At 41.4% G+C, this 126422-nt stretch overlaps 2 protein-coding genes across 3 annotated transcripts; one reads left to right on the top strand and one right to left on the bottom strand.

Annotated features, from left to right (window-relative positions):
* Window positions 1-1298: 1298 nt before the first annotated feature.
* Window positions 1299-48244, bottom strand: LOC124140737 (acetyl-coenzyme A synthetase, cytoplasmic-like). Of its 2 annotated transcripts, none has more exons than XM_046508461.2 (16): window positions 47898-48244; window positions 34717-34808; window positions 31570-31673; window positions 26589-26661; window positions 20166-20241; window positions 19660-19783; window positions 17166-17281; window positions 14280-14472; window positions 12863-12996; window positions 11634-11766; window positions 10921-10977; window positions 10410-10490; window positions 9953-10061; window positions 8654-8853; window positions 7276-7321; window positions 1299-6267 (listed from the first exon to the last, which is right to left on the bottom strand). In XM_046508461.2, the coding sequence occupies exons 1-16, from the start codon at window positions 48221-48223 to the stop codon at window positions 6068-6070; spliced, it is 2064 nt and encodes a 687-aa protein (XP_046364417.1). In that variant the 5' UTR covers window positions 48224-48244; the 3' UTR covers window positions 1299-6067. The 2 variants fall into 2 exon arrangements, with proteins under 2 accessions (XP_046364417.1, XP_046364410.1); XM_046508454.2 differs by lacking the exon at window positions 26589-26661 and adding an exon at window positions 23023-23095.
* Window positions 48245-50883: 2639 nt separating this feature from the next.
* Window positions 50884-126079, top strand: LOC124140715 (RNA helicase aquarius-like). The gene is made up of 40 exons (XM_048400161.1): window positions 50884-51004; window positions 51813-51932; window positions 53325-53384; window positions 53911-53951; window positions 54820-54855; window positions 55510-55555; window positions 56117-56191; window positions 58545-58679; window positions 59275-59343; window positions 61173-61350; window positions 63756-63934; window positions 64331-64444; window positions 66157-66260; window positions 68253-68355; window positions 70661-70781; window positions 71590-71682; window positions 75207-75255; window positions 82507-82585; window positions 83696-83795; window positions 84694-84861; window positions 86127-86233; window positions 86942-87111; window positions 87485-87616; window positions 89162-89302; window positions 89821-90001; window positions 91179-91288; window positions 91750-91885; window positions 92033-92086; window positions 92307-92462; window positions 93471-93608; window positions 94032-94103; window positions 95012-95199; window positions 95331-95502; window positions 96880-97050; window positions 98110-98195; window positions 98313-98424; window positions 99039-99101; window positions 100732-100854; window positions 108295-108367; window positions 122451-126079. Exons 2-39 carry the CDS (start codon window positions 51861-51863, stop codon window positions 108343-108345), a joined length of 4185 nt encoding a protein of 1394 aa, XP_048256118.1. The 5' UTR covers window positions 50884-51004; window positions 51813-51860; the 3' UTR covers window positions 108346-108367; window positions 122451-126079.
* Window positions 126080-126422: the final 343 nt, after the last annotated feature.

Genomic DNA, 126422 nt, shown 5'->3' with positions numbered 1-126422 from the left:
CATCACCTAAACTGTCAACCCCATCTTTCACAATAAGTAAAGGTCACAACTTAAACGCATGTGTCAATTTTCCTATTGGAACTCGTTTCCACCTTTGCTCTGCTTTTTTCTGGTGATTAACTCTGATGATTGTTACTGATGGTCAGAGTCGGAGAACAGTGCGATGAATGCGGTTTTCCTGTTTGCATGTCCTTTAACATTGTACATTGTGTAAACGTGCCCTGCTGCGTGCTTTACTCCACAATGCCAGTTATATTTTGTAATGCTTTTCACCAGAGGCCAAATATTGTACAATCCTCCTGGTCTGTTTCCACATAATCAAATGTGAAATTTGAAAGCGAAATAAATCAATAAATATGTTCCAAGATTTATTGTACTTTGTTCTGGAAACAAGGGGTTAGCACCTTGTATTTCTAAATGCCATTTGGGGATTGATTGGACAAAATAATTGGTAAGTGAGGAGACCTACGCTCAGCCATAGACTGGCTGTAGGGGATGCTGACGGACCAGAATGAGTGGGTAAGGTGTATGTCTTGTTCTCCCAGATATACTATCAGGTGTTGCCGAGATGTGAGTGAGTATGGTTTTGCGCAGCTTTTGCAATATTTCATCGATATCATGGGAGGGAAACATCAGAAATAGGCTTCACACATTGTACCAATGTGGGGAATCGATGAGCGAACCAGTGAGGCTCTGGTATTTGGCTGATTGTGGGTCAATGCAACCTAATGGCGTGGATCGCTAATCATGGTCTCAGTCACTGGTTTGGTGACTATGCTTGTCGTAGGAGGCGACTAATGGGATCGAGATGTTAGGCTCGCTGACTTGGTTGATGCATGTCATGGTATCCAAATTGCGTGGATCGATACACATGATGTGAGTCACTGGATTGTCTGGTCCAGACTGATTCTATAAAGACCAACGTCATATAACTGGAATACGCTGAGTACGGGGTTAAACAACGAACAAACACAACAGAGATATCAGCGCTATGACAATCGTAAGTCAATGTCAGTAAGTGTCTTTGACTAAGTGCGTGTCTATTTCGACTACAGCAACTTCCGATAATAGTGCACTTCCTGGATTGGAGAGATGCACCACCATAAAGTGAGTGAGTGAGTGACTTGGGTTATATCACAGCCTGACAGCTTAATGTGTGAGGGAAGCCCAAAGTGATGCAGGTCTTAGATATCTACCACTTTGGTGAAACCCACCAGCACCAGTATGGTGCTGACAAACCTAGACAAACCTTGAAACATAATCTAAGACTAAGACAAATAAACAAATTAACCACATGGTACCGGTAGAAATTTATTCTGCTGACATACATGTTATCATACACTAACAACCAAGATATTCTGTATTGTGAAGCTGATATGAACATCTGCCTTGCATCCAGTTACCACCCATACAATAAAAGACACATGACTGTGCTAAATACATACATATTAGTTTATCTAAACTGTTACATATTGCCATATATATATTTATACCTAGAGATCTCTGTATAAAGTTATCTATAGCTACAGCTATGTCAAAAATGAGTTGCTGATCTATGTGATTAGGAATGCGAGTCCTTAATTTCTATGTAAAGGGATGCTCTAAATTCAACACTTATCAACCGTGAACAATTCAAATCCCTCCTGTTCATGATCCCCAATAAATAAAATGTTCATGCAAAGACACACGATTTAATAAACCCATAAATTGTAGGACCAATTTCATTAAAAATGATTAATCACTTGTAAAGTGAATCAGGTCTTACCTTACTTTATCAATATCATATTGAGGACTGTACGCATTGTACTCATTCACTTCTAATCAATCCCTTAACACCATTAGACAAATCAATACTGAATTATGTAAAAAAACGAAAATGCTTGACACAAACTTCTATCCAGTGAAGATGGACAAGGGGAGATAACTATGGCAAAGACCACAATCTCCAGGTCTCCTGAGGTAATTAAGTACAGTACATAGGGCATACATGTAAGCACTGACTGTGCTTGCAATCACTGGTGTGTAGCAGAAATGCGATGACATGGTGAGAAAGGTATGTGACCTTTACTTTGTCAATTGGTAACCCTTGGTGGAGTGTCCCGCAAATCGAAATGTGCATAATCGGGTCACAAAGTAACTTGCAACTAATCACCAATTTACAGATAAATTTAGCGAATGAGTACGGTAGTGCACATACCCCATCACGAGGCTATGTAATAGTTCAAAACTATACTTGTACATACACATCAGCACTTTCTGTCACCCAGAGACCATGTTACAAAAGTGAATTGCAGATTAATGTTTACCATTTGTTTTCATGTAAAAATGAGCTCAAAGTACTTTCATCAATTTATTATGGTCTTATTGCATATTTGACAAGTTTGGGATGGGACACCATATTACTCTTTACTGATGTACCCAAGGAGTTAGGAAGAAGAAATTACAGGATATTTTCCCCTTACATTTACCTTTGTCTTGCACACAGATGAAACTCATTATCATCATATATTAGCTATACCAAGCACACAGTAGCCACCGTCTACCAATACCAATGTTAGGTCACAATGCAGTATCTCCTTTCATGCTTGGATGACAGGGCTCTGAATACAAACCACACACTATTACACATGGTATTCAGAGTTATGTTAAATGGAATGATAGAACAGGAAATGCACCATGACTGAACTAAAATGCTTAAATTTATAGCTTTTAAAAGTTATCATTAGTTTCTATTGTATCTTCATATTTGATAATATGGAGACAATGGAGGTTAAGTTTTCTTAAGCCGAGAGTTTGAGCTGGGATAGTTCCGGCCGAATGAAACATAACGAGAGAGATTTATAGCCAATACAAATAAAGAATACTGGAAAAGAAAATAATACTTTGCAATATCTCCAATGCAACTTACACACTTGGATCAGGCAAACCAGGTTATTTTGTAAATAAGACTAAAAAGGTTGAGGAAATGATGAACATAGCCCGCTAACAGGGGTGATAATACAACCATGGCGTAAACACTGTGACACACTTCACAGTACAGAACTTGTATTGTATAACATTTCATATCACAATGCTAATATTGAGATACCTTTCATATCACAATGCTAATATTGAGATACCTTTCATATCACAATGCTAATATTGTGATACATTACTTACAATGATGAATACTTCATGCTTGTGAAACATTTCTTATAATTATACCAGCCATGTATCAATTCATGACATAATTCTGTGTCAGTTTTCAAAAAGTTAGTAAGCTCTGCAAAAATGTAGAAATACCTTACCAACCGCCACGAAACAAACAGCTGAATCTGAGTGTGTAATGAAATAAGAAGCGATTCACGAGGAGGTGTAATGTGTTACCCAAATAACACATAAAACACTGATACAGTTCATATCACATCACTAATATTGCTTCAGCTTCCATTGTAGCTACATTTCATATTGCACCTCATGTAATGTAATTATTTCTCGTTCCTGGTAACATGTTCTGCAGCCTTCATGTATTATCAAGCCCCTAACAAACAAGACTTAAGTTAAAAACACATAAAATAAATCAATTACTGATAAAATAAAAAAACAGGTCTACATAATTCTAGTAATTATTTCATTTCCATCTTAATAAGGCAAGGGAGTTAATGGACTTTAAAAACTTGCCTCAGGAAGATAATTTCTTTCATTAAATAATGTTCAGCCCATATATATGTTTATCAATGCTCATTAGATTCTACAAATAAATAGATCATAACTTAATTTTGTGGTTTTGCTTATAAATGCAAAATAAACAAATATTTAGGTTTTAGTAGTTTCCCCAACAAAAACAACAAATAAATGATATAAAATTCAAGAAACAAAGGATATGTATAGGCAAATAATAAGTGACAAAATTGTGAGTACTTGTGTAATATGGCACACGTTGCTGTGTGAGAGTAAGGAATGGCACATTGACGGTAATATAACAAATATCAATGTTAGTTGCTAATTGTCACAAAAGGACAACAAAAAAGTCAGCAAAACTAGAAATTAGACATAGTATTTCTTGAAGGGGCATATGAGTATAAACACAAAAACATAAGTTTACTGCTACTACCATTGTAACAGTGAGACAAAATGGATGGCAAATGTCACAAATTGATCATCTTAAAGATCGTGATGACAGGTTAATACTCTCAACTCAGGTTTAATTTGTTGACAGAATATTTTTATGGTATTCTGACGAGACAAAGAACCATTTCTCACTTAGGCCAGTATATTTTTAATTTGTTGGATCACAGATATAAATTTTTTCCACAAACTTACAATCTTTAGTGCCATTGTCCACTGGAAGCTTTGTTTTTTTTGTCATTTTTTCAAGGAAGACAAAGTCTGTGTATCAAGGACAAGGGACATAACTCTAAGATTTATTATGCAAGGAATTTCGCTCCAACTCATAAACTGAATTGCAAAATATTAATGTCAAATTGAGCATCATAAGTTTCATCGAAGATTTGTTTTTAAACATAGTAATGTCCTTCTCAGCGAAAAAAATACATGTAAGTGTAAATTTGGGAGAAAAATATATCCAGTATTGAAGAAGACAGGGTCAGTAGATCCATGGTTCAACAAATAATAAAAATGGCCTTACAGTACAAAGTACTGCTTTGAACAATATTTCGGTAATATCAAGGCATGTATGTTCAATGTGGAAGGAAAGCCCATGAATGGTGCTGACAAATCAATGCGCAATATCAGAACAAATACGATCTGCTGATCCAGCAACCAATAAGGGGCGCAACTGTGCACAGTGAATTGGGGCACCCTTATATCATTGTAGGCCAATAGACCATACTGTAAACATTTATTCAAGGGTTCACGGTAATACCATTCAGCCAGTGATTAAGCATAACAGTGTTGCTGTCAGTAAGCCAAGAAGGCTTGAGCAAGCATCAATGACCTGGATACCAAGATGAGCTAACTGTGCCCAAGTGATGTTCTTGTTGATACATATGGCTAATTCTGTTACAAAGAGTTTTGTAATTATGCAATAATGTACTTAAAACAGTATTGCATTTGTATTATGGCGTGTCAGCTTCACATTGAAGGAAGGCCCGAAGTGATTCAGATTGAAGATGTTCACCACTTTGGTGAAAGCCTTGAGCACAGGTACGGTGCTGACAAGCCTAGAAACAGGGCATCAGAGATTCCAACCCATGATAATAGATTTCAGGCATGCTCAACGCATGTAACTCTGCACAGCAAGTTGTGGCATCTCAGACAACTGTGCCCCCATAATGAAGTGATGTTGCAGGTTCTCTGTTTAGTTCATTGTAGGATTCTTCTCAAACATCATTATTCATCAGTACTTCCTATCAATTTGAAAGATTGTGAAAGAGTTGTACACTGAGATCGCAAACTGTTACATTTACTTCATCAAGGCTATCATAAAACGTTACTGTTATTTTGCCAAGGTTGTAATTTCATCAAAGCTATCACATACTTTGCATTACTTCATCAAAGCTATCACATACATACTGTTAAAATTACCCATGGTTCGAAATATGGGGGCCATGGACCCTTGATGCTTGCTCTATAGTACTTGAATCCAGACTCCTAAATGTGTAGCATTTAACATCAAGAGTCTTAAGAAGGGCCCCTTGACTTTCCATCTTAATTTCACTGCATACCTCATCGAAGGCGTCTTGCAATGAAGTCCACATTTGTTCAGCCCGTACAAGAGACAGTTGAAAGTTAAAATCTGATCCACACTAAAACCGACAACCCAAAAGAGCAACCATAAACTGTTTCCCGAAATGCACACTAACTAACTGTTACACTAAAATATATAAGAACCCTAAAAACAACGTTCTGTCAAAGAAGAAATAGAGAAACCATGATGCACAACCAAAGTGCCAACGACTCCTGATACACATCACCTGAATGTAACAAGCTGCCTAACAGTGATATCCCACACAATCTTCCTCATCTTATCCCAGTTATTGTTGATAATAATTGAGCTAAAACAGACCCTAGCTGTTGTAACAACTGCATCTTGACTTCAGATATATTTACAATGGAGGTAATAAGTTTATGCATCGTTTGGTCGGTTCTGGAACAACGCATCGATGACGCTTTCATCGGCCAGTGTCGATGTGTCACCAAGCTGGCGGTCACCGACTGCAGTTTTCCGCAAGATACGCCTCATGATTTTCCCTGATCGAGTTTTGGGCAAAGCTGGAGCATTTTGGATGAAGTCAGGTTGAGCAAATGGTCCGATCTTTGCACGAACTGAAATGAATATACCGATTAAATTGAATAAAACTACTAAATGACCTGTGAAGATACGGGTTAGAATAGGTCTTCACGAACCCATGTTTGCCATTAAAGAAGACTATGCTAGTCGTAAGAGGCAACTTATGGGATCGGGTGGTCACACTCGTTGAATTGGTTGATGCATGTCATCAGATCCCATTTGTGTAGATCCAGACTTGATTATTTACAGACCGCCAGCATATTGCTGGAGTATTACTGAGTGCAGCGTTAACACTGACTGACTGACTGACTGAGTATGGTTTTACGCCGCTTTTAGCAATATTCCAGCAATATCACGGCGGGGGACACCAGAAATGGGTTTCACACATTGTACCCATGTCGGGAATCGAACCCGGGTATTCGGCGTGACGAGCGAACGCTTTAACCACCAGGCTACCCGACCGCCCCTCAGTGTTAACAACATACAAACAAACAAAAACTACAAAATTAACAAGACATTGTTATTCTGAATATATAACAAGATTAAGTCCTTATAATCTGTATAAACTTCCTGAATATATCTCCTTGATATATTTAAGAACTGACTTCAACATTTTGTGTTTAAGGAGGGATAAACATAAAAAATGGTGTAACTGATGGTGTACACAGAGTTTTTTATGTTTATTTGAGCACTGACTTAAATATATTTTGCATTTTTATTTTTGTAACGTAACACAAAACCTTATTGAACATGATTGAAGTAAATTCTTGAATAAGTAAGTCAACAATAATAACTTCACCGACTGCTTATTTAATCATTGGGGAGAATGAGAGACTTAATAAGTGAAAAACATTCAGTGCAATAACACAGTGCAATAACACAACCCATGCCCCACCCGCCCTATTATCAGCCAATCAGCAGTCTGGTCGTGGGCGGGGTCTATAGTTTACAAGGGTTATGGGAACATTGCTTGGTTGGCCAATCAAATGCCATGGCATCACTTGCAATTTATTTATTCCTATTTAAAACTCATTCACACTTACCAATATTCTTCAGTTCAGTTGTAAGATCAGAGGTGAATTCAAATCCCTGAAACAAACATTTATGACCGTGATAACGTGAATACAATTCAGTTGCAACCATGGTCCATTAACATGTTTAAGAAACTACTTGAAAATCCATTAAAGCTGTTTGCTCTCAAAGACAATGAGTTAATTTGGCTACTTTAACCACAGACTGAAAATAACAATTGTCTACACTGTACTCTACAGTACAATACAGCCATGTGATTCGGAAACTCAGTTGATACTTTTAACGCCGAGTTTCTATTTCGACAACAGCAACTTCCGATAATACCCGGTACAAGTGGTGATGCAATGATATAAATAGAACCAGGATTTTAAGGTGTAATAATGTAACCCTCTTTTCTGTCCATGAAAATTTAGTTTGTGATTCTTGATCGTAGATTGGCATATTATCTGTGTGTTGAGTTTGGTGAAGAAACAAGCGTATAGTCGACAAAGTCATCTATATCCCCCGCCCATTTTAACACGTTATGGTCTCAAACCAGGTAACTGACCCAACATTTCTCTTAGCCCATGTCAAAATAGCTGCAATGAAAATTCTAAAAAAAACATTTCTAAAACTCCTAAAAATATCAAATGGCACCAGCTCAGTATGTGTTTTATATATAGACATGCAATGTTTGGCCAGGAAATAAGTAAACCCATCCTATATCAAAACTTAAATTCAACTTGATGTCATGGAAACATAAGAAATACAAATTTCTAAAAGTGCTAAATATCAAAAGGCACCAGTTCAGTATATGCCTGGTAGACATTCAAAGACATTAAAGAAATATAGTACGTTTTTCAAGATCTGCTCCGGAAACGAGGACTACCGCCATTTTCAGGCTAAATCAAAGTCGTTGCCATGGAAACTCGAAAAATTACTTTTAAAAAAAATCCCAAACTATCAAAAGGCACCAGTTCACCACTAGACCTGTGAATGTACAAAATATGGTGAAGAAAAATGCTACGTTTTTCAAGATCTGCTCCGGAAACGAGGACCACCACCATTTTCAGTCTAAATCAAAGTCGTTGCCATGGAAACTCGAAAAAATTTAAAAAAATAAAATCCAAAACTATCAAAAGGCACCAGTTCACCACTAGATCTATCTATGTGCCAAGTTTGGTGAAGAAATATGGTACGGTTTTCAAGATCTGCTCCGGAAAGGAAATGTGATGGACGGAAGGACGGCCGGACGGACGGACAGCACCCATTCCTATATCCCCCTTCCACTTCATGGCGGGGGATAATTAAGGAAGATATCTATTCAAGCCATAAATTTGTAACAAATATGAATTATTTTGGACAGTTGGCAGCTACTGTATAGAGTACAGGGCTTGTGTGTCGACTCACCTGCTTGAGTGTGACGAAGCAATAAATGCACTCTCCCTTGATCTTGTGTGGGTGTGAGACAGAAGCTGCCTCAGTCACAGCCTTGTGCTCAATGAGGGCCGATTCTACCTCCGCTGTGCTCAACAGGTGCCCCGACACATTCACCATGTCATCAATACGTCCTGTGATCCAGATGTATCCATCCTCATCTCTGCGTGCACCTGAAACGCACAGAGTATCAGTCAGCAAATTACACCTTCTCCCGTTCACCAAGTCTAAGGTCAAAATAAAGTTGTAAACAATTATATATATTTTCAAGAAAACCATTTCATTTGTTTGTTTTATGTTAAATGTTGCACTTAGAAATATTCCAACTACCGTATTCAACGTAATAAGCACCCAGGGCGCTCTCAAAATTAGAAATAGGGGGCTCTTATTAGAATATTATTTTGGTGAAAAAAAGGGGGCTCTTATTAGAATATTATTTTGGTGAAAGAAACAGAGTTGAAAGATAAATTTCATGGTCTATGCTGACAGCCTGAAATGCTTATGTACGACAGATATATGTTTCCAGAAAATAATTGCCAATAATAAAGGGTGCATATGACACACAAGTACGTATTATACGCGAATAGGGGAAGGAAGCGGTGTGTATTATATGCGAATAGGGGTCGGAAGGGATGTTAACTGGGATTGTTCACTAGCCAATATATTAGCAAATCTCAACGTGGGTGCTTATTAAAGCGGGGTGCTTATTACGACGAATACGGTATATGACAGCGGTGTATAAATAATTGCGTCTGGACTTCACAATCCAGTGATTGATATCATTGGCATCGATCTACGCATTTGAGATATGATGACAAGCACAGATTCCACTAGTCGCCTCCACTTGACCAATTCTAACCCAGATCTTCATGGGTCAAAATCCATTTGAAATCTACTAATGTTTTACTATTATAGAAAGTAGCATTTGCCTTAAAAAGGTGGGAGGGAGTATTTCTGATGTAACCATTTTAACAGAGGTGGTATTCTTACAATTATTAAAAATGACAACTATTGTTTGATAATTCTTACGATTCCTCTACCTCTATCACATCATTGCCAGCATGTACCAGAGGGAAGGTGGGTTCTGCTTCTAGTACAAGACCTGTATAGTTGATAGCAAATCCAATGATGTCATAGAGGATTCGTAAGAATTAAAAGACTTCTCCACAGTATTATTTAATTTAGCATAATTTCATTTTGGTGACTGTACTTATAATTGATGTGTGTGCAAATCCTATTTTTTTGCAATAATCAACCCAAACTACTACTCACCATCTCCAGTGCAGTAGTACCCGGGAAACTTCTTGAAGTAGGTGGTCTCAAACCTCTCTTGGTCTCCGTACACAGTTCTCATGATGCTGGGCCATGGCTGCTTGAAGACCTGTAAACAATTGCGCTTGTATGTTGAGCTCAATTCAAGCACTTAAAATAGCAAGCGATCTGTCTGTTAGTGTAACGCCACACTGAGCAATATTCCAGCTGTAAGACATTGCCATGTCAAAAATCAAGCCTGGACCAGACAGCCAGTGATTGATATTATGAGCTAAATCCCTTGCCATCAGGATATGATCAACTTGGCTGAATCTGTCTACTCGATCCATTAAGTCACAAGCATCGATAACAGCAGACCAATCTTAATCAATACTAAAACTTGTTCAGCTGGTCAATTTCATTGGAAACGGTACAGTCGGGAATGACAGGGTTTGGCGAATACAAAAATTCCACCTACCAAATATCCTTCAGCGGCGCCTGTGAGTTCCTTTCCCTCGTCACTCACAATGGCTGGAACTACACCGAAGAAAGGGAATGTCTGCCAAAGAAACATGGAAGTTATATCTGGTCCTTTACAATCTTCCAAGATATTTATCTGTCTAAATATTAATAACACATAACCCATTCCCAATGCCCACGAGTTTCAGCAAGTGGTATGTCAGAGACAATGATGACGTCGTCATACTTCTTGTACAAACACTGGAGGTGGAACAATACTAAACATGGTTCAAGCTGAATCAGTTCCAAAATAAGTTATATATTTTTACATGTAATATTTTGTAAATATTTTTGTGTCATTTGTCTTGAAACGGCCGGTGATCAAAGAACCAACCTTCTGCACTTCAGGTAGACGCCTCATTTCCACTACACTACGGAGGTTGTCCTCTAACAAAGGGTAAGGGACTAGATCTGTTCACTGAAAACCTGAAAGACTGACACAAACATGAGGGAAAACTGAGTCTACTCACAGCTGATCCTGGTTTAGTGGTCGTGGCACCAGGAAGTGGGGTGATCACATGACCTCCCTGAAACCGAAATATCACATGACATCACAGAGAAACACTTACATCAACCCACCAACATCTAGCTAATAATACCAGTGAATAGTTCAACATAGCTGAATATCTATATAGTTGACCCTAAGCTCGCTATGCATTCCATGCAAAAAGAGAAAGTGGCATAACAGACTTGTATTGAAAGTATCCACCTGCATCTTCACAAACTCAACTGACTGATGACACAGCAAGGCTCCGAGTCTAAAACTGTTCTCAACTCGTGTTAATATATTTGATATCAAAAGACACTCGAGTGTGATTCTCAATTTGTCATCACTTTCAGATGTGCTTCTGTCATGTCTCGTTCTGTTTTGTTCTGATGGATATGTGCTGGAACAGAAATATTTCAGCAATATTTCAGCAATATCCAAGCTATATGACAGCGGTCTGTAAATATCGAGTCTGGACCAGACAATCCTGAGATTGACATCATGAGCATCGATCCATGCAATTGGGGGGATCAGATGACATGCATCAACCAAGTCAGCGAGCCTGACCAACTGATCCCGTTAGTTGCCTCTAATGACAAGCATGGGTTGCTGAAGCCATATTCCAACCCGGATCTTCACGGGCCAGTTCTCATGTTGTTCTGCTGCACTGTATTGATGACCCAACAGTTGACCTACCGTCTCAGTCTGCCAGAAGGTGTCTACTATTGCACAGCGGCTGTTGCCCACCACCTTGTGATACCACAGCCAGGCCTCGGGGTTGATGGGTTCTCCTACAGTCCCCAAGATCTTCAGGGACTTCCGGGAGTATCTACAAAATTATACTGAACAATACAGACTGAACACATTTGAATACAGAATCAGATAACCTAATATGTCTTTTTTTACTGGGGGAACAGGTGGCCTCATCATCAAAGGGGCAAGACCAGAAACCTGACCTTGAGGTCAAAAATTGGTTTGCCCCGATTATGCTCCTAGGTTGGTCAGCACCATACTCTTGCTCGTGTGTCAGCAATGTGGAAAACATCCAAGACCTAAATTAGTTGGGGCTTTCCTCCCAAACATGCCATGATATAAATGGAATACTGTCCAAAGTGGCAATAAACCAACTCACTCACTCACTCACTATTTCCTATTGTTATCATCCAAGGTATTGCATACACAATATTCCTCCTTTACCCAGACTGTTTTATAGTAATATGTAGTAAGGACATGACACTCTTCCCTAACTAACCAGCCAATAAAATGACATGTTATATTCAGGGAATGAGTGACTGAATATTGTGATTCAGCAATATTCCACCTACCGTATTCAACGTTATAAGCGCCCCGTTCTAATAAGCACCCACGGCGATATTTGCTAATATATTGGCTAGTGAACAATCCCAATTAGCACCCTTCCTACTGACCAATGTTCACAAACTTATTTATTCGTGCATAATACGCACTCGTGTGTTATATGCACCCTTAAGTACGGGCAATTAAATTCTGAAAAAATATATCTGTCGTGTATAATATGCACAGACTTTTCTTTTGTATCATTTCAGGCTGTAAGCATAAACCACAAAATGTACGATCTTTCAACTCTTTCACCAAAATTATATTCTTATAAGAGCCCCCTATTTCTAATTTTGAGAGCGCCCAGAGAGCTTATTTCGTCGAATACGTTATGTCAAAAAGGCTAGGAAAACTCAGGCCAGACAGGCAATCTGGTGGTTGACAGCATGAACACCGATCCAAGTCAGTGAGTTAAGAACCACACTGGAAACCATGTCACACACTGCAACCACTCAATCCTTAATCGGCGCCTGGAGGCTTTCTCTTCCCAGTAAGCACTTCCACCACTTGGCTGTCTCACGAGCCCAGCCCACAACACAATAAGCAAGTGAGGATAAGATTGTAGTTACTTTGTGACAAAGCTGTCCCCGAACTTCATGAGTGACCTGATGGCTGTGGGGGCAGTGTAGAACTTGGTCACCTTGTACTTGTCTACGACATCCCACAGTCGTCCGGCGTCGGGGTACATCGGTGTTCCCTCAAACTGTGGCACACATACAGACAGATGTCAACTGGATTTGGCATACATGATTCTCTTACCAGTCCTAATGTAAACTTGAAGCCATAAACAACTTGGCCGCAAAACAGCATTACGCCAATATCAATACATTAAGACTTTTATATCTTCAACATTATGCAAAGAACCCCTTACTCTCCTGCTTAATTTCTTTATACATGGCAGTGGTGCAGGCAGAATTCCTTTTGGCACTATTTCAGGGATATAACTAAGATAATAAGCAACGTGCATGCACCAAACCAAACAGGTAAAAAAAATAATTCCCAAATCCATAGCTTCTGAAATTCAGAGCTATCTGAACTATTCTAATATCACATTCAAAGCACTAATGTAAAACTAAATACAATTATGGTCAGAGTCTGAAATAACTGGCTGCCCATCTGCCCGTGGCTGGTAACTTTTCTGAATCAAGGCGCAATTTTTCAATATTTATAATGTCTGAATGCAGGCAGGTAACTTTGATTGATTGATTGATTGAGTGAGTGAGTGAGTGAGTGAGTGAGTGAGTGAGTGAGTGAGTGAGTGAGTGAGTGAGTGAGTGAGTGAGTGAGTGAGTGAGTGAGTGAGTGAGTGAGTGAGTGAGTGAGTGAGTGAGTGAGTGAGTGAGTGAGTGAGTGAGTGAGTGAGTGAGTGAGTGAGTGAGTGAGTGAGTGAGTGAGTGAGTGAGTGAGTGAGTGAGTGAGTGAGTGAGTGAGTGAGTGAGTGAGTGAGTGAGTGAGTGAGTGAGTGAGTGAGTGAGTGAGTGAGTGAGTGAGTGAGTGAGTGAGTGAGTGAGTGAGTGAGTGAGTGAGTGAGTGAGTGAGTGAGTGAGTGAGTGAGTGAGTGAGTGAGTGAGTGAGTGAGTGAGTGAGTGAGTGAGTGAGTGAGTGAGTGAGTGAGTGAGTGAGTGAGTGAGTGAGTGAGTGAGTGAGTGAGTGAGTGAGTGAGTGAGTGAGTGAGTGAGTGAGTGAGTGAGTGAGTGAGTGAGTGAGTGAGTGAGTGAGTGAGTGAGTGAGTGAGTGAGTGAGTGAGTGAGTGAGTGAGTGAGTGGTTTTACGCCACTTTGAGCAATATTCCAGCAATATCACGGTGGGGGACACCAGAAATGGGCTTCACACATTGAACCCATGTCGGGAATCGAATCAGGTAACTTTGAAGATGAGAAGGCAACACTTATGTCATCTGCCCGACTATTTTGTTGGGTTTTAAAAATATTTCAAACACTGATCATGGTAAGGTGGTTTAATCTTCAGGCACCCTGACATACTCACTATGATGCTGGTGGCTCCATTTCCCAGTGGTCCATAGCAGACATACGAGTGTCCAGTGATCCAGCCAACATCCGCAGTACACCAGTACACATCGTCAGGCTGGTAGTCAAACACGTACTTGAACGTTGTTGCCGTGAACAACATGTAGCCTCCAACAGTGTGAAGCACTCCTTTAGGTTTGCCTGTAGAACCACTGAAACACATTCAAGACAGACAAAATTTACACGAGTGATTAAGTTCTGCAGGGTTTTTTTTATATTTATCAATACAGAAAACTATGGTTAAAAAGAACTCAAAGGGACCGCTAATTTTACTTTGTAAAAACCATAGCTTGTCATACGCATATAAAATGTAAATGGCTGGGACTAAAAAATCAGTTGATATTCGTCAGTTCGTTATAGGCGAGTTTGTTATAGACGTAGTTACTGTACTCCAGCAATATCATCGCAGCTGGCACCAGAAACAGACTTCTCACATTGAACACATGTGAATATTCAATCCCGGGCCATTGACTTACGCAAATGTTTCTACCAACAGGCCATCTCACCAGCTGAATGACATGAATTTCGTGTTGAGAACATGTTAGTGTCATTGATGAGGCTTCTTTTACACTTATTGGGAGTTATCCGTTACAATCCGGGTTAGAATTGGTCTTCAGCATCCCATGCTTATCATTAGAGGGGAATAACGGGATCGGGTGATCACACTCAATATCTTGGTTGATGCATGTCATCGTATCCCGTAGACTGTTGCTCATGTTGTCAATCACTGGATTGGATCACTTTGCCTTTTGTGTGATGTACTGCAACAATCTTGGAAATTCTTTGCTCAAAAGTCTCAAATTCATGCCATGCTTTGACAAAAGCATCTCACAATGACAGAAACCAAAAATAAACATTTTGTTTATTTGTTGTTTAACGCCGAACTCAGTCAGTCGCCTCTTACGACAAGAATAGACTCCATTTATGGCTAGCATGGGTTGCTGAAGACCTATACTGACCCAGATCTTCATAGGACCTAAAAACAAACAATTTTTCAAGCACTTTTCCCACCAAACCCCAAAAGCAATTTACATAATAGACTTGTGAAACTAAGCACTTTTCTTACCTGTGTGAACCCAAACATTCATTGCCACATGCATAAAAGGCTGTATCCACAAATTCAGTGCTGTGTACATGTATAATTGTTAGTCAATGTTATTTATGGGACGGACTAGCACAGTGGAAGGCATACCGTATATCGCTGTGTATAAGGCGCCTTTTTCGTACCTTGATTTAGGGGGCTTTCAATGGGGGTCGTCTTATACAAAGGGTTGATGAGTTTTGATGTTTTTTCCCCCCAACACAAATGCATGTAACACCGGAAACACCATGTCAACAAATCCGTAATGAAGTACGCAAACTACCGGTAATCATGTTATTACACTGTCTGGTTATAAAAACAGTTCATTACATATCTGGACTTACCTTTGGAATCTATTTTATTAATTTTATTAATATTATTCAAAATTTCATTCAATATTGTTTATTTTCATTTCGGCAAAATCGTATGTGAAGTGATCGGAAGATCGCACAACTCACCCTTATTTACAGCAACCACGGTCATATTACCGCTAAAGACGCCTTGAAATGAACTTTAGTGGATAGAGAATGGATATAGATATCATAAATGCCATACTTTGACTCACTGAAAGTCATATTTGTTGTAGTTTGACTATTTTGTCAACATATAGTTTTCACTATCGCGAGCCCGGAAGGATCAGCGGTGATTGGTCAAACTGTTCCATACGAAAAAAATATCCGGCAATAGCTATCAGCTGTACCAAAGTGCTACGCTTATGGTTATTAATTTATTTCAAATACCGTATTCGACGTAATAAGCGCCCAGGGCGCTCTCAAAATTAGAAATAGGGGGCTCTTATAAGAATATTATTTTGGTGAAAAAAACAGTTGAAAGATAAATTTCGTGGTTTATGCTGACAGTCTGAAATGTTTATACAACAGATACATTTTTTCAGAATTCAATTGCCCATAATTAAGGGAGTGCGTATTATAAGCAAATAAATAAGTCTTGTGTACATTGATCAATCGGAAGGGGTGCTAATTGGAATTGTTCACTAGCCAATATATGAGGAATTATCGCCGTGGGCGCTTATTACGTCGAATACAGTATATATAGTAAAATACTACTAAAATAACATAATATTGGAATAAATTATTGCGAATAAAATGAAAGTTTCAGATTCAATTCTTTCGAGTATCAAAATTCTTTAAAGCCATATTCTTGGGTAATTATTAACCAAATCACTGGTAGATTCCAAGAAACCTGTGTACAGCAGATTGCTACTTCCAGCTTAGTTTATGAGAAAATACACATGGTAATCTTAATCTCTGCATATAAAACAATGCCTATCAGAACAGGAAATACAATTTAATCGGTAAATGATCATGTCTAGTGTTTTTCATATCTCAACTTTTAAATTTGTATTGACCAGGTTTAATTGTTATGATCTGTTCGTTTCCCTGATTGCTGAAGGGAAACGATGTAATTATTTTCTGTGGAAGACAAACACATTTTTACTGCAAATGTGGGGATTGTGTATGCGCTGGTGACGTGCTTCATTCCGATTCACTTTATAGACGGGGTATATAAATTAGCATCGATTTTAAAGGCTTGTGCAGGGGGGGTCGTCTTAAATGTGGGGTCGCTTTATAAACGGCGATATACGGAACTCCATGGATACACTTGTACCATCTGCCAATAAGCAGCTACATTTAACACCCAAAACAATCAGTCAGCAGATAAGAGTAAAAGTCAGCTCATTCTGTTCGAAAACAAAAAAATTAGGAATTCCAGGCCTGACTTTGACCAAAGGGAGATAATCACCTTGTATACAGCATGAAAAGGGGGTCCTCTGCATCCATCCATTCTGGTTCTAAGGTATCACTACTGTCCTTCATCAACTCATGCCACCACACATCACGGTCGCTGTGCCAGTTGATCTACAATACATACACCACATGTTTACAAAGCATGCATGCTATGTCAGTATTCACCTGTTGCCTTATTGCATGTGTCACAACAGTTGGTTGGTTGGTTTGTTGTTTAACGCCGCACTCAGCAATATTCCAGCTATATGACGGCGGTCTGTAAATAATCGAGTCTGTAAATGGACCAGACAATCCAGTGATTAATGTCAAGAGCATCGATCCACGCAATTTCGATCGATGACTTGCATCAACCAAGTCAGCAAGCCTGACCACCCGATCCCATTAGTCGCCTTTTACGACAAGCATAGTCGCCTTTTACGGCAAGAATGGGTTGCTGAAGACCTACCCCGGAATTTTCACGGGTCATGTCACAACAGCCAGCACCTTGTCATCACTACCTCTCCTGTTAATCCCATAGGCTTCGTCATTATATTGTTATCTTCGTACATTAATCCTATCACATCTGATTCATCATTATAATAATATTTTACAGCACAGACAGAATTCATCGTACTGAGAGCACTTAAGAGTGAGTGAGTGAGAATGGTTTTATGCAGCTTTTAGCAGTGTTCCAGCAATATCACGGCGGGGGACACCAGAAATGGGCTTCACACATTGTACCCATGTCGGGAATCGAACACGGGTCTTCCGCGTGATGGAGAGCACTTAAGAACCAGGGCCTCGTTCCTCAAAGCGATCTCAGCGCTACAATGATCTTAAGCCTTTGTTAAAGTATGGGACTTACGATCACCTTAGCGCTAAGATTGCTTTGAGGAACGGGGACCAGGCCTTAACACACCATGACTGGACAGAGTTAGAAATGAAGCAGGAAAGTAAGGGGTCCTTCTCATAATGTTCACCATATAACAGTCCTCATGATTCAAATAGAATAGAACTATTAGAAGCAAGATAACCCCTCAATTTCTGGCACAGCTAATCATGTAAGCTGTTTTCCGTGCCCCCTGTCTCACTACCATCCAATGATAGCGACATCAAACCATACTCACTATCTCGAAACCTGTTATCTTGAATGTTCTGATATCTTGATTATATTCTCCACTCCAGACCACCACAGTATATAATACATGCATATAAATTTGCCACCTTATCTCGAATTCGAGATAAAAATAAATGAGGCAATCTCGAACCTTGGACTTGGTCACAACTTGGACTTTACAATTGAATTTCTTTACTGTTATCTGGAAGTGGGCATTTGCAGTCACCAGAAATCATGGGAATCCTATCCATGGAATTAAATGCATCATTACTTGAGAACCTAATCTAACTCAGATCACCATTGTTGGTACCATACTAATATTTTACAGGATTATTTTGCTGATATCAGAAATTCATACAAGATCAGCTTTATATCATATGTTTATATCATATGTTTATATCATGTTTATATCATTCATGTTTATATCATTCATGTTTATATCATTCATATTTGAGGTCTTGTGCCCACGGGAATTACTTGTGTTCCAAGTAACCTGACTGACCCATTGTTTCAGTTTTGCAGCCCAAATATTTTCATCACAGCTGGAAACAACTGCCTAAAGATCCATCTTTTACACTCAAATACTACTAAAAAAGAGTTAAAGACCACTCGATTCTTTCATGGTCACATTCATGGCATGAATGATTAACTGTTGTGATATGAAAGAATCAAGTGGTCCTTAACTTTTTTGAGTAGTATAGTAAGCACGTGAATATGACACATCTTGAAACTTTACGACAGCAAAGCTTGTTCATTTCATATGAAGAGGACATTGAGTTTTGTGCTACATTGTGGTACTCTGAGTACTATATAAGTCAGATATTTCCCTATCTTGTCATAGCTGTTGCTTCTTTGATCTACAAATTTGACAAACACTGCAACTAGCATCAGTTCCTAACCAGCTACCTGTGTCAAACATTATTGAAAAAATCATAAATAGTGCCACAGTACTGTAGCTCACCTTGATATGTAGTCAACATTCTAAAATGTCAGCAGGAAGCCACTTAACAAAGTCAGTCAGGTGAGCTAAAAACAAAACTACCTTCCGTTCGTTTGTTTGTTGTTTAGCGCCGCACTCAGCAATATTCCAGCCATATGACGTCAGTCTGTAAATAATCAAGTCTGGACCAGATAATCCAGTGATTGATATCATGAGCATCGATCTACACAACTGTGATACAATGACATGCATCAACCAAGTCAGCAATCTGAACACCAAATCACGTTAGTTTCCTCTTACAACAAGCATAGTCGCCTTTTAAGACAAGCATGGGTTGCTGAAGACCTATTCTGCCCTGGATCTTCACAGGTCTTCCGGCCCACATCTGTGGGGGTCCATGTCACCTGAAACTCAACTATTTCATTTTAGCCTAAATCATGTCCCAAGTCTAACCTTGAGCTTCCGATAAGGCCTCTTGGCCGGGGGTTCATCATGGCCGTCCCCATCTCCATCTATCACCTCCTCGTCTGACGGCGACAGATGCCGCACTACGATACACTTGGACACTTTGTGGCTTCTGGAATGAATATCACTCAATATGAAGACATGTACGTAAAGAATCCAAACTAATAGAGGCTCTCAAAAATTGTTATTACGCGAATGCTTTCATACATAACAAGGAGTACAGTTTGTAAATGATGTACACCCACACAGTGGATGTCTTTGTCATTAACCTGATGCAGTCCCTGGATCAAAATACTACAGCAGAAAAACCCAACCTCCCAAAGGGCCCCCCTAACTTTGAACACTGACTTATCACTGCTCATACTTTAAACAGACTTAAATACATATTCAAAACATATATTGTCATGGATCGTTTATTTTCAATAATAGCTATAACATGCATAAGGACCATGATATTGTTGTCTGGAGGTTACTTGATATAACATAGAACTCACCTCTCACCACACAACCTAATGGCTTCATCCACAATTTGTTTGAGATTCAGAAGCTTGGTGCCGCGCCACACACCATCTAGTGAAGAAAACAATGAGTTGTAGGACTCTGCCGAGTTCACATTTATACTATCACATTAAACACTGTGAGAGAGTGAGTGAGGGAGTATGGTTTTACGCCTCTTTTAACAATATTCCAGCAATATCACGACAGGGGACACCAGAAATGGGCTTCACACATTGTACCCATGTCGGGAATCGAACCCAGGTCTTCGGCATGACGAGCAAACCACTTGGCTACCCACCGCCCCTTAAACACTATGGGCTCAGCTGGTGTAACACACATTCTGCGACAGCCGGACATAACAAACCACTACACCTGCAAGTTATGAAGTTATTATGAAGTCAGCCATATGAGAACCAGCAGTAATGAAACATATTCCAGTTCCAACCAGTGGTAATTAACACCATCATTAATTGTGATTGAGGAAGCTGAGGATCGATTATTGAAAGATGCTGGTGTTGGTATTTTTCTGTGCTTTTTGTAACTTGATGTATACGTGGCTATGTAATCACAACATAGCAATTGACAACTGAATACTGTAAGGAGTTGTGATCAATGAACTGGAATCTTTTATTGATTTAAAATTCAAATGGCGGACAAAAACACAGATTTGAGAAATATGATGTACTGATACCTACAACCCTGAAATGTTTACCATTACAAAAACTCACTGTCAAATATAACTCTCATATACAAGTCATTGACAATCACAGCACAGTACTTAATCCAATGAAATACACTTTTCTCATAAAGGTATATCAACCATGGTAACTTAAAAAAATTCAAACTGATACTGATTATAATCATGACAATCATTCTAAAGACCACATAACAATGTCTGTGAAGCACACATAAATACACCAATACCAGCCCTGTACCTACAGCCATACACTCGTCTATGCCTTCCTCTAATACTGTAAAGCAGATACCAAGGCAGCATGTGTCACTTTCCCTTTACCCAGCATCTACCAAAAGGGTGCATGTTCCTAATGGCATTTATTACATATAACTGATAATACCGTATTCGATGTAATAAGCGCCCAGGGCGCTCTCAAAATTAGAAATAGGGGGCTCTTATTAGAATATCATGTTGGTAAAAAAAAGTTGAAAGATAAATTTCGTGGTTTATATTGACGGCCTGAAATGTTGATGTATGACAGATATATTTTTCCAGAATTTAATTGCCCATAATTAAGGATGCATATAACACACGAGTGTGTATTATACGCGAAAAAATAAGTCTTGTCTACATTGATCAATTCGAAGGGGTGCTAATTGGGATTGTTCACTAACCAATATATCAGCAAATATGGCCGTGGGCGCTTATTAGAGTGGGGCGCTTATTGCGTCGAATACGGTATGCTTTGCTAAACATGCAACATATTTTGCCATACATACCACTCAAAAGAAGTTAAAGAACACCAATTATTTCATTTGACTATAGTTAATCTGTCATGGCCATATCATATAATCATATGAAACAAATTGGTTGTTCTTCTACTTCTTTTGAGTAGTATCTTTACATAATACTGTTACCTGTGTTTCATGTAATGCTGAGAACATTTTTAAAACAAACAATAAAATGTACATATAAAGACAAAATATCATTATTTCCATGGCACAGAGAAAGGTCAATGTTTCTCAATTCATACAATGATGTCAATGAAGAATCTAACTTAATGAGTTCACAATAATGACCATACAATCTACATACCATAAGAAAATATCATACACATTATTCCATTACTTGAAAAATATATAAATATCAAGTTATTTACATAAGGGATGTCAGGGTTTGTTTGTTTAACACCACACTCAACAATATTCCAGCTGTATGATGGCAGTCTGTAAATAATTGAATCTGACAAACCTGACAAACCAGTGGTTGACATCATGAGCATTGACCTACGCAATTGGGATACATTGAATGTGAGGGAAAAGGGGAAAGACTTGACTGTGTTTTATATCCCACTGTACAGACACCACTTCATTGAGTTCAAGGGACAAGTGAGTGAGTGAGTGAATGTTGTTTTACTCATCAGCAATATTAGTGTTAAATCAAGGCTGCCTGTAAACAGTAGGAACAGGGCCAGGCAAACCAATGGTTGATAGCATGAGCAACACCAGTAGGGGATTATGTGTTTAACCATGTCACCTAGTGTAACCACTCAATCCTCATTTCAGTCAAGCATGGGGTGCTGAGGGAACATGTGGAATTCCAACAAACAATGGGATTTTTAAAAAGTACTTCTGTTTTCTTAATTTCAGAGGTATTTTAACATTGCATTCAATGCAATAATATAAAATGAAACCTCTTCCAATGTATTGGTCCTGTCTTCAATGAAACACAAATTACCTTGACCAAGCAAGCACCCTTGTAAAAACAAAATAAAATTGATTTGGAATTAGTTTAGTCCCATTTTGGAAATATTTACTGACACTCCTTTCAGATTTTGGTCTGAATATCATCCTCTGAGCCTGTCAAAATATATCCATGAATTATATAATGTTTTCTAAAGATCAAAATGTTTTATGTGCACAGCAATACTTTCAAAATTTTAGTGCTATACCTATTTAGTTTTGGTACTATTTGGCCCTAGAAACTGATGTGACACGCTTAATATGCTCAGATGAACATGATATTGATAATAATCCCTGTAACCGTCCCCACAAAATATATGACATTCACATATAATCTGTGCCATCCAGACTGAATTCTTTCCAAAGTGTTTTAAGTTTAATAAAAAAAGTCAGTCACAAAAGGGGAATAACTCTGAATGCAACTAGAAGACAGACCTGCAGTAATTACTGCCAAACATTTTGCGTCTAAGATTCTGTCTGCTAACGACTCCGAGGAATATCCAGCAAACTACAACAAATTAATAACACACTGATGAATTAATAACATTAACATCAAGACGTAACACACCATAAACAAATTAACACATGATCATGATGATATATGCACTACCAAAAGTTCACAAATTGATAATTAATTTCCTACAAATATTCGCCTCATGAACTGTCATGGTTAGTGTTTAACATATTAAACACATCAGAACAATATCATCAAGAATTACATCATGCTTTCAATCTAATTAGTAATTCATTATTATTCATCTATGATTTAGTGCGACAAAAGTTGCAGAAATTCTTCAAAGAATATATTAACCAGCAACGAAAACCGTACAGATGAGAAAAATTCACAAGGAACATTAATTCTTCTTCTGACATAAATTTACATTCTACATTTTCTATTGAAACAGAAACGATCTGTTGTAACAAGTTAATCAAGAATGAGGACAGGTCAGATACCATCTAAGACTAAGAGTAATGAACAATGTAACATGCTGCATGCAAAACAAAATGGTTAGGGAATCGTGTGATGTTAGGGTCTGGAATCGTGAGATGTTAGGGAATCGTGTGATGTTAGGGTCTGGAATCATGTGATGTTAGTGCATCGTGTGTAAAACATGTAAAAAGCCATCACAAGAAACAAGGACATGTTACACAAAGGGGGTGCTGTTTATTAAGCAGTGACAGGTGACCAAGGGGTGCTAGCATCCCTGATCCCAAACAGGGAGCCACAGAACATCTCAACAAAATTCTAAGAAAATTGATTTTCTATTGGTATCTTGCCAGGTTAAAATTCTTTCTTTTTTCCATTCTTCAGTAGGAGTCGTAATATGGAAGAGAGATTTGTATATTTTTTTTTAAATTTTAACCACCTACCAATACATTGAATTTTAGGCCAAAAAATATGTAAACCAACTAATAAAAACTAAAAGGCTATGTGACAGAATATGTTTTTCAGCCAATGCTTCAGGAAACTGTACTGTCCATCATTATCTACATCTTCTCAGAAAATCAGCTTGTGTCAAGGCATGCTAATGTTCAAATACAAAAAAGTGCGTCTAGTCCTGAAAGCCTCTAAAATCAGCCTTTCTGACACATTTCAGCCTGATATACATTAAGTGTTGTTGTAAGTCCAATGTATACAAGTGTTGAAATCAACAACATCAAGATCTCATTCATATGGACATATCTGACAACCTTCATAATCAGTTCGAAAGGTTTCACTTATTTCTTAAGACTGTTTGATTAAGCATACCCTGTTGGCCAAAAAGGGCTTGTATCATACCTCGTCCTTTACAAGTAAGGCAACAGTTTCTCTGTGAGAGTTTTTATTTTCCTAAATTCTGAGGTATTTTAGCATTGCAGTAATGTAAACACCAGCATTAAGGTCACGTCTTTATTGGTCCCGTAATCAGTGATATAGAGTCACAAGCCATAACATTAGTTATAAGTTCTTTAACATGAGTGAGTGAGTTGGATTTTACGCCGCTTTTAACAGTATTCCAGTCATATCGCGGCGTGTCAGCTTAATGTGGGAGGAAAGCCCGAAGTGATACAGGTCTCAGACGTTTACCACTTCGGTGAAACCCACGAGCACGGGTATGGTGCTGACAAACCTAGAAACATAATCGGGGCGAACCGGGATTTAACCCACAATCATAGGTTTCAGGCGTGCCCAAGGGACGCAACTCTGCACAGAGAATCACGGCGCCTATGACGACTGGGCCACCCGTGCCCCCTCTTTAACATGAATTAGGCAACGCGTAATTCTAATTTGAGAACTTTTACTGACATTTGCTTCAGATTTGGGGCCAAATATTGACCTCTGAGCTGGTATAGATTAATCTCTCATCCTGTCCCAGGCTCACAACACTGAATCAATGGACATATCAATAACTGTTTCTTCAATGACACATGGCAACAGATTGACAATTAATTATTCATTGCCATACTAAATACATGTGAATTGCTAGGCAACTCAGATGACTGCACAGTGCTGTAAGCACATTTTTCTTGCCCAATGAAGATCTTAAAGTCCTTTTGAATGGTGAATCCCATGAGATCGATAACATTGCATAGAGTTTAAATAGAATTTAGTGAATTATCATTTATGATAAACTTAAATAAATAAATGTGAAGACCCAAAACACTCCCAGTATGGCTACAAGTGGTATTAGCTGAGACTTTTTGTTTTGTTTGTTGCTTAATCTCGCATTCATAAAAATTCCAGCGTTATGATGGCAGATTGTAAATAATTGAGTCTGGACCAGGAAATCCAGTGATTGACATCATGAGCACCAAATATGCCAATGAGATACTGAACTGGGGTGAGTAAAGATCAATTCTAACGCGGACCTTAACAGATCTGTTAGCAGTCAACTCATGGCTATGGGTTGTTCCACTTTAATCATGGGACATTCATTGCTTAGTAATACATAGCTATGATTCATGCCTTCTTAACATTCTAACAAAGTTTGATGCTGTATCAAATTTGCTAAAGACTATTGCATATTTAGCATCAGACTTGAGTAGAAAATATGAAGGCAAGAATTATAGTTACTCGCGACCAGGGGATGGTGATAGTAAAAGTGGAGAAGTACATCGCAGCTACAGGTTGTGGTGACTATGTATTTAACCAATGAGTAATATGGAAATATCCGTGTCCAATGACACAATACATTACAATCTATTTTATACAGCCAGGTTATCCTATACGGAAAGTGGACTGACAATACAAATAAATTCTTCTTATTTTTCTGAACAGGTGGTAATTGTCTGTGTCATTTGCCAGTCAGACTGAATGAAATATACAGGATTCCTGCATCAGGGTTACTCCTGGGATGTATCTAGAATTCTAAACCATGTGCCCCCTGACAAGGAAATTGTAAATTAGGTTTTCTCGGTTCAAAATGGGGAATTTCTTCACTTTCATGTTTTTCAGAATTGAGTGGTATCTTAAAATCATATTTTGAGATTGGATTCAATGCAATAATAAAAAAAATAAGCCTAAAGCCCCTTCCTCTTTATTGTCCCTTTTATCAGTGAAAAACAAGGTTACCTATACAAATTTGTGGTCACTGAAAATTGCTGATCTGCAGAAGATTCTCACCCCTGGATATGAGCAATAATTCACAATGTCAGGGTATTAGGACACACCAATTCACCTAGCCTGACTACCCAAGCAGTGTGCAACTAAGAGAGAAAACAGTTTCAGCATGTTCTAGTAGACTAGAAACTGGGGACTACAAATTGCAGCCATGCAGGGAACCAAACCTGGACACCGTTTATAGCAAGCTGACATGACCACGGAGCCACTTTCCTACCCATTGCCCAAGGGGAATTACTTACAAATCCTGCTGTAACATTGTGTTGTCATGGTGACCATTCATAAATAATAATCTGATTGTCATGATTATAAACTCTAAGTTACATATTAAGCAATGGATAATATTTTCCTGAAAACAGCATCCAAGATGCTGTGGTATATTTGTCCATGAAAGTCAAACCTGCAAGGACGATAATATTAGCGTTGGAGCTGTAGAGGCGCTGTGTGACGGCAAGGTCAGAGTATCCTGCAAACTAAGCAAGACAAAAGGAGAGTGTGCTGGTTAGTAGACAGAGAACAAGGAACAACAGATTAAAGCATGAGTGATGCAATTTAGCACTAAAGACAGCAGTAGAAACTAACATTTTTAGTCCACTAGTCCTTATAATGATAACATATAGCAAAACCCTTAAAAATAGCAAATTTCTACTAGTCGCTTATGATACCTTAACTATTGGGCAGTTTAGTGATGCAATTTAGCACTAAAGACAGCAGTAGAAACTAACATTTTTAGTCCACTAGTCCTTATAATGATAACATATAGCAAAACCCTTAAAAATAGCAAATTTCTACTAGTCGCTTATGATACCTTAACTATTGGGCAGTTTAGTGATGCAATTTAGCACTAAAGACAGCAGTAGAAACTAACATTTTTAGTCCACTAGTCCTTATAATGATAACATATAGCAAAACCCTTAAAAATAGCAAATTTCTACTAGTCGCTTATGATACCTTAACTATTGGGCAGTTTAGTGATGCAATTTAGCACTAAAGACAGCAGTAGAAACTAACATTTTTAGTCCACTAGTCCTTATAATGATAACATATAGCAAAACCCTTAAAAATAGCAAATTTCTACTAGTCGCTTATGATACCTTAACTATTGGGCAGTTTAGTGATGCAATTTAGCACTAAAGACAGCAGTAGAAACTAACATTTTTAGTCCACTAGTCCTTATAATGATAACATATAGCAAAACCCTTAAAAATAGCAAATTTCTACTAGTCGCTTATGATACCTTAACTATTGGCGGTTTAGTGATGCAATTTAGCACTAAAGACAGCAGTAGAAACTAACATTTTTAGTCCACTAGTCCTTATAATGATAACATATAGCAAAACCCTTAAAAATAGCAAATTTCTACTAGTCCTTATGATACCTTAACTATTGGGCAGTTTGGCAAGGACTACAGGACTACTGCCAATTTCTAATGCTGAAAGATGAGAAACCTAACAACTTACACAACTCAACTTTTCACTGGAATATTTACATGGTTTTCAAACTCTCCTGACTTTCCTTTTTGTTTTCTTTGTTTAATGTGGCTAATTTATAATCCACTGTAAGACGGTTAGGACTGGAACGATACACCAACTGTGCGATCCAATACGTATCACAATACCTTGCTCATGATCTGATATGTATCACGATACTTGTATGTGCTCGTATCTGTAGTGCGTAACCCATATTTTTCATAGACAGGATGGTCAAACACCTTGCACACTGATGATTTACAGTTGGCAGTGTCAAGTATGGTGCAATGGATGAAAATATCTACTTTTTCACTACTAATTAGCATGATTAGTGTTTGGTGTAACAACCATTAAAGTAAACATTTAAGGTATAAATCAATATTTTTTAACTTAGTGTGCAACTGTGATCGATACATTTTTATCAGGAAGTAAAATATCGCAATTCACCGATGCATCGGTGTATCGTCCCACCACAATCGAGGGTGGCCTGTAAATTATTGAGACTAGCCAAGACAATCTAGTGATAAGCAGGATGCTGTCAGGGTAAAATGACATGCCAGCAACCACCTGATCCTCTAAGTCTACTCATACAACCAACACAGGTTGCTGGGACCTTTCTGACAACAAATGTCAATATATTGTAATCTCTATTTTTGTTTATTCTAAATTGATATATAGAAATCATACGATAAGCAATCAACCACTTGATAGCCCAATCAAAAGTTGAGTAGCAGATATTTCAAGTATGTTAATATTACTATGATAATGAAACATTTCACAATGAAATACACACATACTTCCCCATGGTTTGGTACACAGTATACATGGAAAGTTAAACATGGTTTTAACATGGACAGTTAAACATGTGAAAAGTTGGATTGTTTTGACAAATCTGAAATGTGAGTTTTAGGAATTTTAAGGGGAAATCAGGGACTTATGCGGATATAAAACATTGAGATTCATATCCATAAATACCACTATGATCACAGGATCTTCCCGTGCCTTATATTACTATTGATATAACAATATAATTTGTTTATTTCACCAAAAATGACACGAAGGGTCAGTTATAATCATGATAATTGCAAATTTACTACAAAAGTAGTATATTTATCATGCTTATTTTCAAAAGTAATCTGTCCCTTTGATCAGATGAAAGAGTATGCTGAAGCCTGATAAAGGTCAAATAATACATGTAGTATTTTCTGTATTCGGAGTTCAATCTTCGGCCAGTTTAGCGGATAGACAGATTTATTGCCCTTATTACAATTTACAGCTGAGCGACATCTGGCAAATCAATAACGACTGAGAACTGGGATCACATGACGAGGCACATGCTGTTACGTACATATATATTGTAGCCTTCACAAGGATATATATTAATGAAACTATTTACATAAATAATCTAAGTTTGTCACTTCCTGTTTGATAAATACAAGCATTTGTCAAATGTTTCTTTGATAGAATTTAACAGTAAGTTATTTCATCATTAATTAAGAACCTAGAAAAAAATCTGTATTCCGTTACTTTTGCTTATTGAGTGACTTACTGGAAGAACAAATGTTGTCTTGATTGACAAACAATTTTCAACATATCTTCACCCGTCAGCAAACACAGATAGGAAAACTGATAAACAATGGTACCTTTTCCTTGACACTCAAATCATGTCTACTCAAAAATAAGAAAATAAGTTTGTTTGTTTGATTGTTTGTTGTTTAACACCGCACACAGCAATATTCAAGCTAATGACGGCGGTCTGTAAATAATCAAGTCTGGACCAGACTATCCAGTGATTAATATCATGAGCATCAATCCATGTATTTGGGATCAATGACATACATCAACCAAGTCAGTGAGCCTGACCACCAAATCCCGTTAGTCGCCTTTTACAACTAGCATAGTCGCCTTTTACGGCAAGCATGGTTTGCTGAAGACCTATTCTACCCCGAATCTTCACGGGTCTGAAAATAAGTCTTACACATAGAAATTAAGGACTGTGAAATGGCAGGGTTGAAACTACTCCTCTGTTCTCGAAGGGCACACCAAACTTCCTTTATAAACATTGCCTTGTAAAAATGTTTATTTTAAAAGCCAGTGATAAATGTACTTTTGAAAGAAATTAATGTGACACAATAAAAATGACACATGTATGAAAACACCTGATGCATGGTATGAGTCACAAACTCAATATGGAGATTCAGAAATGATAGAGGGTAATTGCAAATCTTGATGAAAAAGAGCTCTCTTTCTAAATTAGAGCTGCTTATCATGCTTATGATGGCCTGACATTCACCAAGTTCGAAGACGAATCAATAGTGATCAAAAGTCATTTTCTAAAGGGCACACCTAAACTTCTTTACAGCGTTAGAAATTAACAGTTTTATAATCATGATAATGATAAGATATAGCAAAACCCTTTAAAAATGGCAAATATCTACTCGTCCTTATGATACCTTTACCATTAGGCAGTTTGGCAAGGACTACAGGACTAGTGCCAATTTCTAACCCTGTTCTTTACGAGTGCCCTGTGGCACTTTGGAAAAACTACAACCATAAACCATATCTTCCCTGAAAGGCCTGTGTGTGCTTTCTGATCTAACAGACAAATATGTGAACAGATATTATGTTCCAAACCATGAGTGAAGTTGTGTTTTATAATTTTGCTTTCAGATCTAATCCCATTTCCAAATTTAGACAAGATTTGTACTAATAGAGCTCTAGATAAGCTGGGCAAAAATAATTGAGTACCCACTGACAATTGTGGATACCAAATTAAAACCAAACCCAAGGGTAAAATACCGAAATTACCAAAAGCTCAAGATCTCTGTATTAACCATGATAACCAACTAATCTCTCTTTAAAAACTATGAAAATTTGCAAACGATGAATGATTAGTCTTTAAGACAAAAACAGCAGCAATTCAGCAAAAAAACAACTGTGTTCCAGGTGACATGGGTAGGGGTGACTATTGGTCTGGAAATCACTATTGCGATAACCATGATAACCATGGATATTGCAAGAAACTATTGCGATGAATATCAATAGTTTTCAGTGTATCATTTCAGATGGATTTTCGAGTTGAAGTGATAACCATAACCACAAATAAAAAGTAAAGTTTGAGATATGACTGATTTGTTTTTTCTTTACCCTAATAATTTAAGAAAAAGAAACTTCCACATTACCATGTGTAAATTACTACCACTCTTGATCATGATGATCAAAAGAAAAACAAATTTGAACAGCATTGCATTTTATTGATATGGTAAATACAATCGAAACTATCGATATTCCTAACTGAAATAGATACTATTGATTGGAAACTGATTTAACAATCGACTTATTGACTTTAAGTGCTTACCAATAGTAATATATCGATATTTCGATTTATCATGACACGCCTAGATATTACCCAAAACTACAGATTGCAATGAAATATAGAGTTACTGTTAGGGTTGTCCTGATATGCAGGGATGAGAATGGATATTTTTCTTTCAGCTGAAACATCTTTGCAATGGAGTGTCGTCTATAATTTGGGGGTGTTTATGGGGGAAGCCATCAAATTTTAACAAATTTGTGGACATTAATTTTGCAGAAATTTGCGGATTCGCTGAAGATTCTCATCCCTGGATATGCTTGTTTCACAGTTATTTCACAGAAACACAGTTATTTGATTGTTTACCTAACAATGTTCGAGAAAAAGTTACAAAGCACTGATAATGGAAGCCAAGTAAGCATGATGAGAATGAAAGGACATTGAAATGAAAAAACTAGTGCAAGGGTCACAACGAACTGAAACAACAAACACAGATGGGTTACGTACAGATGGAAGCAACGTCAGTAAAAAGAAACGGAAGGCATTGAGCAGTTTGCACTGGGCTGAGTGAAAGCATTACAAGCATAACGAGATCCTACCACTATGGAATGAATGGCTCCTATCCTGGCACAGGCCAACATGGCTATAGTCAGCTCGATGATCATCGGCATGTAGATCGCTACACGATCCCCTTTCTTTACTCCTGGAAACAGAAAAAGTAGTGCATCATGACACACTGTATCAAACGGTGAGTGAGTGTTGTTTTAGGCCACAGCAGCTGTAGACAAGGCAAAACAGTGACTGAAAACTTTACTCCTGGAAACAGAAAAAGTAGTGCATCATGACACACTGTATCAAACGGTGAGTGAGTGTTGTTTTAGGCCACAGCAGCTGTAGACAAGGCAAAACAGTGACTGAAAACTTTACTCCTGGAAACAGAAAAAGTAGTGCATCATGACACTCTGTATCAAACGGTGAGTGAGTGTTGTTTTAGGCCACAGCAGCTGTAGACAAGGCAAAACAGTGACTGAAAACTTTACTCCTGGAAACAGAAAAAGTAGTGCATCACGACACTCTGTATCAAACGGTGAGTGAGTGTTGTTTTATGCCACAGCAGCTGTAGACAAGGCAAAACAGTGACTGAAAACTTTACTCCTGGAAACAGAAAAAGTAGTGCATCACGACACTCTGTATCAAACGGTGAGTGAGTGTTGTTTTAGGCCACAGCAGCTGTAGACAAGGCAAAACAGTGACTGAAAACTTGGGCAACTGTTAGAGCTGAATATGGCCAGAGGTCTCGCAATATGATACTTATCATGATACATACTGACGATACCACTAGTACCACAATACACAACAAATTAGGGCTGGCTATCGATACAGATCATAGAGATTGTTAACTACATACCGATCAATTATCTATAAATATCGGAGAAGAAACTTTGAGCAAATACGTAAAAAAGATTCCCGCAAGAAATCAACATATTTTACTCCACTGGTGAGTGGTGGCACATTTATGCATGGATTAATTTGTGGACATTTGAGATGTAACAAAAATAGTTACTTTCCACCTTCAGCAATTGACATTGCTGACATTAACAAGCCTGTTTTGGTAAATCTAAACTTTATTTCATCCCAATAGCTTATGTAAGATACAGTGATCGCTCGCTATTGCGCTACCAATGGGGTCCAAATAATTGGTGGGCGTTATAGACGATGAGCCGTTTAACCGAGGCCGAGGCGGGGGAGCGCGCTCGGCAAATCTCAAATCATCAATAGGCCTATGTGTTTATCTCACGTCACGTCACGTCAAAATAGTATATATTTTTATGGACCTAGATCTACCTGTAATATCATTCATTTATTAAATCTGTCATATTTCACAATGTCTGAAATACGTATTCCATTCTAATTTATCATTTTTTATCAATAAATTAAAAAATTATTCACTATTTCCCGCGATGTTATTGAAAATAAAATTCTCGGACACACATTTCGACAACGGGTCCGCATCGAACATGTCAAAGAGCAAAATAAAGACTATTTTAAGCAAATCTTTAAATATATTATACAAAGTGATAAATAAAATCAACAAAAATATATCTAAAAGTAATCAAACTTACATCTAAGTTATTATTTCCATCGTTTCGTGCGATCGCGTGTAATGTAAGTCAAATGACATCTCGGCTTTCGTCACCTTGAATTCTCGGCTCGGACACAACGTTTAATGCAAAAATATATGCATAAAAAATCTTTGTCACAGCTCGTAACCTAGCACGATACATTCGCAAAGTTCCATATTTTTAATATATATCGTGATTTCCTGCTTAAAACGTTCAGAATAACACGATTTAACAAAAAATCTTTCGCTAACTTCTGAAATTTATCAAACACGAGCTTTGTATCACAGCTTGATTGGCTGCCTGAGGTCACGTGCTCAAAATTGACCAATCACGAAACTTGTAGCAGATTTCGGCAAGAAAGCGTCATTAGAAACAAATTTTAATCCAATGAAATTGCTTGTTATAACTACGGGGAAAAAACAGGCGATGTTACGAAAGCGCGATTACGAAATGAATGACCGCCGTGTTGTGACAGCAACTACATGTGTGTGACAGTTTAGCCTTAAATTGGATTGCCCACTAATTAAGAATATAAACTTCACTTGTGGTTCTCTTTTATTGCCTGCATGCGCTTCTAAGATCAAAGGATGTATAGTGTGAAAAGTTAACTAGTAGAACAATCGTATTTCCGGGACCTGCCGCGGATGTTTTCAAACAGATTATTAGAACTCCATTCAGCGATAAACCGTTGATTATGCAATGAGAAGCGTTATGTGCAAATAAACAACGAACAACAATACAATCATGTCTGTGTAAAACTCTCAGTATTAAAAGTGTACATAAATTTTGGGAGCCATGCGTTACCGCGCGTAATAACCGAAGTAGCGCTTTATCGAAGAGCCCAATAGCGAGCGATCACTGTATTATCGATGACACAATTTTCATATCGATAATCGTTAATATTTCTTCCCATCCCATTTCCGATTATGGATCTTTTTTGCCAGGCCTACAACGAATAGTATGATGAAAGAACTGAAACACAGCTCTAAAACCTGCATACAACCATTTTTCAGTTTAAAGACTTTTTCAAACCAAAATTGAAGACTTAAATGCAGTGTTTGTTGCTTAGGCTGCACTCAGCAATATATCAACTATATGCTTGTTCGTTCATCTGTTTGTTGTTTAACATCGCACTCAGCAATATTCAACTATATGACAGTCTTACGTAAATAATCGAGTCTGGACCAAACAATGAGCCTTGATCTACACAATTGGGATACAATGACGTGCATCAAGCAAGTCAGAGCATGACCACCCGATCCTGTGCAAAAGAAATCTCTCAAAATTCTTTTTGATGAAAAGGATGCCTTCATGCCCAATAAAACTGGTGGTGGCTTTGGTTTTTATGCAATACAAGTTACCTTCCTTGCCCATTTTCTTTTCCCTTATCTCCATGTTTGATTGGTCAGTAAAATGTTCATGAATATCAAGGGTGGGTAATTTGATATCACGGAAACCACGGGAACGGATCCAGAGGTTCGTGTAGGTTTACAGGAGAGTCCTTTAGACATAGAGGATGCTGAGTTTCCAAGTTTCTATCCCTACAAAATTTGTGCTACTTAGCACGATCAGGTATATTTTGAAACAACCTTTCACAGATCAGCAGATGGCTGATGTACTCACCCTGAGCCTTGAGAACGTTGGCGAACTTGCATACTTTCTGCAGTAGCTCCTTGTAGGTTATTTTGCCACAGTCAGTCGGGTCATTCCCTTCCCTGGAAAAAACAAAGCATCTGGAATTACAGAAGTGAGGTGAGGTGACATGTGGTTCAATGTTGCTCCTAACAATGTTCAAGACAGGTCGCTAACATGGTTAGAGGTGAGGTGAAATGTGGTTTAATGTTGCGCTCAACAATGTTCAAGACAGGTCGCTAACATGGTTAGAGGTGAAGTGAAATGTGGTTGAATGTCACGCTCAACAATGCTCAAGACAGGTCGCTAACATGGTTAGAGGTGAGGTGAAATGTGGTTGAATGTCATGCTCAACAATGCTCAAGACTGGTCGCTAACATGGTTAGAGGTGAAGTTAAATGTGGTTTAATGTCGCGCTCAACAATGCTCAAGACAGTCGCTAACATAGTTAGAGGTGAGGTGAAATATGGTTGAATGTTGCGCTCAACAATGCTCAAGACAGTCGCTAACATAGTTAGAGGTGAGGTGAAATACGGTTTAATGTTGCGCTCAACAATGCTCAAGACAGTCGCTAACATGGTTAGAGGTGAGGTGAAATGTGGTTTAATGTTGCGTTCAAGATAATAGCCTTTCTAGTTCTATATATAGACGTTAACATGGTTGCAGTGTATGTGAGTTAAGTAATTTAGTTATATCACTGCATGTCAGCAGGGAATGCCTAAGGTGTGTAGGTGTTAAAGGTTAATAACTTTGTTGAAACCCATGAGCATGTTGAGCCGATGGTTCTGGCACACCAAGGGGACACAACTCTGGATTTGAACCAATTCTCTCAGAGTAGGCACCTAATTGCCAGCCCCATTGGCTTCCACAAAAATGAAAGTCTTACAACTTGCAGCCAAGATCACGTTCTTTGTATAACCCTCTGACAAGTGTTCTAATCATGTTCATATCCTTCCACTATTCGGCCAGAAAATGTTTCAGGGAAATTAAACTATTGATATATATTGACTCAAAAGTATCATGACAATATGATAAATTGATCAATTATATAATTCTGTATGTATATATAAAAAATACCTATATGTATGCGTGCAATTAATTAAATCATGCTAAAAATGAACTGACCTAATCAATTATTATGTTTAGAATTGAATATTTTTCCTTTTCATTGTCCATCGTAACCATCGTAACGTATCTCTTAGATAAGCTAACTTCAATAGTTTCTGAGAAAACGTGTTCCTATTGCAGACGCTGTGCACTTTGTAAAGCAAGGATCAAGGGCCGTAACTGTGTATGTTAAAAATCTAAAAACATATAGCAAGGGAAGAAACTTAGAAAAAAAATAATTAAGGGGGACCAATTTTTTAACAGTCTTGACATGTATCTCTTTGATACGCATGCAAAGTTTCATTCATGTAATGTCAGTAGTTTCTGAGAAAACTTGTCCTCATTGCAGACACCAGGCACTAAGTTCAAAAGCATAAAGCAAGGGCCATAAATAATTTATGGTACAAATTTTCAAAATCAGTCTTGACAAGTATCACTTATATACATGATATAAGCATGCAAACTTTCATTCCATTTCATGTCCACGATTATACGCAATATGCACCAGGTTCAAAAGCACGGAGGAGGTGGATAACTCTGTAAAAACGAATTTAAGACAGCAATTTTCGAATTTATTTCAGATCATGACTATTAATATCAGTGTGTAAAATTTCATTTCTCTAACTTAAATAGTTTTTGAGAAAATTTGTCAATCTGGAAAAACCGACGAACTCCATTCCTCTATTGCCTGCCCCACTGCCTCAGCCGAGGATGAATGGTCAGACAGGATCTAAATATCAATCAAAATATCAATCTAAAGCAATCACAGCATGATCAATTGTAACAATCACATTTTGAGAATCCAGGTGAGAAATCATATCCCTAATATCTGCAGCTACAGCAGTTTCAGTTCACTCGACAGTGGTTATGAACACATCTATATCAATGGAGGCGTATGTGGAGGACTGCAGCAGCAGTGATAACATGTTATCATGGTCCTGATAACAACAGACATATACCAGTAGGTGTTATCGTATGAGTACAATCTCATTCAAATCTGATCTTAGTTCTCGCTTCCGCTAAACAAAGATCTGAGGAAATCCCATTGCAGGTCATGTCAGAACGACCTTTCACCTAAGAGCATTGCTTATCCGATCATGAAAGTGACAGTTGGATTATGATTTTTTATCGTGCAACCTCGGAAAAAACACACAGGGTATTCTGAACGACAGTTATGGGCTTTATGACTGTATTCAAACAATCTAGACCATCTATCAGCTATTCCAGAATGTTCTTTTGTTCAGTTTTTAATCTAGTATATGTCAAAATATGTTTCGAAGCGTAGTTGCCAGTTTGAAACTTGTGCCGTAAAACTTGATTAAGTTGGTTGATTTGTTGCTTTACGCCGGGCTCAGCAATATTATAGCTATATGACGGCAGTCTATAAATAATCAAGTCTGCACAGACAATCCAGTGATTGACATCATGAGCATCAATCCATGCAATTGGGATCAATGACATGTATCAACCAAGTCAGCGAGCCTGACCACCCGGTCCCGTTATTCGCCTTTTACGAAAGGCATAGAGGCCTTTTACGGCAAGCATGGGTTTACTGAAAAACTATTCTACCCCGGATCTTCACGGGTCAGGTATCCTTTGTCATAAGAATGAAGAGAATACAAAAACACCAAATCTTTGTTGTAAAGTAACCTTTTTCAATTTCTCGTTTCTGTCTTCGGACAAGATTGGTAGATTACACTATTTTACAAGGACGGTTGATGTGACAAGAACCTCAGCAACAATGTCTCACAAAAAGTTGCCAACATCATCGTTTGACCTACATTGTCATACATTATCTGTGGAGTAGGAAGTGCTCCCATAGCCTGTCCACGCTTGCAAGTCATGCTGTCCACATGGCAGACCACTAGCTGGGTCTTCTGAATGCATGTATGCTGTATGGTGTTCACATAGCAGGCCACTAGCTGGGTCTTCTGAATACATGTATGCTGTATGGTGTTCACATATCAGGCCACTAGCTGGATCTTCTGAATGCATGTATGCTATATGATGTTCACATAGCAGGCCACTAGCTGGATCTTCTGAATGCATGTATGCTGTATGGTGTTCACATAGCAGGCCACTAGCTGGGTCTTCTGAATACATGTATGCTGTATGGTGTTCACATATCAGGCCACTAGCTGGGTCTTCTGAATACATGTATGCTATATGCTGTCCACATATCAGGCCACTACCTGGGTCTTCTGAATACATGTATGTTGTATGGTGTCCACATATCAGGCCACTAGCTGGATCTTCTGAATGCATGTATGCTGTATGCTGTCCACATATCAGGCCACTAGCTGGATCTTCTGAATGCATGTATGCTGTATGCTGTCCACATATCAGGCCACTAGCTGGATCTTCTGAATACATGTATGTTGTATGATGTTCACATAGCAGGCCACTAGCTGGATCTTCTGAATACATGTACGCTATATGGTGTTCACATATCAGACCACTAGCTGGATCTTCTGAATGCATGTATGCTGTATGGTGTTCACATAGCAGGCCACTAGCTGGATCTTCTGAATACATGTACGCTATATGGTGTTCACATATCAGACCACTAGCTGGATCTTCTGAATGCATGTATGCTGTATGGTGTTCACATAGCAGGCCACTAGCTGGATCTTCTGAATACATGTATGTTGTATGATGTTCACATAGCAGGCCACTAGCTGGATCTTCTGAATACATGTACGCTATATGGTGTTCACATATCAGACCACTAGCTGGATCTTCTGAATACATGTACGCTATATGCTGTCCACATATCAGGCCACTAGCTGGATCTTCTGAATACATGTATGTTGTATGATGTTCACATAGCAGGCCACTAGCTGGATCTTCTGAATACATGTACGCTATATGGTGTTCACATATCAGACCACTAGCTGGATCTTCTGAATGCATGTATGCTGTATGGTGTTCACATAGCAGGCCACTAGCTGGATCTTCTGAATACATGTACGCTATATGGTGTTCACATATCAGACCACTAGCTGGATCTTCTGAATGCATGTATGCTGTATGGTGTTCACATAGCAGGCCACTAGCTGGATCTTCTGAATACATGTACGCTATATGGTGTTCACATATCAGACCACTAGCTGGATCTTCTGAATGCATGTATGCTGTATGGTGTTCACATAGCAGGCCACTAGCTGGGTCTTCTGAGTACATGTATGCTGTATGGTGTTCACATGGCAGACCACTAGCTGGATCTTCTGAATGCATGTATGCTGTATGATGTTCACATATCAGGCCACTAGCTGGGTCTTCTGAATGCATGTATGCTATATGATGTTCACATATCAGGCCACTAGCTGGGTCTTCTGAATACATGTACGCTATATGATGTTCACATATCAGGCCACTAGCTTGGTCTTCTGAATACATGTATGCTGTATGGTGTTCACATAGCAGGTCACTAGCTAGGTCTTCTGAATACATGTACGCTATATGATGTTCACAGAACCAAAAAAGTGTCTTCACTAATCACATATATCCTACCCTTCAACTTGGTCGGAAATTGGCATTTGAATAATTCCATTAAAAGAGAATATTATGATGCACCTCTACTAAAACTCAGGGCTTTAATGTTGACCATTTGATAATGGTTGTGTGTGAAACAGTCGACCCAGGATAAGAACAGGCCCACAACTGTTTCTTGGCATTAATTTCTATTTAATTTAGTGTAAATACAGGAAACTATGTGTATAACAAACACGCTATTAACGAACTGACAGATATAAGGAACTTATTTTTTGGTCCCCGACATTTGCTGTATATATGCTTAAAATATGCTTTTAACGTACTACGGTTATAACGCACAGAAATTAGTGGTCATTTTGGGTTCGTTAGAGCCATAGTTTACTGCATATCATAAACTGTGCATACTAGACAAAAGACAATTCTACTGTACTCTTAGACTCTGTACTGCTTCTTAGACGACTAGGTCTATCTATCTATATTTATAGCTGAAATGGATAGAATTATCATTAAACCGCCCACACATTATCAGAAATGAGCGGGCCACTGTAACTTGATAATGCCCTCATATTGCTTGACGAGGGGCCATTACCAAGCCCGTTGTGAGGTGACGTCATAAGGTAGAGAAAGTGACATCACGTATAATAGTGACGTCATCTGGTTTGTTCTATGACGTTTCCATGTTTGTAAAATGGGGTCAGTGACATTCGTGTTGATTGCAGTAAATGTTTCAAAACCGATGTTGTTGTTTCTTTTTATTTGATAACAAATTCCATCCATTTTAGCTATAATAACGATAACGCTATTTTTCAGGGCATTATCATATGCAGAAGCCCTCGGTCTTTTCAACTGCCCTCCTTCGTCGGGCAGTTAATGGAAAACCCTCGGGCTTCTGCAAATGATAATGCCCTGAAAAATAGCGTTATCCTTATAATATAAAAAGGACACATCAGAAATATTCTCCATGAATATTTATAGTGTATTATACCATGATGCCATGTACCCGACCTAAGTTTCTGTTACCATTTTAATGTGGCAGAGTATATTAATGTTTGAAAAAAATAAAGCCAGAACCGAAATAAGTCAGCAAACAAGAACCAAGCATGCCTTTGCATATCTCAGTGTAGCAATGTTTGCTTGAATGTGACTGAACCAGAAAACATCTTATGCAAACATAACTTTAAGGCAGGGGACAGACTTAAGTTATCTATAATCCCTGAACTACACACAGGCATGCAGTGTCAATAATAATTACTGGCCATTCTGAAGCATGTTAAGTAGTTTGGGCTTTCATGGAAAGTTACGTAAATATAATAAACTTATGCCTCACATCGCTGGTGCTGGGTCAACTTGGTCCAGCACAGGCTGATACACATGATGGGGGCATAAAAATCAGAATACATTAAATACATGACAACTGGAAATGTTTTTAAAATTTTGTTTTCTTATATTGAACTTGAAAACAAGACGGGCAACTAGTGGAAAGAGAACATGGCCCTGACAAACTCGTATAGCAAAACAGGTTACGATTGACAGCTACAGAGCTACAAAGAGTTTGTTGCTAAAGCCACACAAGGCGTACTTGCTATTATCAGGATTATATATCACTGAATACCACAGTATTGTATAGGGAAGTGAAGTATTGCGATTCACTGGTGAATTGCTCCAACCACACAGAGAGAGCTTATTAAAATAGGCACTGGTAATCTTGCTGGTTGGTGTCACCCTAGACTGATGCTGCCAATATGATCACTGTTTTGTCTGATCATCACGATTAAGTATTATTCTAAGACTGTCATGAAATATTTTGATATTGAGGACAATGACAAAAGAGTCACATTCCTTGCTCACTGCCTGCATAGGTCTTGAGAAATTTGACACGCTTAGTTGCCCATTTAAAGAAAACTACATATCTTGTCGTAGAGCATTACGACCTGTTTTAGAAATAGATTCACGCTAACTTATGACACAGGAATTGAGTTACGAGGCAATTGTTCGTGTAATAAATTTATTTTTCAAAACATGGTGACAGTGATTATCCATCACAGCATAAAGTCCAAGCACGATTTCCCCAAGACTTCACCATGGCTATAGATACCAGGACTTGCGTGCATGTGATCAATGTGTCATGGCCCCGTGAGATATGAGAAGGGATCAATGTGGCCACTAAACTCTTCACATATGCAGTGAAAAAAGGTCTTGAGCATGTGTGGTCAGACTGACACAGCGTGTTTAACACAGTCTATCATGGATGTTTGCAAGAATGTACTGCTATCATTGTTAAAGTAATGTAAAGAATTTGCTTCAAATCATTTTGTATCTAAATCGTTACAAGCACTTGAGGATTCTTTTGGAAAAGAGCAGATCCATATCCATATCCAATTGTGTAGCTACGACCCATTTTCAGAGATTTTGTAGTGGGAGCAGTGACAGATCAGTATGAGCTCAGGGAGTGTATGTGTTTGTTGTTTAATATATATGTCACATAAGCCTGTAAATAATAGAGTCTTGGCCACGCAATCCATCCAGAGATTGATATTGTGAGCAACGATCAATGCCATCGGGGTATGATGACGCCATGCATCAACAACATCATTGTGCCTGTTCATCCAATCCATTTAGTCGCCTTTTACGATTTTATATGTTGCTGGAGACAAACTCTAAACCCAGAATTCCCACATTACTCCGAGTGTACACACTACGCGTTAGAAACTGGCACTAGTCCTGTTGTCCTTGCCAAACTGCTCAATAGTTAAGGTATCATAAGGACTAGTAGAAATTTACCATTTTTAAGGGTTTTGCTATATGTCATGATATTTCTTTCTGGTAAATTCCACAAATCATTCTTATTTACTTTTCCCATCTTTGGCAAAATTTGACGAAAGTTAATCAATGGGTGTCAGGACACAATTTCCGAAGAAAAAATATAGAGTTGTGTATTGTTACAACAGCATAGCAAAAAAGCAAGCACCTACATTAAAAAATTTGAATGTTAACACAAACATCCCTCCACACCATCTCCCCAAAATAATCATATATCAGTTGGTATATATCAGTCACATATCCAGAGAGTTTAATCATTTTTCCTTGTTATGTTAATCTGTGGAATATTTGTTTTTAAAACCTTCTTGGATTGGTTTGCAATCTTTTAGGGAAAGTCAATGTGACATGGTTCAATTTCTTTGAGACTTGTGGTTACAAGTTAACTTTTTTTGACAAGGGGGGGGTCAAATATTTGTACACGTATCACTTGTCCCCAACTTGTATTTTCATGATTCAAATAAAACTGTTTTCTACAAAAAAATCCAGGGGTGCGCAACTGCACCCCCTGCCCCCTCCGGCTGGCTACGGCACTGGGTTAGAACGTGTTTGTGTTTGGTTCCTCCTTCAGCTCCTTGCCACAATTCCAGTGTTCGAAAGTATGTGTGTGTCATGAGGTCATTATTTTGGCAATTATTATTTGGAAATGTTTGCGCTTTCCTTGCTTTGCGAACTATTAGCATAATGGTTCAGTTTACCTATGTGATACATCTGGTACTAGTGTTTGATCTACTATTTGGAAATTATAACAACGGTCCTTTTAAACTAATAATCCTTTCTAGGCAACACAATACAGCTTGGCCATGTCAAACTATTACAGCATTTAAGAGCTTACAATTCATTTTCCCTGGTTACACCCCTGATAACCCTTAATTTATGAGCAATGTTATTGTTGAAATCTTCAGAAGCCATGTAAGCAGCAGCCAAATGACAAGTCACAACAGTAAACTATTTAAGAAAATAAGAAACTACTGCTCCAACAATACAACAATGCTACTTGAAACAGATTTGACAAAGGACAGATTGCTGCAAGTGAGTGGCCAATTTCTTCCACACCACACAACTAAGTACTTCAAGCATAGACCTATCCCCCTTATGTCCTGTGGTGAAAGGTAGAACCACGCTGACGAGGCAGTGAGAGCATTCAGCTTAACTATGGAAATTTGCTGAAACATCAGCTCTTGCAACAATTCCAACAAAGCAGCTTCTACAGTCAATGCTTTGAGCTAATAGCCTAGCATAAATAGCCATGGCCCAGAAAAAAACATCTTCCCGAGAGCTAACTGACTATAAAAGTCCAGTTTCAACCCTTGCCGATCTAGGGTGGTATTAAGGAATTAGATTTTGGCTGGACTAACGAGTCTATGCATAGTTCAATCAAAACATGCATGCAATGAAATCGAAACCCGCCTCGTAAACTGTCACGCAGATTTCGATCGATTGCAGGATTTGCAAACCATGTGCACCGCCAACTCGTCAACAGATATTTTCCAAATATTTTCATGATTTAACCAAGGTGCTCACGTGAATTGATGCACTTCGCAATGTAAGACCTGTTTCATCACAATATAGATCTTGATTATCGATCAGAAAACTTGACTGCCATTTTGTTTGAAACAAATGCAAGTGATACGAGAGGTGGAATCTGATTGGTCCATAGGAGGGACATAGCAGGGACATAACTCATAACAACCACTGGTGGCACTATGATCGAGCCTAGGAATTTCAGCCTAGTTCGGCAAGGGTGGAAACTGGACTTTTAAAGTCAGTTAACTCCCTTGCCTTTGAAGATGATAGTTACCAAACAAGTTGACTAAATAAATTACTCCAGTTACCTTGGTTAAGACAGCTGAATAGTACCATAGTAAGTGCATAAGTATATACTATATATCAACCTTTCCCTGTAAACACTTCATGCAGGTCACACAGAAACCAGCATGATAGATGTGTACATTACAGACCTATGTTGTGTACTGTTTAATGTCAAAGAGCACTGTCAACAAACTGACAATATACCAACACAGGCCTGGGGCATTGAATACCTGGTGTATTGTAGTGTGGTCAAGGTCATCAGAGGTGCTATACAGTATGAACTACATAATCATGATAATCATTAATCACTCCAGAAGATCTATATTTGGCGTGCACACCAACAATTTTAGGATGAGTGTTTGAAATTGAGCCTCATGCACAATTGCTAACAAACCTGGAACCAGCAAATAATGTCTATTAACAAGTGATTATTTTTGCACTCACAATACTTAAAATGAACAAGCAATTACCACGATAACAAATATCCCAGGGTTTGAAATTTCTTGCATCATGTGCTGATCATGCGAATGGAGGATTAAAATTGTAATCGCAAAGTTGAAATAAGTTCCTGATGCCTGAAGGTCAGACTATAAATATTTTGTCAATACTCTGTCATAATGTATGTTACATAATCCCGGCGATGAATGTTGTTTTATGAAAGCTATCTGTACTATGAACATGACAAACATTCTTAATCAATGTTAATTACAACTCCTTATCATGCTTACTATATCACTCATGATAAAATGAATTTCACTGAATTGGAAGATGGATAAAAAGTATTCTTAAATTGCACATCTAAACATCTGTTGCACACGTGCATTGTAATAAATACACATTTCTTTCCCTCATTTTCCACTTGTTTGTCCATTTTACTTGTGCCAAACGCATTTGTCACTGGTTCATATTATAAACCTTGTCACAAAGTAGGCAACAAATATGAATTCTAATAGTACCTGGACAGAGATTTACTTAGACCTGCTAAGAGTAGGGGTGTCACGATCAATCAAAATATCGATATATTGCTATTGATAAGCACCTAAAGTCAATAAATCGATTCTTAAATCAGTTTCTGATCAATAGTATCGATTTCAGTTAGGAATTTCGATAGTTTCGATTGTATGTACCATATCAATAAAATACATGCAATGCTGTTCAAATTTGTTTTTGAGTGGTAGTAATCATGGTAATTTACACAGGGTTCTTAAATTATTAGGGTAACGGGAAAACAAATCTGTCATATCCCAAACTTTACTTTTAATTTGTTGTTATGGTTATCACATTCAAAGGAAACTTCAGTTCCAATGTTTAATTCAACTCTAAAATCCCTTTTAAATGACACATTGAAAACTATCAATATTTATCGCAATACATGTAGTTGCTTGCAGCATCAATAGTTACCGCAATAGTTTCTTTCAATATCAATAGTTATCGCAATAGTGATTTCAAGACCAATAGTCACCCCTAGCTAAGAGGTCAATAGTTGGCCCAAATCTGCAGCAAATGTTAGCCAATATTACTAATTTGAATTCAAGATTTCCAAATTCCTCAGAATTTATGAAAATAAGAACATCAAAATAAACAAATTTGGAACAATATCACAATTTTAACCCAATTTGCTTGCCAGGGGCACTTAGTTTGGAATCCAGGATAAATTCCTGCTATAAGCACTGGTCATTATTTAAACCATGTTAAACAGTGCCATAGGTACAAAATCTAATATGGAATTATGAACCATGACCTGATCATGCTGATGACATGCTTTAAAAAATTCAGCGAGTTTCCATTTCGAGTCACTGTGACAGACACATCCGGTAGTGATAACAGTCAGGACAAAACAGAGGTACAAAACATGTCACCCTCATCTAACCTATGTTATCTTTAAACATCTTAACACGACTTGTCTTCAAAACACCCATAATTGTTGGTTGGATAATACCACAGATGTCACAAGCTGTTATCACATCCAGGGATATCACTGACCATATGATGGGCTTATGACAGCCCAATACAGCTGTACTCCCTACTGAACACAATGATTGTGAACCTTTGATGAACTCGCAGTACAAATGGACTTCGTTAGATGATTCACTGCATGGAGTTCCTTGGCTACCAATGAGATGATGGCTTAACTTTTGTTTGCAGAGTTCCTGCTGGCTTTTGAAACTGCCAATCCCAGTCCACTAAAAATGACCAGTCACCACAAATTTATGTCAGTCCCAACTTTCAACAAATAAAAAAATAATAATGAAAATTACATGATTTTAATTCTGTCAACATCATGTTCACTGCAATGATGTCATCACTGAAGAAACTTACCAGTAGTTAGATCTACATGTCATTCAGACATTCACACAAAGTACAGTTACAATTGTCTCTCTTTTTTTAAAAACATGTGTTTTCGAGACTAAGTTGCTACAAATATATTTATCCTTGAATCAAAGCGAAATGTTACAGCCTTGAACTAAAAGTAGACAAGGGGAAACCCTTATTGTAAGAGACAAGCTGACTTCGTTAAAAAAATATACTTATACGAATATCGCCAATGTTTTGTTCAACAACAAAGATGTATTTGATACTTTATTTGCCGGTCAACAGGGACTGGCAGTCACATGAATTACCAATCCAAGCCTAATTTTAAAACTGGTAATTACCGGTAAATGGGAACGCTGAGTTTGGCAAATATGGTGAAAAGATACCACATTGTGTGAGACAGCAGTCATGGCAGTTGTCTGTAAGCTTCGCCACTCATTGGAAGCTACAGTCCAAAACATTTTCTGTCTGATAAGCATGGCAATTAACAGTCCATATACATCACATAACATCAGAAACTACTCAAAATGATGCCAGGAGACAAGTTCTGTCAACAGGGGTTGACACAACTGCTGGCCTGTTGGCCCATGGCCAGTTAAAGTTACAAAAGGCTTGCTGATGCATAAAGTAGATTGCCCGCCTGGCTGGTCAAAATTTCACCCCTTCTCTGTGTATGTTTAATTTTTCTAAATTGGATCATCTCGGTAACATGACAACCGGCAGCAATTTTGAAATGTTATCTAAACAATAATCGAGTCTGGACCAGACAATCCAGTGATTTACATCATGAACATCGATCCACGCAATTGGGATCGATTACATGCATCAACCAAATCAGCGAGCCTGACCACCCGATCCCGTTAGTCGCCTTTTACGGCAAGCATGGGTTGCTGAAGACCTATTCTACCCCGGAATCTTCACGGGTTGGACGCAAATTTGAAAAAGCCTGTTTGCCCCTTAGTCTCTTAGTAGATTATCAAATTTTAAAGGGATGTTTTCCAATGTCATCACTATTCGGGCACAAGAATTTGTAGATGTACACAAACATACATATTATTAATTGACATGGGTCAATAAGAAATAGATGTCTATTACTAAATACTGATGATTCTGGCCATTTAATATGTCATTTTTACTGCATCCATGGAAATAGTAACTACAGCAAAATATATTTCAGCCATATCTGGTTAACACACAAAATAATGATACTATTATTGTTAAGCCAGTGAACAGGATGAGTGCAATATGCTCCTGGTACTTTAGTAGGCTAGAACCAAAGACGTATATAGACCTATACTATACGCCTTTGGTAGAACATAAACATAAAGTAAATTTGTAAACCTTGGTATTCAGTTGCACAGTCCACAGCAATCACTGAAATATTTACTGTTATTTCAAATGTTTGTTGAAGTGTCATGCGTGTTTTATTCACGCATGACACTTCAACAAACATTTGAAAAAAACATTAAATATTTCAGTCATCGATAGAAGATACGTCAATATTCACCAGATTACGTCAAAGGCAAAGTGACGTCACAACTTTGGATGTACTTCATGGCCTGACACTTGGCTTATTTGACACTCTAGTTTGCTACATCTGAACCCAAAAACCTGTATGACAGTCTTACCAGTAAAATGCAATCTTGTCTCCCAAACCACGCTCAATGTTTCTGTCAAGCATGTTGTAGCAGATGTTAGTTTTCGCTCCTTCCATCCATTTGATGGATATCGGTCCTTGTGTGTAGTCGAAGTTGTAGTCAAGAAATCGGCCAGTGGGGGGCGACTTCCAATAAAATTCTTTTGCAATCTCCTTCCAAAATTCTTCTGGCTCTTCCACAGACTTCTTGTACATTTCTTTATACTGATCAAAGCTCTTGACGTGAGCATCTTTCTGAAGCTCGTTTGGGGGCTGGAAAAGTCCCTCCATTTCTACCGAGTTCTCGCTGTCCGCCATCTTCGGTTGTGATCCCGACTATGAGTTTCACCGGCAACTGTTTTCTTATCTCGCATACCATTGGACAGCAGGAGCTGTCGTTATTTGCCAGGAGCATTTTCATTGGTTGTAACGCATCGTCGCACCTGTCGTACGACAAAGAAAGACGATGGGGTTTTCAAACGAAATTAGACCTGTAACCTATTGTGACAGGTGAAATAGATAACAAAACACACGTGATTAACATGATTCTTCCGTTATTAGCAGTAACCGATCTCACATAAGTCACAACAGCGCGAATCTATGACATAGTTTCAATGATGCAATATATCCCGATAAACATTTCATATAAATAATTAAATATGTTCATTTTCTCCACGCACATGTATTAAGGGTTTTTGCTTCATCGAAAGTATCTAAGCGTAATAAATAAACTCCATAGGTTGATAAACAGTTGATTGCTTGACACAGTGAAATCGAAACCAATTTCGTTTTATAAATAAACGAGAATAAACTGCCGGACAAAAGACTTGTAGAACAATTTTACCCATAATGTTGAAAGTTTTCTTAAATTAGATTTGACCAAAACAATACATACGTTTAACTTCTTTGAGGGGCATTTAGAAGTTGGAATGGTAACTAAGACAAAATTGTTATGGATGAGCAACTTCTTTATTACAATTGGGCGACGTTTCGGTGTAGATTCTAAAACCGTTATCAAGCAAAACTATGATAGCCAGACCAGATACATCACCATCGAAGAACTATTTATTCTTTGTTTCATGTTTAGCCACCCTCAAACAGTTTAATTCTCAGGCCTGAACATACGTTAAATTGTAGCATATAATCAGAGACCTGATCTCTGGCATGGTATCTTGTTGCTATTCTGTCACTTATAGATATTTCTCTTCTCTTTATGCGCGTGATATTTTTTTAAGTCCCATACGATTGTCTATATCGCAAAATGTTTTTAAATTTTGTCTGTTTGAAAATAAATATATAATCTTCAAGTACGAGAAATTGACAAAGGTTATTACCATTCCCTATTATATTCCTGATTTATAACTTTCTCCGACAATTTGATGTGGCGATATTCATTCATTCATTCATTCATTCATTAACTGCATTGTAGCCTTATAAGATATAGAAAATAAGGAAGCAAGTTAATTGATACAAGTCTGAGTCAGTTAGTACCCTAGGGGTTAGAGGATGATCATCTTTTATTTATTTATTTTTTTCTACTTCCAAAGTATTCAAACAAAATATATAACAAAACCATCATAGCTTCATATACATCTAATTTGATGGCACAGTAAGATTGAAACTAACTTCGGTTTAAAAATAAGTCTCAGGACTGAACAAATGTTATATTTAATAATATGATCAGAGACCATGGTCTTTGTTATATATAATATATTGGCGCTGTCCTGTAACTAATGGATGTTTCCATTCTGTTTATTCGTGTTATTAAACTGCTGGCAAAAGAAAGTATATACTTGAAAAATGGGCATGTGACCCAAAATACAAATGTTATTAAAACGTTACTAGTCCGAAAATGGGTCACGGGTGGTCCAGTCTTCAAGGCGCCGCGATTCTCTGTGCAGAGTTGCGTCCTTTGGGCACGCCAGAAACCTATTGTTGGTTCGAATCCCGGTTCGCCCCGATTCTGTTTCTAGGTTTATCAGCACCATGCCCGTGCTCGTGGATTTCACCGAAGTGATAAACGTCTGAGACCTGCATCACTTTGGGCTTTCCTCCAAAATTAAGCTTACACGCCGTGATATAACTGGAATACTGTTAAAAGCGGCGTTAAACCAAACTCACTCACTCACTCACCGAAGTGGTAAACGTCTGAGACCTGCATCACTTTGGGCTTTCCTCCCACATTAAGCTTACACGCCGTGATATAACTGGAATACTGTTAAAAGCGGCGTTTAAAACACAACTATAATACCCCTATAAAAACTTACATCACAATTGAATAACCATTCCTTGTTTGTTTCATTTTAGTCACCACCAAGCGTGGGTACCCGGCAGTTTGATAGTAGTTTACGCTCTAGCCAAAACAAAAAAACATTCTATGAAGCATCCTGCTTATCAAACCTTCATGTTCAGATAATTATCTGTAGTTGCTTCGTGGGACGTCTGGATACTTGAATGGGAAGTACATGCATTTTAATTTGTTTTTAGTGCGTTTTTATCTTTTGGTTTCACATGAAATGTGTTGTATGCGTGGAATTTATTTAAGAAAAATATCAAGTATATTTTTAAGACCCCTTGTACACCCGCATTTCTAGAAGACATTTCGCCACAATAGATAATGAGGAGACATTTTTGTCCAGACAAGAAAATCTGGAAAGGAAATATATGACGGTATTTTACGCATGCTTCAGTGACTATTGAAGAGTGAGTGGATATGGATACAAGTACTTTTACTAAGCTAGCTGAGAACTAGTACTAAACTGGTGCCTCCTCCTGTTCATATTTGCGTTTCCCTTGGAGAAATTTCAACTGAGGGTAATGTTTACTGTACGAAATAATAAGGTGCCTAGCTTATATTTACGATTGGTTAATTTTAACCAATTTACTTCACTTTCCATCGAGTTAGGTAGTGAATCGTTACGAAACTGTGTCTTTGATAGCTTTATACGAAACCTTTTTATTTGTAGCTTTGCTATAGTTGTTGACTTCCGGAAATCAACTTCCGGCACATGTGAAGTACGTTTATGAAGCAAAACCGGTTAACTATGACTATTCTCAAGCTTTGTTCAACATAATTCATCAGCATACGCGAAATCAATCGTATGTATAATTTGTGAAACTGTTTCGCCGTCCACGATCTTTTCTGCAAATGTATTGTTGAATTTTACATTTCGTCAGGCATGTTCGCAGATATATTTTGAATTTTAAGTTTATCCAAATTTACAGTGTGTCGTGTGTAGAACTGGTCGTATAGCAGTTGGTCCACATTTTGTACCATTTTGTACCAACAGTCTTAAATCCTGTGGCCTGCTGTTAACAGTCTTTTCGAGATCATGCTATAAATATCTCTGAATAAATAACTTAGACATACATGTATATAGCTCTTGTTGACTTTACATCATGGTGCCTTTGATGACAAGAATATTGTCTGAGATAACATGACCATAGCAATGTACCAAACATGCATGCATAATCACTGATGAACATGGCTGGGGTATTTACCATGTTGACTAACATGAATGCTGATAATGTTACATAACAATGTGCTGGTTATTCCGACATATCAGAACAAGGATGACCAATGTACATGCTACTGGTTAATTATGAGAGATCCAAAGCAGATTTCAAGTCAACATTCCAAAATGACAGGTGTATGACAAGGTTTGAGGCTAACAGCAATGGAAGTAACAATATCCTTGTCGTATGTCATCATTGAGTGTCATTGTACTTTGACAACGTGGATAGTTGCTCACAATATCAATCATTGGATTGTCTGGTCTGGAATCGATTACTTTCATGCTGCTAAACACAATGCTAAAAGCAGCATATTACAACCTGAACCACTGTTATCAAAATATGTGAATGATGATATATTTTTATGTTTGTCATAAACATGATACATTTTCAGGTTTATCTCCTTCAATTTTGATCAAGCAGACTGACACAAACTAACATCATGAGTGCTCCCAGTGGGAAGAAAAGTCTGTCCCTGACAGTGGAACAGATACAGGGTGACACTATAATGCAGGTTAGTAGTCTTGGTAGAAGACACATTCGTCACCACTTGCCACTTTCAGTAACCTGCAAGAGGACTCGTCCCCCCATCGATGAATGTTATGTGCGAATATATGACAAACCAATCAGAATGCGTGTATGATTTCAAGTTATTCGTCAAAGAATCCCTCAGAAATAATTTTTGGTTTTACATATGTCTTGCATCTAAAAACAAACCCAAGACACAGTTAAATGTGTTCAATCACACTGTATACTTCCGCACGTCCCTATGTGCTTTAAATTTCATCTGAAATATCTATAATATTGTGGGAAATATGTGTGAACCATTACGCAACGAGTTGACAATTGTTTAAGGTATAAGACGGAACCCAGCCTAAAAAATGGCCATGGGACTGAGGGGGGCATGAGTCGCTATTCGGCTTGTCCCGGAATAACACGAGTTGGTCACCAATGAGTAGACCAGGCAATTTGGGGAAAACATCTATGTTTAGTTCTTTTTTTCTTAAATTCAGAGGTATTTTACCAATCAGCGTTGTATTCCATAATCTAAAACTAAGCTTAGAAGCCACTTCCTCTTTATCATGGTTATTGGCCACATTATCAGTGAAGTACAAGTCTTCATTAGGACTCATAACATCAGTTATAACCATATTAACGTGAATTTGAAAGGTTTTTAATTCAACATGTTCAAATTTGGGAATTTTTCCTGACATGTACTGGAGATGTGGGGCCAGATATAGCCTCTGCACAGACCTAGATAATACGTACCATTTACATTGTATGTAAGTAATTTTCTCACTAGTCTTTACAGTGTTACCTCATGATCATCTTCCCAAGGCAAGAGAGTTAACTGACTTAAAAAAGTCCAGTTTCCACCCTTGCCGAACTAAGCTGGAATTACTGGGCTCAATCGTAGCGCCACCAGTGGCTATTACCAGTTATGTCCCTTCTAAGCCACTCCTATGGACCAATCAGATTCCACCTCTCGTATCACTTGCGTTTGCTTCACACCAAATGGTCACGCCCGGTCAGGACGATCTAATCGATAATCAAGATCTATATTGTGATAAAATGGGTCTTACATCGCGAAAATGCATCAAATCCTGTGAGAACCTTGATTAAAAACATGAAAAGATTTGTAAAATATCTGCTGTCAACGAGTTGGTGGTGCACATGCTTTGCAAATCCTGCAATCGACCGAAATCTGCACGACAGTTTACAAACCGGATTTCGATTTCGGTGCATGGTTTTGATTGGACTGTGCATAGACTCGTTAGCCCAGCCAAAATGTAACTCCATAATACCAGCCTAGTTCGGCAAGGGTGGAAACTGGACTTTTGTAGTCAGTTAACTCTTTTGCCTTGGGAAGATGCCTCATAATACGATCTTGACTTCGTTTTTTCAGGTTGCCAGTCAGTACTGGATTGAACAGGCTTTGAAGGAAGGATCAACATTTAAACCCCAGGTAGGCCATATATGGTAACTGCTGTGAGGTGAGGTGAAATTGGGTTTAACGTCGCGTCCAAGATTATTGCACTTATATAGCGACGTGGTAACTGCTGTGAAAGGATATCCCTTCAACTGTTAACATTTTTATCTAACATTGTTTTTTATGTGCAGAATATTGTCTTTTATGTAGCTGCCAGGTTCATCATAGGTTTGAATCCAATTTTGTTTATGATCCATTATGGTGGGTTTCACCAAGGTTGTAAATATGTATGACATGCAATGCATTTGGCAATGCTCCTTCATGTATGCTGACATGTATTGCAACTGAAATACTAACATGACATTTCATTTATAAATATATGTTAAAGCCCCTAACTCAATTAAGATTTTCACATAGCTTGTTAAAACTGTAAAATCCCACTTCATGCTATCGGAAGAGCTCCATCATAAAGTATATGAGAAAGGTAGGAAATGAAAACTATCACAATGTAAGTAATTATTATGATTATGGATGTTATTTTCATCTGTTTTCCTGTTTCCAGATTGTTGAAGATCTGTACAAAAATGAAGTTGTTGCCTCCAAGTAAGTAACATATGTGTTGTATTTAATTTATCATCTCAGCGCATATGCTGAGAAGCCATTAGCTTATTATATGTCGGATGTCAGTGTTTGATTGAAATAACACAACCACTGTCACTCTAAACTTTGAGTATATTTCTCACCAGAATATAAATGTCAGTTATATGTAACATACAATATTGATTACTTTAATGATTCATTCAATCAGCATGAAATTGTCAATTGTGTGTGTCCTCGGAGAACTATATTTCATCCAGTGACAGTATATAGGACACGGGGATATAGAACAGACCCGTGAAGATCCGGGGTATAATCCGTCTTCAGCAACCCATGCTTTATGCTTGTCTTAAGAGTCAACTAACGGGATCAGGTGGTCAGGCTTGCTGTCTTGGTTGATACATTTCATCGTTTCCCAATTGTGTGGATTGATGCTCATGATGTCAATCACTAGACTGTCTGGTCCAGACTTATTACAGATTATTTACAGACTGCCGTCATATAGCTGGAATATTGCTGAGTGTGGCGTTAAACAACAAACAAACAAACAAACAAACAAACAAACAAACAAAGCAGGACACAACAGTTTTCATGCAGTAAAGATCACATGTGGAATGATTGATTAAAGGTAGCAATCAAGTGCTAGTGAGTGAGTGAGTTTGGTTTTACGCCGCTTTTAGCAATATTCCAGCAATATCACGGCGGGGGACACCAGAAATGGGCTTCACACATTGTACCCATGTCGGAAATCGAACCCGGGTCTTCGGCGTGACGAGCGAACGCTTTAACCACTAGGCTACCCGACCGCCCCCAAGTGCTAGTAATACTCGATGACAAATCAATATTATTGATACCATTGTAAATTATTTTGCAGGTTTTCCACAAGACGGATAATGATGTTAGAATTCAGGTGAGTCATCATTATATCATTGCTATTAATTTATATCATCAAGAAAGACGGGGCACTGGTGGCCCAGTCATCTGAGGCACTGCAATTCGCTGTGCAGAGTTGCATCCCTTGGGCACACAGGAACCTATAGTTGTGGGCTCGACCCCCGCTTCTCCCTGATGATATTATAATGTATTGCTTGTGGGCTTCACCAAAGTGGTAAGCATCTGAAACCTGCGTCACCTCCGATGTTCCTCCCACACACACCGTGATATAACAGGAATACTGATCAAAGCAGCATTAAATCCAGTTCACTCAAGAGAGACATTGATCCTTCATTGTTTCTATATTCATACTTTTCTCCATAACCTGTGAATACTGGTACATATGGCCCCTTTAAGATGTCGTCTCTTTGATTAACCAACAAATGAAGTGATGGCGTTGTTGAAGCAACAGAGATGCAATGAGCACTGAGTTTACATCAAGCAGTGGACTTGACATGGTAAGCATCACATACTATAGTCTTTTGGAATCTGCTCTACACGATGCTTCAGTATCAGACAATGTTATAGTTCTCACAGAGTTCATGCCACTGGGCTGATTTAACTTCCGTGAGTTAAACACAACCTCATTTCATTACTTGACTAAACAGATTTGTTAATTCTATATTTTCAGTCGTTACTTGGAGAATTACCTTTGGCCGAATTATGATCCAAAAAAGGTGAGAATTTATCACATTCCTATGCCTGATGGGTGACATTTAGTATATTCATATTTATTTCGAATCAAATGACAGATTACCGGCCAGGGCGCTCTCAAAATTAAAAATAGGGGGCTCTTATTGGAATATTATTTTGGTGAAAAACAACAGAGTTGAAAGATTGTACATTTCGTGGTTTATGCTGACAGTCTGAAATGTTTATATGCGACAGATATATTTTTCCAGAATTTAATTTCCCATAATTAAGGATGCATATAAATTTATAATACACATATTATACACAAATAAATAAGTATTGTGTACATTAAACAATTGGAAGGGGTGCTCATTGGGATTGTTCACTTGCCAAAATATTAGCAAATATCGCCGTGGGCGCTTATTAGAGCGGGGCACTTATTACGTCGAACACGGTAACTATAGTCATATGGCACAGCTATTTATCATCAAAGTAAAACAATGAATTGCATACATCATGTTCATGTAGTTATCATTTAATGTATATTTCTAAAGGCAAATGATGTCATTTCCTGTGTTACATGATTTTTCTCCCTGCAATTGCAGACAAGCACTGCCCACATGATGTCAATAGCAATCATCGTGAATGAGAAGATACGAGAGAGAGTGCCGGCATGGGAGGTAAGTGCTGTCACTCTATTTAGTAGTAAACAGTCACAACTACGAAATGAAAGTAGTTTAAAGCTAAATTTAAACATGGCTTGGGGCGGTCGGGTAGCCTAATGGTTCAATTCCCCACAATGTGTGAAGCCCATTTCTGGTGTCCACCGCCATGATATTGCTAGAATATTGCTAAAAGAGGCGTAAAACACTACTCACTCACCCATTATTTTACGTTCGCTTTATATTATTTGGCATTAGTGTGTTTGGGGTGGTTGATGTTGTGGGGAAAAGAGTTAAAATGCTAAGTTTGCTTAACATTCAGGAGGTATACTATACTACACTTTTGATAGGGATATACACAAAACTGATTCCCATAATAGGTCAAGTGCATATTATTAAAAAGAATGACATGTCTGATTGTCCCTATCAAACGTTGAGTAGGATGTGTTTACAGTAACATGAACATGTATTATTCTCTTTTATGTTACAATGGTTGGAGACTATTTTTCGGAAACATATTTGACTGACTATACTAAATATTACCTTTTTAAACTTATCCTATCTCACACTATACATTTCTTCTTTCTTTCTATCCTGTGGAAACTTACTTGAACAAAGTTTCCAGCTTCTGAAAACAAGTCACCAGAACACATCCCAGCATTACCATGGGGACCACCCATTCAAATGGGTCACGCTTGTAATCCCGTGCATAGCGACCTTGATCATTTGTAGATGACGCAATCGGCTGCACACTCTCTGCTTTCCTGTGGAAGATTCCAGCACACATGGATCCTCTAAGATTACTTGTGCCCCTGAAGGTTCCGACGTCCTCTACTACGTGACGATGTTCTCCTTCAGCCTACTCCACCCATTGCCCCAAAGCCCTGCATCTCTACAGAGGTCCCTTTTAGACAAAGGGTATTCAAGGAGAGAAGCCAAGATTATCACGGAGGCTCACCATTTCTCTACTAAGACCCTCTAACACCTACCACTGCTTTTCCACAACAGATTGCCAGCTACCTCCATCATTTTCCATCTACCCGGAAGCTTAAAGGATCCAGTTGGCTACCGATCTTTCTGTGATTAACTCTGTCATTGCTACTACAACCGGATCAAAGCTATCTACGGTTGATGAGCTACTGTCCATCATTTGGTCCTACTTCGACTTCGGCTGAATATGAACTGCTTGTTGACAAGGATCTGTGATCAATCATCTTCAAGATGGTCTTTCTCCTTGCCCTTGCAACTGCTGCGCAAGTTAGTGAAATCTGTGCTCTGGATGTTAACGGGGTCCAGTTTGAGAGGTTACAAAATAGGAAGATATTTCTGGGCCTGTGCTGAGAGTTTATCTCGTAGAATCAGCTTTCGGAACAACCAGATCGGCTGTTCACCATCTTGAGCCCTGATGACCTTGAAGAAATCTCTTTATGTCTGATTCGAGTGCTCTGAATCTACCTTGAGGCTGCGAGACCACTTCAGCGCTCCCAGAAGAGACTCTTCATCCGACGTCCTACGGCAGCCACAAAGAACGATTATAAGTCATACATGTATGCTGTAAAGATTGTTCTTTACAGCTACGTGGTCGTTCATATAACGATGTCATACGTGAAAACATGTAACGCATGTTATACCAAATTTCATGCTGTTCATCCAACTAATGTATCGGGATCATATTGCCTGTTATGATGTGTTTTCCTGCTCACAAATTCTTGTCTTTACGATGCCAGGCAGTGTTATAAATTATGTATTTATCTCACTGTTTAGCACCAGCTTCCACGTATGTCTCACGGTTGTAGTCTAGGAATGGCTAGGGTATCTGACTCCACCATCCAGCCATAGAATAAATGCATAGTGTGAGATAGGATAAGTTTAAAAATGTGAAAATGTTACATTAAATTGTATATTTATATACTTATCTTATCAAACATGCTATATGCCCTCCCGACATCACAGCTCCTCTATTGGGCGGTCGGGTAGCGTAGTGGTTAAAGCGTTCGCTCGTCACGCCGAAGACCCGGGTTCGATTCCCGACATGGGTACAATGTGTGAAGCTCATTTCTGGTGTCCCCCGCCGTGATATTGCTGGAATATTGCTAAAAGCGGCGTAAAATCTCACTCACTCACTCACTCACAGCTCTTGTTGCTTGTTAGCTCTGAGAAAGTGAATGATGTGGCAGGAGTAACCACATGATCAGGAGGTGTAGGCTCCCATGCACAGGATTACAGTGCAGGGCCCATTTGTTTGGGTGGTGATCATGGAGATGCTGGGATATTTTCGCGTGATTTGTTTTTAGAAACTGGAAAGTTTACAATATTTGTAAACAGTAACATTTTTTTACATTATTTTTTTCACTTTTTTACTCGTTGCCAGGTGTTCAAGAAGAAGCCAGATCACTTCCCTGAGTACTTCCAGCAGGTGCTTGAGGCATCACTACAGGAGCGAGACATCACACTGAAGGAGAAGTCACTTCTCCTTGTCTTCCTCATCCACTGCTTCAACAGTCTGGTAGGTACACTTCAACTGCAGCATGGTATCTCGTCTCAGTGAGCTAGCACTATAAAACCAGCTTTGATTGGACAAGCTGCATGCACACACACACAAACACTTTGCTATATAAATGCAATAATCTTGAATGTGACATTAAACCCCATTGCACCTAAACTTCATTACTTCCTAACATTGTGCAGAGTTACATCCCTTAGGTATGCCAGGAACCTATGATCCTGAGTTTGATTCCCGGTTCACCCTTATTTCTGGGTTTGTCGGCACGGTACCCGTGCTCATGACCACCTGTATGAATAAAGGGTCTGCCAGAGAGAGCACCTGCACACATGTATCAGTGGTGATACCAACCTCGCTCACTCCTTCACTGAACATGTTCAGTAGGGGCCAAGAGTTTGCATTGTACTGTAAGACACTTCTTAGTTGAAGTTGTCAGATAAATATGCAATGAAATATCTGTTAACTGTTAAATTTATGACATGGTTAGGACAGATATGGACTGTGCATTCTTAATAGTAAGTCACTGTTTTAGAAATAAATGTGAAAACTTGCTTTACCTTGCTGTAAATACCTGCTCTGACCGATACCATGGTTACAGGAGGTTGACCTGATCCGTGAGCAGATCCAGAGACTGGTGTCCCTCCCCATATGGATCAACCTACTGCCGGTAAGCTTTGACACCGTTACACTATCACATAACAGTGATAATAGTGATAATTCTAATATTGATGTATGATCTATATCTCCAGGCTAAGCAACCATCCTCTATATCTCCAGGCTAAGCAACCATCCTCTATATCTCCAGGCTAAGCAACCATCCTCTATATCTCCAGGCTAAGCAACCATCCTCTATATCTCCAGGCTAAGCAACCATCCTCCATATCTCCAGGCTAAGCAACCATCCTCTATATCTCCAGGCTAAGCAACCATCCTCTATATCTCCAGGCTAAGCAACCATCCTCCATATCTCCAGGCTAAGCAACCATCCTCTATATCTCCAGGCTAAGCAACCATCCTCTATATCTCCAGGCTAAGCAATCATCCTCCATATCTCCAGGCTAAGCAACCATCCTCTATATCTCCAGGCTGAGCAACCATCCTCTATATCTCCAGGCTAAGCAACCATCCTCCATATCTCCAGGCTAAGCAACCATCCTCTATATCTCCAGGCTAAGCAACCATCCTCTATATCTCCAGGCTAAGCAACCATCCTCTATATCTCCAGGCTAAGCAACCATCCTCTATATCTCCAGGCTAAGCAACCATCCTCTATATCTCCAGGCTAAGCAACCATCCTCTATATCTCCAGGCTAAGCAACCATCCTCTATATCTACAGGCTAAGCAACCATCCTCTATATCTCCAGGCTAAGCAACCATCCTCTATATCTCCAGGCTAAGCAACCATCCTCTATATCTCCAGGCTAAGCAACCATCCTCTATATCTACAGGCTAAGCAACCATCCTCCATATCTCCAGGCTAAGCAACCATCCTCTATATCTCCAGGCTAAGCAACCATCCTCTATATCTCCAGGCTAAGCAACCATCCTCTATATCTCCAGGCTAAGCAACCATCCTCCATATCTCCAGGCTAAGCAACCATCCTCCATATCTCCAGGCTAAACAACCATCCTCTATATCTCCAGGCTAAGCAACCATCTTCTATATCTCCAGGCTAAGCAACCATCTTCCATATCTCCAGGCTAAGCAACCATCCTCCATATCTCCAGGCTAAGCAACCATCCTCTATATCTCCAGGCTAAGCAACCATCCTCCATATCTCCAGGCTAAGCAACCATCCTCTATATCTCCAGGACTCACATTTCGGTAAACTTGCACAAACCACTGGATCCATTAACATGCCTCTTGTGATTCAAATTACCTGCCCTTGAATTTCTTTGACTTTTACCCACCAATCAAACATCAGGATAAGGAAATAGGTAAGGGAGGTAATTGCATTGCCTAGAAACCAAAGCCAACTCTAGTTGTAATGGACACAAAGAAATCCTTTCCATCTGAAAGATTTTTGATGATTTTCTTTGATGGCTTGTCATCGTACGCCAGTGGTATTGATCTTTGCATATAATATCAATCACAGCCAATCAGATCCAGGCTGGATTATAACAAAATGTTCTGAAAACATATCCCTTCCTTGATTTAAGCTGCATCAGCAGTATTGCATCGTTGTCTGGCTGCTATATGTACATGCAGGATGCCTTGTACCCTGAAGTGTTGTTTATCGAATATAGCGCTAAATTTAAACATGGCTTGGGGCGGTCGGGTAGCCTAGTGGTTAAAGCGTTCGCTTGTCATGCCGAAGACCCGGGTTCGATTCCCGACATGGGTACAATGTACAAAGCCCATTTCTGGTGTCCCCCGCCGTGATATTGCTGGAATATTGATAAAAGCAGTGCAAAACAAAACTCACTCATTCACTTAAACATAGCTTGAAACCTCAAGTCATTCACTTATGTCAAATGAAATTGGTTGTTTACAGGGCAGACTAGAAGAAATTTTCCAAGATCATCCTAAATACAAGAAGTTCTTCAACTCCATAAAAAAGAATGATCAGAAGCTGACTGACGATAAAAGAAAAAAGGTCCAGTTTGAGAGAGAATTCCTGTCAAAACTCATCAACACATACTTTACCATCCTGGACTCTATACAACCCTCAGGTATGTCACAATGACCAGTTGATTCAGTGTTCAGCCCTCAGGTATGTCACAATGACCAGTTGATTCAGTGTTAAGCCCTCACTGCTCAGGTATGTCATTGTGACCAGTTGATTCAGTGTTAAGCCCTCACTGCTCAGGTATGTCATTGTGACCAGTTGATTCAGTTTTAAGCTCTCAGGTATGTCACCTTGACCTGTATGATTCAGTATTAAGCTCTCAGGTATGTCACTGTGACCAGTTGATTCAGTATTAAGCTCTCAGGTATGTCATTGTGACCAGTTGATTCAGTATTAAGCTCTCAGGTATGTAACTGTGACCTGTATGATTCAGTATTAAGCTCGTAGGTATGTCACTGTGACCTGTCTGATTCAGTATTAAGCTCTCAGGTATGTAACTGTGACCTGTATGATTCAGTATTAAGCTCTCAGGTATGTCACTGTGACCTGTATGATTCAGTATTAAGCTCTCAGGTATGTCAGTGTAACATGGCTGATTCAGTGTTAAGCCATCAGGTATGTCACTGTGACCTGTCTGATTCAGTATTAAGCTCTCAGGTATGTAACTGTGACCTGTATGATTCAGTATTAAGCTCTCAGGTATGTCACTGTGACCAGTTGATTCAGTATTAAGCTCTCAGGTATGTCATTGTGACCAGTTGATTCAGTATTAAGCCCTGAGGTATGTCACTGTGACCTGTCTGATTCAGTATTAAGCCCTGAGGTATGTCACTGTGACCTGTATGATTCAGTATTAAGCTCTCAGGTATGTCATTGTGACCAGTTGATTCAGTATAAAGCCCTGAGGTATGTCACCGTGACCTGTCTGATTCAGTATTAAGCTGTCAGGTATGTCACTGTGACCTGTCTGATTCAGTATTAAGCTCTCAGGTATGTCACTGTGACCTGTCTGATTCAGTATTAAGCTCTCAGGTATGTCACTGTAACATGGCTGATTCAGTATTAAGCCCTCAGGTATGTCACTGTGACCTGTATGATTCAGTATTAAGCTCGTAGGTATGTCACTGTGACCTGTCTGATTCAGTATTAAGCTCTCAGGTATGTCACTGTAACATGTCTGATTCAGTATTAAGCTCTCAGGTATGTAACTGTGACCTGTATGATTCAGTATTAAGCTCGTAGGTATGTCACTGTGACCTGTCTGATTCAGTATTAAGCTCTCAGGTATGTCACTGTGACCTGTATGATTCAGTATTAAGCTCTCAGGTATGTCACTGTAACATGGCTGATTCAGTGTTAAGCCATCAGGTATGTCACTGTGACCTGTCTGATTCAGTATTAAGCTCTCAGGTATGTAACTGTGACCTGTATGATTCAGTATTAAGCTCGTAGGTATGTCACTGTAACCTGTATGATTCAGTATTAAGCTCTCAGGTATGTCACTGTAACATTGCTGATTCAGTGTTAAGCCATCAGGTATGTCACTGTGACCTGTCTGATTCAGTATTAAGCTCTCAGGTATGTAACTGTGACCTGTCTTATTCAGTATTAAGCTCTCAGGTATGTCACTGTGACCTGTATGATTCAGTATTAAGCTGTCAGCTATGTAACTGTGACCTGTATGATTCAGTATTAAGCTGTCAGCTATGTAACTGTGACCTGTATGATTCAGTATTAAGCTCTCAGGTATGTCACTGTAACATGGCTGATTCAGTGTTAAGCCATCAGGTATGTCACTGTGACCTGTCTGATTCAGTATTAAGCTCTCAGGGGTGTCACCGTGACCTGGCTGATTCAGTATTAAGCTCTCAAGTATGTCATTGTGACCTGTCTGATTCAGTATTAAGCTCTCAGGTATGTCACTGTGACCTGTCTGATTCAGTATTAAGCTGTCAGGTATGTCACTGTGACCTGTCTGATTCAGTATTAAGCTGTCAGGTATGTCACTGTGACCTGGCTGACTCAGTATTAAGCTGTCATGTATGTCACAGTGACCTGTCTGATTCAGTATTAAGCTGTCAGGTATGTCACTGTGACCTGGCTGATTCAGTATTAAGCTCGTAGGTATGTTACCGTGACCTGTCTGATTCAGTATTAAGCTGTCAGGTATGTCACTGTGACCTGTCTGATTCAGTATTAAGCTGTCATGTATGTCACCGTGACCTGTCTGATTCAGTATTAAGCTGTCAGGTATGTCACTGTGACCTGTCTGATTCAGTGTTATCTTGATTTTCAAATTAGCACGTTGAATGTTCAAGAAAGAAAGAAAAAACATGATATGGCTCTAATGGGCTTCCGAAATATTTTTTTCTGAAAATTCACATCTTTTCTCTGTCATTAAGCATGGTAAGATATATGTCCAAGACAAAACTGGCAGTGTTTTCATGTTTCAACAGTAGATTGCCTTCAAGTGTTTTGTCAATACCTCGCTCTCTGTCAACCCTCCAGGTCCAGTGGATGACACAAAAGTGAGGTACTGTGAGAGATTCATGGAGTTGATGATCGACATTGAGGCTCAGCTCCCAACTCGCCGTTTCTTCAATCTCCTCATGGACAGCGCTCACGTCATCGTCCGCAGCAAACTCTCCAAACTCCGGAAGAGAGATGAGGGAAAGCTATATGGACAGGTAACAGAACATCAGAAGTTTTGTCAGTTAATATTTCAATCTTGGTATTCGAGGAACAGTTAGCAATGTTCTCTACATGTTCTACCATGGGCGGTCGGGTAGACTAGTGGTTAAAGCATTCGCTCGTCACGCCGAAGACCCGGGTTCGGTTCCCAACAAGGGTACAATGTGTGAAGCCCATTTCTGGTGTCCCCCGCTGTGATATTGATGGAATATTGGTAAAAGCGGCGTAAAACCATACTCACTCACTCACTCACTCACTCACTCACTCACTCACTCACTCACCCGACCACTCACTCACCCACCCACCCGACCACTCACTCACCCACCCGACCACTCACTCACTCACTCACTCACTCACTCACTCACTCACTCACTCACTCACTCGTGTTCCAGCTCCTTGACATGCTGGCAGTGTATGGCGGGTTCGAGATCGATGAGCAGACCGGCGAGGCCCTGACAGTACATGACCGGATCGACCTTCATTACAACCGAGTCACCAAACTCCAGGTAACTAGTGCTCTTCTCATAATGACAACTCTTTATCGCTGAGGAGTCCTTTACTTGAGGGTCTCTGCTAATCTGTTTTAGACCCTTGAAGATGCAGGGTAGAATAGGTCTTCAGAAACCCATGCTTGATCGATGCTCTTGATATCAATCACTGGATTGTCTGCTCCAGACTCGATTAATTACAGTTCGCCATCATATAGCTGTAATATTGCTGAGTGCGACGTGAAACAGCAAACAAATAAAACAAAATTAAAATGTTTTCAAGACATAAATGTTCAACTGTTCAAATGAAAAGAATACTTGCTTACTGTACATTCGATCTCCAATTTGCTAAAATTTGTAAATTTTTCAAGGTCGAAACCACATGCTATCACATTAATTTTCCAATGAAATTTAGAGGTATTAAATCCACATTTAAAATCTTGTAATTGAAAACAAAGTATGCTTATCTGATGAAATTATAAAGAAAATATCGGACTGCATGCCGCTCAACGTGAAGTGCCAAAAGTCAACAATGGCCGTTTCTGGGAGTTGTGTGCCGAGAAGTTTGGCCGAAACTTTTTTAACTCGCGATATTTTCTTTTTGAGGTAAATAAATGACTGAAAGTTTTGATATTGAGCAAGCTGAGCATTTATGCATGTCAAACGTAATTTAAATGTTACGCAAAGCCTTCTTGGTAAATAGATATGGCGAGTTTTATTTTGAGGTGTCGTCATGCTATTCGCCTTTCGAATGGGTTCGACATCAGATGCACGGGAAGTGACACCTCTGTCGAAGGGGTTCGACGTTAGCGTGCAGAGCTTTAAAATCCTCGCAGCCCAAACACAGTCTAGTGTGGAAACAAACAGGATAGAAACATTGTCAACATTTGAAAGTATCAGTAATCAGTCAGTGCTAATAATATTTAACATGTTCAATTTCTAAAGTATATTCACCACATATGGGTTAAACATTTGTACACAAAGGATTATAATTGCTAAGTTTGTGTGCTATATTTTGAGCTAATTGATAAACAATTGTGTATACATGTATTTCCATCATCTCCTGACGTGATGTGGCGTTCTGTTCTATGTGATTTAGTGCTATGCTTGTTCAAACTAGTATGTGACCAAATAAACAGTTGTGTGCTATCAACTTGGGAAAGGGCCTTCTTACATAAACAAGTATACATACCATATCACGAGATGCACAGTAAAAAAATGCTCATGTAAAGGGAAGAAACTGAGTGCTATTTTTTTTTTTTTTTTTTTAAAATGAAAAAAAAATGAATCACGCAGCAGACTTTATAATGATGCAGGCAGTGCCTGAGAACCAAGACTATTTTTTTAGCCTTAAAGAACGTTTTAAGACACTCATTTTTCACAATAGCAGTGTGCAACACCTACCCTATCACATAAACCTGAGGCTAGGGAAAATTATTTGCCTTATACTACCAAATTTTATTACCATAAAAATTAATGAGCTGAATTATTATGTCAATTACGTGCATGCTCAGTATCTGAAAATGTGTAATTTGGGGACTTTAAGGATATGGTCTTGGAGGGGCCCTCAAGAGGGTTATCCAAATGCTGATGAAATAACTTCAGTTTTTTACCAGCAGTTGCGAACAGCTGAATCCTAACTCTCTACAGTTAGAGTTTGGAATGTTGAATAAGCAAGAAGATAATAGCTACTTTCTAAATTTCCTTCAATACTTGCTCCTGTGTTTCAGAAAGTAGTGTTCCAGCATTTCCCCGACCTGCAGAGTTTCGCCATCTCTAATGTGGCCAGTGTGGACACCAGACAGAACCTCTTCAAACACTTCCAGCCTCTCAGGTAGCACCGCTGGCTCGCCATGTTGTTGGGGCTGTCTGTTGCAGGGTTTCACATTTGTTTTGTATTGTTGTTTATTACCCATGTGGTGAAGATACAGGTAGTAAGATACTAAATCTGTACGTCACACGTGTGTCGTACAAGGTTACTTGTTTTATTCGTTTTGATTGGATAAGCGTGACCTCTGTCACACTGGGACTACTTTTTTCATTCATAAAGAATCGCGAGATGTCATTCATTTTGCAACTACATGTACAAGGCAGAACTGAAGCAATCTCATGAGAGCGAGAGATATTTACAAACACTTTATTAAACGAAACAAGATAGTCACACTCATGAAATTCGGTTTGCATTCTATATAAGTTATGCACAGAGCTCCTACAGACATTATATAATGGAGCAGCTATATCCATTTACAATGTACGACTACCGATCAATAGATCAAGGGTACCAATGAGCCTGACGCACCTGACCATTTTCACAACTTTCAATCTGATTTAACATAAAAGTATTAGCGTGGTGAAATGAAGTCAGTTTCAACTATATGGACAGATACCTAGACTTACTTGGGATGATCCGGTTGTGCCATCAGTGTCCCCTTTGAAGCGTATTTTGTGGCACTGTTTCGGGAATTGTTTGTTCATGACTGCACGATCAGATCGCTCAAAGTTAACATTTCCGATACAAGCATTCGAAAACTCAGTAGAAATGTGCCTGATTTCTGATGATGTGGCTCAAAATATCCCAAATGTGAACAATAACATTCCCTATCTCTAGCGTAAAACGCAGTGAGATCACGGTTGTCTTTTCTTATTCTGGTGGTGACCTTGCCCTTCGATCGTTTGAAGCTGTCACTGACATGTAAGCAGACTTGAGTTTGTTGATTTTCACGTCTTCAGTATAGGGCCGTACAGTTAACATGAGCATCTTTGGCGAACACTCTGATTTCCCTCATCCAAAATGGTACGGACATGATATAAGTTCAGTTGACAGATCAAGGATACTAAACCATGTTGATTGCACAGCCGGGACCCCGGCAGTGCGAGTGACAGACTGTTGGACCTATATTCAAAGCACTGCGCTAATGTGACTTTTCAAATTTTCTTATAGCTGACCAGTGTACTAACAACATGGCGCTTGAATTACCATGAATTCTTCCAAAAGGATTTTGAGCGTCGGTGCTTTTATGTTTGCAAACACAACTGCAGGCTCATATTTGGGCATATATCAATATTCATGCACAACCAGATTTTGCAACCGGTTTCAGTTTGGTCTGTCAACGAGCGAAAGTCGTTATGTATCTACAATTAAATATATATTTAAAATGGGTAATAAATAATATACCACACTCATTCTCGTTAGATACCATTTTTACGAAACTCGTGAACTTTCTATCTAACAAGAATGGACCCTGTATAATTTTCTGTTGTTCAGATTCTGTTCAGAAGAATGACACAGGGTTTTCTGGCAATTGATGAGAAAGATGAATTGTCACTTAGTAAATTGGATGCAGCCTTGCTGTGTCACTACATCTGCTCATGTGCGGCAGTCTAAGTGTAGCGCAGACATAGATCTAAATAGGGGTGAAACGATACATCAGTGCACCAAATATTCATGCTACAATATGATACATCATACGTTTTATTCCGTATCAATACAAGACAAAACACTTGCTAAAAGAATTTACTTATGCACGTTTAATGACACCTACCTTTTTTGTCAGTCAAATATCTCAAAATGTGTTGTAATTAGTGTTTCAAGTTCAGTACTAAAAATAGCCGCCATGACATTTGTCTACAGCTAGCTTTTCCTTTTGAACCTGCTCTGAAATATTTCTAGTCGAGACGTTTCCACATGATTTGACGTAAATATGCATATTACGATATGTGTCATATCGTTACCTATATATTGTGGTACGTATTGTATCATGACCTTGCTGTATCATTTCACCCCTAGATCTAAATAAACTCAACAATACTTCTCTCTGTCTCCTAGTAACATGGACCTGCACAAGATCCTGGCCCTACTGAATTACCTTCCCTACCCAGAGGAGGGCCAGAAGGATGTGTACAACACGGAATTCATGGTGCATCTCATGGTGAGGCTGACATTCCCACACTGTATCTGACCACTAATTGTCTAATGTTCATAATAATCTTGTTTTATCAATGTGCACAGTTGTGTATCTCAGTATTCTTGTCCATCTCGGGGCAATAAGCTTGATGTTAGTAGGTTGCAGTATGCTGCCTTGAGCAGTATTCCGGCAATACTGTGTCAGAGTACCTCTCAGTATTCCGGCAATACTGTGTCAGAGTACCTCTCAATATTCCAGCAATATTGTGTCAGAGTACCTCTCAGTATTCCTGCAATACTGTGTCAGAGTACCTCTCAGTATTCCGGCAATACTGTGTCAGAGTACCTCTCAATATTCCGGCAATACTGTGTCAGAGTACCTCTCAGTATTCCGGCAATACTGTGTCGGAGTACCTCTCAATATTCCAGCAATATTTTGTCAGAGAACCTCTCAGTATTCCAGCAATATTGTGTCAGAGTACCCCTCAGTATTCCAGCAATACTGTGTCAGAGAACCTCTCAGTATTCCTGCAATACTGTGTCAGAGTACCTCTCAGTATTCCAGCAATACTGTGTCAGAGTACCTCTCAATATTCCTGCAATACTGTGTCAGAGTACCTCTCAGTATTCCGGCAATACTGTGTCAGAGTACCTCTCAATATTCCGGCAATACTGTGTCAGAGTACCTCTCAGTATTCCGGCAATACTGTGTCAGAGTACCTCACAATATTCCAGCAATATTGTGTCAGAGAACCTCTCAGTATTCCAGCAATATTGTGTCAGAGTACCCCTCAGTGTTCCAGCAATACTGTGTCAGAGAACCTCTCAGTATTCCTGCAATACTGTGTCAGAGTACCTCTCAGTATTCCAGCAATATTGTGTCAGAGAACCTCTCAGTATTCCGGCAATACTGTGTCAGAGTTCCTCTCAGTATTCCTGCAATATTGTGTCAGAGTACCTCTCAGTAGTCCAGCAATACTGTGTCAGAGTACCTCTCAGTATTCCTGCAATACTGTGTCAGAGTACCTCTCAGTATTCCAGCAATACTGTGTCAGAGTACCTCTCAGTATTCCAGCAATATTGTGTCAGAGTACCTCTCAGTATTCCAGCAATACTGTGTCAGGGTACCTCTCAGTATTCCAGCAATATTGTGTCAGAGTACCTCTCAGTATTCTGGCAATATTGTGTCAGAGTACCTCTCAGTATTCCAGCAATATTGTGTCAGAGTACCTCTCAGTATTCCAGCAATACTGTGTCAGAGTACCTCTCAGTATTCCTGCAATACTGTGTCAGAGTACCTCTCAGTATTCTGGCAATATTGTGTCAGAGTACCCTTCAGTATTCCAGCAATACTGTGTCCGAGTGCCTCTCAGTATTCCAGCAATACTGTGTCAGAGTACCTCTCAGTATTCCAGCAATATTGTGTCAGAGTACCTCTCAGTATTCCAGCAATATAGTGTGCCAAGAAACAATGCTGATTAAAAGGAGCGTGAACAATGTGTACACCAGGGCCCCATTCCTCAAAGCAATCGTAGCGCTGTGGTGATCGTAACTCTTATACCTCAACATAGACTTACGACATTCGTAGCACTACGATCGCCCTGGACCCAGTTGTTTCAAGAAGAAGTGAGGGGAAGTGAACACTGCAGCGAAACCCTGTTAGCTCCGACTCCGTCAACTTGGTGCGAAATAACATGACTTTATTATGTTTCTGGGCCCAGCAGAATCTTAATCCATGGTCTAACATTGACGCAGTAGCCTCCAACCCTGGCTGCCGTTGTGCAAAACAATCTTAGTTCTAAGGTGATCGTCACTACACCCAGATAACTATCTATTTTGATTGTCCCCAGTACTTTGAATTTGCATAGTTTTCTGTATAAGTATTCCCATATGTGTTCAAAGCATGAAAACTGAAAACAGCCAGTTGCAGCCATATTGGAAAAAATGTAAGGGTGTATCAAGGCTGGGTATTAGTCCATCTTGGAATCTTGACTTAATATATGCCGGAAGAACATGTGACACATTTCTCATTAAGGTTATTTCTGATAACTGTCCATCATCTGGACTGTAGGAATTGAGTGAGTGAGTGAGTGAGTTTGGTTTTATGCCGCTTTTAGCAATATTCCAGCAATATCACGGCGGGGGACACCAGAAATGGGCTTCACACATTGTACCCATGTCGGGAATCGAACCCAGGTCTTCGGCGTGGCGAGCGAACGCTTTAACCACTAGGCTACCCGACCGCCCCTGTAGGAATTGAAGGTTGTAGTACAATGTCATAGGTGTAGGATTATTCTTTCTTTTGATGTGTTATTTAACTGTCCTGGTAGGTGTCAAAGCATGAACGTCACCCATCTCAGCTGGAGGAGATCAATGACATGCCACTGTACCCCACGGAAGACATCATCTGGGACGAGAACATCGTACCCACAGAGTTTTTCTCAGGAGAAGGTAAGATACCAGTTTTTGTACAAGTGTGTTTCAAAATTCATCTAATTAGTGAAAGCAAGTTTCGGTGTCACTGACCTTGAAAATTTGACAGGATCTGACAAATCCACATAGTTTCTCTTGCATGGATCAATGCTCATAATTTGAATCACTAGATTGCCTGGTCCAGATTTGATAATTTACAGGGAGACATCATATAGCTTGAATAATGGGCCCCGTTCCACAAAGCGATTATAACTACAATCAATCTTAGAGACTTACGTTGATTTTAAAATTGTCTTAGCTAAAGTGTACAACCGTTCCACAAAGCGATCTTAGGGCGATTGTAACTTTTCAAGTTCTTAAGTAGCCGATCTTAACAAAGATCGGAATCTTCAGCCATGAAGATACGAAAGTTTCCCTTAGAGTGGCCTCCCTTGGTCATGTTTAGCAGACGACGCATTTCCTTGCACACCATAATAAAAGTCGCCATCTTTGTTGTTATGGTACAATATTTAAGATCGATTTTAGCAATCCTAAGTAGGTCCGGAGCAACTTAGCATTTTGATCTTAACTTACAACTCTCTTAGTTAAGATTGCTTTGTGGAACAGGCGGCTGATCGTAACAAAAACTTAAGATCGCATTCTTAGTGAGTTACAATCAACTTAGCGCTAAAATCACTTTTGGAACGGGCGGCTGATCGTAACAAAAATTTAAGATCGCATTCTCAGTGAGTTACAATCAACTTAGCGCTAAGATCACTTTGTGGAACGGGGCCCTGGTGAGTGTGGTGTTATTAACAACAAACACACGTGTGTGTTGTGTCTCCAGGCTGCCTGGCATTGCCCAAGCTGAACCTCCAGTTCCTGACTCTCCATGACTACCTCCTCAAGAACTTCAACCTCTTCAGACTCGAGTCCACATGTGAGTACCCCCTGTGGGGATTCTGATGCAGCTAAGATCTCCAGGGCACAGACTTTCGAAACGAACGCAGCCCTAAAATTATTAGATTTTACTAATATCAGCAACAAATAACCCAGGTTACAGGTGTTATACACTTTGTGGAAAATCTAGGGCTGGGAAATCCCAGTGACATCATTGGGAAACACCCCGATTTTTCAATCTCTAACACAAATGAGTTCTCTGTCAGAGTTACGATAGATCGTAACTGTAAACGATCTGCGACAGGTTTCCGATAGTTTCGAAAATCTATCTTATCTTATAAGATATCTTATCTTTGAACGTAAGTTCGCTAAGATCGTTTCAAAAATCTAGGCCCTGTACCTGTGTTTGTCCCCTCATGGAATTGGGTAGAGTTAGATCTCCAGTACCTGTGCTTGTCACCTGGTGGATAGGGTAGTGTTAGATCTCCAGTACCTGTGCTTGTCACCCCATGGGATAGGGTAGTGTTAGATCTCCAGTACGTGTGTTTGTCACCTCCTGGGATTGGGTAGAGTTAGATCTCCAGTACCTGTGTTTGTCCCCTCATGGAATTGGGTAGAGTTAGATCTCCAGTACCTGTGCTTGTCACCTGGTGGATAGGGTAGTGTTAGATCTCCAGTACCTGTGCTTGTCACCCCATGGGATAGGGTAGTGTTAGATCTCCAGTACGTGTGTTTGTCACCTCCTGGGATTGGGTAGGGTTAGATCTCCAGTACGTGTGTTTGTCACCTCATGGGATAGGGTAGAGTTAGATCTCCAGTACCTGTGTTTGTCACCTCCTGGGATTGGGTAGGGTTAGATCTCCAGTACGTGTGTTTGTCACCTCATGGGATAGGGTAGAGTTAGATCTCCAGTACCTGTGTTTGTCACCTCATGGGATTGGGTAGGGTTAGATCTCCAGTACCTATGCTTGTCACCTCAAGGGATTGGGTAGAATTAGATCGCCAGTACCTGTGCTTGTCACCTGGTGGATAGGGTAGTGTTAGATCTCCAGTACCTGTGCTTGTCACCTCATGGAATTGGGTAGAGTTAGATCTCCAGTACCTGTGCTTGTCACCTGGTGGATAGGGTAGTGTTAGATCTCCAGTACCTGTGCTTGTCACCTCCTGGGATAGGGTAGAGTTAGATCTCCAGTACCTGTGTTTGTCACCTCATGGGATTGGGTAGAGTTAGATCTCCAGTACCTGTGTTTGTCACCTCATGGGATTGGGTAGAGTTAGATCTCCAGTACGTGTGTTTGTCACCTCCTGGGATTGGGTAGGGTTAGATCTCCAGTACCTGTGCTTGTCACCTCATGGAATTGGGTAGAGTTAGATCTCCAGTACCTGTGCTTGTCACCTGGTGGATAGGGTAGTGTTAGATCTCCAGTACCTGTGCTTGTCACCTCCTGGGATAGGGTAGAGTTAGATCTCCAGTACCTGTGCTTGTCACCTGGTGGATAGGGTAGTGTTAGATCTCCAGTACCTGTGCTTGTCACCTCCTGGGATAGGGTAGTGTTAGATCTCCAGTATGTGTGTTTGTCACCTCCTGGGATTGGGTAGAGTTAGATCTCCAGTATGTGTGTTTGTCACCCCATGGGATAGGGTAGAGTTAGATCTCCAGTATGTGTGTTTGTCACCTCCTGGGATAGGGTAGTGTTAGATCTCCAGTATGTGTGTTTGTCACCCCATGGGATAGGGTAGAGTTAGATCTCCAGTATGTGTGTTTGTCACCCCATGGGATAGGGTAGTGTTAGATCTCCAGTATGTGTGTTTGTCACCCCATGGGATAGGGTAGAGTTAGATCTCCAGTATGTGTGTTTGTCACCCCATGGGATAGGGTAGAGTTAGATCTCCAGTATGTGTGTTTGTCACCCCATGGGATAGGGTAGAGTTAGATCTCCAGTATGTGTGTTTGTCACCCCATGGGATAGGGTAGAGTTAGATCTCCAGTATGTGTGTTTGTCACCCCATGGGATAGGGTAGAGTTAGATCTCCAGTATGTGTGTTTGTCACCCCATGGGATAGGGTAGTGTTAGATCTCCAGTATGTGTGTTTGTCACCCCATGGGATAGGGTAGAGTTAGATCTCCAGTATGTGTGTTTGTCACCTCCTGGGATAGGGTAGAGTTAGATCTCCAGTATGTGTGTTTGTCACCCCATGGGATTGGGTAGTGTTAGATCTCCAGTACGTGTGTTTGTCACCTCATGGGATTGGGTAGGGTTAGATCTCCAGTACGTGTTTTTTTCACCTCCTGGGATTGGGTAGGGTTAGATCTCCAGTACCTATGCTTGTCACCTCAAGGGATTGGGTAGAATTAGATCGCCAGTACCTGTGGCTGTGCTTGTCACCTCATGGGATTGGGTAGGGTTAGATCTCCAGTACCTATGTTTGTCACCTCATGGGATTGGGTAGAATTAGATCTCCAGTACCTGTGTTTGTCACCTCATGGGATTGGGTAGAGTTAGATCTCCAGTACGTGTGTTTGTCACCTCCTGGGATTGGGTAGGGTTAGATCTCCAGTACGTGTTTTTTTCACCTCCTGGGATTGGGTAGAGTTAGATCTCCAGTACCTGTGTTTGTCACCTCATGGGATTGGGTAGGGTTAGATCTCCAGTACATGTTTTTTTCACCTCCTGGGATTGGGTAGAGTTAGATCTCCAGTACCTGTGTTTGTCACCTCATGGGATTGGGTAGTGTTAGATCTCCAGTACGTGTGCTTGTCACCTGGTGGATTGGGTAGTGTTAGATCTCCAGTACCTGCTCTTGTCACCTCATGGGATTGGGTAGTGTTAGATCTCCAGTGCCTGTGTTTGTCACCTGGTGGATTGGGTAGAGTTAGATCTCCAGTATCTGTGCTTGTCACCTGGTGGATTGGGTAGTGTTAGATCTCCAGTATCTGTGCTTGTCACCTGGTGGATTGGGTAGTGTTAGATCTCCAGTACCTGTGCTTGTCACCTGGTGGATTGGGTAGAGTTAGATCTCCAGTACCTGTGCTTGTCACCTCATGGGATTGGGTAGTGTTAGATCTCCAGTACCTGTGTTTGTCACCTGGTGGATAGGGTAGAGTTAGATCTCCAGTACCTGTGCTTGTCACCTGGTGGATAGGGTAGCGTTAGATCTCCAGTACGTGTGCTTGTCACCTGGTGGATTGGGTAGCGTTAGATCTCCAGTACGTGTGTTTGTCACCTGGTGGATAGGGTAGTGTTAGATCTCCAGTACCTGTGCTTGTCACCTGGTGGATAGGGTAGCGTTAGATCTCCAGTACGTGTGCTTGTCACCTGGTGGATAGGGTAGGGTTAGATCTCCAGTACCTGTGCTTGTCACTCCATTATGTTCACTGATGGTGTGTCAATTTACCTGACAGTCACTGGTTTGCCTTATTTGCCATACATGGCCACCATATTTGGAATAGTTCACATACAAGGAATGCGTATCAATCTTAGATGTCACATCTGATCTCAAGTGCATCTGTTATTGGTTACTGTTGTGCCGGTGTGTAATTACTGACTGTTTGTTGTTTTGCAGATGAAATCAGACAAGACATTGAAGATGCAGTGTCACACATGAAACCATGGTGAGTTGTTAAAACTCAGCCTAAATCCTCTGGAAGCACACACGGAATGTAACACATCCAAGCAGATATATTTTTAACTTACCCTGCATTACTCCTATATGCATCTACTGCTTACCTTACGACAAAGAAAGACAGTGCTTCACGATGGTCCTGGGTGAAGAAGAAGTGTTGTTTCCATCTCAGAGACAAAGTCTTTCACATTGTTTGGTTTTATTTGTTTGTGTTGTCCAGCTATATGACGTCAGTCTGTAAATAATCGAGTCTGGACCACACAATCCAGTGATTGATATCATGAGCATCAATCCACGCAATTACGATCGATGACATGCATCAACCAAGTCAGTGAGCCTGACCACCCGATCCCGTTAGTCGCCTCTTACGACAAGAATAGTTGTCTTTTACAGCAAGCATGGGTTGCTGAAGACCTATTCTACCCCGGATCTTCACGGGTACTTTTCACATGGAAAACATCTCCATAGTTATACACATTAAAGTGAATATAATATGAAAAGGAATATATCACCCATTGTAGACAAAATTTGATGTGGTAGCAGCAAGCTAACCACTAAATTAAACCAAAGTTGGAGGAGCTAAATGAAGCACAACTTAGAACAAGGACCAGGACTGTGAATTGGTTGTGATGTCACAATCTGTCACATGACAGTGGCGATGGATCCTGCAAAAGTAGACTGGATATGGAAACACGCCCAGGACTATCGCGAAGCGCCGTCTTTCTTTGTCGTAAGGTAAACAGTAAAGCAGGAGAAGTATACGAATGTAAGAAATATTTAATTTTTTAACTTATCCTGCATTACTCCGTATTGCATTTACTGCTATGTTTGACAGAGAGACGAACTGTGTGAGATCCAGCTGCTGAAGAAAGTTGTCCCAACCAGCCCAGGAGGCAGCGCCCTCTCACAGTCGGCACGTGACCCGGAAGTCATGACGTCACACAAAAAGACATAACTGCTTTGTCACCTCCACGGACGGACGTACTTTGTATCCCTTGTGGAAATTAAAGCTTATTATTTGTTTTTTATATTTTGCGTGTTTCTACATTCATTATATGCTGCTACATTGTTACCTGATATGGGCCGTGACCTTAGGGTCTTCCCATTCGTAAATTGTAACGTTTATCGCTCGTCTGTGGCTCACGTCACAGTAATTTACGGGCGCAATGTTGTTCCCGCCATTTTGTTTTCTTTCCCGCCATTTTGGCCATTCACCACGTGGCCACGTAATGTCGTGTTCTGCGTTTTGAATTCTCTCTTTGGCTTGGGTAATACATTACATTTATGTATGTTGTTTTAGTGTGCTTAAAGCCTTGCCTTTTCGCTACCTCTCAGCGTAATTGTTTCTTCTCATAAACTTCAATATAATACGAAGTTTATGAGTTACATTATGTCTCCCGTACTCTGTGGTTTTGCCACATGGTTACGTGTTTGCTTAAGGCTTTGCCTTTTCGCTCCCTTTTAGCGTACTTGTTTATCTCATAAACTTTAATAAAATATACTGTTTTTGAGTTACTTTATGCTTCCCATACTTTGTGATTGGCCACACATTATGCTTCCCGCACTTTGTGGCTTTGCCACATAGTTATGTTTTGCTTAAATTCCAGATTTTCTGCCTCGCTGCACTTGTTTCCGCGGGAACAAATCTGGTCGGGGCCGCCCCTTTCTGCCGTGATTGTACGACGCCCTGTACTTTCACAAGGCAGTGCCGATGTTGCAGTCATTCGTAGCTGTGATCCTTCAGCTCATGCGAGTATCCAGGACACACCTCGCTCAACGTGCTCGTCGACCCCCACCTACGTTGACGGCAGCAGCGCTCAGCGGAGCTTCACGGCGGCTCCCAACGTAGAGTCTGCCTCCCATGGCACGACATACGACCGTTCACGGTCTCCTACTCCACTGGCGGCTCCAGCGCTCCCAACGTAGAGTCTGCCTCCCATGGCACGACATACGACCGTTCACGGTCTCCTACTCCACTGGCGGCTCCAGCGCTCCCAACGTAGAGTCTGCCTCCCCTGGCACGACATACGACCGTTCACGGTCTCCTACTCCACCGGCGGCTCCAGCGCTCCCAACGTAGAGTCTGCCTCCCCTGGCACGACATACGACCGTTCACGGTCTCCAACACCGTCAACGCTGATGTCTCCGGCGCCCCCGGCGCCCCCGGCGCCTCCAATGACTCGGCGCCTCTGATGACGCGGCGCCTCCGGCGCCTCTGATGACACGGCGCTCACGGCGCTCACGGCGCTCACGGCGCTCACGGCGCTCACGGCGCCTCTGATGACACGGCGCTCCCGGCGCCTCCGATGACCCGGCGCCTCTGATGACGCGGCGCCTCCCGCGCCTCTGATGACACGGCGCTCACGGAGCTCACGGCGCTCACGGCGCCCACGGCGCTCCCGGCGCTCCCGGCGCTCCCGGCACCTCTGATGACACGGCGCTCCCGGCGCCTCTGATGATGCGGCGCCTCCGGCGCCTCTGATGACTCGGCGCCTCCGATGTCTCGGCGCTCCCGGCGCCTCCGGCGCCTCTGATGACACGGCGCCTCCGGCGCCTCTGATGACTCGGCGCCGCTGATGTCTCGGCGCTCAACAAGCTTCATGACTTGTTCATGACAAGCTGATGACTCGGCGCCGCTGATGTCTCGGCGCTCAACAAGCTTCATGACTTGTTCATGACAAGCTGTTGACTCGGCGCCTCCGATGACTCGGCGCCACCGGCGCCGCTGATGTCTCCGCGCTCCGGCGCCTCCGCATCCTCTGATGTCTTCGGCGCTCAACAAGCTTCAGATCAACAAGCTTTATCAAGCTCAGATCAACGAGCCGACCATCCGATCTTCTACTGCGGCTTAAGGGGCATCATCGGCAATCGCCTCCCCGGCGCCACTGCCCTCTTCTCTTGCTGCCGTCTCATAACTCGTCACACGGAGAAGCATGGTGAAACAACTGTCGCCGCTCCTTTCGCTACTCTCCCGTCGGTCTTCGGGATCGTAAATATCGTTCTACTTCCTGGGTGGAATCATTTCAACCAATAGACAGTTGGTCTGATTCAACTTGCCCACTGAGACGTTATCCATAATCCCGTCGTTTAAAGCGCTATGATTCCGGAGAGATGACCTGCGGGTTTCCATCGAAACAGAGCGTCATGTGAACAGCGTCTGTATCAGATTCGACGACGACATCCACTTACAAAGAGTTTACTTCGTCGACATCGCAGACATCAACGCTGTTCTACCCTACCCTAGCGCCAGCGTTCCTGAGAGAGACTCTTCCTCGGCGCTCCCCGGGTTTTGCACGACGCCCATGGGGTTCCGTGTTTTATCGCAAAACTCGGGTACACCACTTGATCGTCTCTCACACAGTTCATTGAGGATTGTCTGTGTGTGGAGTTTGCACCTCAGTTCCGACTCCAAGGCGGTTTTCTCGGCTACTGCGCAGAGTGATTTACATGTCACGTGTCAAGTACTCGGACTGTCAACAACTCCGACCGGATTTAGGTCAACTTACCATGGCAAGGGGTGCCATGTATTTCTACAGATTGGTTTCCATGTCTACCTGTACGCTTGGTGATACCACTCAACCAGGCGCCTGTCGCAGTCCATCCATGCACGGATGTTGGAAACAATAGACCTCCTCTACCAACAAAAAGGAAGTCACGAGGAACCTTGTTTCATCAACCCTTCGCTATAAGAACGATAGCGCCTATAGGTGTTCAAGGGATGGAAGAGATCGCCTTCCTTCGTCCGGTTTGATCTTTTCGACTACGACACCTTCCTATCTTCCGCCTTGACTACCGGACACAGTGTCGATTTGATACTTAAAGTCCCTCGGCCGTCCCACTGACCCCTGTTGCATACCTGCCTCGTATCGTGTTGTCGTCCTCCATCGTCACCTCGATATAAGAACAGGAGTACTTATACGCCGCTTCAGGGATGAAAACGATCTCATTACTTCGTGCAATGGCCATATTGCCTCGACTTCCTACTACCCGGTTACGTCGATGCCCCGGCGGTCGATTGTGAAGCTGGTTTACTTCGTCTACTTGAGGTTGGCTCGCAGGCGATCACACCTTTTTCCGAATCGTACCGACGGTACGCAATCGCAGACCCCTGTTGCTGACTACCTCCCCTGCCACCTTGTCAGTGGCTAGTGGCCCACGCCAGCCCACATTGTGACCACCTGTGATCCAGAGATCAACACCATTGGCACAGCAACAGCCTCGAGATAAATGCTTATCCAGGACGGCACTTGCTGACAGTGCATTCTCGGTCACGCCCTGTTGATCGTGTCCACTGACGACGTCACCGTAGTGTGGTGTTTGCGGACCCAGAGTTCTCGCCCCTCTCCCGGCGCCACAAACTCGACCGGCGCACCCGAGAATCACCATCTTCGGCGTTCCAGGCGCCTCAAGCTCTCCGACACCTCACGCTCTCCGGCGCCTCGGGCCAGACTATGTGAAACGGTCGACACCCCAACCCTAGATCTGTTTGCCTCATATCTGAATGTGGCCAGCTGTCGTCTTCCATTCCACCTGTGCCGGATACGACCGCTGTGGCAGTCGAAGCCTTCCATCGTTCCTGAGAAGGATTACGCGCGTACGCTTTTCCGACTCCGGTTCTCCCTCCCACGGTTCTTCAGAGATCCAGGCCACTCGACCCCTGCCATTGACTTTTGTCTCGCCTTATTGGTCAGCCAGAAGTTGGGTTATCGACCTCCGAAACATAGCCAGAGACAACCCCTGGAACTTCCGGTGTGGTCCAACCTTCTGCTCCATCCACACGGTCTGTTAGAATGAGAAGCCACACCCTCATACCCGCATGTTATCGTCTGCACGCCTGACACACATGCAGAAAGCCAAGGGCTATTCGGCTAGAGCGACCAAGGCTATTGCTTCAGCCCAACGTCCATTTACAGGGGGACTGTATGCTGATAAATGATGCTTGTTCCAGGCATTTTGTTCTGACAAACACCAGGATCCGATGACAGCGTCACCGCAGATCCTGGATCAGTTCCTTCTGTACTTGTGTAGCACCCATCGGTTGAAGGGGTTACCACCCCCACATACCTGGTCGCCATCTACTCCGTTCTGGCCATCCCGGACGATCGGAGAAAGACGAAAATTCCCGACCTACGGGCCTGGCTGCGCTCGTTCAGTCTTGAAGACCTGAAGACCAAGTTTGGACCGCCTGCGTTGGATCTGAATGTGGTCTTCAACGCCCTTCGAACCACTCCCCTCGTCTTCCTTCTACGACCTTAAGTAGAAGACGGGTGTTTCTACTGGTTTTGACTACTGCCGCTCGAGTCCATGTACAGCACGCCCTCGACGTCTCCCATGCCCGGTTCGAATGCGGTACCCAGGGCGCCGTTCATCATGGACCGTACTGGGACGTCAGCGTAAAGACTCAACTCCCAGGACAGCCTGATAGATCATTCCTTGTCCCCTCCCCCCTCGTCCAGTGCGGGTGCCGAGGATGAGGATGAGCGTCATTATGCCCAGTAAGGGCACTGAAGGTTATTCTACGATCTAAAGACTGCCGCAAGTCTAGGAAACACCTTTTTCTGCCGGTCTCCCCTTCGTCGCTGTCGTTGGTCAGCCGGAATACTTTTCCCTGTGGCTCCGGGCGGTCATCCTTAAAGCGTATGAGCCGCCGGATTGGACCCTCCCCCCAAAGGCTATTACCTGAAATAAAATGAGATCAGGGCGATCGTATTTACACTGGTTCTTCACGGTATACTGTTCCATCCCGTCGTTCAGGGAAGCCTGTTCGTGGCGATCGGACACCGCCTTCACCAACCACTACTTCCGTGATGTAGCCTTGAAAGTTGTCGCCGGCGTTCAAAGTTTTGGTCCCTGGTTGTAGCCCAACAGGTCATCTATCTCCGACGCCACTGATTCTCCGATACCCTGAGCGGGGCCCGTTGACCTCTCTGGTGTTTATCACCCCAGACGAGACGGCTCTCTTGCGTTCCGCATTCGCTCTTAGGTCAGTTTTAGTTTTGGGTTACCCGACTCATTCTATTGCTGTCACCTATCCGGGTTTTACTTTTTGCATCAACTCTCGTTTCCTGACGACAGGAATGGTAGTAGATGTGGACACCGGCGCCGACGCCAACGCCGCTGCTTCTCTGGTACCTGGGCGGTGCCCGTCGACCTCACCGGTGTTCCTTGCCTCCAGCCTAGAGGGCTCTCCTGCGTTTCGCATTCGCTCTTGGGATTGGTCGTAGATTTTGCCGCCGACGCCGCTGATTCTTCGATTCCCCGAGCGGGGCCCGTCGAACTCTCTGGTGTTTATCACCTCAGATTAGCTCTAGGTTCTACTGCGTTTCGCTTTCGCTCTTCGGTAAGTTATATATTTTGGCTACACGCCTCATTGTATTTCGGTTACCTATTCGGGCGTTTCGTTTTTGCATCGACTCTTGTTTCCTGAAGACAGGAATGGTCGTAGATGTTCCGGTCATCACTTGTATGCGGTGCGAATTCATCGGACCTTGACGAGGGTTTAATATGGTTCACATCTGCAAGTATGCCCACCGGCCAAGCCGTCTGATAAAGATGCAATACGGAGTAATGCAGGATAAGTTAAAAAATTTAGTAAAATCTAAATATTTTTTACATTTGTATACTTATCCTGCATTACGAAGTCTAAGTGCCCTCCCTTTTGCTACGCTACCTCCCCACGAAGTTTCAGATGTTATGTTTAAAGCAGTTATGTCTTTTTGTGTGACGTCATGACTTCCGGGTCACGTGCCGACTGTGGGAGGGCGCTGCCTCCTGGGCTGGTTGGGACAACTTTCTTCAGCAGCTGGATCTCACACAGTTCGTCTCTCTGTCAAACATAGCAGTAAATGCAATACGGAGTAATGCAGGATAAGTATACAAATGTAAAAAATATTTAGATTTTACTAAGATTTTACTAAGATCAGCAACAAATAACCCAGGTTATAGGTGTTAATACACTTTGTGGGAAATCTAGGGCAAGAGTGAGTGAGTGAGTGAGTATGGTTTTACGCCGCTTTTAGCAATATTCCAGCAATATCATGGCGGGGGACACCAGAAATTGGCTTCACACGTTGTACCCATGTGGGAATCGAACCCGGGTCTTCGGTGTGACGAGCGAACGCTTGAACCACTAGGCTACCCGACCGCCCCTCTAGGGCAAGAAAGTCTCTCAGTATTATGTGTGTTGTAGTAGAAAGAAGCGTGATTAAATGGTTACAACGTATCTTTGTTTTCATTTCAGGAGAGCAGAAGATGGGCATTGTTTGTTTGGGGGCTGGGCAAGAATGGCACAGCCTATTGTTGCTTTCAACGTGGTGGAGGTTTGTGCCTTTGAATATCTCCCTACTGTTGTGATAAAGATAGTAATCAAATCTTGCCTATTTGTTTTTTGTGTTTGAGGATTTGGGTTTAACAGCGAACAGAGTTACAGTTAAGTCATGGCATGTCAGATTGATGTGTGAGGAAATAATGAAGTGATGTTGGCCTAAGATGTGTAACGCCTTGGTGAAAGCCACCAGCGCAGGTGGTGCTGACAAAAACGTAGAAACATTATCAGGGCAATTCTAGGAATCAAATCTTGATTATAGTTCCTAGCATCCCTAAGAGAAGTCTTTGAATGGCATTTAGAAGTGATACACATAAGGAAGAGAATTTATGGACGTCAACTTCTTTGTTATGAAGAAACACAATGTTTTTCGGAGTATATGCTTACTCCTTCATCAGGGGAATGAATGCTATGAGGCAGAGAGCATATATAAGTACATGGAAGGACAACAAAAGTAATAAGATAACAAAGGTGGAAACTAACAAGAGAGGTCAACAGATAACCTAAGGGAATTACCGCATTCGACGTAATAAACGCCCCGCTCTAATAAGCGCCCACGGCGATATTTGCTATATATTGTCTAGTGAACAATCCCAATTAGCACCCCTTCCGATTGATCAATGTACACAAGACTTATTTATTCGCGTATAATACACAATCGTGTGTTATATGCACCTTTAATTATCGGCAATTAAATTCTTGAAAAATATATCTGTCGTCCATCAACATTTCAGGCTGTCAGCATAAACCACGAAATTTATCTTTCACCAAAATAATATTCTTATAAGAGACCCCTATTCCTAATTTTTAGAGCGCCCTGGGCGCTTATTACCTCGAATACGGTAAGGGAATTGTGGCACCTTTGATGACTAGGCCACTTGTTGTGTAGGAAGTATGATGTGTAAGTCATATCTGGTCTGCTTGGTGGTGAAGTTATCACAAATATTTCATTTTGTACCATTGTCCTTGGCTAATGGGTCATGGTGCGGTTGAGAAATTTGAAAGTTATCCTCCCCGCTGTTCTGTCATTCTGTTCAGTATGACAGTTCAAGGTCCACATTGAGTATAGGGCAGTCTGATGTGATGTCTATGGTTGGTTTGACAGGTTGCCAAGCCCCTGATTGGAGAGAACCACCCAGCCCAGGTGCGAGCAGACATCTCCCTCAACCTGAGTGTCAGGCCCGAAGTCAAGTGGGAGTGGGAAGGTAAACACAGGATGTAGAGTGAGTGAGTGAGTGAGTGAGTTGGGAGTGAGTTGGGAGTAAGTGAGTGAGTGAGTTGGGAGTGAGAGAGCAAAATTCACATTGGCAGTATTTCAACCATATCGCAACTAGAACAAGTTATAAAGTAATAACATACAAAAACTTGTCGATGATGGACAGTACAATAACTAGATTATCACAGATTATATTTAGAACACATATTGGAGCATTAAAAAGTTATAACTGTTATTAGAAGGTACAACATAAAACTGGGCTATAGATCGCCAGCAACCAAAGGTAGATTACCATACAGGGGACCATGGGGATCTGTATTGCTCACTGCATTGTGTGGGGTCAGGTATACTTGAGCATGGACCAGGGGAGATAACTGACATCTTTACTTGTCTAACATAAGTGTTGCAGGCATGGAAGGAAAACGGTACAGTGTCTGGATGCATTTTGACTTGGATCAAGGGTCTGTCCACAAAGCAATCCTACCACTGAAGTGATCTCAACTCCCATACTTTAGCTCATGACAGTCGTAGTGCTATGATCACTTTGTGGAATGGGGCTCAGGTGGTCAAACTTGGTCGTCGTACCCCAATGGCATTGATTGTTGCTCATAATATCGATCACGGTCCTGACTGGATATTTACAGGTTGTCATCATCATCATCAATAATAATAATAATAATAATAATTGGCCATATATATTGCGAATATTTTCACACCACACAGGGGCATGCTCAAAGTGCTATTATTACCCCGGAATCGGTATGCACTCAACAATCAATGTCAGCTGTCTTGATGCAGCTGGAATATTGCTGAGTGTGGTGTTAAACAATTAACAAACAACCTTGCTTAATGGCACTAATTCTGATCCAACACTGCACTGTTACCAGGTTTAAGGAAGCATGACGTCGCCTTCCTGGTGACCCTGCGTCCATCCGTGACCATCGGGTACCAGTACAAACACAAGGAGCCCTTCATCCCACAAGTGGGCCTGGCCTACGTCCGGGGCTGTGAGATAGAGGGCATGCTAGATGATGCAGGGAAAGTCATTGAAGAGGGTGAGTGGCGGCACCTTTAGACGATGAGGAGGATGTAGCAATATGGCTACTGCTTCTGAGTACATTGTTATTGTACGTCTTCAGGGTTCTATTTGAAATGTTGTAAAATCCACAACCAATGGTCATACAGTGCTCATCCTCTATTATCCAGGGTATTAAAACTCCGTTCTATTATTATATATACTACTCAGAACAAGTTAAAGAATGCCAACAATTGGAAGGCTGTGTGTTGCAATACCCACCAGCCATGTCAGATAAGCTGTAGTCATATGAGAAGATTTGACTATCATGTTTATTACATTAAGTAATACGTTACCACTGTTATACCGAGGCTGTTGTCTCCCACAACTGCTGCTATAGCGAAATCTACCAAAGAGATCTCAATTACCTCATGCAGCACGTGCGTAGCCACCTAGCTGCCATGTGACACCCTTCACTCTTGTCTCCTTCGCTTGCGTTAGCAAGACGTGTATCCTACTGCTGAAGCGTTCCTCGAATATTCGGTGATATTTATTATAGTTTATTCTCTAATAAACTGTGCTTTTATGGGGCGTTGCGGTAGCTACGCTTGGATATAATTTTCCCGCCAAACGGGGAATTTTTCCTGCCCTTTTTTCTCTATACTTGCGGGGTTCGCGTATGCACGTTGTGTTTTACGTTTCCCCTGTACTTGTATGTTTTGGGGGTTAACATCTGGTTTCGTTTATGAAAAGGCCAGTTTACTCAAATATACTACTCAAAACAAGTTAAAGAACACCCACAATTGAAATGTTGTGTGTTGCAATACCCACCAGCCATGACAGATAAGCTGTAGTCATATGAAAAGATTTGACTTTCATGTTTAATTCATCACAGACAGATAAGCAGTAGTCAAATGAAAAGATCGGGTGTTTTTTACTTCTTTTAAGTAGTGATCACCCTGGGACCCGTTAAGATCAGGGGTAGAATAGGTCTTCAGCAACCAATGCTTGCCGTAAGAGGCGACTATGCTTGTCGTAAGAGGCGACTAACGGGATCGGGTGGTCAGGCTAGCTGACTTGGTTGATGCATGTCATCATATCGATACATGCTATGTTAATCACTGGATTGTCTGGTCCTGACTCAATTATTTACAAAGCGCTCTCATATAGTTGGAATAATGTTGAGTGTGGCGTTAAACAACAAACAAACAAACAAAGTAGTCACCCTGGTCCCATTTGCTACCATAGCTTCGTATCGCCTGTCAGTGTTGTCATGATGACTGTCATTGTTATGATTCCGTGTAGGTCCGGAGCCCAAGCCAGAGTTAAAGGGCGACACAAGGACGTTCCGGGTGTGGCTGGATCCCAACCAGTACCAGCAGGACATGACCAACACTGTGAATGGAGGAGAGGTGAGAGGTCAAAACTGAAACAGTCAGTACCTGGTTGTATTATACTCATACATAATGTGCCTCAGTGTTGACCCCAGTTAGAATAGGTCCCCAGTCTATCACTTGTCATTCTCCATGGGGGTTCTGGGTTGGAACTGGCCCAAACAAATCCTGAATTGGGGCCTTTTGCTGTTAACCGATTTTTTGCATTTTTCTTTTTCTCGATTTCCAAGGAATCGATTTGTACCTGGTCTCATAAGCGGTGGATTTCGTTTTGTGGAGCACAATTCAACAATCGTTCAATATCTTTCAACAAAACTTGTCAGATATATCAAACAGATCCTGAATTAGTGCCTTTTGCTTTTTCCGGATTTTTAGCATTTTTATGTTTTACGGTATCCATGGAATCAGTTTGGACTTATAAATATTTCTTATTGAAACTTGCTATATAGACCAATGTAGTGGTGAACTGGTGCCTTTTGATGAGTTGGGATTTTGGAAAAGACTGAACAGCATTATTTCTTTTCTTCACTGAACTGAAGGTATCCTATGGGATATCCAAAGTGGGGTATGAGTAGCATGAGTAGCTAAACTCCATTTTCAAATTGTACCAGACCAGGGGGATATTTCATCTCCTGATGACTCCTGTTTACGCAAGGGACAAGGACCATTAGACTTTCATGTTTAATTCATCACAGACTGTCTTTATGGCAACTGTTTCTGTGACAGGATGTGTATGAAACATTCAACGTGATGATGAGACGTAAACCCAAGGAGAACAACTTCAAGGCTGTATTGGAGACGATCCGAGACCTGATGAACACCGACTGTGTGGTGCCGGACTGGCTGCACGACCTCATCCTGGGATACGGGGAGCCGGACGCAGCTCACTATGACAAGTATGTATTATGACCAATAAGTGCTAGCCAACAGTGCCTCTGTGGTTTAGTGGATAGAGGGCCTGCACGGAGAGCGGAAGGTCAGTTGTTTGATACTAAAAGATGTTAAAAGATGGTACTTGTTGTTATCCTGTCTGGTATCAGTTTTTAGGAGATAAATCAAGGATTGGTCGGCTCAGAGTCAGTATACTGTGTCTGAGATGGGTATAAAGGTTGAACTGTGGCATGGTATCTCAGTGGGCTAGCACTATAACACTGGCTGAAGTCAGGACCAGTACAAGCATGCATGCACGCATCCAGGCACACCCACGTCAACACTAATCACTCACTCAGCCGCTCATCAGCATCATAATCATTATCTTTTTGTTTCCAGAATGCCCAACAAGATCCCAAGTCTAGACTGGAACGACACATTTCTTGACCTTGACCATCTCAAGGCCAGCTTCCCAGAACACCATGTCACCGTGGCAACAGATGACAAAGAGAAGCAGATCCCACCTTTCAGGTACTAATAAAAATAGGAACAGGTATCAGATTCAGTGATTAATATACAGGTGAGAATGTAACAAAAACTAAATACATGTCTCTCTGTTGAGTTCGATGTAATTACCTGGTAAGGCCAATCTTATCTAAACAACCAACCAACTACATTAGACACTTCATTCTTACACAGTTTCGCACACACTCATACTTACACATGTCAACTTGTTATGAATTGTGTGATGGGCATTTTCATAGCAGTTGAAAGATGACAAAATAGACAAAGTATTTATGGATACTAACTTATTTATTATACTGTTTTAGTGTTATGTATAGACCCTTATATCGTTGTCCTCATCACAACATAACATTTACCCAGCAGCCCCGCTTCCGACATGTGCAGTGGGACGAGTTCAGCAGATGATATGATAATACCCACGATTGTCTGATTTTTTTACTTATCCTTCATTACTCCTTCATGCATTTTTTGCTGAATTTGACAAAAATAAGAAGCTGTGTGGGGTCCAGCTGAAGAAGAAATTGTCCCAACTAGTTGTGTTGCTAATTCCATCACAGCACCATGTGACCACTGAAGTTCAATGCTGGCTGAACGATTCCATTGAGAGGGTGATAGTACTCTCGTAGAATTTGTTTCATGTGGCTTCTGGTAGACATGATCTGTACCAAAACTTGAAGATCATCACAAATCCACAATGGATAAGACATTTGACAGAATCAAATATACTTCAAATACTTCAATTTTACTAATTTTGTCTGCCAAGATAGTTATTATGATGGGTTAAGTAAATATTTTCATAAGCATCTTTTGGCTTCTAGTCTTGATTTAAGATAAGTTGATAAATAATAGATAAAATATCTGTGGACTTATTTTCCATACATTTGTGTGAACAGCAACCAACTTGTTCATACAAGACAAGAGTCTTCTTATCTTTCTTAGGCATGGATGGCAGAGTCATCTAATGTGCCCTTAGATGTGGCTCAAAGTATCCATTGTCTGTCTTCGTGCAAGCAATGCTCCAGCATTTCACACCGGCTCCGTGGTCTAGTGGTAGAGCGTCCGCCCGGAGAGTGGAAGGTCCGGGGTTCGATCCCTAGCCGCCTCATACCAAAAGACGTTAAAAGATGGTACTTGTTGTTACCCTGTCTGGCGCTCGGCATTAAGGGGCTAAAACAAGGACTGGTCGGCTCGGAGTCAGTATACTGTGTCTGAGTGGGGTATTCATGTTATACTGCGGTATGGTATCTCAGTGTGCTAGCACTATAAATCGACATCAGTCCGGACTAGTACAAGCAGCCAGACAGACACGTGCATGAACGTCGCTATATAAGTGCAACAATCTTGGACGCGACGTTAAACCCCATTTCATCTCACCTCCAGCATTTCACCACAGGGATAAACATTCATGAGTCAGTTTAGCTTTGGTAGTATAGGGAATGGTGTCCAGGACCAAGTTCAATCTGTGAAAATGTTTCCATGTAGGTCTTGTTTTTATCAGTTATGTTCGAACACTGCTGGCAGAAACTAGACATACCAAACTGGTACTTTCAGGATAAACTTCAAAGAAGAGAAGTCTGAGAGCAAGAGGAAGGAGGGTGTTGACCGTCCGTCAGGTCCTGTCAGTTTGAGTGCGGAAGTTCAGCCTCATGTCACACCAAACAGAGGACCCTACCCCTACAACCAGCCCCGAAGGTAAGTACTCATGCACAGATGCACGCACGCATGCACCAACGAGGACCCTACCCCTACAACCAGCCCCGGAGGTAAGTACTCATGCTTAGATGCACACATGCACACACCAGGATCCTACGCCTACAACCAACCCCGGAGGTAAGTACTCACCCACAGACGCACGCATGCACGCACGAGGACCCTACCCCCTGGAATATTGCTAAAAGCAGCGTAAAACCAAACTCACTCATTCACTCTCTAACAAAAAAATACTTTAGCTAATTATACGAAATTAGTGACATTATTCAACACATAATGCAACACAATCCTCACTTACTGTTTTTTCAGCCAATCAGGAAACATTGGTCCATTAGTTTCGGTTTACGGAAACATAAATGCAAAAGTGATTGTTTGGTTAGCCAATCAAATGCCACGAAATCACATTTTATTTCAAAGACCATGAAGTATTGACAATGCACTTGTTGTGCAATTCTGTATATGTAACCACCTTCTGATGCCATGTGGTGCCTTGTTGACAGAAACTCCATCCACTTCACCCCGACTCAGATAGAGGCTATCCGGGCGGGGATGCAGCCAGGGCTGACGATGGTGGTTGGACCCCCGGGAACAGGGAAGACTGACGTGGCGGTACAGATCATCTCCAACATCTACCACAACTTCCCCGACCAGAGGACGCTCATAGTCACTCACTCTAACCAGGTACACACATCGTATAGCATCGTTACATGGAAGATAGCTACGAGATAAATTGCAAAGAAAAATTAGGTAAAAACATGGTTTATTTCACGATAAAACATTGTTCCATCGTGACGTCATTTTGGTAGATTTGAATATGCGCTTGCAACTTGATGACGTCGTAAATTGGACGTTATTTTGAAGAGGGGAGTGTCTAGTGAGTTGTTTCCCATAGTGTAGCCGGGCAACACAGATGAGACGATCTCGTGGTTTATTCTCCCTCTAGTGTTTTATTGTTTGATTAACAACTTCCACTCGTTTATTTCTTACATCAAACCCCTTGAGGCCAGCAGTTGTTTTGATATTGATCCTAGTTTCTACTGGGGGTGGGAGAATACACCAACTGTGAGATCCGATTCGTATCATGTTACTTGCATGTGTTCTAATCTGTGGGGTGTAAGCCATCTTTTTCATAGACAGGATGGCCAAATACCTGGCGATTTACAGTTGGCAGTGCCAAGTATGGCGCAGTGGATGAAAATATTTGTCTTTTCACTACTCATTTTCACTAGTAATTAGTCTTTAGTGTAACATTTATTAAAGAATAGAATTTAAGGTTAGAACCGATACTTTTTACTTAGTGTGTGACTGTGATCGAAACTTGTATCAAGAAGTAAAAAAGCGCAATCCACCGATATGCTGGTGTATAGTCCCACTACTAGTTTCTATCCAGATTGGGGCAGAGTTGGTCCAGTCATGAAAGGCACCACAATTAGATGTGTAGAGTTATGTCCCTTAGGTGTGCCAGGAACCTATTATCATGTGCTCTAATCACAAATTCAAACACACACGCACACATCCACCTCACCTAAACTCAGCCTTTCCTCCAACATCAAGCTGACACGCTAAGTAAACTGAAATACTATTTAATGCAGTGTTAAACTGAACCCACCCAAACCCAGCTTATGTTTCATAGAAAGATATGCTTTAAAGTTTGATGATAAAAGGCAAAATTGTTGGTAAAATGTTGACTTTTTACAATTAAATAACACATTTAATTTACCACAGGGGAATTATGTCCATTCTGGATGTCCCCTGCTGTGATATTGCTGGAATAGAACTATACTTCTGTGTAAGAGTCAAGAGTTAAGTGTCTTGTATCATTCGGTTATATAACGCCTGTACATCGGGTTTGTTGTAGGCCTTGAACCAGCTGTTTGAGAAGATCATGGCGCTTGATATTGACGAGAGACATTTGCTACGTCTAGGTCACGGTGAAGAGGCTCTTGAAACTGAGAAAGACTTCAGCAGGTAATTAAACATTCTTATTATTGTTTAAAGTGTAGTGAGGATATCTGTGCATGGGCATCAGTCAAACTATGACGCTACCCAATGTATGCCAAAACATTGAGTTCAAGATTAAAGGGTCTAAGAAATCAGAAACAATGCTTCTGTATTTATTTGTGTTTGGGTATTTCCAGGATTTTCCCAAGGAATGTGGAAGTAGTCCATCAATTTCTCCATCATTTCAAGCATACAGTTTTGTAAAAGAAACGTATGAATGTCAGTTTTGTGGTAATGTAACCGGCCTCTCATCCAATAGAAAAGCAAAATATCTTTTTAAACTTCATTAAAAATGCAGACTTGAATGTATTTTTGTATAATATTTGCCAAATGAATAATTTTACTGGTATATACTTTTCATTTTACTTTAACTCACATTAACTCCATGAGAGAAACATCGAAATACCAGCATCTTGTTTTGCTGGCAGATATGGTCGTGTGAACTACGTTCTGGCTCAGCGACTTGAGCTGCTGGAGGAAGTGGCCAGGCTGCAGGGCAGTCTGGGAGTGACCGGTGACATGTCGTACACGTGTGAGACCGCCGGCTACTTCTACCTGTATCAGGTAAGGGGGCACTTTACCAGTACACTCACTGACTTAAAGTTAACATTAACACAATCATCACCTGTTGTATTACCATGTCATGTTTCTATTTAGCAATAAATATGTTAATGAATATTATTTGTTAAAAAATGATAACTCTCATTGCAGGTATTAGCAAGATGGGAAGAATTCCTGAGTAAGCTAAGGGCCACCAAGGATAAAGTAAGTATAGAAAATATTCCTATGGCATAATTAGTGTCAGCTTCTATTAATAGGCTACTTTCCGGTCATTCAAGAATTCATTGCCCATAAATGTTTACAATGTATTTTGCATGTTATGCAACACTAATGTTCTGTGGGTCAGGTAAGAATAGGTCACCAACAAAACAAGCAAACAAACACTATTTTTTATGCATTTTATCACCACGTTTATTTTTTGCAGGAGCAGAATGTGAAAGTGATCAACGAGATATTCCCCTTCAGCAAATTCTTCGACAATGCTCCTCAACCTCTTTTCAAGCGGCGTAGCTACGCAGAGGATCTGGACATCGCGGAGGGCTGTTTCAGACACATCAAGAAGATATTCACCCAACTGGAGGTGGGACAATCTTATCAACTCTTATAGTGGTCAAGTTGTCCCTAATACCTATAGGCCCCCAATATGTAAAGTCCCCTAAAACCTATAGGTCCATAAGACCTATAGTCCCCTAATATGTAAAGGACCCTAAAACCTATAGGTCCATAAGACCTATAGTCCCCTAATATGTAAAGGACCCTAAAACCTATAGGTCCATAATACCTGTAGGCCCCTTGTACCTAAAGGCCCCTAACACCTCTAGGTCCCTAATACCTCTAGGCCCCTTGTACCTAAAGGTCCCTAATACCTCTAGGCCCCTTGTACCTAAAGGCCCCTCGTACCTAAAGGCCCCTAATACCTCTAGGTCCCTAATACCTCTAGGCCCCTTGTACCTAAAGGCCCCTAATACCTCTAGGCCCCTCGTACCTAAAGGCCCCTAATACCTCTAGACCCCTAATACCTCTAGACTCCTAATACCTCTAGGCCCCTTATACTTCTAGGCCCCAATTACCTCTAGATCCCTAATACCTCTTGGCCACTAATGCCTATAGACCCCTAATACCTAAAGGCCCTGTGGGGATGCCAGGGAAGGGTACGCCCCTGTGTCCCATGCTTGCAAGAGGAGGTTGGTGACCCCCACCCCACCTAACACCCCTGCCCCCCACCCACTTACTCCACACACGTACACACACGCTCAGTCTTAAGATGTGCTCCAGGTAAGAATATAGGTCACCAGCACCATTTTCTTGTCGTAAGAGGCAACTAAACTGAAGTCAGCACATACGTACCAAGAGGGGCACAGGTGGCCCAGTTGTCAAGGCATATCAGATCGGAGCAAGGTATCCTGATAAAGGCCAATATGTTTTTGCTACAATAGTGTTGATCAGTGATAACCTCCCTCTGCCCCAGTCCGGCATGTTTAAATGTTGTCACCGGGAGCCAGTGGCTGGTGCTTGACTCACAGTTCGTGACTGGTATGATGACAATATATAGCCGAAAAAACATTCACACAAGTTCTTCTCTCTGCAGGAGTTCCGAGCGTTTGAGTTGTTGCGGAGTGGCGCTGACCGGGCCAACTACCTGCTGATCAAGGAGGCCAAGATTATAGCCATGACCTGTACCCATGCTGCCCTGAAGAGGAGGGACCTCGTCAGTGTGGGCTTCAAGGTAACGGTTCTACCATATGGATATATGTTAGGCCTTGCTGATATTTATTCAATCTTTTAGATGATTTTTTTTTTTTAAAAATGATCAGAATTATATAAACATGTAGGTACCTTTTTCTTGCACAGAAAGAAAAGTGAGTATGTTGCCATTGATGGATCTTTATTGGCAGAATGTTTATGTGTATGCCTGTTTGGTATTCGGATGTTATTTATTCGGAAAATGTCCCCCCCACACACACACCCCATCCCCCCTCCCTCCCCACATAAAAAAATGATTGATGTTAATCATGTTTTCCCCATATTTGGTTTGTGTCTGGTGAGTATCTAAATGAAAGAACACAATTTGTACTAACGTTTTTATATTGCCAGTTAAGTCATAGTAATGAGAATTATTAAATGGAGCCACATTGTATTCTGTTTCCAGTTTGACAACATTCTGATGGAGGAGGCAGCTCAGATTCTGGAGATCGAGACTTTCATCCCTCTCTTGCTGCAGGTACTGTGCACATATAAACATAGATCAATTTCAATTTATCCCGTCACATTTGATTGGGTAACCAAGCAATTTGTGTGTGTGTTTTTTCAGTAACTGAAAAAAAGTAGACCACGCCCACTAATGGACTACTGTTTCCTGATTGGCTGATAATAGAATGGGCGGGGCTCATGTTATAATATTGCACTGAATGATGTCACTGATTTCGTTTTGTCAAAACCTTTTTGTGTTTATGATTAAATAAGCAATCTGTGAAGTTTTTACCATAAAAATTATGGTGTGCACACTTACCGTAAATCCACTTCCAGATTTGCACATTATTCTTTAACTACAAAGAAACCCCAAAAATCTCTATTTTTACAAAGAAACCCTATTAAGCCAAGTGAAATGGAGATTTTGGGATTGCTTGAAGTATTAATCATTATCACCAAGGTAACAGAGAAATACCTTCATATATTTATAAGATTGTAAACGTAAGGTCACGGAAACCATGAAATATGTGGTCATGATTTATTTATAGTTCAAGATGAGCAGAGTGTCAGTATTAGACATTGCTAAGAGTAAACTAGGAGTTGCAGGCCTTCTAAGTCCCCTTTAATCTTTTACAGCTGAAAGTATACATGTTTGTTCTTTAACGCTGCAGTCAGTAATATTCCAGCTGTATGAAAGCAACTTGTAAATAATCTGTCTGGACCAGATAATCCAGTGATTTATATCTTGAACAACGATCCATGATATTGGGGTAACATGACACGCTATCAACGAAGTCCCCAAGATTGATCACGCTATCAAGTTGTCACCTTACGACCGACATAGGTTTCTGGGGACCTTTCCTAAACCGTAATTCCCACATGGACAGAAAACAAGGGAAAAATACTAATACATACTTTTACCCGTACTTCCTTCATCAGAACCCCGAGGATGGCAACAACCGGTTGAAGCGATGGATCATGATCGGTGACCACCACCAGCTACCCCCAGTCATCAAGAACATGGCCTTCCAGAAGTTCTCTAACATGGAGCAGTCTCTCTTCACCCGGCTGGTCCGACTTGGAGTGCCGACTGTGGACCTTGACGCACAGGGGAGAGCCAGAGCAAGGTAAGTCCTATTTTAGGGAGACTTGGAGTGCTGACCTTGGATTACAATTTTCACTGCTGGTAGACATGTAAATCATTTGCCTTCCAATAACCTTGACACTAATGAATTAATAATGTTTTTGTTCCCCCCAGTTTGGCCAGTCTGTACAACTGGCGCTACAAGAAGCTGGGGAGTCTCCCCCACGTCCTCAACCGCCCTGAGTTCCAGATGGCCAATCCAGGCTTTGTGTTCGACTATCAGCTGGTGGACGTGGGCGACTTTAATGGTATCGGGGAGTCAGAACCAAATCCATACTTCTACCAGGTAGGTCTGGCATGTCATTAAGCTGGTAGTAGTAAGCAGTAAGATTGTCTCTGTTGAAGTATTTCACGATGCATGTTGTTGTTTTTGTTAAAAATTAAATTGCTAACTACAACTTTACTCCATTCACTCATCCCATGACCACCTCCATTGTCTAGAAGATTGAGCAGAAGGTCGGTGGTTTGATCCCTGTCCACATCTTCAGCAACCCATGCTTGCCGTAAAAGGCGACTAATGGGATCAGGTGCTCAGGCTTGCTAACTTGGTTGATGCATATCTTTGTATACCATTTGCATGGATGTCAATCACTGGATTGTCTGGTCCTGACTCGATTAATACAGACCTCTGTCACATAGCTGAAATATTACGGAGTGCAGCGTTAAACAACAAACAAACAAAAATCAAACATGTGCCTGGGCTAGGATACCATGATGTAACTGGAATACTGCTGACTGTGATGAAAGACTGAGAGAATAAGGAGGAATAAAATGAGGAATAAAATGAGGAATAATGGATTATCTGTGAATCAGTTTTCCAGATTATTTCATGAGGGACAGGTTGCACGTATGTTATTCTCTATACTCCCAATAGCCTGAGCCAATGTAGATACATGTGGGTTTCCTAATCTCAAGTTGTGACTTCATCTCGGTCTATTGTTTGAGATAAATAAGCCGTTTTATAATACAATTAATAATGGGGGATCATGTTCAATGGGGTGGCCCAGTCGTCTAAGGCACTGCGATTCCTTTGGGCATGCCAGAAACCTATGATTGTGGTTTCGAATCCCGGTTTGCCCCGATTATGTTTCTAGGTTTGTCAGCACCATACCCATGCTCGAGGGGTTTCACCGAAGTGGTAAATGTGGGCTTTCCTCCCACATTAAGCTGACACGCCGTGATATAACTGGAATACTGTTAAAGCGGCGTTAAACCCAACTCACTCACTCATGTTCAATGATTTGCGACAGTGAGTAGACATCACATGACATTACTTTGTTGGGCCGCAAGCAATTAAAACAAAGTAGCAATTGGTGTGAACCATCCAATCAACATGAATTATAAAGTAAAGTGAGTATAACTGGAAGTCTTTTCGCCTCTGTCCATGACCCTCTGGGTGCTATGACCTCCTGCACTCACTGACCTTGTGTTGTGGTGCTATGACCTCCTGCACTCACTGACCTTGTGTTGTGGTGCTCTGACCTCCTGCACTCACTGACCTTGTGTTGTGGTGCTCTGACCTCCTGCACTCACTGACCTTGTGTTGTGGTGCTCTGACCTCCTGCACTCACTGACCTTGTGTTGTGGTGCTCTGACCTCCTGCACTCACTGACCTTGTGTTGTGGTGCTCTGACCTCCTGCACTCACTGACCTTGTGTTGTAGAACCTGGCGGAGGCGGAGTACGTGGTGGCTCTCTTCATGTACATGCGGCTGATTGGTTACCCGGCTGAGAAGATCTCCATCCTCACGACATACAACGGACAGAAACATCTGATCCGTGACGTCATACACCAGCGCTGTGGAGACAACCCCTTCATCGGCAGACCTCACAAGGTAAGCTTTGTCATGTCTGAACGGGACACCATGGTTAAAATCTATGTATTCCACAATTCATTTGGGACTCGTTAAGATATGGACAGTCTACCATATATCCACTTGCTTCTGACTAGTAAATAAATGGCCATGTAAACCCTGGACAAAAACAAAGTATCAAAATCTTCAGCTGAATAGTGTTCTGTTCGAACAGTCAGTAAGCGATGACCTCCAGGCATTAAGAGCTTGCTATTAGAGAATCACTTGACACAATCTGACACGGATATGTCTTGGTGCCAGTACAGAAACATGAACATTTCCTAAGAGCAGAGCTCCAGATAAGCTTTAAGATTTAAGTTAAATATTTAAAAACACTATTCATCTAATCCACGCAAACTGGTGTCGTGTGGGTTCGAGAGCTTTATAGGACTCAAAAATACCATGATACTTCCACAAGAATGTGTGATGGCAAATGATCGTGATGTAACTGTCATTGTGGAGTTTGGCAAGGTTGACGGAATGCCCGTTTATAATTTCAAAATAAGTTACTGATTTGCTAATCGAATACGCAGGGTTCCTTCACAATAATTTGAGGATATGCACAAGTTTTATTTTTGTAGCTTATCTGTAATGTTCGTTGCGTATTTGATACGCTTGGATTTTATTTTACTGCGTATTTCTGCATTTCTGATGCATATTTTACGTAGATACGCAGCTTATCTGGAGCTCTGAAGAGAATAATAAATCAAGAGAAATTTGTATAATAATGAAATATTGTTCAACAATGAATAGTTTCTTGAATATCATCAATATGAATGGAAACACTGAATGATTGAGGATGCACACATCTCTTAACACTAATGTTAGCTATGTCATTACAAGGTACTGTGATGATTCATTACCAGGTGATGAACATTACATCTCATACTTGATTTAATTTACCGTATACAAAATCTCAAGGCAAACTAGCACATTATGTGCTATTTTCTATGAGACACCAGTCCATGAAGAACGTTTACATTTAATAATATCATTTCCGTGGAATCATATCATACATATGGTGTAATGGTGTTTATTCAGGTGACCACAGTGGACAGGTATCAGGGTCAGCAGAACGACTACATCCTGTTGTCCCTCGTCAGGACCAAGACCGTTGGACATCTCAGGTGGGTGGACCGGGATAAGAGACAACGTTATAATTTTGACTTTGTTAAAATAAAGTTTTGACCATGTAGGCAAAGCTTTATTTACTGCACTCGTAACACCTACTTTTATTCTTATAGAGATGTGCGCCGTCTGGTTGTGGCCATGTCCCGGGCTCGACTGGGACTGTACATCTTCGCTAGAGTCGGCCTCTTCAGCAACTGCTACGAGCTGACACCTACATTCAACAGGGTAAGTTGGCCTTACACCTACATTCAACAGGGTAAGTTGGCCTTACACCTACATTCAACAGGGTAAGTTGACCTTACACCTACATTCAACAGGGTAAGTTGGCCTTACACCTACATTCAACAGGGTAAGTTGGCTTTACACCAAAATTCAACAGGGTAAGTTGGCCTTACACCTACATTCAACAGGGTAAGTTGGCCTTACACCTTCATTCAACAGGTCAGTTGGCCTTACACCTACATTCAACAGGATAAGTTGACCTTACACCTACATTCAACAGAGTAAGTTGGCTTTACACCTATATTCAACAGGGTAAGTCAATGTAGATCATTTTGTTCACATCACACATATGGTCAACATTCATCATCACTTACCCCTTCCCTAAAGAAGACTTGTCAGTGTTCTGTGCGAAACACAACAAACTAATCAGAATGCCCATGAGATAACACTACTTTGGTCAAAGTATCGCTGCCAAATATCTTTTGTATTGTTTGTATCTAAAATGATAATGACTGTGAGTGGTTGTGAATAGCAACTGTTTTATATTTAGGCCTATTTCCATGTCTGTTATGTATGGTAGCACAAGACAAGTAATATACCTGCTGTTTGGTCCACAGTTGACATCCCGCCCTCTGAAGATCCACATCGTGCCCCAGGAGGGGTTTCCGCCCGAGAGACAGGTGAGGCTCATTACCAACTCCTCTGTCCATCTGGTGATTCAGATACCTGCAAATATGGCCTGTGGAAACGAGGACATTTTAGAATATTATTGCTCTTGCCTATATCACAATAAGGATGAGTTTCTACAACTGTTTGATCTTCCAGGTTAACAAATGACACAGTCTGTGCATCATTCATTCAAAGGAGTCTCATCTGGGTGACTGATGCTCTATCATGGACTTTACTGAATAACTGAGGCCCAGGCTTATAAGAAATCCTGATTGAACAGAGAATCTTAAAAATACTGAGTTATTTCCCATGTTGACCTTCACCGTCGCAGCTTGTTTCTCACAATCAGCAGAACATATTCTGACTGAATCCTTTTTATTTCTGGTTTGTGCAAAGAAGTACAGTATTGACAGAGGGGTAACAAACTCTTCACACAAAGTTGGGTCATCTGTTTTTTAAATTAATTACCCAAGAGCCAAAATGTTTTAGAGACGTTTTGCAAAATTACAATTAGATTCAAGTATAGCGACAGGGAGAAGCTATTTTGTCATTATAATATACAGTTGTTGGAATATCTAAAGGAACACAGTGCTGGATGGTTCAAATGGGATATTTGAACATAGCAACCATCTCAGAAATAACATGGAATTCCCAGGTCGGAGGAAAGAGTGGATCGATGCTCATGATGTCAATCACTGGACTGTCTAGTCCAGACTCGATTATTTACAGACCGTCGACATATAGCTGAAATATTGCCGGGTGTGGCGTAAAACAACAAACAAAAGAAAAGTGCACCAATAAGAATATTCTACATGTATGCTACTCAAGTTTTATAGGGATAATCAGGCATGTCACTCTATCTATACATACACATGGCGTATGGGAATCAGTTGTGTGTATCATGGAAAGATAGAAACATCCCTATCAAAGTGGAGCAGTATAGAATAGGGATGCACTGGTTACAGGGAATGACCTTGTGGCATGGATCATACATTGGTTTGCCTAGTCCAGACTCAAACCCCAATAGATGCAAAACCACATCCACTCACCTACTGAAATAAGATGTTCGCTTTTGAGTGGCATTAGAAGTTTAATGTACAAGGACAAGTTGTTTTGGATGAAAAACTTTCACCCCTGAAAGACAATATATAGACATTTGTGAATGAGGCAGTTTGTATTCCCCATTAAATAAACAAGTCAAAAAGATAATGTCTGAAAAAACAGAAACACATTGCCTTCCTTAAACCAATGAATATATCACCAAAATTACATTTCTATATATTCATCGAAAGCGTGAAAATTAACCACTTTGTATCATAAAATGGTATTAACTTCCCGATAATGGAAGTTCTCTCTAATGTTATCAAAGCAATCTCCGGACTGGAGTCCTATTGACGTCTTCGTCCCACAATGATAATATGTCAACTCAAGATGTTACGCTGTTCAACGTAGTCTGTCACATACAGAGCATGAGAAGCACGAGATTACAAAAAACATGTGCAAATGGTTTTGCAACAGGTGTTTTGGGGCTCATAAGTTAATCGATGAGTGTATTTGGACGAGCTATCCCAAGACAAACTACAAACAACTGTTTCCTTCTGTTCGACATTTATCCGACACGAAACTCCTTACACCCCACAGGTACAAGAGCGTCCAGAGAGCACCCCGCTAGTCATCGATGACATGTCTCAGATGGCCCAGTTTGTGTTTGACTTCTACAACTCCAAGGTCAACATGCTGATGAGACAGAGAGGCTTCACCAAGGTCAGTGCCTATTAATGTTTCGGGGGGGGGGGGTTGTATAGCCTAGTGGTTAGAGCATTCGCTCGTCACGCTGAAGACCCGGGTTCAATTCCCGACATTGGTAAAATGTGTGAAGCCCATTTCTGGTGTCCACCACCGTGAAATTGCTGGAATATTGCTAAAAGTGGCGTAAAACACTGCTCACACACTCAATGTTTCAGGGTACGAAAATACAGTCTCAGACTCATCTGGCTTCTATACCACTGAAAACAAGTTAAGGAACACTCACACTTAGAAGGCTATGTGTTGCAATACCCACCTGCCATGCAGTCATGTAAAAAGATTGGGTGTTCTTTAACTTCTTTTGAGTAGTTTATATTAAGACTGCAGAACATGATGTTTGCATATTTGTTTCTGAAAAACTTAAATATTTGTCAAATAAAATATAACTGACAAGTGTTTAGCATGTTTAGATTGTAGAGGAAGAGTACTGTTAGTTGTCATTTGGTTATGTTCCAATGATTCCAATTCATCTGTTTCCATGTAACCATGCCTTCATCAGTTATAAATTCTTTATTACATTAAGTAATACGTTACCACTGTTATACCGAGGCTGTTGTCTCCCACAACTGCTGCTATAGCGAAATCTACCACAGAGATCTCAATTACCTCATGCAGCACGTGCGTAGCCACCTAGCTGCCATGTGACACCCTTCACTCTTGTCTCCTTCGTCTGCGTAGCAAGACGTGTATTCCTCCTGCTGAAGCGTTCCTTGAAGATTTGGTGATATTTATTATAGTTTATTCTCTAATAAACTGTGCTTTTATGGGGCGTTGCGGTAGCTACGCTTGGTTATAATTTTCCCGCCAAACGGAAAATTTTTCCCGCCCTTTTTTCTATATACTTGCGGGGTTCGCGTATGCACGTTGTGTTTTACGTTTCCCCTGTTCTTGTATGTTTCGGGGGTTAACATAACTTATTTCTTTAATAAAAGTTATATGTGTATGTTATATGTTCACATTGCTCGTTTATTTTCTTGTGAAAATGTTCGTTTGTGAATCATTGTGGTGCGTGCGTTGTAACCATGTTTTGTTCTTTGTTTATAGCAAACAATCAATGTCTAACATGGATATGTCCCCAGTATTCACCCCCTCTACCCCTGCTCCTCGGAGTTGTGGGGTGTGCAGAAAGTTTTTTGTCGTCCCGGGATCCCCACGATCGTTGCCCGCGGTGCAGGGTTCCTTGCGGGGACACCCGGTGCATCCTGTGCGAAGGTCTGGGGCCTGCGGAGTTTGAGCGGTACCGGCTGTACGTACAGTCCGTCTCCACCCCTGTGGTGGCCGGTTCGTCCGGTCGGGGTCCCCATGCGGGTACCACCTCCTCGGCTGCGGCGGATCCCCTTGCGGCCCTCGGGCTGTCTGGGGATTCCGTCGCCGCATTGTTGTCGAAACTTGTGGACTCCAAGCTGACGGCCTTATCGCAAGATAGGCCGCTGGCTGTTCCGTCCCCGGCCTCTTCGGTGGCCGCGGGGTCGGACGCGGGGTCCACCGGTAAAGCGGCGGATCTCTTGGCGGCCCGTGTGCTGTCCGGGGATTCCGTCGCTGCATTACTTGCATAACTTGTGGACTCCAAGCTGGCGGCCTTATCTCAGGATAGGCCGCTGGCTGTTCCGTCCCCGGCCACTTCGGTGGCCGCGGGGTCCACCGGTACGGCGGCGGCTCCCGTGGTCACCGGTCCTTCCCCCGAACCGTTGCTCCCGCTATCGGTTTAGGACCGCGTGGCCATGGTTTATGACCTCTTTGAGGACATGCCCCGGCCGGTACCGCGGGGAATCCACGACTGTGGGTTCCTCCAAGGTATACGATGAGTCTTCCGACACGGCTTTCCCCGCATCAACCTTGCTGCGCGGTTTCAAGCCTTCCTTGGAGAACGCCTTCGCGGCGGCCTCCGGTCGGTGTCTCCCGTTGCCTCCGACGTCGTGGAGAAAGGGTTTATTCCCGGTACATGACCATGCCTTTCCCGAGGATGGTCCTACCGTGGAGGCCCATGTTGAGCGGTTGGGTGTCCGTGCCCCACCGGCTGCTACGGTAACGCAAGCTACCTTGCACCAGCTGGACGCCCTCGCTCGGCACTCCATGTCTCACGGAGACACTTACTTGGCTGCAGCGGCCCGTCTGGTCGAAGGTTCTCCCACGGACCGTGACCAGCGCATTTACAACTGCCTGCTCAGTTTAAATGCTTCCCTGGAGTACGTTGCCGAGGACTCTCGGCACACACTTGCTCTTGTTGGGTCCCTGCATAGGCGCCTGGGTGCCGCTCCTAACCGGAGCGCGCCCCAGGCTGCTGCGGCCGGTAGGTCTAATGGGTCGGGTTCTTCTTCCTCTGGGAAGTAGCCCCGCCCTGAGGGCTCCGGTATGGGCAATCAGCTGCCCTTTTCGCGGGAAGACGGGGAACTGGGGGAAGCCCAAGTCGTCGACGGACGGCAAGGGCCCCTCCAGGTGACTCTCATTGGAGGGGTTCGTATGCCGACAGCGCCAACTTCGGTTGGCCCTTAGGCGAACCCGAGTCACTTGGCCCTGGACAGTTGCGCCTGCCGCAACCTGTCAGGGCCCCCTCTCCTTCCCCAGTGGGAGCCAGACTCCAGACTTACTGGGAGAATTGGGAACAAGTGTTCGACGACCCGTGGGTGGTCAACACGATTCGGTACGGCTATCGGCTTGATCTCAAAGCGAATCCGCCGCTCACCGTTGCCCCGTTGGCAGGTTTCGATTCGGAAACCGATCTTCCCATCCTCGCCGATGCCATCGGCAGGTTGAGAAGGGGCAGTACAGGAGTTAGCTCTACCAGAAATAACACCGGGGTTTTACTCCAGGATATTTCTCGTTCCCAAGTAGGACAGTGCCGAACTCAGAATGATTCACACGTCCGCTCCCTGGCTGTTCACCCGGTTAACCACCCCCATAGTGGGGTTCCTCGACAGGAGGGGTGTCCGGTACTTCGCGTACCTGGACGACTCGCTAGTAGCAAATCGAATGACGGACACCCTGTCACGCCATCTCGTTTTCGCACGTCGGCTCTTGGAGCAATTTGGGTGGATTATCAATCTCCCCAAGAGCGAGTTAACCCCTTCTCAGAACTTGCTGTTCATCGGAGGTCGGTTCAACACGGTGTCCCTTCGCCTCTTTGTCCCCCCAGACCGGTGGCACAAAATTCAGGCGATGATTGCCAAAGTCTTAGCGGTGCAACAGACTGTTCACTTTTGGGAACAGCTGTTAGGGCTACTTGTATCAGCCCAGGACTGCACCGCACGGGGTTGTCTCCAACTCCGCCCGCTGCAACGGTTTTTAATCCAGTTGTTAGCAACGGAGGTGAACAGTGCGACCGTCGCCCTCCCGGATCGGCTCCGACCGCATCTGGAGTGGTGGACGGTCCCTTACATTGTCTTATCAGGAGTCTCTATGCGGCCCTACCGGGCCACGTTGACCCTGTATACAGACGCCTCTCTAGTGGGCTGGGGCGCCCATCTAAAGGGGGAGGTGAGCTCGGGGCTGTGGTGCGTAGACGAACTAGGTCTTCACATCACTTGTCTCGAGTTCAAGGCAGTGATCAACGCAGTCAATCACTGGAAGCATCGTCTCGTCGACGCCCGGCTCATGCTGGCGACCGACAACACGACGGTAGTGTCCTATGTGAACAAACTGGGGGGAAGCCACAGTCACTCGCTACTCGATCTCACGTTCGAGTTTAACGCTCTGGTGGACAGTGTCCCGTGCCAGATACGCGCCCGTCACATCCCAGGTGTGCGGAACGTACTGGCCGATGCTCTATCGAGGCCTCAGGATCCGAGCCCCGCAGAGTGGATGCTGAAGCCAGTAGTGTTTCAGTGGCTGTGCGAACGTTTGGGTCGTCCGATGGTCGACCTGTTCGCAACGCGGTTCAACAATCAACTCCCGTTGTTTGTATCACCAGTCCCGGACCCGAGGGCCATCGATCACGATGCTCTCGCGTTAGACTGGACGGGCTTGGACGCTTATGCTTACCCGCCGACAGCGTTGATACCACACATTCTAAGCCGGCTCCGAGGAGTTCGCTGTCGAATGTTACTGATCGCGCCCATGTGGCTGAACAGATCGTGGTACCCCGACTTGCTGACCCAGGTCACGCAGTCGCCACTTCCACTGCCTGTGAGACCGGATCTCTTGATCCACCCTCACACCCGTCAGCTTCATCCAAACGCAGGGCAGTTCAATCTGCACGCGTGGATGTTGTCACCGAGCGTCTGAGGAGTAAAGTTTTTTCTCGCCGGGCGTTTCGGGCATACGTTAGTATGCATCGTGATTCTACCCAGAAGGTGTATAATGCACGTTGGGTTATTTTCACGAAGTGGTGTTGTAAACATCACATTCATTCGCCAGATAAGGTATCTGTGCAGGATATTGCTCGTTTCATGTCTCACTTGCGAGAGACCCGGAAACTCTCCGGGGGTTCCATTGCCAACTATGTCTCGTCCGTTGCTACGGTACGGGACGTTGCTATGGGTACCAGTCTCTCCAAAGAGCCGGTGATACAGGGTATTATCAAGGGTTTCAAACAGCACGATCTTAAGAAGGGCCACCTTCGGGCACCGGCCTGGGATCTTTCCCTAGTGTTGCAATCACTTACGGAAGCTCCGTATGAACCCTTGCATAGTACTTCGTTCCGGCATGTGACTTGGAAAACAGCATTTCTCCTCTCCTTTGCCACGGCGGCACGTGTATCCGAAATTCATGCACTCGATGTCGCCAAGGTACGATTCGATAGGGGTGACGAAGGAGCGGTCCGCCTGGGCCTGCTCATGGGCTTCGTCGCCAAGAATCAGAGAGCCGGGCAAACGGAGAGAGAATTCACTGTAAGATCACTCAAAGAAATCTTACATCCTGCTGATACTGAGGACAGAGCGCTGTGTCCGGTTAGGGCCCTTAAGTATTATCTTAAGGCTTCAAATGAACGTAGACAAGGGCATGACCGTCTGTTCATATCGTGTAACCCTAATCGCACGGTTGACATAACTCGCAACTCGATTGCGTTGTGGCTTCGTTCTGTCATCAATCTGGCGTACCGGTCTCGGGGGTTACCGGTAGCGGGGTCAAACCCGCACGAGATCAGGGCGCTAGCGGCAACATTTGCCCTACACTCGAATATCTCTGTTCACAGAATATTACGAGGTTGTTACTGGCGTTCTGACTCGGTTTTTGCCAATCATTACCTCAAACAGGTCGCTGATGCCGTCGTGGAGAGTGTGCACCGTCTTGGCCCGCGGATCGCGGCGCAAGCGGGCACCTAAGGGGTGTGCCCAGCGCAATTCCGAACTCCTCAGGCGTCTGACCTTGCACGGTGGTCAATCTGGGTCGACTCCAATGTTCCCACTGCCGTGGGTACAGGAGTTGGGGTCCCGCAAACCAGCGCACTCACACCACAGGTGAGGGCAGCTTTTTGTGTGCTTTGTCCTTATTTGTATTTTGACAATTATGTCTTTAATTGTCTGTCGTGTATCCCAACCTTGTGATGCATGCTTACAAATACTGGAATTAGGTCACGCGCCTAATGCATACTCTAAGTAGGCTTGCTCTGGGATATACGGTCTGAATGAAATTAATTTCCCTCTTTTCGACTGTTTAACCTGATCTAAGATTAAGCTCACGCGGATACAGTGTTCTCATCCGCTGCGGCGATGAAATACCTATCCAGTGGGGCCGTTTGGAGTCACCAATCGTTTTGGCAATGACGATTGAGCCTTACGGTATGCGCTTGACAGTGCTTTGGTATTCCTATAGGGTAACGCCTAGCTAGGTGCATGCGCATCGAGTGCTTCCGCCTTGGTGTTTACTTCCGCTGGTCGGAAGGAACGCTAGCAGTCAGGATTCGGGTTGTAGGTGCTCCCCACCGCCTACTGTGATAGTCAGCCTCGGTATAACAGTGGTAACGTATTACTTAATGTAATTTGTAGAATTTTCCTATTCGGAATATTCTATAAGTAATACGTTACCACTGGGCTGCTGCACGCCCGTCCGTCCCCCGAGCACTTGCTCTCGCAGGAGACAAAAGTGAAGGGTGTCACATGGCAGCTAGGTGGCTACGCACGTGCTGCATGAGGTAATTGAGATCTCTGTGGTAGATTTCGCTATAGCAGCAGTTGTGGGAGACAACAGCCTCGGTATAACAGTGGTAACGTATTACTTATAGAATATTCCGAATAGGAAAATTCTACAAATTCCCAATCACATATTAAATCAATCCATGATTCAAAATATTCCACATACTCAACATACTCTATATTTATTTAATGGCTAGACCGGGGGATTCTGAGTTAGAATTGGTTGGGAGCAGTTTATGCTGGTCATAAGAGGCGATCAGGGTGATCAGGCCCGATGACCTGGTTGATGGCATGTCAACATGCCCTGATAGCATGGTTTGCTGCTCATAATATCAATCACTGGATTATTTGTCCCAGACTTGATTGATTACGGGTTGCCGTCATGTCATTAGCGGGAATATCACTGAGTGCTTAACAAATGTTAACAGTGTTAACAAAATACACACACACACAGAGACTCCTTAATTAATAATTCTTTATGTTTGAGTTTATATTTATATATATATATATATATATATATATATATATATATATATATATATATATATATATATATATATATATCAACAAACTATCAACCCATGTTTTATGATCAATCCAACCAATTTTCAACACTTCTTGTATTAGAGACATTTCAAATTTTCATTTCTCTCTCTGTTGCATTATGTACTGATTGAAGAGGCAGTAAAATATACTCTAACAGTATCCTGGACTTTCATAATATAAAGAATATAGAAATGATTCATCATTCCACCAGGGTTCAAAAGTCCTTGTATCTTAGTGACAATGGCACAGTTAACATGTTCAAACATGATGACCCAGTTGAAATAAGTTGTCAGTGGCTACAGGGCACACTTACCAATCATATGTTTTTACCAACAGTACCTTCTGACAATATTTATCACATCAAACCAAAACTTAACACGACAAGGGATTAAAAATATGAACATTGGAATGAGCTAATGCACAGTATGTTTCAGAAAATGGTGTCAGAAATAAAAAAGGGTATCATCAATCTGCGTGAAAAGGATGGTGACAAACTTTCAGAATTACTACTTTTTATTACCTTGCATTTGGTAGAAACTAAATTTATTTATACCACATAATGGTATCACATAGCAAAACCCCTCAAAAATGACAAATTTCTACTAGTCCTTATGATACCTTAACTATTTGACAGCTTGGAAAGGACTACAGGACTAGTGCCAATTTCTAACGCTGAAACTTCTTGTTGGCACACTTTAATTGCAAGGGGCACATCCAAAAACCTTTATGAGTGCCCTGGTGCACACGTCAAATAGTTCATTTCTATTCCTGCCTGTTTCAGCCAACGCGACTACGACAGCCACCTCAGAATAGAAAAGCTCCAGCAGAATAAACTAGAAGGGGTTTATCATCAGGTATGTGATCTATTTGTTTGAATTTCAAATATTAACTTCATTCTTTATCATGGGTTAGAATTGGTCCACAGCAACCTTTATTTGTCTTATTTGTCAAGCTCCGTGACTTGGTTGATTGTGTGTCTTAATGCCCTGACTGTGTGGACTGATGCTCATAATATCAATCACTGGTTTGTCTGGTGATGATCTCAACTCCTAAGTTGATTGTAACTCCTATACTTAATAGACTCCATAGACTTAACGTCATAAACTGTCATAAACTGTCATTGTGGAACATACCCGTGAAGATCCGGATCAGAATAGATCTTCAGCAACCCATGCTTGCCGTAAAAGGCGACTCTGCTTGTTGTAAGAGGCGAATAACGGGATCGGGTGGTCAGGCTCGCTGACATGGTTGATGCATGTCATTGTATCCCTATTGCGTGGATCGATGCTCATGATATTAATCACTGTATTGTGTGGTCCAGACTCAACTATTTACAGTCCGCCATCATATAGCTGGAATATTGCTGAGTGCGGCGTTAAACAACAAACAAAGGTGGTACTCAGTAGACATCGTTATTAATACCACTCTATCTTCGTGGTAATGGTAAACTTTCGTAGTGAGGTCGTGTATTTAAATTTTATATATAAAAAAAATAAATAAATAAAAAAAATAAAAAAATTCTCTGTCCAAGAATAACGTCCGAACACCATAGTGATAGAATTGAGAATGAGGGTGCTGGATATGTCAGGTGATCAGGTCGCCGGGGTTGTGTTGCACGGGATTTTAGTGGTGCGTGAACCATGATCACAGTGGTGATTTGGTGATGTATGGGATGTGTTTGGGTGAGTGGGGTTTTTGAAGCTGGAAACTTTGTTCTAGGACGTTTCCACACCAAGATCGAGGAATTAGAGGAAATGCATAGTGTGAGATAGGATAAGTATATAAATATACAATTTATTAGAAAATTTACCAAATCTTTGTGGGGCAGGAACCAGTTTCTATTATCAACAGGCCGGGAATATTGCTGAGTGCTGCATTAAACGACAGAAAAATAAAGAAATCCTGTTTGTGCAGACACTATTTGGCACCATTATGGGTGAATTCATCCAGAAATGGTCCTCAGACTTTCATACCTTGGAGCTGAAATATAAGGAAAATTAGTTTGTTCTTTCACTTGGATGGTCAGTCAGCCCAGTGAACACTAACACCGGTAGCCATGTGGTTCCCCAGCTGACCGGTGTTAACATAGCTGTCAGTCAACAGCAGTAGTGGTTAGTGTGGTTCATTGGCCAGGTTATTCTGTGTCTCTGGCCTGACTCAGCTGTTAACACCTTATACTACAACATTGTAACTTGAGGACTGACTGCTGACAAAACACTTCACTCTTCATTTGATTACCTGTAGATTTGTTAATCCAGACAATTTGTCCAGGAATGGAAGTGTTCTGATTAAGCAAGGTTCACTGTACATATTCCTGCAGTTTCCAGATTGAATATTACCTCAAAAGCTGGATGGCAGGGTTGGCCCAGTAGTACATGGTGCACACAAAGTGACAAACCCTGACATTTCACCCTGTCTATGTTGCTTGGAGGATGTCATCTCCATACTTGTGGTTTCACCAAAGGGTTAGATATGAAGGACCTGCATCATTTATGTTTAAGCCATACTCACTAACAAACTCACTCACTCACCCACACACACACCCAAGCACACACGCCCACTCACCCACTCACTCACTCACTCACTCACTCACTCACTCACTCACTCACTCACTCACTCGGGGCAGATGATGAAGTTGCAAGATTGCCAGCTACAGCCAGTGATATAGTCATGGTCTAGGGCTCACTCACTCACTCACTCACTCACTCGCTCAATCACCCGACCAAACACCCACCCACTCACTCACTCACTCACTCACTCACTCATGGTGCCTAGAAGATGAAGTTGCAAGATTGCCAGCTACAGCCAGTGATATAGTCATAGTCTGGGGCTCACTCACTCACTCACTCACTCACTCACGTACGCACGCACGCACGCACGCACGCACGCACGCACGCACCCACACACCCACCCACTCACTCACTCACTTTTGTTTATTTTGCCTTCTATTTATCAGTGTATAGTTTGAGCTAAAATTATCTGCCAGACAGTCGGGAAGGTGAAGGAAAATTTCATGCAGCCTTACAGAAAAGTTACCAGCCACGGGCAGGCGGGCAGGCAGTTATTTCGGAGACTGGGTATAGATATTCATGGTTCGAAGTTATCATTATGTCCACACATCTTGCGTGGATCGATGCTCGTGTTGTCAAATAACTGGATTGTCTGGTCCAGACTCGATTATTTACAGACCGCCATCATATAGCTGGAATATTGCTGAGTGCGGCGTTTAACAACAAACCAACCATTGAAGAGATGGTAGCTCTTTATCGTATATGCTGACAAATGAAAATAAGAATTAATTTCAAAACATATGTCAGTTGTGTGAATAAGTTGAAACCTCTGTACGTCTGTGATCTGTATGTAGGAGATAACCGACTGTGTGTTCACCTCTGTGGACTGTTATCAGCAAATCAAGGTCACCAACAACATTTTGAGAACCCAGGAGATTTATCTGCTAATTATTGCATTGAAATATGGCTCACTATCAAAGGGAAATAAACCATTAATTAAGATAGTCAAGTCAAGAGGCTCTTTGTTGTCAACAAGTTTCCAGCTATGCAAGCAAATTATGGGAAGATAACACATGATTATTATTGTAATAATGCTTACAGTGGTGTTTCCACTGCGGTTCCTGGGTCTATCAAGTTGCCCATGGAGGGATGTGGCGGGAGGCTGTGGGAAGATAGATATCCTGTAATTGTGCATGGAGACAGCCTAGAAGCCAGGTATTGCAGCCATTGGATGTGATCTATCTGACAAATGACAATTTTACCAATTCTTGGAAAATGATTCAGTTCAAGTAATTTGATAGTCTGTGAGTGAGTGGTGTTTATGTCCCGGGCAGAAATAGTCTTGTTTTATCACAGTGATTGGATTCATGAACAATGATTCACAATGAAAGACACAGACAGTATATTTTGTTTAAGTCTCCAGTCAACAATGCCACCAGAGGATCCAGAGGGTCTTTTCTGACCTGAAATCCCCAACAATCCCCAAACAGATCCCCCAGCTGGAATCCTCTTCTGGAATACCCACCGGAATCCCTGACCGGAATCCCTAACCGGAATCCCTAACTGGACTCTCTAACCGGACTCCCTAACCCGACTCCCTAACCCGACTCCCTAACCCGACTCCCTAACCGGAATCCCTAACTGGACTCCCTAACTTGACTCCCTAACCCGACTCCCTAACTGGACTCCCTAACCAGACTCCCCAACCGGACTCTCCAACCGGACTCCCAAACCGGACTCTCCAACCAGACTCCCTAACTGGACTCCCTAAACCGACTCCCTAACTTTAATCCCTAACCGGAATCCCTAACCGGAATCCCCAACTGGACTCCCTAACCGGACTTCCCAACCAGACTCTCCAACCAGACTCTCCAACCGGACTCCCCAACCGGACTCCCCAACCAAACTCTCCAACCGGACTCCCTAACCGGACTCTCTTACCCGATTCCCCAACCAGACTCTCCAACCTGACTCCCCAACCGGACTCCCCAACCGGACTCCCCAACCGGACTCCCTTACCGGACTCTCCAACCAGACTCTCCAACCGGACTCCCTAACCGGACTCCCTAACCGGACTCTCCAACCGGACTCCCTAACCGGACTCCCTAACCGGATTCCCTAACCGGACTCCCTAACTGGACTCCCTAACTGGACTCTCCACAGTTCCTGACTTCAATGCTCAGAGGCAGCTCATGTTTGAACACAGTGTTAACAAAAGCACCTGCCCATAGGCCCGTGGCAGTTAGATTTAGTGTTGGGGCTGTAGTATCAAATTTGTATGGGTCCTTATGGCCTGCAGTAAATTTATATGTCGATTTATTTGTCACAAGCTGCAGATTATTAAATGAAGGCCTGAAGAGTTTAGTCAGGGCCTGCAGCTTCTAAGTTTGTGGTGGTGAACCCAACCATCTGGTGGTTTTGAAAACTAAGGCGTCATGGGACTCTTCATTATGAGGCTTTGGGAGACGTTTCGCCAGACCTTTAAAGTGAGGATTGGTTGACTTGTAGGAGAGACTATGCTTGAAAGGTGGCATTCTGGCAAAGGGGCTCTCAACCAAAGCCTGACTTTAGGATGTCATCAGAAACTGATGACATCGATTGATGTTCACCCATGGTCTACACTGGGGGCCAGAGTGACCCCGTCGTCTAAGACTATGTAATTCACTGTGCAGACCTGCATCACTTTGGGCCTTGTCCCCACGTTAAGCTGACATGCCGTGATATAACTGGAATACTGTTAGAGCGGTGATACACCCAACTCACTCACTCACTCACTCACTCACTCACTCACTCACTCACTCACTCACTCACTCACCGACTCACTCACTCACCCACCCACTCACTCACTCACTCACTCACTCACTCACTCACTCACTGTAGTTTGTGGATCAGTATAATCAAAGTGAGTTAAAATGTGAAGTCACATCGGCAGTATTTCAGCCATATCGTGACAATGCCAACTTATGAAGTAATAGTCTACAAAACGATGGACTAGATTATCACAGATTATATTAATTTAAGACTAGTATATGAGCATTAAAAAATTATACCAGGGGTAACTATTATTAGACTGTACAATATGAAACTGGGCTACAGATTGTCAACAACCAAAGGTAGATCACTAGACGAAAATTAAAGCAAACAATTATTCTTTGATTAAAGGTCTAGTATGGAGAAAAGTACTTGAATGTTGTGGATTTACATACCAGTCTCATCAGATGTCTCAAGGATTTGAGACAAAATGGAAAAAAACATGATACTTTGTTCAGCACTCTGTGCTTTGTCTTTAAATGACATTTTATAAGCTGGGCAACAGTGCAGACAGACTGGGCTTTTGGATTTCAACTTCTTTTATTCTGTAAATGCGATGTTTCGGTACAGATGCCAGTACCTTTATAAAGCGTGTACTTGGATAAGACACAAACAACTGGACCACACCATCACGTTGACAGAATTAAAGAAGTTGAAATTTATGTCAGGTATGCAGCTCGTGTATTAATGGCTTTAATCCTGACTGACTCATTCCTGAAAAGGGGGTGTTCACTGAGCTCAGAACTTGTCAGATTCTTGATGGCAATGCTGCTGTATGTATACCAGTAAACACTGTTTCTCTGGACTGTGCTATTCCCAGTAACATCCCTAGGATTAGCATGTCAACAGCAGCCTTCCTTGAGGACTGAATAACTCCCCTGTGGTGAGTCCAGGTCAGACCAGGTCCCTTGTACCCCATGCTTGGCATGAGAGTCCAGTAAACTGGGGATCTAGTGGTTAGCTGACTTGGTGACTTGGCTGATTGCGCGTCATGGGATGCTCTGAAAAAAAGCGGGTTCACACTTCTCTTGTCAAGAGGTGGACATTACAACAAGGAGGGACTCTAATAACGACAAGGGCAGATCCAGAATTTAATAAATAGGGACTGGACACATTGCAGGAGGTCTCATGGCAACAGAAACATATGGAGGGACTGACATAGGTTGACTCTGTGGCGTGTAACCCCACCCCCACCCCCCCACCCCACACACAGACACAGGCACTACTCACACACACACTCTCTCTCACACACACATGCACAGAGACAGACACACACACACACAAGCAGAACCACATGCCCCTCTCCCTCTCTCTCTCTCTCTCTCTCCCTCTCTCTCCCTCTCTCTCTCTGTGCAGAATAATGTCCAAGTAAGACATTAAGTAACCCACTCTGCCATCATGCACAGTAATCCTGTAATCCACAGGCTCTCCTTCCAGCAGAACACCCCTGTAATTTCATGTAGATATCTATTTCCCATCCACACGCCAATAATCATATCAAAACAATAACAGAGATAAAAACAACTAAAAGCTCACAGTAAACAAGCCAACAAAGGATGGAGAACACCATGGAGCAGCGAGTCCGTCTCTTTGATAGCTAGATACGATAGGGATGAGAGGGAGTGTTTGCTGATACTTACTGGAAGTCAGATAGGGTGTCCAAGCTGTTGGGAGATACTGTTGTAGAAGCACAGAGCATCACAGAGTTGGGCTAATTACCCCCTCCTCCTCCGTGGTGTTTTTCTCTGAACCTCAAACGATCAGCGCTTTGAACTTTCTTTGCTCCATTTGAGGAAAGCATGGCTTTTGGATCCTTGATAAACGCTTCTGTTAAGCATTGTCTTTGTTTGATGGGGTATCTTTAGGGAAGGTGTGTGCAGAACATTGCTTAGTCAGAGGGGTCAAGTGAGTTGTAAATGTGGGGTTTGGTATCAGGTGGAGTTATTTTTGTGACTGGGTGTAAAGTATTTGGCTCAGAAGAGCTCATGTGAGCTGCTTAAAAGTTTTACATGTTTTTTACTTCTTCAAAATGGCTTGATGTGGATGTTTGTTACTATCAGGGTTCAAGGCATCAAAATTGGAGTTTCAATATGGCTGGCAAGTAGCCATCTTTGATTATATTTTTTTCTCATAAATCGTCTCCAAAACAAAAAGGTCCATAGACCTGAAACTTGTTGGAGATGGTCACTGTATGTATTTCCAAGTTTGTTTGAGGCATTTGAAGTCAAATATGGCTGCCATAGGCAAATGTGTAGTTAGTAGTGAGACTCGCCACATATGTTGAGTTGTTTGTGATATTTTAAATTTTACCCTTTGACCATACTCCTAAATTTCTTTCAAAATGCATTTCCTTGCACTGTAAACATCATCTCCCTAGAAACTACTTGATTTATCTGTTCTCAATATGGCCTCCTCGACGGCCATGTTATGAAAACTATTTATGGACATTTAAGCTGTTGACTACCTATGGAGTGACACAGTGATGTATGGAGTGTATGACACAGAGTTGCATGCCTTGGGTAAACGTCTATGATGGGGGTTCAAATCCTGGTTACTGTTCTAGATTTGCAGCACCATACCTGTGCTCGTGAGGTTCACGAATATGGTAAACGTTTGAGACCTGCACCACTTCGGGCCTGGCACAACATGATATACCTGGAATACTGTTCAAAGCAGCATGTAACCTAACTCTCTCTCACTCACTCACTCACTCACTCACTCACTCACTCACTCACTCACTCACTCACTCACTCACTCACACAGATAAGGAAACAAAAAGTCAATATTTGATTCTCACATTCAAGATCCAATTCACCTGAACAGATTGCTGTAATTATTGTTATTTCAAGATTCAACACGATAGTTTGTGAGATGTTTTTGGCAAGTACATTGCCTGAGGCCACACCTGCTCGAGGTAATTATTGTGTTGTGCTTCTGTCGTGTAGATGATGGAGATCGGACTCTCGATTCCCGAGACTAAACATTATGGCACGAAATATCCATACAGTGTAAACCTACCTTCATGAATGTCCTCAAGATAAACATCATCACGCAAACTATCCACCCAATATAAACTGCAACATATGAATGCCCTTGTGATAAACATCAGCATGCAAAAAAACCTGGCTAAATAAACTGTAGCATTTGGATATCCTTATTACGCAATTGCCCTGGGGAACAACAAGATCATGTGCATAAACCAGAGAAGCTTTTTTTCAAGTATGTCTTCTGGCCTAATCTGACCCGTGAAAATTCCAGAGAAGAATAGGTCTTCAGCAACCCATGCTTGCCGTAAAAGGTGACTATGCTTGTCATAACGGGATCGGGTGGTCAGGCTCGCTGACTTGGTTGATGCATGTCATCGATCCCAATTGCGTGGATCCATGCTCATGATATTAATCACTGGATTGTGTGGTCCAGACTCGATTATTTACAGACCGCCGTCATATTGCTGGAATATTGCTGAGTGCGGCGTTAAACAACAAACCAACCAACCAAATCTGGCCTAATCTACCAGACTAATATTGACAAGGTGATGCTTAGGCTGTCAGCTTGATGAGGGTGATGTTGGAACTAGGAGATGTTGAAAATGTGATTCGGGGGGCACTGGGGGCCCAGTGGTCACAGAGTTACATCCCTTGGGCAAGCCAGGAACCTATGATTGTGTTCAATCATGGTTTACACAGATTGTGTTTCTAGGTTGTCATCACCTTAACCGTACTGGGGGGTTTAACCAAAGTGGTATGTAACTATGTTTTGCATCGCTTCGGGCTTTAATACCACATCTAGCTGACACACAGTGATATGACAGAAGACCGCTCCATGGTTTAATGGTAGAGCGCCCGCCCTGAGAGCGGAATGTCCGGGGGTGTTACCCTGTCCGGCGCTCGGCATTAAGGGGCTAAAACAAGGAATGCTCGGCTCAGAGTCAGTATACTGTGTCTGAGTGGGGTATTCATGTTAAACTGCAGCATGGTATCTCTGTGTGCTAGCACTAAAAATCAGCATCATTCCGGACTAGTACAAGCAGCCACACACACACATGCATGCATGTCGCTATATAAGTGCAATAATCTTGGACATGATTTCACCTCACCTGAATGACTGAATAACTGAAACACTGTTCAAATCAACATTACAGAACACACAATTCCTTCATATTGCTCAAGTTAATTGTCATGGCACGACAGATTAACTATAGTAATATGAAAGAATCGGATGTTTCTAAACTTCTTTTAGGTAGTATATAAACTAACCTCAAGGGAACACACACAAAGGTTGATGTTGGGACAATTGTTCAAATGTGAGACCTGGTCGACTTTGTCATCAAGTCTTTGAATGGCATTTATATCAAAAACGTCGCCTTTACAGTAATTCAAGAAGTTGCTATCCATAAATTGTGTCTACTTTATAAATTCTCTTCCCTGTGTCATCATGCCTTGATATGGTTTGGATCAGTGCTCATGCCATCATCCACTGGTCCAGATGCAGTTATCTAAAGGTTCCATTGATGTATGTAGCTTTTCCTAGAACAGCCTCCATATGTAAAAGTATGATAGCTACATGGGGATTCTGAGTTAGAATCAGTCTCAGTAACCTGTGTCGTAAGAGGCGACTATATGGTTCTAGTCTCTGTGACTTGGTTGATTGCGTACCATTGCACCCCAACAACATGAGATGTTGCTCATAGTATCAATCACTGGTTTGTCTGGTCCGGACGTGATTATTACTGGCTGCTGCCATATAGCTTGAATACTGATGATTGCCGCTTCATACAGCTACAGGGGGCACGGGTGGCCCAGTCGTCTAAGGCGCTGCGATTCGCCAGAAACCTATGATTGTGGGTTCGAATCCCAGTTCGCCCCGATTATGTTTCAAGGTTTGTCAGCACCATACCCGTGCTCTTAGATTTCACCAATGTGGTAAACGTCTAAGACCTGCATCACTTCGGGCTTTCCTCCCACATTAAGCTGACACGATGTGATATAACTGGAATACTGTTAAAAGCGGCGTTAAACACAACTCACTCACTCATACAGCTACAACAACAACAACAACAACAACAACTACAACAACAACTACTCCAGGATTGTTCAGTGTGGCTGAAAACACCAGACATGAACAGGGCACAAGGATTGGCATCCTTGTCATAGACTGAGCTGGTCCAGGTCCTTCATCTGAGACTGGTTCGGATCCAACTCCTGAGTCTGGTTGATATCCATCATCTGGATCTGGTCCACTCGGGGCCACTAACTGATGTGTGCCAAAATGAACTCTGCTGGGACTGTTTTGTCTCAGAACCTTTGACAAGAAGCAGAACCCGCCAAGCTTAAATAGTGTGAAACATGAAGTTGTTGATGATGTTGCTAGTTTCTTTACAGCGATAATTGAATAATCAGATGAGTGTCATGTCTTTGAAATGATGGACTGATTTATCTGGCCTCAGAAGTTTGCAAATGGAATGTCATACTGATGGTAACTGTGTTATATTTACACAGGGTTCTGATAAGATGCACCTTGAGGAAATTGGCATCTGGAACCAATGGAAACATGTTGTTCTTTGGATTTTATGGTACAACTTTATCAGAACGTCTTTTTCTGGTTTTGTTTATGTGTTTGTTTGAACAGGTACAGCTTTCAAACGAGTTGCATAGTGTAGGATTGAACGTTTTAACATTCATTTTGATCTGATTTTTCTAATTATATATTGTAGAATATATTTTGTGTCTTGTTTGAAATATTTTCAACGATGGTTGAAAAATGGATACATTTTGATTGGTCCTTTGTGACAATTTTCTTTTCATTCTAATTTTTCTCTTTAATGTATACAAACACACACACTTTGTTTTCTTCTTTTTTTTAAGTGGAGAGACCATTCACTTATTTCAATTAAATTTCAAGATAGAACAATATTTAATTTCAAACACCTGCACCCAAATTCTTGCTGTGAAAAGCTGCGAAATTGCTGATGCGGTGTTAAGCAATAATCACTCACTCACCCAACTTCCTTTTTTGAAACTTCTTATATTCATTTTTGGCATATCATTCAAGAAAGTGTTTTCATTGTTTCTGTCATTGTAATTTGATAAAATAATTGAGGTAATGTTGCTGGACAGTTTGTGAAGGGGAGTGAAGCCACTCGAAGAGATCCTGACACAGTTGTCTGAGGCGCTCTGTTGAAGCGATTGGAGAAGCCGTGCACTTTCACTAATGATGATATCATTAGTTTCAATCATTTGAACCAGCTCCAGGATTATGAGGGTTAAGTGGATCCCGTGGGAGATAGTTACCGGAAGGGTTCCGACTAACAAGGTTAACCCTTTAAGTGAGACAAGGGAGCATTTGATTTGATGGTTTACAATTGGAACTCAGTATGAGATAAAAGAATGTAATGGTCTTTTGACATAAACATAAATACCTATACTACTCAAAAGAAGTAAAGGACCACCCGTTTCTTTCATATTACTAAAGTCAATCTGTTATGTCACCCTTTTTTATAACTATTGTAGATCTGTCATGTCAAGATGTATTAACTATAGTTATATGAAAGAATCAGGTGGTCCTTTGCTTCTTTTGAATAGTGTGGGTTTTTTTTTGTGTAAGTTGCCGTTGGCGGGGGATATAGAAACAGGCTCCGTCCGTCTGTCCGTTTCGTTTCCGGAGCATAACTCAGAAACTGTTCTATATTTTTTCATGAAACTTTGCAGGTCTGTCAAGTACATGCTGAACTGATGCCTTTTGCTATTTAGAAATTTTAGAAATTTTTAATTTTTACGTTTCTGTGCCAACAAGATAGACTCAGGTTCTGTGAGGGTAGGGTTGGTTCCAGAGCATAACTCATAAACCGTTCAATATTTTTCATGAAACTTTGCAGGTTTGTCAGGTACATGCTGAACTGGTGCCTTTTGCTATTATGAAATTTTTAGAAATTTTTATTTTTTTACGTTTCCGTGGCAACAAGATGGACTTAGGTTCCAAACTCTTCTTCTTTTTACAATTTCCCTGACAAGTTCCACCTCAGTTAAAAAAGGTTAGGGTTTGTTTAGATTTAATTATGTCATAAATTCTGCAACAGGTGCAGGGGATATAGCCACGTTAGTGGCAAACTCTTGTTTTCATTTCTCATCACGTGAAGTGTGATGGTAAAGACTGATGTGGGTTTGAATCCAAATTCATTCTGTAAGCAGCCCACATATTTTCATGTCTAAATCCTTTTGGGCTATGACGGGTTAGAATCCCACATTTGCCCTGATTATATTTGTAGGTTGGTAAGCATCATACTCGTGCTCATGGTTTTCACCAAGGTGATGAGCGTCTAAAACCTGCATTACTTTTTCTTTCCTCTCATATCGGGCTGTCATGCTGTGATCTAACTGAAGTCCTGTTAACCATTGATACCTAGAAAATGTAGTTTCAAGATCACCAGTGAGTAATCGTTGCCTAGGGCTCACTCACTCACTCACTCACTCCCATGAAGATCCAGGTTAGAATTGGTCTTTAGCAACCAATGCATTGCGTAAGAGGCGATTATGTTGATTTGGGTGGTCAGGCCTGCTGACTTGGTTGATGCATGTCATCATATCCCAATTGCGTAGATCAATGCTCTTGGTGTCAATCACTGGTTTGTCTGGTCCAGACTTCATTATTAACAGACCGCCATCATATAGCTGGACTATTGCTGAGTGTGGTGTCTCTCTCTCTCACTCACTCACTCACTCACTCACTCACTCACTAACTCACACAAGAAGACGTAGCTGCAAGATCGCCAATGAGATGGTTAGCTACAGTCAGTGATATGGTCTTGGCTTAGGGCTCATTCACTCACTCACTCACTCAAGAAGACGTAGTTGCAAGATCGCCAGAGAGATGGTCAGCTACAGTCAGTGGTATAGTCATGGCTTTGGGCTCACTCACTCGCTCACTCACTCACTCAAGAAGATGTAGTTGCAAGATCGCCAGAGAGATGGTCAGCTGCAGTCAGTGATATAGTCATGGCTTAGGGCTCACTCACTCACTCACTCACTCACTCACTCACTCACTCACTCACTCAAGAAGACGTAGTTGCAAGATCGCCAGAGAGATGGTCAGCTGCAGTCAGTGATATGGTCTTGGCTTAGGGCTCATTCACTCACTCACTCACTCACTCACTCACTCACTCAAGAAGACGTAGTTGCAAGAAACGCCAGAGAGATGGTCAGCTGCAGTCAGTGATATGGTCATGGCCTGGGGCTTCTCTGGCATTACTGACAGGCTTAGGCGAGATGACTGCAGTGATAGACTAGGACGCTGCTCTAATTGTACTAATTGCTGGCATTAGAAGTCTTACAGTTCTCTGTAAAGCCGGTTAAATTTCCAATTTTTCTTAATGATACTCGACAACTGTCAATCATAATGGTGGTTGTGGTTTTCGTCAGTAGGTTGAGTGTGGGAAGATCTGTTCATCTTCAGGTCATTTCTGTCGGGCATACTTTAATTTGGCACATAATGAACTGCAACCTTTAGTTTGCATGCAAGCTCAAGAACTAGTCACCCAAACTATAGTCTAGAATTTCGATTGACACTTCAGGGCTCAATTTAGCTATATAATACATGCACCAGTGCAGCTTTTTATTATAAAATGTAACTTAGTTATGTTTGGATGCACCAAGCGAATGTAAAAAAAAGTTCCCTTACTTGTCCAGACACAAAATCAATCTTTGAACACACTTATACCATTTCACCTCACCTCACCTCCAGGCTACCAACCTATCCTTGTCGTCTCATTGGATGGTCAGTATCTGTGACTTTGTTAATTCCATCCCCCCATGTACCCATGGTATGGATCGTTGTTCACAATATCACTCACTGGTTTGTTGTGTCCAATGATTTACAGGCTAGAATATTGCTGAGTGATGTAAAACAAACAACAAACAAACTATATATGTACTGACTACAGTCTGACCCTTGAAAACCCGGGGTAGAATAGGTCTTCAGCAACACATGCTTGTCATAAGAGGTGACTAACAGAATCGGCTGGTCAGGTTGGCTGACTTAGTTGATGCATGTCGTCGTACCCCTATTGCGTAGATCGATGCTCATGATGTCAATCACTGGATTGGCTGGTCCAGACTTGATTATTTACAGACCACCGTCATATGGCTGGACTATCGCTGAGTGTGGCGTAAAACAACAAATAATGACAAAAAATGACTACAGTCTGGGTTGTGTTGAAAATATATGATTGTGACAATCTCTTTTATGACAATAGTCATGATCCATGACAGCTTTCTCTGGGGCAGTTTCGGGCAGTCGGGTAGCCTAGTGGTTAAAGCGTTCGACCCGGGTTCAATTCCCGACATGGGTACAATGTGTGAAGCCCATTTCTGGTGTCCCCCGCCGTGATATTGCTCGAATATTGCTAAAAGCGGCGTAAAACCATACTCACTCACTCTCTGGGGCAGTTTCAGGAGCCAGGGTTGACTTCCGACCCTGTTGCTGTTGTGGTAAGAAATATGTAGAGATGCTGAACTACCCAGTGTCATATATCTGATCCATGAAAATGTTGTCAGGTAATATGTTTGATCCTGAGAATTGCTTATTTATATGGCAGATGTTTATTTGCTTGGATTTGTTCCAGGAATGACAGGGGCATGCTGCCTTGATAGGTTGTACTGAAGCTGGGGGCTGGATGAGCTGTAGGTACCATGGCCCGGTCTGCTGCTGCCTCCACTGCTGTTGCTGTTGCTGTTGTTGTTGCTGTTGCTGGACTGAAGATGTCAGAACCTGCACCATCGTGACCCAGTCTGCTGCTCAACAGATATAAACACTGTCAGAATGTTGGAGGAACCTTAGAGGATTGTGAGGAATCCTTTCAGTGACAAGTGCATTAGTGGTGGGTGGTAGTTCCTGGTGTACAGGAGTGGTTGTGGCATTGCAAGAGGGATAGGACTTCTGTCCTTGTGTGGGGGGCTGAGTGGGTGGGGAAGAGATCCACAGGAGGGGTAGGACAGTGTTTCTGTCCTTGTGTGGGGGGGGCTGAGTGGGTGGGGAAGAGATACACAGGAGGGGTAGGACAGTGTTTCTGTCCTTGTGTGGGGGACTGAGTGGGTGGGGAAGAGATACACAGGAGGGGTAGGACAGTGTTTGGTTTAATGCTGCTTTCAACAGTATGACAACGTCACACAACTTATGAACACTATGAACAGAAATCTTTGAGAATATTACTTGTAAATAGTATTGCAATATTAGGGCCACCAATGATCCACCAGTTCATTAAGTCTCTAGCCAGGTGGAATGTCGCCAATGATGCATGACAAGCACCTGCTGTACCTGTCCCACTCCGTCTATTGTGTACAGTAGCACGCAACCTTACAGCCATACCTTACCTCCAAGGGTTCAACACAGGGCCATCAGGTGTAAATTATCACCAGATTACCTGTGTAAAACAAAGCCCCTTCCACTCCACCCATAAAACATGGCAATGAAACACTGTGTGGTCGTGCTGGCGACCGAATCAAAGTACATAACTGGCAATAATGTCTTTGATGAGAGAACAGAAATCCACAACGGCGATAAAAGAATTAGGATATGTTTGACCAGGACACTAAATGGCTACAATATTTACACCTGACGCTTGATGTAAGAGTGTTTCAGGTGTCTGTGGCTTAAGACTCCTTCGTAGACAGACATTAGCCATGAATTATGAGAGCTTTTGCGGAAGATATTTACTTTATGTAATATATCAGTGTAACAGTGTTTCTTTGTGTGAAATTCAGCAGGGTCAGGTTTCTAGGTGTTTGAGTGAGTGTATAAGTGAATAGGGAAACGTTTTTAAAACTTTATGAAACTTTGTGTGCGTAATAAGAGTTTAACAAGTTTGCTTGACTGCTCAGTCTGTTCTACTATCATTTAAAATTGCACCACATTTTCAAAGTGTTTTCATTGAGAAAAAAGCCAGTACAGTAAAGTATGGTTATAACGAACTCAGGGGTGGTCGGGTAGCCTACTGGTTAAAGCGTTCGCTCGTCACGCCGAAGACCCGGGTTCGATTCCCGACATGGGTACAATGTGTGAAGCCCATTTCTGGTGTCCCCTGCCGTGTTATTGCTGGAATATTGCTAAAAGCGGCGTAAAACCATATTCACTCACTCACTCACTCACTCACTATAACGAACTCGAAGGGACCACTAATCATAGTTTGTTATGACCGTTCGTTGTAAGTATTTCGACTGCAGACATCCCATAAATGACATCAAATACATAACACAAGTAAAAACATGTTATAAATATGTTATTGATAGTTTCACTGACATACAGACACAGGAGTCTATTGTTAATTGGGGGTGCAAATGGAGGACAAGGTGTCAGTACTTAATCCAGTTAATCACGAGCCTTCACTTGTTTATTGCCGCTGTGAACAGCCATGCGTGGTGACAGGTGAGCAGCCCAGAGATTAACAGTTCATTATAAACAAACATAGTCGCTCACAGAGTACACATGGGCTGACAAAGTGAGTTCGTTTTATCCATTATTTCGTTATTAGCGTGTTCATTATATCCATCAATATTTTAAATATAAAATATACAACAAAAGGCTGGGACTAAAAAAAACAGTTTGTTATCCATCAGTTCGTTATAACGTGTTCATTTAACCGTAGTTTACTGTATAAGATTTTATTCTCTGTGACTATATTTTGGTAACCTCATTTCACATGGAGAGAAAATGCTCCATTTTATACTCCATGATTTACTTTAGAACATCTGTCTGTTGAAGGAACGTTTAAGTCTAATATCTCCAACATTTCTTTTGGCAACTGTTTTAGTGGGTTTAGTGTTAATATACTACTCCACTTTTGATAGAGATAATCAAGTATGTTTGATATATTTAGATATACACTTGACATATTCTGAGAATCAGTTTTGTGTATAATGGAAAGACAAACATATCAAAAGTGGTGTAGTATAATAGACAATTATGAGCTAACTTTACCGGTACTTGACAGGAAACAAATCTTACTGGACGCCAGCTTCAGTGCTGTGTAGACTGTTCATTCATACTGTTGCATTGGTTGACAGATGTTAATGAAGTCTCACACTTAACTGCACAAAACACCAATTGAATAGATTCCTGTAAATCTTATGTACGGCATTATGTGTTCATTATGTCTGTTTTGGACCATTCCAATTGTGATGGTGGCCTAGGGGTAGCCTAGTGGTTAAAGTGTTTGCTCATCCGCCGAAGACCCGGGTTCGATTCCCCACATGGGTAAAATGTGTGAAGCCCATTTCTGGTGTCCCCCGCCGTGATATTGCTGAAATATTGCTAAAATGGCATAAAACCATGCTCACTCACCCACTCATCCAAGTGAGACAACATGTGTAAATGTAGGTATGTTACATTATTGAATACTTTGATACCGGTATGTGTTTGTTCATATATTTGCAATTTATTTGTCATATGATGTCATTTGTATCATATGGTGTACCATTATTTGATACCTTTGTATCTTGTCATTGAGGGGTGGTCGGGTAGCCTAGTGGTTAAAGCGTTCGCTCGTCACGCTGAAGACCCGGGTTTTTGATTCCCGACATGGGTACAATATGTGAAGCCCATTTCTGGTGTCCCCCGCTGTGATATTGCTGGAATATTGCTAAAAGCGGCGTAAAACCATACTCACTCACTCATGTCATTGATATGTGATATTTACCACAAAACTCATATTAATATCACCTTCTGATGAAGTAAACAAGCTTTGCTGTTACCAAGTTACAAGATGTGTCATATTCAAGTGCTTACTATGCTACTAAAATAAGTTAAGGATCACCAGACTGTCATGGCCTGGCAGCTTAACAATGGTAATATGAAAGAATCGGGTGGTCCTTAACTTTCATAGAGTAGTATATGTGTATATAGAGTGTACATAGCTCACTTTGGCATTGTCATACTTGTACATATCACTGTCATCAGTAGAATAAAAAAATGTTTTTTTGTATTTAGTTTTGGAATGTAAAATTACCAATCATGCAATCTCATTAAAATCAGACATTAGTTCTCGCTACCGCTAAACTAAGATGTGAAATTAATGAGATTGACCAATCATGTTGCTTGTTGTATTCAGATTTTCACTGTAAAATAACCAATCATATCACTTGTTACAAATAACAACTCATTCTCATGTACATTGTTGATCATGTCACATATTTCACTCCGACAAGCTCATGAAACTTCAGTTTCATATAAATGTTGTACATAAATAGTTTGAACTGATTTTATTGTCTGTCATCTTTTAATAGACGTAATGGAATGAGGGATCAGTGTGCACAGTTGGCCATGTTGAATCAATAAATCACATAATAGGTTTTTAAGACCGTCTTCAGTCTCCTGCTGATTCTGTTTCGATAAGCATTTTGATGAAAATCCAATGCTGAATTCATCAAGACCATTGATTAAAGTAAAACATACTGGATTTTCTGCACCATTTGGTGACCACGTAACAAAGAACACACTTAATGACTAATCGTCATGGTGACATGTTATACGAGTATACAAGTACACGAAGTCAACATCCCAAGGAGGAGAAAAGCACTGTGCAGAAGTGTTGTGATGTCTC

This window comes from Haliotis rufescens, unplaced genomic scaffold (genome assembly GCF_023055435.1).
Source record: "Haliotis rufescens isolate VD_foot unplaced genomic scaffold, xgHalRufe1.0.p SCAF_2, whole genome shotgun sequence".
In the NCBI taxonomy this organism is placed as follows: domain Eukaryota; kingdom Metazoa; phylum Mollusca; class Gastropoda; order Lepetellida; family Haliotidae; genus Haliotis; species Haliotis rufescens.
The sequence above is the reverse complement of the archived record's forward strand: the minus strand, read 5'-3'. Positions and strand labels throughout refer to the sequence as shown.

Bases quoted from the DNA above. Each gene is read 5' to 3' on its own strand.
- LOC124140737 (XM_046508461.2), bottom strand. From the start codon at position 48,223: ATGGCGGACAGCGAGAACTCGGTAGAAATGGAGGGACTTTTCCAGCCC. The intron at 17,282-19,659 runs GTTAGACTTGGG...TATGTATTGTAG, and splicing joins GGCCTTATCGGAAGCTCAAG to ATCAACTGGCACAGCGACCG. The intron at 12,997-14,279 runs GTGAGTATGTCA...TGTGTGCCACAG, and splicing joins ATGGAGCCACCAGCATCATA to TTTGAGGGAACACCGATGTA.
- LOC124140715 (XM_048400161.1), top strand. From the start codon at position 51,861: ATGAGTGCTCCCAGTGGGAAGAAAAGTCTGTCCCTGACAGTGGAACAG. The intron at 51,933-53,324 runs GTTAGTAGTCTT...TCGTTTTTTCAG, and splicing joins AGGGTGACACTATAATGCAG to GTTGCCAGTCAGTACTGGAT. The intron at 58,680-59,274 runs GTAGGTACACTT...CCATGGTTACAG, and splicing joins TCCACTGCTTCAACAGTCTG to GAGGTTGACCTGATCCGTGA.